The sequence below is a fragment of the Rattus norvegicus genome, chromosome 6, assembly GCF_021556685.1.
Source record: "Rattus norvegicus strain SHRSP/BbbUtx chromosome 6, alternate assembly SHRSP_T2T, whole genome shotgun sequence".
NCBI classification, from domain to species: domain Eukaryota; kingdom Metazoa; phylum Chordata; class Mammalia; order Rodentia; family Muridae; genus Rattus; species Rattus norvegicus.
In genome coordinates, this window is record NC_141539.1 from 122,821,154 (window position 1) to 122,965,332 (window position 144,179).

Consider the following 144,179-nt stretch of genomic DNA (forward strand, 5'->3'; position numbering starts at 1 on the left):
CTTTTCTTCTATTCTTTGAGTAATTCATCCATGTATACAATGTGCTTTGATTCCATGAGTTCTGATTTCATATTTTTTGCTTTATTTTTATTAAATATTTTTATTTACATTTCAAATGTTATTCCCTTTCCTGATTTCCCATCCATGACCCCCTATCCTATCCCCCCTCCCTCTACTTCTATGAGGGTATTCCCCCTCACCAACCATCCCCCCTTCTCACCTCCCTGCCCTGACATTCCCCTACACTTGAGGGTACAGCCTTATCAAGACCAAGGACTTCTCCTCCAATTGGAGCCCAACAAGGCCATCCAATGCTACATATGTAGCTGGAACCATGGGTCTGCCCATGTTTACTCTTTGGGTAGTGTTTTAGTCCCTGGGACCTCTGTTTGGTTGTTGTTGTTGTTTTTATAGGGTGGCAAGCCTCTTCAGCTCCTTCAATCCTTGCTCTAATTCCGCCAATGGGGACCCCATTCTCAATTCAATGGTTTGCTGCTAGAATTCGCCTCTATATTTGTCACGCTCTGGCTGAGCCTCTCAAGAGATAGTTATATCATATCAGGCTACTGTCAGCATCCACTTCTTGGCTTCATCAATATTGTCCAGGTTTGGTGGCTGTTTCCCCAGGTGGGGAAGGTTCTGAATGGTCATTCTTTCAGTCTCTGCTTTAAACTTTGTCTTCATATCTCCTCCTATTAATATTTTTGTTCCCCCTTTAAGAAGGACTGAAGCATTCACACTTGGTCATCCGTTTTCTTGAGCTTCATGTAGTCTGTGGATTTTATCTTGTGTAATTCGAGCTTTCAGGCTAACAATCACTTATCAGTGAGTACATACCATGTGTATTTTTTTGTGATTGGGTTACCTCACTCAGGATGATATTTTCTAGTTCAATCCATTTGCCTATGAATTTCATGAAGTCATTGTTTTTGATAGCTGAGTAATACTCCATTGTATAGATGTACCACATTTCCTGAATCCATTTTTCTGTTGAAGCATCTGGGTTCTTTTCGGCTTCTGGCTATTATAAGGCTGCTATGAACATAGTGAAGAATGAGTCCTTGTTATATGTTGGAGCATCATTTGGGTACATGCCTAGGAATGGTATCCTGGGTCCTCAGTTAATGGAATGTCCAGTTTTCTGAGGAACACCCAGACTGATTTCCAGAGTAGTTGTACCGGCTTGCAATTCCAACGCCAATGGAGGAGTGTTCCTTTTTCTCAAAATTCTTGCCAGCATCTGCTGTCACCAGAGTTTTCAATCTTAGCCATTCTGACTGGTGGGAGAATGAATCTCAGGGTTGTTTTTATTTGCATTTCCCTGATGACTAAAGATCCTAAACTTTTTTTTAGGTACTTCTCAGCTGCTCGATATTCCTCAGCAGAGAATTCTTTGTTTAGCTCTGTACTCCATTTTTAAATAAGATTATCTGTTTCTCTGGAGTCTAAATTCTTGAGTATAATCACCCTCTATCAGAGATAGGATTGGTAAAGGACTTTTGTCAATTTGTTGTTTGCTATTTTGTCCTAATGACAGTGTCCTTTGCCTTATAGAAGCTTTGCAATTTTTTTGAGGTCCCATTTGTCAATTATTGATCTTAGAGCATAAGCCATTGGTGTTCTGTTCAGGAAATATTCTCCAGTGCCCATGTGTTTGAGACTCTTCCTCACGTTTTCCTCTATTAGTTTGAATGTATCTGATTTTATGTGGAGGTCCTTGATCTGAGCTTTGTTCAAGGAGATAATAATTGATCGATTTGCGTTCTTCTACATGCTGACGTCCAATTGAACCAGCATCATTTGTTGAAAATGTTAACTTATTTCCACTAGGTGGTTTTAGCTCCTTTGTCAAAGATCAAGTGACCATAGATGTGTGGGTTCGTTTCTGGGTCTTCAATTCTGTTCCATTTACCTACCTTCCTGTCTCTGTACCAATATCATAAAGTTTTTATCACAATTGTTCTGTAATACATCTTGAGGTCAGGAATGGTGATTCCCTCAGAAGTTCTTTTATTGTTAAGGATAGTTTTTGCTATCCTGTTTTTTTTTTATTCCAAATGAATTTGCAAACTGCTCTTTCTAACTTGATAAAGAATTGAGTTGGAATTTTGATGGGAATTGCATTGAATCTGTAGATTGCTTTTGGCAAAATGACCATTTTTACTATATTAATCCTGCCAATCCATGAGCACGGGAGGTCTTTCAGTCTTCTCAGATCTTAAATTTCTTTCTTCAGAGACTTGAAGTTCTTGTCATACAGATCTTTCACTTGCTTGGTTAGAGTCACACTGAGGTATTTTATGTTATTTGTGACTATTGTGAAGGGAGTCATTTCCCTAATTTCTTTGTCAGCCTGTTTATCCTTTGAATGCAAAAAGGCTACTGATTTGTTTGAGCTAATTTTATACCCAGCCACTTTGCTGAAGGTGTTAGTAGTTCGCTGGTGGAACTTGTGATGTCACTTAAGTACACTATTATATCATCTGCAAATAGTGATATTTTGTCTTCTTCCTTTCCAAATTGTATCTATTTGACCTCCTATTGTTGTTGTCTGATTGCTCTGGCTAGGACTTTGAGTACTATATTGAATAAGTAGGGAGAGAGTGGGCAGCCTTGTCTAGTCCCTGATTTTAGTGGGATTGCTTCAAGATTCTCTCCATTTAGTTTGATGTTAGCTACTAGTTTGCTGTATATTGCTTTGACTATGTTTAGGTATGCGCCTTGAATTCCTGACTTTCCAAGAATTTTAACATGAAGGTGTGTTGAATTTTGTCAAATGCTTTCTCAGCATCTAATGAGATGATCATGTGGTTTTTTTTCTTTGAGTTTCTTTACATAAGTGGATTACATTGATGGATTTCTGTATTTTGAACCAGCCATATTTCACTGGGATGAAGTCTCTATGATCATGATGGGTGATTGTTTTGATGTGTTCTTGGATTTGGTTTGCAAGAATTTTATTGTGTATTTTGATGATCATATTCGTAAGGGAAGTTCTGTTTCCTTGTTGGGTCTCTGTGTGGTTTAAGTATAAATTTAATTGTGGCTTCATAGAAGGAATTTAGTAGTGTCCCTTCTGTTTCTATTTTGTGGAAAAATTTGGAGAGTATTGGTATTAAGGCTTCTATGAAAGTCTGATAGAAATCTGCACTAAACCCATCTGGTCCTGGGTTTTTTGGTTATTTTTTTTTTTGGTTCAGAGATTTTAATAACTGCTTCTTTAGTACTTATGGCACAGTTTAGATGCTTTATCTGATCTTGATTTAACTTTGGTACCTAGTATATGTCTAGAAAATTGTCCATTTCCTCCAGATTTTCCAGTTTTGTTGAATGTAGACTTTTTGTAGTACAATCTGATGATTTTTTTGAACTTCCTCAGATTCTGTTCTTATACCTCCCTTTTCATTTCTGATTTTGTTAATTTGGACACACTCTCTGTACCCTCTGGTTGGTCTGGCTAAGGGTATATCTATCCTGTTAATTTACTCAAAGAACCAGCTCCTGAATTTGTTGACTTTTTATATAGTTCTTTTGTTTCTACTTGGTTGATTTCAGGCCTGAGTTTGATTATTTCCTGCCATCTCGCCCTCTTGGGTGTATTCGCCTTTTTTGTTCTAGAGCTTTTAGATGTGCTGTCAAGTTGCTAATGTATGCTCTCTCAAGTTTCTTTTTGGAGGCACTCAGAGCTATGAGTTTTCCTATTAGCACCATTTTCATTGTGTCTCATAAGTTTGGATATGTTGTGCCTTCATTTTCATTAAATTCTAAAAAAGTTTTTAATTTCTTTCTTTATTTCTTCCTTGACCAAGTTATCATTGGGTAGAGCTTTGTTCAACTTCCATGTATATGTGGGCTTTCTGTCATTTCTGTTGTTACTGAAGTCCAGCCTTAATCTGCAGTGATCTGATAAGATGCATGGGATTATTTCAATCTTTATGTATCTGTCATATTATGTGACAGAAGGAATTTCTTTTCTAGTCCAATCTATCTGTAGGCTTCTTGTAGTCTTATGGACATCTCTTTCTTTAGGTTAGGGAAGTTTTCTTCTGCAATTTTCTTGAAGGTATTTACTGGCCCTTTACGCTGGGAATCTTTGCTTTCTTCTATATCTATTATCCTTACCTTTGTTTTTTCACGTTTTCTGGGATTTCCTGGATGTTTTGGCTTAGTATATTTTTGTATTTTACATTATCTTTGACAGTTGTATCAATGTTTTCTATGGTATCTTCTGCTCCTGAGATTCTTTCTTCTGTCTCTTGTATTCTGTTGGTGATGCTTGCATCTATGACTCCTGATCTCTTTCCTAGGTTTTCTATCTCCAGGGTTGTCCCCCTTTGTGATGTATTCATTTCTTCTATTTGCACTTTTAAATCCTGGTTGGATTTGTTGAATTCCTTCACCTGTTTATTTGTGTTTTCATGCAATTCTTTAAGAGATTTTAGTGTTTCCCCTTTAAGGGCTTCTACTTGTTTACCTGTGTTGTCTTGTATTTCTTTAAGGGAGTATTTATGTCCTTCCTAAAGTCCTCTATCATCATCATGAGATGTGATTTTAAATCCAAATCTTGCTTTTTTTGTGTGTTGGGATATCCAGTATTTGCTTTGGTGGGAGAACTGGGGTCTGATAATGCCAAGTAGTCTTGGTTTCTGTTGCTTAGTTTCCTGCACTTGCCTCTCCACATCAAGTTGACTCTGGTGTTATGTGTCTTGCTGTCTCTGACAGTGGCTTAATCCTCCTGTAAGCTTTTATGCCAGCATTCCTGTAGACCTATTTTCTTTCAGCCAGTTCTGGGTACAGAGTTGTGGGACCAGTTCAGCTTTGGGTGGAGGAAGAAACTGGAAGGCTCCTGTTCCAGAGTGCTCCTGAGTTTGTGTGTCCTGAGGGCACCAGACAGATCACTCGGAGCAGAAGAGTTGGTATTACCTTTGCTCTCAAGGGCATCAGTGCTCCTGGAGACTGGCTTTGGTCCCAGGCCCCCATTTCGGTAGTGAGCCTAACCTTTAATGGCTGAGCCATCTCTCCAGTCCACCAGGCCCCATTTCATTTTCAACTCTTCCCAGACTCATCCCTACAGTGCTCTCTTTCTAAAGCCCACTAAGTGGATGACCCTACACTCATTCAACAGCATCCAAATGGCCTTCTGTTAAAGGAGCAGAAAATGTAACCACATTGAAGGAGTGATCACATAGAAGGTAATACCTTATCTATTTGAATATATGCTTAAAATATAAAATATATTTTATGAATATATCCCCAAATATGGATTATATATTTCATATATATATGCAACATGTATTCATGTGTACGTACTAACTTTCTTTGATGAAAATAGTATCTTCTCTTGTAACAACCATCTCAGATATATTAGTCAGTAGAATTGTAGACTAAAATTTAATTCACAAAAATATAGAGATCTATATAGGAGCAATGATCACCAAGGTCTGAGAACAGTGAATATAGACTTCTAGAAATACTGTGTCCTAGATATTAGGTATTTTGGATTTGTCAAAGTACAATATTTAGATAGTCACAGAAAATTAGATATTAAACCATTTAAACAATTTTAAAAAAAAATAATTCCCTTAGCAATAAAACATCTTTAATCTCTTTTGTTATATAAGAAGCACTTCAAAGTTTCCCACTTTGTAGTAGGAGGAATGCATTATGGATATATTCTGAGAACAGAGACAGCACTATTAATACAAAGCTCAATGACACCTTGGTGAATCATTATAAAATACAACATTGTTATTATTCCCAGTAGGGGCTGGGTATAATTCGTGGTCTATCAGAATAGAGTTCCTTCAGAGGAGGTAGCATTTTGGATAGGCATCCAAATAACCAAACTGAGCCTGTGCAATATCTCCTATATGCTAAGGATTAGGTAGGAATTACAATTTCTATGGTTTGGTATTAATGGCATGAAATTCTAATATCAGGATACAAAGTTTCTGCATAAACGTAAGAAACCCAAAGGACAGAAGGAACAAGCACGGCCCCATGTGTGAGAGTTGTTCTATGTGGATGAGCGGGAACACATAGCATCATATAATGTATTATCTTTGATTTTGGTAACAATGAAGTCTTAAGAGGCCCAGAAGGCAAGACCTAACTACAAGAAATATGTGCATTCTTTCTTCTCTTATTGTCCCAGTAGTAAAGTCTCCTAGTGATGGGAGATTCCCCCAATAATTGAACACTTGAACTATTATTTTTAATGCTCTTAAAAGAGTTAATTAGGATATATATCTAAAGTAAACAGTTCAGTTAAGAACCATGATAAAGCCATAAATCAAGGCCACAAGAATGAAGAAAACTGTGCAAATTCAAGAAACATGTAAAAGCTTGTCTCAGCATATGGAGACGCAGGGCCAGAGGATGTTGAGTTTGAATCACAGCATTTCAATTTGGGCAGCAAGCAAAGAGTGATACACAGAAGATTTACACAGCAAGAAAATTCACTCAGAAGAAAAGGATTAGACTGGAAGGCTGTCTGCAATCCTGTTAAGTTTACTATATGTGAAGATGGTGGATCTCAGGCCTTTCACAACTATGTCCTTTTGTCTAGTTTGTTTTTTATTTAATCTCAGAGTGACTCTTGTATTAAGATGTTAATGTACACTCTGTTAAAACAAAAACAAAAACAAAAACTTATTCATTTCACTTAACCAGACCAATATGTAATCTGGCTTCTAAAATTCCTCCATAAATCTTGACTGTAGAAAACTATCGGTTGATATGACTCCTTCTTTCTGTGTATGCATTTATAAACCTTTCAGCCAACTCATTTCCAGTCACATAGCTCACATTTTTTTATACCTCCTAGAGAAGCCTTCTTTTTTTGCAATTTAAATGAGTTTTATTGGTCAGGAGACTTTTAATGACTTCTATTTATTTAGGGGATATGGGACTGTTTAGATAATTTATCTGACCCTGATTTAACTATGGTAACTGGTATATGTCTAGAAAATTGTGCTTTTCCTCCAGATTGTCCAGCTTTGTTGACTATAGACTTTTTTTATATATTTATTAACTTGAGTGTTTCTTTTTTTATCTTTATTAACTTGAGTATTTCTTATTTACATTTCAATTGTTACTCCCTTTCTCGGTTTCCGAGCCAACATTCCCCTAACCCCTCCCCATTCCCTTCTATATGGGCTTCCCCTCCCCATCCTCTCCCCATAACCACCCTCCCCCCAACAACCACATTCACTGGGGATTCAGTCTTGGCAGGACCAAGGGCTTCCCCTTCTTCTTAAATGACTACAGACAGTTTCTACTCCACAGCACCTGGAGAATCAACTGTAACACATACATCTCACCCCAGAGCCCCACCCAAATTTTTGGTAATTAAATGAATAAGAACTTGAAATTATGTAGAAAGTGTAAAATTAGGATGGTGCATCTTTTTCTTTGGAGTTATTTAGTTAGAGAATTATATCCATACATTTAATTTTGAAAGCATCAACCCCTGATTCTTTTTCTGAACTCAAAAACCCACAAAGGGTACACTGCATTCATTACAGATGAAGGACTCTTTTTTAGGGCTATATTTAGTCACCTCATTGGAATGTCACTGCCAGAATATGATGAAGCCAGAGGTAATCTATCAAGAATTATTGAGTTAAGTGTAGAGTGCATGCTTCTAATGCCAGTAGTTGGGAAGTAAGGCAGGGGGATAATGAGTTTGAGACAAACTCAGACTAAATTAGAAATTCCAGATTGATCAAGGTGGCATAACATTACCTTATTTTACTTTGAAACACTAAGAACTATTTTTCATGTTATTTGATTTAAATAGAGAGTTGCTATAATTGTAATTTTGGTCACTCATCTTAGGAAAAGCTTATATACAGATTCTGAGTGAAAATAAATACTTCAGATGTGTAGACTAGGTCATGAGATTTTTGGAATGAGAAAGTTTTAAAAAATCATAGAAAGTGGTGAGGGAAGCTGGACTTGTACTATGTTGAATAAGTAGGAAGAGAGTGGGCAGCCTTGTCTAGTCCCTGATTTTAGTGGGATTGCTTCAACTTTCTCTCCATTTAGTTTAATGTTAGTTACTGGTTTCCTGTATATGGCTTTTAGTATGTTTAGATATGGGCCTTGAATTCCTGACCTTTCCAGGACTTTTTTCATGAAGGGATGTTGAATTTTGTCAAATGCTTTCTCAGCATCTAATGAAATGGTCATGTGGTTCTTATCTTTGAGTTTGTTTATATAGCGGATTACATTGATGGATTTTCATATATTAAACCATCTCTGCATCCCGGGATGAAGCCTACTTGATCATGATGGATGATACTTTTGTTGTGTTCTTGGATTCGGTTTGCAAGAATTTTATTGTGTATTTTGCATGAACATTCATAAGGGAAATTGGTCTGAAGTTCTCTTTCTTTGTTGGATCTTTGTGTGGTTTCAGTATAAGAGCAATTGTGGGTTCATAGAAGGAATTTGGTAATGCTCCGTCTGTTTCTATTTTGTGGAATAGTTTGGACAGTATTGGTATGAGGTCTTCCATGAAGGTCTGATAGAATTCTGCACTGAACCCATCTGGACCTGGGCTCTTTTTGGTTGGGAGACTTTTTTTTTTTATGGCATACAGGGATATTACTCCACCTTTTTATTTTTTTTTATTTTTTTTTCCTTTAAGAACATTTATTTTATTTTTTTTATTAACTTGAGTATTTCTTATATACATTTCGAGTGTTATTCCCTTTCCCGGTTTCCGGGCAAACATCCCCCTCCCCCCTCCCCTTCCTTATGGGTGTTCCCCTCCCAACCCTGCCCCCATTGCTGCCCTCCCCCCCAGTCTAGTTCACTGGGGGTTGGGAGACTTTTAATAACTGCTTCTATTTCTTTTGGAGTTATGGGGTTGTTTAGATGGTTCATTTGTTCCTGATTTAACTTTGGTACCTGGTATCTGTCTAGAAAATTGTCCATTTACTCCAGATTTTCCAGTTTTGTTGAATATAAGCTTTTGTAGTAGGATCTGAGGATTTTTTAAATTTCTTCAGATTCTGTTGTTATGCCTCCCTTTTCATTTTGAATTTTGTTAATTTGGACACTCTTTGTGACCTCTGGTTAGTCTGGCTAAGGATTTATCTATCTTTTTGATTTTCTCAAAGAACCAGCTCCTGGTTTTGTTGATTCTTGTATAGTTTGACTTGTATGGTTGACTTCAGCCCTGAGTTTGATTATTTCCTGCTCTGTATTCCTCCTGGGTTTATTTATTTCTTTGTGTTCTAGAGCTTTTAGGTATGCTGTCAAGCTGATGACATATGCTCTCTCCTGTTTCTTTTTGCAGGCTCTCAGAGCTATGAGTTTTCCTCTTAGTACTGCTTTCATTGTGTCCCATCAGTTTGGGAATGTTGTATCTTCGTTTTCATTAAATTCTAAGAAGTCTTTAATTACTTTCTTTATTCCTTCCTAGTTCAAGTTGTCATTCAATAGAGCATTGTTCAACTTCCATGTATATGTGGGTTTTCTGTCATTTTTGTTGTTATTGAAGACCAGTATTAGTGCATGGCGATCTGATAGGATGCATGCGATTATTCCTAACTTCCTGTATCTGTTGAGACCTGTTTTGTGACTGATTATATGGTCAGTTTTGGAGAAGGTTCCATTAGGTGCTGAGAAGAAAGTATATCCTTTTGATTTAGGATGGAATGTTCTATAAATATCTGTTTAATCCATTTGGTTCAAAATTTCTGTTAGTTTCCCTATGTCTCAGTTTAATTTCTTTTTCCATGATCTGTCCATTGATGAGAGTGGGGTTTTGAAATCTCCTCCTATTATTGTGTGAGGTGCAATGTGTGCTTAGAGCTTTAGTAAGGTTTCTTTTACGTATGTAGGTGCCCTTGTATTTGGAGCATAGATATTTAGGATTGAGAGTTCATCTTAGTGGATTTTTCCTTTGATGAATATGAAGTGTCCTTCTTTATCTTTTTTAATGACTTTTAGTTGAAAGTCAATTTTATTTGATATTACAATGGTAACTCCAGCTTGTTTCTTCAGACCATTTTCTTGGAAAGTTGTTTTCCAGCCTTTCACTCTGAGGTAGTATCTGTCGCTGTATCCCAGGTGTGTTTCATGTATGCAGCAAAATGCTGGGTCCTCTTTATGTATCCATTCTGTTAGTCTATGTCTTTTTATTGGGGAATTGAGTCCATTGATGTTGAGAGATATTACGGAATAGTTGTTGTTGCTTCCTATTATTTTCGTTGTTAGAGGTGGAATTATGTTTGTTTGTCTCTCTTTAGGTTTTATTGCAAGGAAATTATATTCTTGCTTTCTGTAGGGTGTAATTTCTCTCCTTGTCTTGGAGTTTTCCATCCATTATCCTTTGTAGGGCTGGATTTGTAGAAAAATAATGTGCAAATTTGGTTTTGTCATGGAATATATTGGTTTCTCCATCTATGTTAATTGAGTTTTGCTGGATACAGTAACTTGGGCTGGCATTTGTGTCCTCTTAGGATCTGCATGACATCTCTCCAGGATCTTCTGGCTTTCATAGTCTCTGGTGAGAAGTCTGGTGTAATTCTGAAAGGTCTGCCTTTATATGTCACTTAACCTTTTTCCCTTACTGCTTTTAATATTTTTTCTTTGTTTTGTGCATTTGATGTTCTTACTACTATGTGACGGGAGGAGTTTCTCTTCTGGTCCAATCTATTTGGAGTTCTGTAGGCTTCTTGTACGTTTATGGGCATCTCTTTCTTTAGGTTAGGGAAGTTTTCTTCTATAATTTTGTTGAAGATATTTACTGGACCTTTAAGTTGGGAGTCTTCACTTTTTTCTATACCTATTATCCTTGGGTTTGAACTTCTCATTGTGTCCTGGATTTCCTGTATGCTTTGGGCTAGGAGCTTTTTCCATTTTCCATTATCTTTAACAGTTCTGTCGATGTTTTCTAAGTTATCTTCTGCCCCTGAGATTCTCTCTTCTATCTCTTGTATTCTGTTGGTGATGCTTGTATCTATGGCTCTTTGTCTCTTCCTTAGGTTTTCTATATCCAGGATTGTCTCCCTTTGTGCTTTCTTTATTGTTTCTATTTCCATTTTCAATTCATTCACCTGTTTGGTTGTGATTTCCTGTAATTCTTTCAGAGATTTTTTTTTGTTTCCTCTCTAAGGGCTTCTATTTGTTTAATTGTGTTTTCGTTCATTTCTTTAAGCGAGTTCTTTATGTCTTTCTTAAAGTCCTCCCTCATTACCAAAAAAAATGTGATTTTAAATCCCAATCTTGCCTTTCTGGCGTGTTTGGATATCCAGTATTTTCTTTGCTGCGAGAACTGGGCTCTGATGATGCCAAGTAGTCTTGGTTTCTGTTGCTTAGGTTTCTGCGCTTGCCTCTAGCCATTGGGTTGTCTCTGGTGTTTGCTTGTCTTACTGTTTCTGGGAGTGACTTGGCCCTGCTCTAGGCCTCTGTGTCAGCATTCCTGTAGAACTGTTTTCCTGTTTTCTTTCAGCCTTTCCTGAGAACAGGTGCTCTGATTTCAGGTGTGTTGGCGCTCGTGGAGACTGTCTTCCAGTTCTAGGCACGGGTAGGAATCAAAGGGTCCTGACCCTGATTGCTCCTAGGTCCTTGCACCTAGCAGGCACAGTTAGCACTATGTGATACCTTCTTGGGTCTGTACTGTGGGCAGAGGGTAGTCTCCTCTGACTTCTCAAGAATATCCACACTTCTGAGCATCCAGTTCTCTCTCCCACGGAATTTGGGTGCAGGGAGCTGTTTGGCTGGTTCACTTCTGTCCTGGACGCAGACAAGAACCGCAGGTACCAGTGGCTATCTGTTCCTGTATCCCTCTGTCCAGAAGCACTGTACAATTTCCCCTTGGACCAGGGATATGGGCAGAGGTGTGCAGAGGTGGCAGTCAGTCCTGCGGTCTCAGGATGTCTGCTCTCCTCAGTGGTCAGCTCTCTTCCCCACAGGATTTGTGTGTCTTTATTTTATTTTTTAATTTAATTATTTATTTACATACCAAACACTATCCCCCCTCCCAACCCTCCCTTTGCAGAGTCTCTCCCCCATCTCCTTTTTCTCTGAAAGTGTACCCGCCCCCCACACTGGGTATCACCTTACCCTGGTGCACCAAGTCTCTGAAGGGATAAGCTAATCTTCTCCAGCAGCAGCCAGACAAGCAGTCCTATGCGCCAGAGGGATGGTGAAGGGGGCCACGGTCCAGCCTGTATTTATTCTTCGGTTCAGTCTCTGAGAGCTCCCAAGGGTCCACTTTAGTTGACTCTGTTGGTCTTCTTATACCCTTCAGAGCCTTCAGTCCTTCCCTCGACTCTTCCATAAGAGTCTGGAACCTTCATTTTTAAGCAGAAAGCAATGATAAAATCAAGTACACAGGGTGAAGAAGTTAAATCAGTGGAGAGGGAAAGGGAAAAATAAAGTGTGAGAGTATGGCAGCTGATCATGTTAGTTTGCTGTTTGCCAAAGCAAAATACCAGAGAGTAGGTAGCTTACTTACAGGCTGTCCTTTGTTTGGTCATTTGCTTGTTAGGCTTACTTTTCTTACTTTTAGTTCTGAAGAATCAAGACTCGTGAATAAGGTCTCTGCAGCATTAGTTTCTCCCAAGGTTGCTTTGCCTTGCTTTGTGATTAACTAGTCTTTATCATTTCTTTCTGTATCTTAATTTCCTCTTTTTTGAAGTAGACTAGTCAAACTGAATTAAGGTAGGACCCATCTTTCTTGTTTGAATTTAATTTTTCATCTAAACACAATCTCCAAAAATTGAAACCTTGAAGCTCTGGGTGTTAATACTTAAGTATCTTATTTGGAGTGATATAACTGAGTCTATGATCACGGTAGAAGAGAAGGTTGCACTTGTGAAGAAAGAGGTGAACATTGCAAGGATCAGTTTACTTGAAATTGACCAATAAACATTGACTATAATTATAATAGTAGAAATAACTTCTTGGACATTCATTCATTTCCAGTAGAACAGACTGATATTACACTTAAATATCTGGAGTTTATTTCCATTGGTAACACCAAAACGTTTCCATCCTTATTATCTGAATCCATAAAGGGTATTTCTTTCTTTCATTTTTTTTTTACTTTATTAACTTGAGTATTTCTTATATACATTTCGACTGTTATTCCCTTTCCCGGTTTCCGGGCAAACATCCCCCTAATCCCTCCCCCTCTCCTTCGTTATGGGTGTTCCCCTCCAGACCCTCCCCCCATTGCCGCCCTCCCCCCAACAATCTAGTTCACTGGGGGTTCAGTCTTAGCAGGACCCAGGGCTTCCCCTTCCACTGGTGCTCTTACTAGGATATTCATTGCTACCTATGAGGTCAGAGTCCAGGGTCAGTCCATGTATAGTCTTTAGGTAGTGGCTTAGTCCCTGGAAGCTCTGGTTGCTTGGCATTGTTGTACATATGGGGTCTCGAGCCCCTTCAAGCTCTTCCAGTTCTTTCTCTGATTCCTTCAACGGGGGTCCTATTCTCAGTTCAGTGGTTTGCTGTTGGCATTCGCCTCTGTATTTGCTGTATTCTGGCTGTGTTTCTCAGGAGCGATCTACATCCGGCTCCTGTCGGCCTGCACTTCTTTGCTTCATCCATTTTGTCTAATTGGATGGCTGTATATGCATGGACCACATGTGGGGCAGGCTCTGAATGGGTGTTCCTTCTGTCTCTGTTTTAATCTTTGCCTCTCTAGTCCCTGCCAAGGGTATTCTTGTTCCCCTTTTAAAGAAGGAGTTGAGCAATCACATTTTGATCATCCGTCTTGAGTTTCCTTTGTTCTAGGCATCAAGAGTAATTCAAGCATTTGGGCTAATAGCCACTTATCAATGAGTGCATACCATGTGTGTTTTTCTGTGATTGGGTTACCTCACTCAGGATGATATTTTCCAGTTCCAAACATTTGCCTACGAATTTCATAAAGTCATTGTTTTTGATAGCTGAGTAATATTCCATTGTGTAGATGTACCACATTTTCTGTATCCATTCCTCTGTTGAAGGGCATCTGGGTTCTTTCCAGCTTCTGGCTATTATAAATAAGGCTGCGATGAACATAGTGGAGCACGTGTCTTTTTTATATGTTGGGGCATCTTTTGGGTATATGCCCAAGAGAGGTATAGCTGGATCCTCAGGCAGTTCAATGTCCAATTTTCTGAGGAACCTCCAGACTGATTTCCAGAATGGTTGTACCAGTCTCCAATCCCACCAACAATGGAGGAGTGTTCCTCTTTCTCCGCATCCTCGCCAGCATGTGCTGTCACCTGAGTTTTTGATCTTAGCCATTCTCACTGGTGTGAGGTGAAATCTCAGGGTTGTTTTGATTTGCATTTCCCTTATGACTAAAGATGTTGAACATTTCTTTAGGTGTTTCTCAGCCATTCGGCATTTCTCAGCTGTGAATTCTTTGTTTAGCTCTGAACCCCATTTTTTAATAGGGTTATTTGTCTCCCTGCGGTCTAACTTCTTGAGTTCTTTGTATATTTTGGATATAAGGCCTCTATCTGTTGTAGGATTGGTAAAGATTTTTTCCCAATCTGTTGGTTGCCGTTTTGTTCTAACCACCGTGTCCTTTGCCTTACAGAAGCTTTGCAGTTTTATGAGATCCCATTTGTCGATTCTTGATCTTAGAGCATAAGCCATTGGTGTTTTGTTCAGGAAATTTTTTCCAGTGCCCATGTGTTCCAGATGTTTCCCTAGTTTTTCTTCTATTAGTTTGAGTGTATCTGGTTTGATGTGGAGGTTCTTGATCCACTTGGACTTAAGCTTTGTACAGGGTGATAAGCATGGTTCGATCTGCATTCTTCTACATGTTGACCTCCAGTTGAACCAGCACCATTTGCTGAAAATGCTATCGTTTTTCCATTTGATGGTTTTGGCTCCATAAAGGGTATTTCTAATTTAGTCATCAGGTATGTGCCAAAAACCTATCATATGCTAGACACCAAAATATTTATGAAAACAGAATCTCAACTTATTTATAACATAAAAATATGTCATTAAGCTAAGCTCAACACTTTTAATTAATTCACCTTCTTGTGTTCTCTGTTGTTCTGTGCTAAGCATTTTAATGCTTATACGTACAGATTATGTCAAAATATTATGTCAATTAAAAGCAAAACATATGCTATGATTTCTTTTGGCAAACAGTAGACCATACTTGTTTTGATTCATGAATACTTGTTCATTGGTGGGTTCTGGCATTATTTGCATTACTTAACTAGATTAAAGCACTATCTTTAAAAAGTCTAAATATTTAATATTTTATGGCTACTCTCATGGTATTTAGGTGTAGGTTACAGAAAATATGTAATGCGAAAGAAAATGAAAATGTATGCATATATATGTGTATGTTGCAGTAACCTCTCCAACACAAATAAGCCCGTGAGAAGAAAACACAACTCGATTAATATGAATATAAGCTCGCACCTAGATTGTGCAGATCTATGACTGCACTACTCTATTTCTGTGGCTATGAGACCCCTTATAACTTGCGGTTTCTCCAGCCCATGTGCTTCAGCTCCATCTTCCTTCTACATCTTCCTCCCTATCAATCCCCCCCTACCCAACTCTTCTACTTCACCTTCCCTTCCCCTGCCCAATCACTGACTCTCATCTTTATTTTACAAGTTAAACTGGGAGAAGATTCTCATGATGTCACCTGAGTTCTGAGTACAGGACTAGGCAGCCCTTCTTGGGGCAGCGGAATTAGCATCAAAATACAAACAATGCCAGGGCAAACCACAACATGTGTATGTATATGTGAATATATATTTCTATATCTGAGTTGTCGATGATAGAGATACTAAAAGAAATTATTAATAGGATAGGTTCGGCTTCCTAAGCAGAGCATTACTAAGATATACTTGATAAACTTATAACTTGATATATTTATAATTAACAAGGATAAAATCTGTGATCATTAGCTTTATTCTCTGTCATGAATCTTACAGACATGAATTTAAAAGTAAAACAAACAGAAATGGGACCTCCATAACTAAGAGCCATTAATTCTTTGTTAATGCAACACACTTTGGCTCCTTGGGCATTATTACAATGAAGAATTGTGTTTTACAAAGCGAGTCAAGAAAATACATTAAATCATGACCCCTTTACTTTGCAGGACTTGAATCTAAGTGCCCCGAAATGAACTTTTTAGTTCATTAGTATTCCTCTGTTTGTCAGTTTAAGTAATTACTCTTCTCAATTTAATTGAAGTGTTAGACGTGAGGTGCTAAGAGCCTGGAAACAGAGCCACCTGATGAATTGAGTTCAGTAGAAACAAAGCAGAAAGCCGCCATCCAGAGTCAGTGGAGCAGTCTGTTGGGAGGTGAAGAGTAGGAGCCAAGTGATGGGAAGAATTAACATCTCCTGCTCCAGTAATTGAGTTGGAAGGATGGGTTTCAAATATCCATTAATTTAAGCGGTCTTTATTCCATCATTAAGCAGACTGCGTATTTGGCACCAGCTTTTTCATACATTTAGCACAAATAGACCATGGTGTGCATACATGCCCTGGGGAGTAATTCTTACAGGAAGCAGCTATGCCCCTTGTGCCCGATGCTGATGGAACCAAGGTTGGGTGATTACTAGGCAAGATCATAAGAGCACTGCTACTTCTCTGGAGGGTCAGAAATGAAGCTTTTCACCTCTCAGAGCTGAAACCTCGAGGCCTGTTTGGTCAAGGGTAACATGTCCCTGAGAAAACTGCTTGGTACCACTTAAGCTCTTATAATCCTGAAAGTTTTAACTTAATAATTCAAAAAATAAAAACATCACACTCTCCAGATTCTAAGCACCATCATTAGCCTTCTTGAATCTTCCCCCTCCAACAATATCTTTGTTTTTCTGAAATTAACACTCTTAACACTGCCCTGCTCTAACCCCTTGCAAAGACACTAATAAAATACCAAATGTGTTGATATTTAGTAAAATCTCAGACATTAAATTTATTATGCTTCAATATTCTTTGAACGCGCATATGTGCTTTTTTTCTTACGTGTACTCTATTAGATGACAAAAGAGGTGTCAGGTGATGTGTGTCTGATCTCCTTTAGTTTCCTCCACAAGGTGATGCTAATATGCCAGTATTCTCATGTGGATGAATATCATAGTTCTGAAAAATGACAAAGACTGGATTTTACTCATTCACTGAAGTAACTAATAAATGCCCATTTTGAGTAACTGTACTAGAAATGCACACACACACACACACACACACACACACCCAAGCAAATGCGTACATGCACACACACACACACACACACACACACACACACACACACACACACAGATACAGGTATTGAATACTCTAATAAAAGAGAATCCTAGGAGATAATGGCTCCGTCTTCAAACACAGATCTAAACTGACTCACAGCTCTGGCCCTGGGGTCACTGCTGCTTTGAACTGTCGAATTAAAATGAGGATATTTGACTCTACTGGCTAAGGCACACTCCCCTGGAACAATTAGCAACAGAAACTCTGCTGGTCTTTATACAAAAATCAGCCCCCCAAAAAGCATGAATAAAAATAATGGGTTACCAGACGCTAGCCTGTAGTACTTAGGAAGCAGTGGACTCCCTCGGTACCTCGTCGAGACCCTGCATCTCTAGCTAATACTTCCCATGGCAATGCATTCTGGCTCAGATGTCTCTTATTCAGAACCTGGCATAAGCCCTTTCGTTTGCGAATAAGCCATGGTGTCATAGAATGCCCATATTCCAGGATGTTGCATTGTTGATTTTGATTTCGTTAGAAAATAGAACTTAAATATTCCCAAATACTTAGGCTGTTACCCTCAAAAGTGAATTAACCAGGTCTGATATGGATATGAAGAATCTGAAATTAACAGTTTCAATCTTAAAACCATGGTAATTCAACCTCAAATAAATTAGACTTTAAAAATTACTTGAGTCAGGGCTGAAGAAATAGCTTAGACATTAGGCAGACTGACAGCTTTTCCAGAAGACCCAGGTTAAGTTCACAGCATCCACACAGTAGTTCACAACTATCTGTAACTCCACTATGAAGTAATCCTTCTTTTAGGATCAAAAGTGTATCAAAAATATCAGGTACTCACAGGGAGCATATACATACACATCCATACACTTAAAAATATGTAGTTACATTAATAGACATAATATAACTGTCATAATAATTATAATATCATATATTACTTAGCACACATGAAAGGATTAATGTAGATAGACCAATGATAGGTAGATAGATGATTGATATATAGATAAATATAGATAGATAGATAGATAGATAGATAGATAGATAGGTAGATAGATGTGCAAGAAGGTCCTAGAATGTTTAATGCCACATTAATTTTTCTTAGAAGACCAAAGTAAAAGTGTTAGGCAGGATTAAGCACTAAGACAAAATGTGACCAAAATTCATGGTTGAGCACAAAACACATAAGAAACAATTGAATTTTTATCCTTTGGTTCTAAAGAAGCCCAAAGTTGGATCATGCCTTATATTTTGAGTGGCAGGGTGTACAGTATGTCCTATAAATATTTCTGTAAACTGCCTTTATTTCTGCTTCCCCACCATTGTTTTCTCATCCCACCTACTTGCCTTGCCTGTTGTCCTTTTCACATTGCATACTATTTACAGAGGGGCACTTTAGTTTATTTTAGATATTAAGGAGGATATAAAGGTGTTCATTAAAAATTAATGACTGAAACTCTGCTGAGCTGAAGTACCCTGGTAAGGTGACCTCAGCCAGATGACTGAGGCAACATCATCAATGACAAATTATATGGACACCCTATTCCCTTGGCAGAATGTGATAAAATGGTACTTACCTCCTTGGTGTTCACAAAATCCATTACCCCATTGCAATCATGAGAGAAAACATCAGACAAATTCTAAAGAAAGAAAATTCGACAAAATAACTGACCAACAAGTATTCTTAAGAACCTAAAAGCAAAGGACATGTCGTAGAATCTCTCACAGTTAAAAAGACCCTAGAAAGAATATATAACTAAAGACAAAGGAATCCAGGATGGGTATGAATGGAATAAGACCATAGACAAAATCTAGAAGAATTTGCTCAAAATATAAATTTCAATTAATGATGGTCACCGCTACTTCCTTAATTATAACAAAATGTCATTTAAGGCAATAATAATGGGGAAACTGTGGAGTGTCTAGAAAGTCTCCCTGTGTTAGTGGTTATAAACCCATTTAAGATAGAGGCATCTATAAGAATAGGCAATAGAGTCTGATACTGTAGATGCAGGATGACTGACTGACATACTGCCTGTGGTGTGATTTTGGACCAGCAAAAAAGCCTATGTTCCCTGCATCACTATGGAGCTGGTATAAGTACATATTTTCTGACAGAAAAGCATGTCATGTGACTAAGTTAGCTAATTTAGAAGAGTGTTTTGGAGACTGCAATGAATAAAAGGCAAAGGTGGTATTCAGTTCAAGTGCTCATATGTGTGAAATTTCTTCCTTTTTATTCTTTTCTCTTTTTTTATTAGATTTTTTATGTATTTACATTTCAAATGGTCGCCCCTTTCCAGGTGGATTCCCCCTCTCTCATGCCCCTTCCCCCTTCTTCAATGAGGATGCTTCCCCTCCCAACCACCCACTCCCACATCACTACCCAGGCACTTCCCTATACTGGGGAATTGAACCTTCACAGGACCAAAGGCATCTCCTCTGATTGATGTCTGACAAGGCCATCATTTACTACATATGTGGTTGTTGCCATGGGTCCCTCCATGTGTATTCTTTGGTTAGTGGTTTAGTCCCTGGCAGCTCTGGGGCATCTGGTTGGTTGATACTGTTGCTCTTCCTATGGAGTTGTAAACCCCTTCAGCTCCTTCAGTCCTTTCTCTAATTCCTCCATTCAGGTCCCTGTGCTCAGTCCAGTGGTTAGCTTTAAGTACCCTTGTCTGCACCTGTAAGGCTTTGGCAGAGCCTCTCAAGAGACATCCATATCAGACTCCTGTCAGCAAGCACTTCCTGGCATCAGAAACACTGACTGGGTTGAAGGAAAGAGGAGCCAATTAACATTGTCAGGTCCACTTCCCCTGCATCGCATTTCCTAACAAAGCAGTGTGCAAACACCTTGTGAAGAAAGGGTGCTATGGCGCAACGGGATAAACTTCAATTATATCAGTACCCCTAAGCTCACTCTACTTGTTATTCATCCATAAATCCCTCCCTCAAGTTTGACAGCTCTCAGGCACCATGACCCAGGCCATGTAATCCACATGATTTTATGAAAGGCGATAGAGTTGACCTCCTGGTTTTTACTCAGTTTGTCTAACTTCTTTGGTCTTCAGATTTCTATACCATCTATAATGTCAAAAATAAAAGTTCTAGTGGGAGTCATATTAATAGAAAACTGACATACTGGTAGCATAAACAGGAGAGTTTAAGAAAGGAGTAGGTAGGTCTGGTATATTATTCCCTTCAAGAACTTGGAACACATCTAGCTTTTCCCATGCCCTTCCCCATATGTGAACTTCAAGAGCACAGACCAGTTGGATTGTCAGTCTTCACATTCTGCTTCAGGTGGAGGAATGGATGAACAAAAGATAAGGAGGCATCAGACACATGTTTCTGCTTAATATGGAAGGTTTTGAGGAGACAGTTAACATCAGCTGAAGAAAGACTATTTCTCTTCAGGAATGCTGTACCCTTTGGCAATAGAGATCTTTTCTCTAAAAGGAATGAAGAAAATCTACATTAGGACATCTCTTGGAGTCTCTCACATAATTGTAATCTTTTCTTAACACTTAGAACGTGATTTTGAAGTATTATATAAAGGTCCTGGCAAGATTTAAGCTCTGTTCACAGCTCCACTATATAGTAATTAAATGACCTTGGTTGAAATCACATAGCCACACTGAGATAGTGCTTTTAATCAATTGCAAAATGATACTGGTAACTTATTATCTTTCATCCTTAAATAGTTAAATTGTGTAAATGTATGAGAAAAGGGCCCTAGAACTGACAGTGGCAATGATTTTAGAAATACAGAATGATATTACCACAATAATCCATTTCATTCTTCTGATTTTATCTGTCTATGTCCAGAACCCACCTGCCTTCCTTAAAGAGGCACAGAATTATTTGGGAATTAAACAGTTTTATAAATGCATATTTCTTTGACTCTAAACTATCATCATATCAATAAAACCCTTAAAAGTGATTCAGAAATAAGTGAAAGTAGCATTTAATACTCATAATCTTCACTACATTTATTCTAACATCAGAAACCACAGCAGAATTAAATGAGTCAGCGTTTTAAAAGGTAAAATATTAAAGATTAAAGATAATTTTTTAAAAGCTTAAAATGAAAATATAAGTGAAAACTAGTAAAACACAATATCGACTACAAACCACCAAATCAGAGGAAATATTTAGTAGTCCCTTAAAGGTTCTAGAAACAGACAGTTGTTCAGATCTCAGATGTACGTGATGGATAATCGACCAAATGAATACTTTTGTTCATTTCTCAGATGAAATGTTCATGTGTGCATACATGTGAATGTGGGTAGGGTTTGGGGTGCTTATGTTGTGCATGTGTTTGCAGAAGCCAGAAGTCAATATTGCTTATCTTACTCTATCACTCTCTGTCTTATTTTCTGAGAAAGCCTCTTACTAAACCTGAAGTTCACTGTTTCGGCCAGTTTGGCTGGCGTGCAAGCGCCAATGGACTTCCTATCTTTCTGACTTCTCAATGCTGGTGTCACAACTGTATGTTACTGTGTATTGCTTTTTACATAAGTGCTAGGAATCTGGATCCCCTCGTTTGCCCAACAAATGCTTAATTAACCCTCTGAGTCATCTCCTCAGCAGTAATTTTTCACTGAGGAACCTTATAAAAGTAAAATTGGTGGGCGCCATATAGGAGGAGCTAGAGTGGGCAGGTAAGCTTTCCAGAGATGGCCAGCTGTTGATTACAGCTGTGATGGGTGTACCTTGGAGATGCACAGCCCCAGGAGCTTCATCTCAGGGTTGCTTCTGGCTGCTACTATGCCTTCTGATATTTGTCATTGTTATAATTTTCATATATTTGGCATGGTGTGATTGGACATGAAAGGACCCTTCCTGCCTATAACCTAGTATGATTACTTCCTAAGTGATAGCCTACTCTATTGAGCAAATTTCCTGCAGGTCAACATGAAGATGAACTTTTATGAAACAGTATTTTTTAGATGAATTAATGATTTGATTTAAATAGTTTAGGAAGTTAGAGTAATTGCTAGAAAGTTTAAGGAAATGGTTTAAGTTGTTTTGCTAGAAAAATATAATGAAGTTAGAATTAAGATCAGGATGTGTCCCCTCTGTTGTAGAATATAGTGAGGGATGTATCAGTTAGAAAAGGAGTATGGTGAGCTTTTATGCATGGCAAGCATGTAATAAATAAATAAAGAGTAAATAATTCCATTATGAGTATAAAAATAGAGAATAGATGATTAGCCAGTTTAGCTGAACAAGGATTAGAAAATAAGATATACAATAGATGATGATTTGTTTCTTGGTAAATACAGATTGTGATCAGCTAAGCATAGGAAAAGACTTGCTACTATAGGCTGGCTTGCTTAAATTTTGTTAATAAATGATAAAACATATTGTTGCTTTGGGGTTACATTGAACTTGAGGAGAGAAAGATGGGAAATGTTTAGTTAGGTATGAGTTTCAAAAGAAAAGTACATAATCAACAATCCTGTTGAAATTTCTTTTGTGTAATTTTTTTTTTTGGTTTTTGAAGAAATATGTTTTAGTAGGATTTTTAGAGAACATGAAACTTATGGCTGTGAGGTAATCATTTTCCTGTATAGAGAACTTTGTCTTAGATTGTATAAAAAGGCTAGAAGAGTAGGGTCCTCAATTAGAGAAAGGATTGAAGGAGCTGAAGGGGTTTGCAACTCCATAGGAAGAACAACAATATCAACCAACTAGATCCTCCAGAGTTCCTAGGGACTAAACCACCAACCACAGAGTGCACATGGAGGGACCCATGGCTCCAGCTGCATATGTAGCAGAGGATGGCCTTGTTGGGCATCAGTGGGAGGAAAGGCCCTTAGTCCTGTGAAGCCTCAACACCCAAGTATAGGGGAGTGCCAGGGCAGGGAGGTGGGAGGGATTAGGTGGGTAGGTGGGTGAGCACCCTAATAGAAGCAGGGGGAAGGGGCATGGGATATGGGGTTTCCAGAGGACAGACAGGGAATGGGGCCAACATTTGAAATGTACATTAAAAATATCCAATAAAAGAAAAGAAAAAAAATAGTTATTGGAGTTGTGCTTCATTCATCCAATCTGTCTATCTCTCCATCTGTATGGATGTATATGATGGCGTGAAGTTGTTGGGACTTGTCTTGCTTCACATACTCTGTGTGTGTGTGTGTGTGTGTGTGTGTTTGTGTGTGTGTGTGTGTGTGTGTGTGTGTGTGTGATTCCCCATCCCTAGTTTCTTTAGTCATTGACTGCCACTGTTGGCAGCAGCCTGTGTCACTGCAATCAGCACCAGCCCCTGTAAGCACTAACAGTGCTGGCCCTTGGTCAGCTGCAACCAATGCCAGCTTTCAGTCACTGACTCCACACTTGGCCCTCCTCAATTTACCTTGTGGTATCAAAGGTGGCCTTGGGCCTATGAGGTAACGTGGGTGTCAAAACTGGAGGACAGATCCCAGAAGTCAATGTCAAAGAGAAACACTTGAATCTCCACCAATTTATCAAACAATAACTCACTGGCAGCAATTTTAGAGATTATTTACATATGATCAGCTTGCCAAAAATTAAAGCCATAAAGGTAAATTCCAGCCAGTGGAGACTCAAAACCCAGGAAGAGCATAAATCTGTAAGAGACACATTTACCTGATAACCCAACTATTCCCAAGTAAAATAGTGAACATTGCTAAAGCTAACAATGCTGAGTTGATTAACGTTTGAAATCATGAAGACTCTAGTAAAATTAAAATTGGAGAATACCTATAATTTGGTTAGTTGTTTACTTCTTAAATTGATTGTTTTCTGAATTAAACTTTCTTGCCAATATATTAAGTCCCAACTTCCCTACTTCCACAATATATTGCCAGATCAGTTTCTTTTTATATGGTAGATGATAGTCCTGTTTTAGACCAGTGGAAATACTTATACATATGTCAGCAGTAATGTAAGCCTGTCATTAGTCCAGAAAAGTCATCAGGGCAACTAATCCATTAGTGATTAGTTGATAGTGGTGGCCACATGATAACATGCAAAATGAACACACACACACACAGACACACACACACACACACACACACACACACACAAACACACACAAAATATTGTATTTAAAAAGCTACTATGGCAAGACCATAGAAATGTCAGGGCAAAGAGTGACAATGGAAGACAAGGAACATTGGAAAGGAGGTCTCTATGAGTCAGGCTGGATTAAGTGACCAGAAACCAGAGGGACCAAGTAAAAAGAAAGTCATTCACATTCCCTGTCCTTGTTGTATATTAGCCAGGTCTCTTTGGTCATCAAGATAATATTCCAAGGGCAATTTGGTTCCCAGGTAGGAGTGTCCAAACTTTGACACTGTAACACAACATTGGTATCGACAAGTTCAAGTAGGAAAGTTAAATCAAATCTCATATTTAGATATACTTAGGATTTATGCTGGGACACGAATAGCTGCTATCTTTGGACACACACAGAGAAAGGCTGGATATGCCTGACTAAATTACTCAGGGTTGACTTTTCTTTTCCTCCCTTTCTTTTTCTAGTCTCAACCTTACTAAATGGGCACATTCAATTTATATAAATGTACAAGTCAGCCTTGAATATAATAAGGACATTAATAATCTTGTTTACAGTTGTCTGGTGTAAGGTAGGATTCAAGCCTAATTCACCCTGATTCATAACTTATGCTTATTTCTGATAAAAGGTAAGATAAAATACATTCTGTAGATGGACAGAGTTCATTTGCACTGGTAGTTTCTGGGGTTTGTTTGTTTGTTTTGTTTTTAATGAAAATAGTTTAAAAATTCGATACCATCATTTTTTCATCAACATAAGGACAAAGTAGTCAGATTCTTTTGATTTCTTTTATTTTTGATTTTTATTGGATATTTTATGTTTTACATTTCAATTGTTATCCCCTTTCCCGGTTCCCCCCTCTCACATACCCCCTGCCCCTGCTTCTGGGAGGATGCTCCCTTTCCTACCCACATACTCTCACTCCTGGCATTCCCCTATACTGGGAAAACAAACCTTTACAGGATTAGGGCTTCTCCTCCTATTGATGACAGACAATGCCATCCTCTGTTACATATATGGCTATGGCTCCCTCTATGGCATCCTCCAGGTGTACTCTTTGGTTGGTAGTTTAGTCCCTGGGAGCTGGCAGGGGTGGGGGTGGGGGAGTCTGGTTGGTTACTATTGTTCTTCCTATGGAATTGTAAACCCCTTCAGCTCCTTTAGCCCTTTCTCTTACTCCTCCATTGGGTTCCCTTTGCTCAGTCTGATGGTTAGCTGCAAGCATCCTCATCTGTACTAGTAAGGCTCTGGCAGAGCCTCTCAGGACACATCCATATCAGACTTACTTGTCATCAGCAATAGTGACTGGGTTTGGTGGCTGCATATGGTATGGATCCCCAGGTGGGACAGTCTCTGGATGACCTTTCCTTCAGTCTTTGCTCCATACTTTGTCCCTGTATTTCCTCGCATGAGTATTTTGTTCCCCCTTCTAAGAAGGACTGAAGCATCCACATTTTGGTCTTCCTTCTTGTTGAGCTTCATATGGTCTGTGAATTGTATCTTGTGCATTCTGAACCAGAATTTTTACTGGTCACAAAATAAAATAAGAGTAAAAAGTTAAATTAAATTAAAATTGCATTACCATATATTATTCATTGTGTTTTATCATGATCATAACCTTGAAAATCTTGATATGTAGGTTTGCTTTTCAAATTCTATATTCAGCTTATTTTTCAGATTGTCACCATTCCCCATCTCTTGAGCACAGAAATTGCCATTTTCTCCCTCAAAGCAGCATTCATTGTAATTCCCCCATCACTCAAAAACGCATCTTTATGAATGATCTCTTACAGAGTACACAGACATCTGTTCACAGAGTTCATGTTATTTTTCATTGATTGTTTTCTCACTTTGTTGAATTTTTTAATTCATTTATAAGTTTAAGGTCAGATTTGAGGGTCTGAAATGTAGGGAATAATAAAAGCAAATTAAATGTGTACATATGTGTGTCTGGGGTGGGAGGATCTGGTAATTATTTTTCTCTTAATAATCACTCTGGATGTAGCCTGTTTATTAAATAAAATTTTTAATGTTAAAAATTACAACCAAAGTCTATATTATATCCCCTTTTGAGTGCAATTCAAGCATCCTCCTGTAGGCATCCCGGTTACTTAGCTTCTTTATCTCTGTGGATTGTAGCATGGTTATCCTGAAATTTATGGCTAATATTCTCTTATAAGTGAATGCATACTTAGTATGTCTTTCTGGGTCTGGGTTGAGGAGTTAATTGGGGGAAAGGTATGTGAGGATGGGAAGAAAAGAAAGGTGGGGACTGTGGTTGGTATGTAAAGTGGAAAAAAATCTTGACGAAGGAAAAAATAATCGGCAATATTCCCTCTCTTTGCCAACAATCAAGTCAAATAATATGATAGGTTTTGCAGAGAAGTATATGCCCCATTAGATCTATCTATTTTGGGTTACCAGCGTGGCATTTGCCTACCATCCCCAAATCTTCCCCATCAAGACACCCAGGGAGGAAGAGTCCTAGATTCTAGCCTGAGCTTCACAGTGTGACTTCGTCAAATTAAAAAATACGACTACTGATAATAATTCTAAAATGCTGATTCTGCTCTTACATTCTTCGATCTAGCTCAACCTCAAAAGAGCAGCCCTCTTCATCAAGCCTAATGACCACATTAACAGGATCAGCCAGCTGTACTCCACAAGGTCATCACCAGCTCCAGTGGCTTCAACCAGATAAGGCTGGCATTAGAGAGTGGAATACAGATGGCTCCTCCATGGGAGTCTGTACTAGACCAGCTGCCACAGGAGGATGGCCTTTTTGCCATAGGTAGGCTGAATGCAAGTAGTTTTGTCTCTGGGCTCCCACTTACTAACTCCTGTGAGAGGATGTTGGACAGAAGTATAGACTCTGGAGAGAACAGTGGTCTAGTACAGACCTCCTGAGCGGCATTAGGTCATTTTCTTTCCCAAGTATTTTTCAGCAAATGTTCTTAGCTTGTTTGCACTTATTAAACTTCAGTGTGAACATAAAATTTAGGTCCACTCTTACCGACACCAATTTCCTCTGCGCTGAGTCCTTAACCCACCAGGTGCAAATATGTAAATATCATGCTTTGTTTTGATAATTAATTTCCTTTAGGTCAAGACTGAGAGATAAGAATGCTACCTACAAAGAATTCAAGAACTTAGACCGCAGGGAAACAAATAACCCTATTAAAAATGGGGTTCAGAGCTAAACAAAGAATTCACAGCTGAGGAATGCCAAATGGCTGAGAAACACCTAAAGAAATGTTCAACGTCTTTAGTCATAAGGGAAATGCAAATCAAAACAATCCTGAGATTTCACCTCACACCAGTGAGAATGGCTATGATCAAAAACTCAGGGGACAACAGATGCTGGCGAGGATGTGGAGAAAGAGGAACACTCCTCCATTGTTGGTGGGATAGCAAACTGGTACAACCATTCTGGAAATCAGTCTGGAGGATCCTCAGAAAATTGGACATTGAACTGCCTGAGGATCCAGCTATACCTCTCTTGGGCATATACCCAAAAGATGCCCCAACACATAAAAAAGACACGTGCTCCACTATGTTCATTGCAGCCTAATTTATAATAGCCAGAAGCTGGAAAGAACCCAGATGCCCTTCAACAGAGGAATGGATACAGAAAATGTGGTACATCTACACAATGGAATATTACTCAGCTATCAAAAACAACGAGTTTATGAAATTCGTAGGCAAATGGTTGGAACTGGAAAACATCATCCTGAGTGAGCTAACCCAATCACAGAAAGACATACATGGTATGCACTCATTGATAAGTGGCTATTAGCCCAAATGCTTGAATTACCTTAGATGCCTAGAACAAATGAAACTCAAGACGGATGATCAAAATGTGAATGCTTCACTCCTTCTTTAAAAGGGGAACAAGAATACCCTTGGCAGGGAAGGGAGAGGCAAAGATTAAAACAGAGACAGAAGGAACACCCATTCAGAGCCTGCCCCACATGTGGCCCATACATATACAGCCACCCAATTAGACAAGATGGATGAAGCAAAGAAGTGCAGACCAACAGGAGCCGGATGTAGATCGCTCCTGAGAGACACAGCCAGAATACAGCAAATACAGAGGCGAATGCCAGCAGCAAACCACTGAACTGAGAATAGGACCCCCGTTGAAGGAATCAGAGAAAGAACTGAAAGATCTTGAAGGGGCTCGAGACCCCATATGTACAACAATGCTAAGCAACCAGAGCTTCCAGGGACTAAGCCACTACCTAAAGACTATACACGGACTGACCCTGGACTCTGACCTCATAGGTAGCAATGAATATCCTAGTAAGAGCACCAGTGGAAGGAGAAGCCCTGGGTCCTGCTAAGACTGAACCCCCAGTGAACTAGACTGGTGGGGGGAGGGCGGCAATGGGGGGAGGGTCGGGAGGGGAACACCCATAAGGAAGGGGAGGGGGGAGGGGGATGTTTGCCCGGATACCGGGAAAGGGAATAACACTCGAAATGTATATAAGAAATACTCAAGTTAATAAAAAAAAAATTCAAAAAAAAGAATGCTACCTTCACTTTATGAATAATTCATCTGTGCAATTGATCCTTATTCACTCAGAACTCATAGAAAGTTATCAATTTTTAAATACACATATCTATGCCTGAATCTCAGTTTTGCGCTGTGAGCTCAGTGACTAGGCAAATTGTTTAATCTTTCAGAGACTCTCTGTCTCTAGTTAAAGATGAATTTAATAATGTTTGTCTTACATACTCATAGCCAAGAGTCTAGATAAATATACATATATATACATATATATACATATATATAAATCTATGAAGGCTAAATATTGGGTACATCATGGTTTACTCTTTTTTCAGACTTGAATAAAATAAAGAACTCAACTAAATCATAGTACTTTCATTTCTAGTAGTGTATTTTCCGAAAAATATGATGGCAAATACATAAATAACCCAGGAAACTAAATACATGCAAAATAAACAAGTAATAACTAACATTTTGATTTAAAATACGATTATGAAGATATAAATCAACTTGGTGATTAAATAAATGAATAAAACAGACAAATAAATATGTAAATATGCAGAGAAAGATTGGAGGACCATCTAAGAGTATTCCATAAATGTAAGTAGGCAGAAATGAACAAAAAGCATAAGCACTGTCTTTTTTAAATATTTATTTATTTTATGAATACAAGTGTCTATCTGCATGTATGCCCACATGCCAGAAATTTGCTGACATCAGAGTGCCACCATGTAGTTGCTGTAAATTTAACCCAAGATCTCTGGAAGAGCAGACAGAGCTCTTAACCACTGAGCCACCTCCCCAGACTCTATATGCATATCCTAAAGATGTTAGGAGTTCAGTGCATTTTATGTGCCCAATCCACTGACAAATGTGGTGATGTACAGCCCTTCCTTTGAACTTTCTACCTTTCCTTTCCCCATGGGTATACTACGACTTCATCAACTCCATTTCAAAGATGGGAAAACTTCTTTGAGGAGTGATATTACTTAATTAGTTCCACAGGTAGTGAACTTCAGATTAAAAAGCCCAGTTACAGTGAAGTTCATGATATTGAGCATTCCTAGTCTCATAAAAATAGAGAAGATGTACACACACACACACACACACACACACACACACACACACACACTGGTCACTATTAAATTCTTCATAAAAATACATGAATATTTTTTCCTCTGTCTGTTATACCCAAGATATTCATGAAAATATGCAGGATATTATAGCAGCTCAATAAAAAATTGTGGAGTGAATGGATAAATAAACTCACCTCAGAATTACAAGTCTAGCACTAGAGTCTCTGGTCTTTAACTCAGTCAGCCTGTCTCAGGGAAATGTGCCTCCTGCCATGGTAAACACCTTCTCTTCCAGGTGTACATGAACCAAAATCCAACTTGAAGAACTTAAAGTTGGCCTTAGATAATGGTGCACATTGGTTGCAGATCAGCAGTGTCCAAGAATTATGAGACGACCAGAGAGACCTGGCAGATACAAAGCAACAACATCCAATTCAAAGAGAAATACTGCTGAAGAAGAAGCTGACAGTGGGAGACTAAAACAGAGAAGAGTTCAGTCCCCTTGTTCGGGCATGGTTCCCAGGCCCAAGGAATTAAGAGTTTGCATGAGAGACTTGCTTAAAGACACTAACTCTGACCTATGTTTCACCTTAATTCTCCATGAGTAATGGATAATTTAATATAAAAGATTCTTCTCATTTCCTGTATGGCTTTAATTTATCAGGAACACCCATCTACCATCATCCAGGCATAAACAACCACACTGTCCAGATCAACACTTCATACTCTGACTCTCCTTCAGTGTGGACATGTTGGGAAACTCAAGTTCTCTGTTTCCATACCAAAGTTTGTGCAAGAAAGCATATGGTATCATAGGTCTCTATATTAATGGTGCGAATTAATTAACTATACTGTGAAATTCTGATGAGTTGAAAACCCCACTGAAGAATGGAACTTAACAAAAGGAACTATAAATCCACGCAATTAGCAGCAATTATTCCTAATGATTTAGTGAATTTTTTGCCACACTACATACATATTCGTGATATTTTCAAGACCCATTAATAATCTGCTGTGTGGAAAAAATGTCTACTCATGCAGAAATCTGAATACAAATTGCTCACAGATCCATCCTTGGGAGCTTTTCATGTTCATAATGTTTCGTCAGAAAATATTAGACCTTACAGCAGTGGATCTCAACCTGTGAGTCATGACCTCTACGGGAGCCACATATCAGATATCCTGCGTGTCAAACATTTACATTGCAATTCATGACAGTAAAACCTGCAGCTATAAAGTAGCAATGAAGCGATTTTAGGGTTCACTTTTTAACATTTCAAAATAACTCAGGCTTAGACAAGCCTTAAAGGTCCACTAGCCCAAGCTGAAAAATGATCTTTCTAAACCATTCCTACCTGCCACTGAGTGAGACTTCATAGACTTGCCCAAGGATAGCTGTTGCAATAGGAGTAGACAAAACTCATTCAATAAAAGTGAAATGTGTTGCTCAACTTATGTTACATGACTGAAGAATAAACACATTAAGATTCAACTACTCCCCATGCTACTTGGCCAGGAAAGGTAGATTGTCAGGCCTCGAATGGTATATAGATAGGGACTGTCTAAGGAGACATATACAGTATGAGACAATAATTCCAAATGGGTAAACCAATCCAGGGACAACAAAGGATGAGAAAGTCCTTAACAGAAACCTTCCATTCAGTTCTGTTTCTATTGGACTGTGTGGTTTGTATGTGTAGCCTGCCTGGAGGAGCCTGACAAGTAGATCTGCTCTCAAAGCTATTGTGTCCCCCTTTGGCTTGTCCTGACATGGTAGCACCCTGGTAACCATTAGGCATTAATTGTGTGATGGTTCATCCTGATTGTGACTTGCTGGGATTTAGAGTCACTATGGAAACAAATCTTTGGCCATGGCTGAAAGGAATGTCAGGTTCAGTAAAGTGGGAAGAACTATGGTAAATGTGAGCAGATCTATTCCATGGCCTGGGATCCACAACCAAATGAAAAGATGAGGAGATGAGCGCATGTCTTCATCAGTCTCTGCTTTCTGACTGGGGATATAGTGTGACCAGTCTCCTCCTGTCTTTGCCACCAAGATGTCCCTTAAACTATAGGCCAAAGGAAACCACCTCTTCCTTAAGTTACTTCTGTGGGATGTTTTTATCACAGCAACAAGAAGAGTAACCAATACAACAATGTGCCTCCTTTTCCCATCATTGTCTCAATCCTTAAGTCCCTGGATTTCCATTTCATCACAAATCGGTTACAATAAACTTGCCCCAGGCTCTACATGTAGTGAATTTAGTCAGTTTCAAGGAATATTAAAAATTGGTTATTTGGATCTTCTGAGAAATAGACCTTAAAATCTGAACCTCTAGGGTGATAGGATTGGGGTTTGGGGCATTTTGAAGTTAATGAGGTCTTAAGGACAGATATTGCATAAGTGCTATTTTTGTATTAAAAAGAAGTCTCAGGAAACTCTTTGACATGGTCATTATGTGAATCAACATCAAGAAGGTGTTCACAGAATCAGTAGGTACCTTCATTTTAAAGTTTTTAAACTTCATAATTACAATAAATAAATGTTTTATTGATAACAGATTTGATTTATGGTATTTTATTGCAAAAAAGGCAAATGAAGGCAAGGCATGTTTTAAACTTGGAGACATTTTCCAAAGAGAAATTTCCTTAAAGCATCTCAGGAAATATGCTATTAAGCTAGTTGGATAACTTAGATTCCCTCCATCTAGACCACAAGAAAAGATCACCAATAAAGACTATATAGAAAAAATGGCTACTGAGTCAACCAAAGTATAGGAAGAAGTCTTTCCTAATTTCCCTCTCCATGTGAAAGTCAGAGATATTAAAATCCATATAAAGACAAAGTATATTGTTAATAAATTATGTTGATTTTCCAAAATATAATTTGGGAAAGATTGGTCCTAGTAACTTGCCTGTTCACTTGTTCCTTGTTCAGAAGAGCCAAAACAGGGGCTCAAGCTTACAATGTTATTGAGATCATCAGAATAAAACCTCTATGTCCTAAGAAGATAAGGCTTCTAGATCCAGTCTCTAAAGATGAACTTTCCTACATGTTAGCTTTGCCCCACAATTACCTGGCAACAGCCAGGTATGCCTGACTCTCTATAAAATGAACTGTTTGTCCCCTCTTTATTCTCTTATCCTCCTATTCTCTTTCTCTCTGTCCCTTTTTTCCCTCTCTTCCCATCCCCTTTCCCTGTCTCTCTCCATATGTTCCTGGCTGATCTTTATCCCCCACTCTCTATCTCTGTCTCTCCCCATGTCTGCCTGTGTGTGTGTATGTTCCCTTGCCAACTATCCTTCACATGCCTTAAATAAACTCTATTCATGCTAAAAGCATCCTATGACTGGTACCTGAGGGGAAGGGATGACTCAGGATGGGCCCCCAGGGGCACTCCCTGTCACCTCACCATACTGTGCAATCATATCCAATCATATCCTGGCCTTTTTTCTTTTTCATAAAACACACCGCTAATTGACACAAATCTCAAGAAATTTCCTTAGCTACACATGGATCTGGATATCATGACTCTGTTAGTGACAAGTTATTTGAAATTAGGAAAGGCATTTAATTTCCTGGCTTCATTTATACCACAGAAAGCTGTTTTCTTCATTAGATCCCTTTGTGAATATACATTTTTAGAACTGCTAATACTTGCATAGGAATATGCATAAGAAATCTCATTCAAAATTATAACAAGTTAAAGAGAGGCTCGTTCTGGTTCCTTAGAACCCATCAATCATTGCGCACCTGAGTATTTGAGAATATTCAAATGGATAGAAAAGACCAGAAGGTTGAGGACATTACGTATCCAAAGTGATATAACATGCACCATCTTTAAACTAGCTTCAACCTCTTAGTGGGCAAGATTTTAGGGAGGAAGATGAGAGTTGTAGCACTGAATGCATACAATACAGACACTACACAAAAACATCCTTGTGGTGATGGACTTCTGGTGTCCAAGATCACATCCTCGGGGCTTTACATAGTGTTTCATTCAATTCTAACAGTTGATATTATTCTCTGTTCTCAATAGAGTCATACTTTGTTATCAAGAAAGCTACAAGTCAAATTAGATAAAGCCATGAAATAGTGCCATATGTTTAAATATCTGGTGAATATTTGTTTATTTGTTTTTATTTTTCCACCTTACGCCTATACCTATCATGATTTCTACGGTAACGAAATAAATTATTTTTTCTTCATTACACAGATGCGAGAAAGACAATTCCTAACCCAGGATGTCAGAAGTAAAGGTAGGGGATGGGAAGTTGATCAAACATAGCATCAGCAGTTTTCTGAAGTATTTGAGCCCCAACTGTCTGGTGCTAAAGTGAATGCAATGCAGGAAGACATTGGAGGCCATGTTTGAAAGAAAAGATGTGTTTTCTGACATCCATTTTCTTTCCTTTTTAGGGAAGCACTGAATGTTTTCCTTTGCTTGGTCTGATTTGACAGTTCTCTTAATTTTCAAGGACTATCATCAAATCACCTGATCTTTGAGCTAAAGTTAAGTTATTACTTATAACCAAGAACCTAATTAAAATGTCTTTCTGGGGGTTCCACAATTAATAACCATTGCTGCTCTCATTTTGTTTCCTAGTATCTAGGGTTCAGTTCCCTGGTACTCACATTAGGCAGCTTCCAACCACTTGTAACTCCAGTACTCCAGTTCCAGGTATCTACACACACACACACACACACACACACACACACACACACACACACACACCTCAAAAAAGCTAACATTTAAAAGTGATGCTTATTATAAAGCAAGTTAGACTAAGATTCTCAATAACACATCAATGAGCAAGCTATAGACTGCTAATTATACACACTTCATCTATGAAACAAAAATTGTTAATTTTTCTCTGTTACTGGGTAGATTGCTTCAAAAAGAGACCATAAGATTGCAGATGCATTCTTTACCATATGATCTCCTTAGAGAGCTAGGGCACAATGTGACAGCTGACTGTAGAGGAAATTTCAGAGAGTAATAGATTAGAGTTACCTTGTTTCTGATATTTCTGGATCTAGCAATTGTTCCAGCAAGAGCAGCAAATGCTGATATATATTTCAGAGTCAGCAGACAAAATATCCAATTACATTTGAATTTCAGATAAATAACCAAAATTTTACTCACAGTATGCCCCAGATTTTAGAGGGAGAACACTGATGTTAAAACATTCTTACTATTGATCTGAAATAAAATTGAAATGGGCATCCTGTACCCTTATTTTCTACATTTGCCTTTTTAATTTGAGATTATTAATTTGAGAGTTCAAAAGAACTAGAGCTAAATTAGTGAAAATTAACATGCATTATTGCTTAGGGTAGATAAAAAGACATGAAAGAATTATTATGTTTACAAGATCCCTGAGCAATCACAGAGTTCCTTCTTTGATTAAAATAGAAAAAGTTGTAGTACCATCAGCTGTGAATCTCAGTCCAGTCATTTGTGTGGATTACAGACAGACACAGGGGAGAACACCACGATCGAAGAGATAATGAAATGACATGGCTTAGAGATAAGAAACAACTGAGTCAAAAAACAAGTAAGTAAGTGAGTTTATATTCATAAATATTGTTAAAAATTGCTATTTTATGTTTATATTTCTATTTAAGAGGATAGGGCAAACTGGCCAGCGTTAAATAGCTATCAACAGGAATTGTTGGGAGTGTGCAAAACTCTATCTTAATGTCAACTGTACAGAGAACAATTAAGAAAACGTAATTATTCTTGACTTATTACCAGATTGATAAATACCAAACAAAATACTCTACTGATTGATAGATGAATACCCAGTTTTCATTGAAAATCATTACCATAAATAAGGGGTGATGGATTTTTACCCCCAAATTTAAAAAACTAATAATTAACATCATTCCCAAAAACACGTGCATCTCTTAAGGAAGGCCTAACATTAAAATACAGGAGTGCCCACTTTATTCCTATGTCTCCCTGTACCCCACAATACAGTCCCTTAAATGCTACCAGTTTTAAGTAAAAACCCAAGCCAAAAGTCTACCCAAAAAAACACCCTTTACATTAAGATAAAATAATAGGCTCAAACTGGTATTTTCACTCTTGATTCTAGAGAGGCAGTGCTTTGTTTTGTTTTATTATGTGGAAAGCATGTGATATTTGCAATGAAAAGTGAAAGAGAAGAGCCTTTGATCAATAAGTGAGGTTTGAGAAAGGGCCTGACATCTAAACCCAGCACTTCTGACAGTCAGGTTCAAAGGAGATTCTAACATTGGACTAAGCTCACAGGTGGGAGCAATGGCATTTGCTTGATCTGCATTGATCATTCGAGGGTTATTTTTTTTCTTCTGACTCTGATGCTTAGTGTGTGACCTCGGACTAGTCACTTAACCTGTGGGGCTATTGGTCCTTTCATCAAGTTAAAGGGAACTCCATACCTTTTCTCCTGGGCCCTTTTCCATGATGAAAAGAAATGCCCGGCTGCTGGGATTTTGGCAGAACCTAATTTGTTCCTCAGAAAAAACCTGTCTTTATTATGGAAAAATTATAAAATTCAAAGGAGAAAAGAATTTGGCTATAAGCCTACCCACATAGTAACTTTCCCAAAATGTTACTTGAAAGAGACAGCTTTCTGAGACATAAAGCAGGCAGGCACCGAAGAGCTGACCATGGGCACTGAAGCCAATACGGGAGTCCTTATCTTATCTTTAGCCCAGGCTTCTTTTAAAAGAGTGACATGCAAAGACTTATGAGTTCCATCAGGTTCCTTCCCTTCAAATGAAGAGATTATTATGGTGTCTTAAGCATCCAGGGTCTCAGCATGTGCTTTATTTGGAAAAAAACTGTCATGATAGAATGATGTGAGAGAAAATGGTGCCATTTTATGGATTCAATCTACATGCCTATTATGGTTACAAAAAGAGGGGAAATTTAAAAATTTAGATATAAGGATAGTTACACATGGGAGGCATAAAATGTAAAACACAGTGGGAGAAGGCAAACATCTTGATGGAGTGGTGAATGCACAAGCCAAGGAAAAGAAAAGAGTGCCAACAAACACCAGAAGCTGGAATCAGAGAATAGGCTTGAAAAATTGTCAGGAAAAGCATGGATCTCCTACTGCCTTGACTCCAGACTTCCAACTTTCATGAACGTCTGAAAATAAATTTCTCTCATTTTAACCCACATATTTGCTTTCCTTCGTGCTAGCAGTCCTCAGAAAAGATCACAGCAAGAGTGTCCTGGTTTTCTAAATATATCTAATCTTGCATGAACTTAAAGTGAGCCATTTCCACTGTCTCTTGTTCAGTGTGGACATGCATGCACGCAAGCACATGTGCTTATTCACATACATGTGCAGTCACAATGATTCTTTATTGCCTGCTGTCACACACACACACCCTCACATACACACCCTCTCATGCACATATGCTCATATACACTCAGCTCCTGATTTATTGTATTTCATGTTAAGGGACTTACTTCTTACAGGCTTTTTATATTACTTTTCTTGTTGTCGTTGTTGGTGGCGGTGCTGGTTGTGGTAGTGGTGGTGGTGGTGTTGCTACAAAATAAATGACAGCTGTAGGGTTCACTTAGGAGTCCTAGAATGGAGCCCATAAAAATTCAACTTAAGGAAATTGAACAACCACAATATATCATACTATGAAAATGAAAAGCACACTATTGGTCACAAGGTTGTCTATTTATGCAAATTTCAATGCAGAAATATATAGGTGGTATCAAAATCAAAGGGGAACAAATGCACCCATATCTGTGTGCTTCCTAATAGATACCGCTGGACCTACATAATATAGGAACTTTTGCCTAGGGAATGGTACTGCCCACAATGTGCTAGGTATTTCTACATTGATTAATAATGATGACTATTCCCCATAAACATGCCCCCAGACCAACTAGATCTAGACAATCCTTCAACTGAGGCTCCCTTCTCATGAATCTAGTCTGTGACAAATTGACTTTAAAATGTAACTAACAATAGGTACATTATATCTTAAATAATACTTCTCTAAATTTGCCCATTCTCCTTGGAATAGGGTGAAGAAGACTGAATGCCTCAACATTCTATGGGGTCTGCTTTGTATATGGTTTGTTCTTCAAGAACACCACACATATTGGAAGTTTAGTCCTCAGTATGAAACATTAAGATATGGTGAAATCTTTACAAGCTAAGGCCTAATGAAAGTAAGGTTGATCACTGGGGATTTGCCCTTGGAATGGAATGTTGATCTCCATGAATAAATTTGTTCTTGTGAGAAAAACTACTGTTAATGAACAAGCCTGGCCCCTGAAACTCTCTAGCTTCCTGGATTATTACATAATTTCTTCTGCAGTTCCTTCTGTAATTGTGATCTTGTCTACCATAAAACATCATTAGAGATTAACAAAAAAGCTATAAACAAGGGGTTGAGGGGAGGATAGTTCAGTCAGTAAAATGCTTACCTCACAAGCAGGGGATTGTGTTCAATTTTCAGTACCTCTGTAAAAAATAAATAAATAAATAAAAACCAGCACATTATTGCAATCTCATTGCTAAAGAGGCTGAGGCATAGATTGCTTGAGTTTACATTTACAAGCCATCTAGACTAGCCCAATCAGCGAAGTCTAGGCCAATATTTCTAGTTGAATGGCTCCTGAAGAATGTCATCTGGGGTTGCCTTCTGTACTTCATACATACCACACCATATACATGCACATGTATGTATAAACATATACCCACACGAATAAAAACATACACACACATCATCTTCTATAAAAGCTGTGACCGAAATAAGATCTCTATATAGTAATTATCATTGTATATTTTGTTATAGCATCAGAAAATGGACTAACTTCAGGCAAGGTCAAGTCGGATCAGAATTGTCACAGTCCTTTTAAGCAATCACCAACTCTTGGCATAGGTGTCTCATCCCCAGGAAAAGAGAAAAAAATGTTCTTTTTTTTTTTAAACCATGAATGGAATAGTATTGTCCCTTCCCAGGATCACGCAAAGATTCATGAAAAAGAATATTTGTTGCACAAGTATGAGAGCCCAAGTTTAATACCAAGAACTCCTGTGAAAAGTTGGGCAGGTTTGCATGAACCTGTAACAGTCAGGGATTTATGGAAAGGAGAAGATGGTGGAATCAATAGGACTAGATGGCCTTTAGTCTGACACCAGGGTCAGTAAAGGTCTCTCACTCAAATGAATGAGGCAGACAATGATAGAAGAAATGACCACATATCTTGTCTTTCTCTGGTTTCTGCATATGAGTGTGTGCTCTCACATACATGTACATAAACACACGTCTGTACCTATATATGCATATATATGCACAAAAGTAAAAGAAACATAGAGAGAAGTAAAGAATGAAAGAAAGGGTAAAAGAAAGAAACAGAAAGGAAGGAAAAAAGGAAAGGAAACGAAAAGGAGGAAGGAACGAAGGAAAGCAAGAAAGCAAGTAGGTTAGTTCCTTTTCCTTGGGAGTTGTATCTGGCTTTCATACTGTCAATCATATCTGATGTGATTCCTACTTAAACCAAATTCTGACTAAAATACGAACAATACTAGAATTGAGGACAGGGGAGTGGCTATTGACACTGTAATCTGTGCAGTTACACAGTCTGGCAAAGTATCTTCCTCTAAATGATGTCTTGGATGATGAACTACCCTGGTAATAACTCCCCAAAGCTTTCCCCTGTGCCAAATCTAGTACCCAAGGAGGCAATCATCTCAGCTCCCCCTCTGATAACATTTATTTTATTTCCTTTATTTGCATAGGCTTGGATTTGGCTCATTACGCACAGTCTTGGTTTGTATTTTCATTAATGTTTAAGCTCCCTCAAATCCGTTTTGGAAAGAGCTAAGAGCTGAAGCTTAAACAAACAATAGGAAATGCTCAGACTTCAAAGAAGCATTACCTTAAAGAAACTAGCTGGGTTTTGGAATGTTGAGCTTCTTTCTGCCTGGGCCTAATTAGCTTTATGATATGGCAAACCCATGAAACTCCAATGTGTTCAGGAAAGTCCTGTGGCTAGCATTTTGAAGGACTCTCATGTCAGCCTGGAACTTCATGTGCAGAGAACATTGCTTTCTCTTCCTGTTGAACTCTGCCTGAGGAATGATAGCCTTTTCCCTTTTCTTTGCCTTCCCTTGGAGTTTTGGCAAAAATCATGGGCCACGTCTTTCTCTTGCTCAACTGCAGGACTCCCAGGCTATTGACTCTAACCTGTAAATAAAGCAAAAGAAAAGCATTCAAAATATCAGAGAATGTGAGTTCTGACTGTGATTCTTTTCCCTGGGAGTTCCTCTGTAGACCCTGAACAGAAAAACACTTTCTAATTCACAAAACACGGGCAATAGGGTTCTCCATGTCCTCCCCTGGCCAGCAGTAGCCCAGCTTCACAGGAGCCTAACTTAGGATATCTGGAAGGAAATGGCTTGCAATGTAGAAAAGAGCCAGCCAGAGAAGACGGATAACTCTTCATATGCCCAATTACAACTCCATTTCCCCCACCCCTTGCTCATAGAGATTTCAAGCATTTCAAGGTTTACTGTTGTTGCTGACCCTGTGAGCCCGATAGTTCAGGTTGAACAGCAAGTTATAGCTCATGAGCCATGTCCAACTCAGCAAGTTTTGGTGATCATGGACTTGTATTTATTTGTTAAGTATTATCTATTCTGCTTTCTTATAATCCTGACAACACTGAGTAGTTGATATAGAGACTAATATGCAGCAAAGACCAAGTAAAATAGGTAATAGTTGACTTGTATAAAAAGTGTCCACATGCCCTTTTTCCCAAGGCTCAGAAACATTATAAAAGAAACAACATGCAGATTATAGGAGCCAGAAGTCAAAGAGGACTTGGGCAAAACTTTTGTCTTCCGGAGATAACAGGAAGCACTGATGATCTAACAGGATCTGTGGCTGTCTGCATAAGTTCTACACAAGACCAAGCCAATCACCATTGCAGAATGGAGTGTAGAGGGACTCATTAGCCCCCACTCCAAGTGGAGAGATTGTAAGAAGTTGATGGCTGCTAAGAAAGGGGCTGTTAGATTTCTTTAAGGTATGGCTTCTAATAGAGGGAGCCACGTCCCAGTAAATGGCCCCATGTAGATGTGGGCAGCACCAACTGGACTAGGAGAGGGAGAAAAATAAAAAAGAGGACATGAAGGATGGAGAAGAGGTGAAAATTAAGGTGGAGGGAGGTAGATCTAGGAGGACTTAGAGACACAGGAAGAATGAATATGATCATGATACACCGCCCGAAGGCATGAAATTTAAAAGACAAATTTCAGTGACCATATTGAAAAGGAAATGTGAGAAAAACAACTCATAGAGGGGTGGGGCACAACAGGGGTGAGAGCAAGATAAGAAAGGGGAAATCAAGAATGATCAGGTTGCATCATGTACATGTATGTAGCTGTTAAAGAACAAATGTAATCGGCGTTTACAAACCCCCAAACAAATTAGTTTGGAGAGATGCCACAGTCATTCAAAGCACTTGATGCTCTTGAAGAGGACCTACTTTCACTTCTCATCACGCACACCAGGAGACTCGCAACCACTGACATCCTCGTCTGGCCTCTGAGGGCACCAGCGCACAACATGAGTACACATACCCCTACAAATAAAATTAAAAGATTCTAAAAACATATCTTGAGAAATTGGAGTGCAAATGGTCAAATAAATCTATAAAAACATCAAACCCAAAAAGAATGGCCCAAAAAGAATGGATAAATTGAAACTAAAATTTCAAACCGCCTATCATTTTAGTTCCCTTTCCTCTGGCCTGGGCTACTTTTTTTTTTCTCCATCATTTCAGACGCAGAATAAAAGTTCTCTCAAGAAATATGCTAAGAAGTTGACAGAGCAGCTATTCTCAATACGACCTGCATTTTCTAAGACGAGCTCCCCATGGAAATTACATTGCAACAAATATAAAGAGAGCTAAGAGGTAGCATAATTTTCATTATGCTAAGACCATATTCATTTTTGCTTCTCTGCAGGTTCGCAGCTGGAAATGAAGTCCTCTGTTACTTACTGCAAGGAATCCCTAAAGCATCCTTTATGAGATCACACACTATGAAGCAGGCCCCCTTCTAAACTCACACAGAGAAAACACAGCTACAAAGGGGCCACGGGAAATAGATAAGAATAAAATCAATGCAGATCTCGATGGAGGTTGTATGTTCTGCAGAGAGAATTAGAAACCTGTTGGAATACTGGTTCACGCTGCCAGCCTGTGCAGCACATTTAATTATTCATTTTATTCACCTGACTGACCACTTAAAAACCATGTAGTCAGTGCTTCGGCAATCATTTCATTTCTAAGTGTTCTGCCTGGTTATTTTTCTGTGTGTGCACCCATTAATTAATGATGACGGAGAAGTCCATAAATTTTAGTGTTCGGTCTCAATGGAGCTTGAATCCATTACTCATGAAAGCTCGCATCTACGGTCACTAAGTAGGCACAAAGAGATAAGTATTGATTTTGGTTTTGAGTTTTAATTTTTCCTTATTGAATCTCAATGAGTAGCTTGCATTTGAACAACCTTCATGATGCCATGCAGTACAGAACGGCACGCCTGCGCAGTGGGCACAGCCTACCCACACACTTAAGAGGATCTGTATGTGCCACGGGTGGAGAGTGACGAACCATGTAAGGCCTTTAAAACATGGCCAAATCTTCCCTGAGTATTAGTGTCATACTTAATTGAGACAATGGAGTCATTGTCCTCCTGCCCTCTAACCCGAAGTTCCTAATAAAATGTCTGACATGATTGCATTCAGTTGATTCAACTTTCTAGAAGATGACAGAGATAGCATTGGTTACAGTAGAAGGAAAGTAGGGAAATCAGGTGCTAGCATAGGACTGTGCTTCCCTGAAGCAAACCACGATGCTATGTAATGAAGCTACAGGAAGGGGAGTATTTGATACGTCACAGTGTCTCATTCATTTATTAGAGAGGCTGAAATGCAGACCACCTATTCTGATAGTTTAGGTTTTCAACTTGTTGGGGCCCTTGGAGATTTGTAACCTAGGAGTCAAAATCTCTGGACTTGTATGCAATGGAAAATAAAAATTAGGTTAATGGACGTGTGAAGAGCTATCATAAACGTGTGTGCCATCCTTTCTTTGGGCTGGGGTCCTAGCCTGGAAACAAGGGAGAAAGCAAGCCGCATACCAGCATTCATTTCACTGTTTGCTGACTGTGGATACAATACGCAGGCTTGCTTCTCCTGCGTGCCTTCCTTGTTACAAGCTAAATATGTTTCCTCATTGTGTAAACCAGAATGAACCCTTTTTTCCTCAAATCACTTCATACCAGGTATTTTATCACAGTTACCAAGTAAAGCAGTGCATATACCGATCTGTCTGGATCAGCATTCATATAGTGGACCTGAAGAGAGAGTTTGAACAGTAAAGTCTTGTCATGCAGACCTAAGAACATAAATTCAATTCCCAGAACTATGTTTTTAAAACACCCAGTCAAGATAGTGACTATACATCATCAGGAAACAGAATTGGGGAGATCCCAGGTCTCACCACTCAGACAACCTAGCCCCATTTGATGAGTCCCAGGCTAATGAGTGATACTGCTTTAACAAAACTGGTGGGGGATAGCACTCAAAGTTTCTCTCTTGTCCACATACAAGTACACATGAACTTGCATCCACATACACATATGTGAACACAGACACATAGATACAAGAATCATAGAAATAAGTTACAAGAAAAGCATCCTAAAACTTTGGAGATATGATACAGATCTTACCAACAATGAATTATGGGTATGAGAAACAAATAATTATGTTTTAAAGGGAAATGGGCTTTAGAGATGTTTCTGCAGGTAAAATGCTTTCCATACAATTGTCACAACTGATGTTCTGCCCCTAGCAGCCATAGAAAAACCAAATAGGTGTGGTGCTCTATCTGTAATTCTAGCACTCAGAAGCTAAAATGAAGATAGGCGATCAGGAATTAAGCTGGTTAGCTTGACTGTCAGTATGAGCAAGGAGACCTTATTCAATGAGTCAGGTAGAGACTTACAGGGGAAGGCACCCAAGGTCAACTGTAGGGCTTTTACATGTACACATCATACGCATATACCTGTGCCCACATAATTCACTGTGAATACACATTCATGTACATACCTTATACACATAGGTAAAATAGTTATACAAAGAGGCCAATCTTATTGTAATGATAGGAAGTCAGTAGAAAATACTAGCATATATAGCTAATGCCTTTAAATTTCATAGGAGGAAGTACATCAGATGCTATGATTACTATCCCTCAATCATAGATGAAGACATTGGCTTGGAATTCTTTTAAGCTCACAGATAAAAGTCCCACTATCTCTAATGTCCCCTACCTTGGATATGGGCACCTAACATTAATCCTGAATATCTCCTGCCATTTAGACTGCCCCTTCTTAAAAGACTCCATCGCTTTTATATTCTCTACAAAGAGAACTGTAAGGCAGGAAAATATGGAAACTGAAGGCGATTGTGAAACTAATTAGCTATGTCACCTTGAATGAGTGCTTTACCACCCAGAACAAAATTAGAATCACCTGGAGTGTTGTTTTGGCTTTGTTTGCAGGTTTGTTTAATTCCAAAACAGTTTCTAAGACTCCACTTGAGACTCCCTGATGCAATCTCTCTGGGAGTTATTCCTGAGAAATCTGCATTTTTCAAAGCTTCCCAGGAGAGTGCAACCTGGGGAGTGGCTGAGAGCCACTGAAGGTTGACTCACACAGAGAGCTGCTACAGAGCTTGTAAACTACTTTCGAATGAATGTAGCTCCACTTCTTCTTGCCTACACATATTCTTAACTCTCCATCTGTAAAATGAATGTGTTCCAGCCATATGTGACCCTAATACAACGTCTATAAACTTACGGTTATTTCTTTCTGCTTAAATAAAATTTAAGAAGCTTAGACTTGAAACTTGCATCTATATTACGACTGTAACCCACAACTCCTTCCAGGTCTCCCTCCAAAATTCATGTACTGTATTAAAATTATTATTGTTGCATGTTTTTATATATGTAATACATATATTTATTTATACAAATACACACACACATATATATATGTATATTTTTTCTAGTATATATTCTACTGAATCTATTCACTTTTGCTTGTGTGAACATGTGTCCAAGACTGAATACTTAAGACTGGACAACCTATGTAAGAGCTCATCCCTGGAAGAAAATGATTCTCCCTCTCTCAGCAGCTATGGACCAGCTATAGATCTTCATCCAGGGAGACAATCATGTGCAATTTCTCCACTTCCCTGGCAAGTCAATGGATGCTGTCATTGTGCTACCTTGTTCAGTCAACTATACTGTTGCTCCTATCATGTCCAGGAGACACTAACAACAGCCACTCTGGACCTCTGGCTCTTACAATCTTTCTGCCCCTCTTCTGTAATTTCTCCTTTGCAAGGGAGCTGTATTGTGGAGGTTCCGGCTCGATTTAGGCACCCCATAATCTGTCCACTAATAATCAGTTCTCCATTTTGAGCAGTCGTGGATCTCTTTCAGAGTCTTCATCTGTAGGAAGCAGGTGCTACTTTGATGAGAAGTGAGAGGTACACTTATCTGTGGGTTAATAATATTTAGAATACAGTTACAAATTATTTTGGCTTCAGAAAATGGCAATATTAGGTCTGTGATATCTCTAGCCATGGAAAATGGACTAGGTTTACAGTTCTAGATATGAACTTCCTCCCGCTGAGTGCGCCTTAAGTCCAATTAGAGAGATGTTGGTTACCACCAAGACTTTTACCCTACCATTATACCACTGTAGATATCTTGTTTGCCATTGAGGTCCATACACTGTCCTGCTGGTTACAAATACACTTGTTCCTCTTCCTTGGCACCACTTTCCAATAATAAGAGAGCCAGTTTTCAGAGTGGACAGTTTTAGGTCAGATCTAGTTTTATTCCTTCAAATCGTATGTCCAAAGTGTATGGTGTCTTCAGCAGTAAGGAAATTACTTTAATATTCTTGGGGGCAACAAGGGAAATAGCAACAGCCTATGTTTTTGGATTCTCTTCTACTTCCCTGATCAATGATGTGAGTGGATATTTCTTCATGCTACTGCAATATCTGTTAGGCTATGGTTCTTGAGGGAGTTGATATCACTCCTAGTAGCTTACTTTGCATGCAATTTTAGGCAAACAAAATTATTCTCTATGGACTTTTCAAAGGTTCTTGGTGTTATTCATCCTTCTTTCCTACCTCCTCTTCAGTTAATGTTACCCTTTGTAGCTTCTGTGTCCTGCTAGTGCACTGCTTAGAGCTAACTCCTTCTCTTCTTACTTTCCTGATTTTTTGCAGTTACTCTAGGGCATCTACTCAAGTCTATAGATTCAGAAGTAGGAACCAGCAATAAGAAAAAAATGTAGTGTTTGTTTTATTTGATCTAAGTAACTTCACCTAGTATATTATTTTCAGTTCATATATTAATGAAAATCTCATGATTTCATTTTTCTTTACAAGTTAATATAATTCCATTGTGTATATCTATATTATCTGTTAGCAAAAGATTTCTTTTTTTGGGGGGGGGAGCTGAGGACCGAACCCAGGGCCTTGCACTTGCTAGGCAAGCGCTCTACCACTGAGCTAAATCCCCAACACCAGCAAAAGATTCCTTAAAAGAGCACAAAGACTAGAAATCTCCTGTCTGGGTTTTGAGGAATAAAACAGATACCATTAAAGAATAAATGCACTCCACCTAAATAGAGCTTTAAGAAAACAAAGAATGGATGTGTGTTTACTACTATGTTAGTTCCTTTTTAATGACTGTAACAAATATCAGTGGAAGGAATGGATAACAATAAAAAGAAAATATTGCTCACTTTGCTCACAATTTTTGAGAGTCATGGGTACCCATGACTGAAGCAGATGCAAAAGAAAAAATTCATTTGTCTGAGTGATAAGGGGTTAGACTGACTTCTGTAACAGTTTAATCTCAGAGCTAATTCAGTACCCAAAGATATTTTCCATTCTGGTTAAGTTGTACTAGAAACAAAACGTTTGTATTGTAGACCTAGTTTTTCCTCTAAAACCACTACGCTGTTTTTGATGTTTCTTATTAACTTTAATTCTTTATAGTAGACATTTTCAGTGTAAGTATAATAAGTGGCAATTGGTCACACTATTATGTATCTCTATTACAGTAAGAAGTAAATTTTAAACTTTTTTGAAAGTATCTCTGAAAATATCTTAAAATTATATTATGGGACCATAGACAATGTTTCCATTAAATTATTTCACTCCCCAATGTGGTACAAAATATGTATAGGTTTTTTTAAATCTATTATGTTAGTAAGACTTTCCTTGGTACATTGATAGCATACAGGATTCAAAACAAAAACATAAATAGGAACAAATAAGCAGAGTGAAAAATATGATTGACAAAATCAGACACATGGCTGAGCCAAGGGCACCATTAACAAGTATCTAGGGCAATATTGTAGATGCTTCTGTGATGGAGACTGACACTCCACTGACTGTAGAATGGGGCACGTGAATCCATTGTTTCAAGAAAAGCTCAAAATGTGAAAATCACCAAGTTGGTTTCAGGAACAAATATCACAGCACCCACAAGAATATTTTAAGCCCAGAGAGATGATTTGCAGTGACAAGGGAAACAGCCCTTCACCCCCAAAGACCGGATGACAGGAGCCAACTTTAGCATCATCTGAACTGTTCTTTGTACTGATACTAACTTTACCATGACCTGAAGATACAGAGAAATGAGAGGAACGTTCTAAAATATACAAAGGTTGTTCTACCTAGGGAAAGTGAGTTTGTTTTCCATCCATCTAACACATGTTGTCTGCTAAAAGGCTGGAAAGTTGAGAGAGTTCATCATCTCTACACCCCTGAGCTGCACAGTGATGATCTTGTAAAGTGGTCTGAGAATTGCCCCATATCCCTTTTCTAAGTGTATACCTCTCATCAGATCTGCAGCAAAAGCAAGAACCAGGAGAGGTAAGTAACTGGGGCTCAGAATGGGCACATTTTCATCCTCACATTTCCCCTAGGACCTGTGAGCATGAGTGCACTTTCATTTAAAATCCAGAGGAGGTATATGATTCCAGTTCAGTCTCCCCTGCCATTCTAAATGAGAAACTGAAGCGAACGAACGCCTATGTAATTTTTACCACTCTGGAAATCATAGCTTTCGGCAGCAAAATTTTTTTGTCATTTTCTTATTAATAACAATTTCTGAGGTAAACCATCCTATGATATTTTTAACAGGTCAATGGCCAGAGTAATAGAGAAATTTCAATATATCCATTTCATTGTGCATTTGGAGTGGAGGAGCTGAATGCCATTCTAGCAATTCTAAATTTTTTAACAGAGTCTACTGATATGCAAAGTTTTCATTTAAACGGTCTGGTTTCTCAGGCAAAAATATATTTTAATGATTTGATTCCACTTACTTGTAATTATAATTTTATGTCCTAGGGATTACGTCCAATAAGCTTTTAAACATTTTTTCTTATATCCAATATAGCAAAATTTCAGTTACAGATTACACAATATTATGAGTGCACAAATGTGCCCACTTGTAAAGTCTCACAGAATTGGAAGAGAAGACACACATGGGGGCTTCAATCTTCATATATTCTACTAAGAAAACTAGGTAAAATCTTGATGGGTGAAGTTAACTATGTCTGCTATAGACCTTTGGTTAACACAAATTAATAGTGGTCAATTAGATCTCTTTGCCTGGCGGTAAAATAAAAAAGTAATATAAAATTGGTTTCAATTGGAAATCAAATTGAAAACATCAAAGGAACTTCCTCTTACTAAAGGCAAAGTATGTTCTTGTCCAGTCTCTTCAAAGACTAATTTGGGAAGAGTGGGAAGGAACAAATATAAAGAAAAAAATTAAAGGCAGGGCAAGATAACTTGCATTGTAGAAGAAACTAAGAGAAAAAATAATTACACATACCCTAACTGAACTAGTAACAGGCTAGTAATTTTTAAGTAATTCTAATAAAGGTAGCAATATTCTCAGCCATGTGTAAAATAGTAGGCAGAAACTACCATTGCAAATCCTCACTGGGAAGCCTTTTGTTGGGTTCAGCCTCTTGCTTAAAGCAACTTATCCTGTAGATAAGCTATGAATTCACCCCCTATCTTTCAGGACTGGAAGTTTATAGTAAGTCTAGACAACCATCTTTTCTTTAGGTTCTGTTTAAACCATTGGCAAAGAGAATCTCTCTTACTAGAGTTCTGGGCACCAAAAGCTATGAAGTCTTAAGTTTCCAGAGGTTACTTGGGCAGATTATGGGGTCTTCAAATATACTTGTGTAGAACAAGGTGGGCAAAAAAAGGTTTCCAAGGATGTTGGTAAGGCAGTTTTACTGGAAACCAGCATTACTACACCTTGAACTTCTTGGGAACTCAAAACAAGGAGTTCACTATTGTTTTGTTAACTTTCATTGGGTATTTCACAGCAAAGTCTATCCTCAGTCTGAGCTGTTACCACCAGTTAATGCTTCGATCATGAGTTTCTTCGCCTTTAGAACAAGAAATAAGTTTCTGCTGTTTAGAAACTGCCCTATCATGGATTTTATAGTAACTCAAGTAGATTGAGATAGAAATTTGCAAACAGTAAGTTGAGGTGCTATCTTAATATATTTTAAGTGAGGATAAGCTTTAAAACTGGGTAATGGGGTAGAGGACAGATAGAACTGGGTAGTGGTAGGGTAATAAGAGGTGGGAAGACTTTTGGGGTTCATGCTGGGAAAAAAAACCTACCTCCTGGTAAACATGCTGTCTCTTTAAGAGAGCCTAAACAATATACAAATTCTCTCAAGCAGGATCTCAGCAATCCACCTTTCTGCTCTTTGTTTATAAGGCAGAGCTGCCAGCCTTAAACAGGAACTAACCAAGTTCCTAACTGAACTGACATTAAGGAAATGTTTGAGACCTGGGCTCTCCCCTAATCTTGGTTTAAATATGGCTTGACACAAAGAATGGGCCTGTAGCTTGCAAAAGGATGAAAGATGCAATTTCTAATTAGGGGCCCTAATCTTTTCATTAACAGATAAGCTCATTTTCATCAGCGGTAACAGTGAATGAACAGGCTCTGGAGGGAAATAGAGGAGATAAAGCTGGCCATTATTACTCCTTCATGATATGATCTTGAGCAGGGGGATGGGGTGGACATAAACCAAACCAAAGTGGAAAAATAACCCACACTGTCCTTTTCAATAATTATCAAATTATCTAAATCATAAAAGGTAATTATGAAAATATTAAGTAAATAAAGAACTAATATAAAATAAAAATAAAGCAAAACAAAAAACCAAAAAAAAATACCCATAATTTACATTGCCCTTCTTTTATGATACTCCCTAAAAGTGGTCCAGTGTCACTAAAATGCTTAAAGAATTATAGATGTATGCCTTCATATCTGTTTGTTCTAGTTATATCAGCAGATGTTTAATTTCTGTCACAAATATGAAAATAAACCACCTTTCTGAACTTCTGGTTTAAAAAAAATCTACTTTTCTATTGCTTTTATTCAGTTGGGGTAAAGTGGGAGGTTCAAAACTGCCTTTCTCAGTTCAACAGTGACAAAAACAATTGCAAAATTGCCTGCACCAAAAGGCTAAGTGAAACAGTGGGCCTTAAGAGAAACGCTTCTTTAGGCTGTTATTTCGTTTCAACAGATGATGATGTAATTTTAATGGTTTTATTACTTAATTTTACTAGTTTTTAGAGATGGAGCAACTATACTTGATTTTAGGCTAAAATAAGTCATTTCTTAGAAAATTCTGTCTCCCCTTCCATTAGCGAACAGAATCAGTAGGAATGGTAGGTATTGGCTCAAGATGATCCAGACAAAGTCTATCATCCACTCAGCAAATCTAGACTGGCTTTGTGAGCAAATAAATTGTGGAATAACCCTGATTAAGTAACTCCTTGAGACAGTTTAGGCTAGTGCAGAAGCAGTAGGTCAGGTATATTAAAGTCCAGCAAATACACTTAATCCTAATCTCAGCCAGTTAACCCTTGCTCTTTATCTCTCCTGTCTAACACCTGTGAGTCCGCGGTTGATGGGGACACAGTAGGCTCCACTTACACAATTATATTAAGCACAGTGCTTCCTTGCTCATCCGGGTGTCTACCCAGACTCTACCCACTGATGCTGTCTTCTAATTTTAAGCACAGAAGAAGGGCACATGAGTTTAGCTCCACATTGACTAAAAGAGCTTAGAAAACACAGCATCAATTTTGACAACAACTACATCCTAGAAAGCATCATACTTTGCTAAATAATTAGCTTTCTGCTAGTAATGATTCTTAAATGTATGAGAGAATGCAGTTGGATTAATCTTATTTACTTCCAGTATAAATTCACATCTATGTCTGTGTTCCAAGCCTTGTTTCTTTGGCCTCCTCAAGAACAATAGTTTGTCTGCTCCTTCCTCCTATCATTGGCTTTGCTGTCCCTGCCATTTAATGCTAATAAAAACTTGCTTTAAAAAAGTGTACTGGAGTCACATTGATGTCACAGCCTGTGCTGCCATCTGAGGCCATGCTGATGCCCCTCATCTGGCCAGCTGCTGGAAGCCCTGTGGCTATCTGTGGTCCAGTTAGGGGCAAGGAAGTTTCTTCTACAGACTCATAATTGAGAATGAGAGACATTAAAGGCTTCTGTGACAGCTTTTCTCCCTACTCCCAGAAAAAAAAGAAACAACTGGAAGCTATTGCAGAGAGTCCTTAACCTTGTGACAAAGATGCTGAAGTGTAGCTCATCACAGTTGATACCTTCTGGCTGCTGGGGTTGGGGAAAACTCAGTTATCATTGAAGGGGCTGGCCACAGGGAGCTTCATAATGTTCCAAATGAGTATATGGGCAACAGAAATTGGATTTGTTGGTTTGATTTGTATTTGTTTGTTTGTATTTTTATTTTGGTAGATGGTGCAAGATGGGCAGGTGAACCTGGCAGACATGGGAAGCAAGTGTGATTAAGATGCATTGTATGAAATTCCCAATTAATTAGTAGGGATGTTATGTTGGAGAATAAATAAGAAAAAATTAAAAGTTATCTGACATGGTCAGAATTTACAGGGGAAACTCAGAAAATGTGATAACCAAGATGAGTATTTCTATTTCTGTTAAATATAAATAGGGATTCTATCCTCCAGCTGAGGGTAGCAGAAAACTATATCACAGGTGGCTGCTTAGCTTCTAGGTTTATTCCAGAATACTGAGGCTTTCAGAAAATACACAATAATGACAAAGATACAAAACCAGACTAATACAAAGGGTATGAACAGAAACTCAAAGATTGCCACTGAAATTATCTCTTCTTGGATCTATAAAAGAAACTGTTGATATCTAATCATTTATAACCAACTCCCAATAGTATGAAACTGAACACAACTTTCCTTCAGTTGGTCCTTATAAAAAACACTAGAACTGATCATACAATCTCACTAAACAGTGTTCTTTACTTCCTAGAATATCTCATATCTGTTTTTTTCTTTTTCTTTTTCTTTTTTCTTTTTTTCAGAGCTGGGGACTGAACCCAGGGCCTTTCGCTTGCTAGGCAAGCGCTCTACTACTGAGTTAAATCCCCAACCCCCTCATATCTGTTTTTATATTTTAAATATTTTCTCCAATATCCCCACTGAGAACAAGCCTTAGTTCTGGGAAAAGAGTATCACGTAAGTCTATGAACTCATTCCTTCATTTATGTCACTGTGTTTATTGATCATCTATTATAGCCCTGTTAATGCATTGTTGTTAAAAAATTGAGATAATGCAGTAATAAATCAATATTAACAACATCACAGCCAATGCTTAAATGTAGCATATTTTGTGAAAGGCAGTTTGTTAAAAATATTGCATGATTAATACATTTGGTGCTTAAAATTATTACCATCCTTTTACAACACTTTTAATGAGGTAAAGGGAAAGATACAGTCAGAAAAAGATTAGAACTTCAAGTCACATTGGTTATAATCTGAATTTTGAAGGCTTTATCTAATAGTCTATCAATATCCATTAACCAGAGAAATTATTTATCCAACGTTAACTGACGGTTTACAATAAAAGAAGACAAAAAATAATTCAAATAAACATGAAAATAATTCAAGTCTTACTTCTTCGTGTTTATTCATAAAAGGTTCCATTGCTACTCAATCCAAAGTACAGAACTAATTGATTTGTATTTTCTATGCAAGTATTTATTTCACTGAATCCATTCACATTTGCTTAACAACATGCGTACTATGTTGGGTGCAGTAGATAGTCAGGAGATGATGAATAGTTGAATGAAATGACTGTGACTGGGGAAAACAAAGGAAATTAATCAGTTCCATGTGCATGAAGAAATCTTCACAGAGGTGAGATTTTTGACATAGTGTTTATGGATGAGTAATATATGAAACAAAGTACATTAGTGTTCTTGGGAATTGAGGAATAGATATTCTATAAAGAAAGACCAATATCACACAGAAAGCATAGTACTACACAGTGTGCTAATGTGACTGAAAGTGTCCCAAAGGACTAACTTTTAACACAGGAATCAGGGCACTGAAATTTTGATTTGCATTAAATGGCAGAGGTAGAGAAACCAATAATAGGGAAAGGGTCAAGCAAGCTGTTGTTCTTGATGAAGCCAAAGAAACAAGGCTAAATGTAGACAGGACTAAAACAAAGTACATGTTTTGTTCACTCTAAGGGCAATATAAGAGGGAAAAATCACATCCACTAAATAAGGCAGATCAATGTAGTAGATATTTGTGTTCCTTGTTTTACTGTTTTTTTTTTATTTAACTTCTAGTAAAGCCAAATGAGTGATAGTGTTCACAGGAGTTCAGCCACCATGCAAATGCTGAGCACAGTAATGCATACCTCTAACTTAACACCATAAGGACAGAGAGGGAGACCCAGAATCAGTGCTGTCAGTTGGCGAACTCTGCGTTCAGTGAGATGCTCTTTATCAATAAACAAGATGGGGAGCCATAAAGGCAGACACAAGATAGCAACCACTGGTCTCCACACACAGGCACCCATGCTCACAAAAAGACAGGTATAAAATAGAGAATAGATGCCCTTCAACAGAGGAATGGATACAGAAAATGTGGTACATCTACACAATGGAATATTACTCAGCTATCAAAAACAACTTTATGAAATTCATAGACAAATGGATGGAGCTGGAAAATATCATCCTGAGTGAGGTAACCCAATCACAGAAAAACATGTATAAAACATGGTATACACCCATTGATAAGTGGATATTAGCCCAAATGCTCAAATTACCCAAGATCCACAGAACACATGAAACTCAAGAAGGATGACTAAAATGTGAATGCCTCACTCCTTCTTTAAAAGGGGAACAAGAATACCCTTGGGAGGAAATAGGGAGGCAAAGTTTAGAACAGAGGCAGAAGGAACACCCATTCAGGGCCTGCCCCACGTGTGGCCCAAACATATACAGCCACCCAATTAGATAAGATGGATAAAGCAAAGAAGTGCAGGCCGACAGGAACCGGATGTAGATCTCTCCTGGAGACACAGCAGAATACAGCAAATACAGAGGCGAATGCCAGCAGCAAACCACTGAACTGAGAATGGGACCCCCGTTGAAGGAATCAGAGAAAGGACTGGAAGAGCTCGAAGGGGCTCGAGACCCCATATGAACAACAATGCCAACCAACTAGAGCTTCCAGGGACTAAGCCACTACCTAAAGACTATACATGGAGTGACCCTGGGCTCCAACCACATAGGTAGCAATGAATAGCCTAGTAAGAGCACCAGTGGAAAGGGAAGCCCTTGGTCCTAACAAGGCTGGACCCCCAGTGAACATGATTGTTGGGGGAGGGCAGTAATGGGGAGAGGATGGGGAGGGGAACACCCATACAGAAGGGGAGTGGGAGGGGCTAGGGGGGTATTGGCCAGGAAACCGGGAAAGGGAATAACAATCGAAATGTAAATAAGAAATACTCAAGTTAATAAAGATGGGAAAAAAGAAAAGAAAAGAAGGGCCAAGAGGTATATACTTTCCCCCTACAATATGACTAGCAAGTAGTCTGTTTCAACAACAGCAATTTTCAGACAAGGTCTTCAGCATAGTAGAAAGTTCATAAACTGTCAAAGAACTTACCCCATAAACTCTGGAAATTCCTATTCTTATCCACGAAATAAAAATTTTAATCTAAAACAAACTCTATGTCACAGCCTCTACAGGTAAAGTTAGCTCTATTTGTTAGGCCAGGATAACTTGGGGGCCATGAAATCTACCAAGGAGCTTCCCTGAAGGCATTTGTCCCTAGGTCCACCTGAATATTTAACCTTCATTTTCATGTAATGATAGTAAGACATACTAACTTTCATCCTGGTCAAATGCATGTATTTCATATAACTTAGTCTTTCCAATATGAATTTCTCATAACCGACTTAGCTATAAACAGGCCACCTCCGATAAAGTTAGGATGTATCATTTATGACTATCATAAGAATAAAGAGTATTGTTAAGGCTTGTCCAGTGCTGACGGTTTGTGAGGAATACAGTTAAGCTAACAGAAATATATCCTTCTGTATTTGACAATAGTGAAGTGCAAAGTACTTTGTGGAAAATATATCGTATCACACTAAAATATTTACATCTATTTGAGATAAAGTATTTTCTTATGAGGTTAAAATAACAATCTAATAGAAATATTTATTTACTGTAGTTCAACAGTCAATCCATATCTAATTTTGTTATGTCTTTTGTCTTTATTCTAAGCGTCCAGAAATCTATGTTGTTTCTTGTATTTCTCCCAAGGCTTGACAGTCCTTTGAGTTTGATCCTTTGCTTTGATGAAGAGTGCGAGGCAATTGCTCGGTAGGTAGAGATTTCCACTTTCTACACTTTCTTGCGGAGTTGCCTGTGGTATCTCTTGGCTTCAGTTAGCTGCTGCTGTGTAACAGGTCTTTCCCAGCATGCTCCGTCTTAAAACAACATTGGTTAACGCGGATTCCCTGCAACAGGAATCTGGACAAAAGGCTAGCTAAATGACGCTCTCTTCCAAATAAGTCCCAGGAGTGTTGGCAGGAGTCGGTTCGTCATGAAGTCTTCAGGTGAGGTTCTCAGTCTGTAGTAGATATTTACAGGAAAATTTGCTCCGACTATTGCTCGGTGGGATCCTTCACAGGTCAACTCACAACAGGGCAGGTGGCTTTCATTAATGGCGTGAAGTGACAGGGCAAACAAAAGAGGGCAGGAAAGACGGGAAGTAGTTTTTGTAATCAAGTCCAAAAGTTGAAGCCCGTCACCTTTATTGAATTTTACATCTATACGTTACCTCATCTAACCTGGACACATCGGGGTGGTGTGAAATGGGAGGATGAGCATCAAAAGCTAAAAACTCTGGAGCTGTGCGCTGGCCTTGTAGCTTGCTTGTGGCAGCTGAGCTCAAATACTCAGAACCCATAGGCCAGGCATGGCAACACGCATCCGTAATGGTAGTGATCTTATGGCAAAATGGTAGGATTGCTGAAAGTTCGTATTTCATCTAGCTTCCTCTACCCAGTGGAGAACAAAGAGGCCCTGGTTGTTAACAAGGAACAAACTTCCAAGCTTGTCCTCCAGCCTCCAAGTATACCCTAGTACATTTGCACCCTTACTCACTAAACCACACATACACACACATATACATGTCACACACACACACACACACACACACACACACACACACACTCACAGTAAGAACATTGGGAGATTTACTTCTGTATAACTTGTTTTCCTGTATGCTATTTTTTTTGCATCTAGTACAATTCTTATAAGAAGAATTTTAAAGACAGAAATGTAGTTTACATTAGTAACTATTTTTATTGAAACACATACAAGGTGATGCTTCGTACTTTATATTGAATGCCACCATGAGTAAATATGTAGCCATCGCACTATTGAAATCTAGTACTGATTATGAAATAAGGAGCTCTCTACAGTAAAAGTGTGCTTTTCTCTTTCAGTCAGAATTGATTGTTAGGTATTAATTTAGTATTAATTTTTATTGTCTCACAGTGATTTTACCATTATATGTCACTGGCTATACAAAGATATTTGTATCTTCTAATTTTGATATTCATGCATTCTGTACCATGATTTTAGCTCCTGCAAGGTTTTCTTTTTCTTTTTCTCTTGTGACAGGATTTTATACATCACACAGTACCCACAAATAGGATATACAACTAACGATTACTTGAATTTCTGATCCTCCTTTTTCCTAAGTCCCAGGCTTATAAGCAGGCATTTTTCACACCCTGTTTCTGGTCTCAGAGAAAGCCAATTTTTCTCCCTCCACAATTCCTCAACTGAAACACATCTACGGGAAACACAGGGCACCTGTCAAATCACTGTTTAATTATTCTCAAACTCCATTTTTCAGTACTCACTTTATTAAAGTCTAGTCAAACTTTATATCTCCAATCAACACTGTCCCATTTGAAAATCTCACTGGACCAGTTTTATGATTACGATCTAGGAAAACTCAATCATGTTTATCGTATCCCTTTTTATTTTGTAAATCATATCTCTCGTAATGTCTGAATGCTACATTCACTTGCCTTAGCAAGCACATACACTTTCAATGCAAGAAGGCACTGGGCACATTTCACTTCCGCCAGTGCATTCCCAAGATTGGTTTTAAATGTTTCAATTATATTTATTAGGACTGAATTGACTCACACAGGTTTATATCACTGGAATCCCAACACACAGTTTCAAGTTTCCCTAATATCCCTGTACATCTGGACTGAGTGTATGCATATACACTCTTTCCTATAGCCGCAAAAGTAATTTAAACAACCAATACTCATTAAAATATGCAACACGGACATATAAAATATCCTGGCCAAGAAACCACCACAATAAAACTTCAGGATAACCTGTTGTTAAACTGCCCTAAAGCTGTCTCTATCTAAGTTTGTTATCAAAAATACTAATCAGTTTGATATCTGGGGGTTGCTGAATTACTTAATAGGATGTACTCTCTCTAGGTGCATGTAATAATTGAAATGCATTATGTTATGACAGGCAGGATTAGGGTATAAGATAATTACTACAGATTCTCCTCATTTCCATGACTCTTTAAAGACTGGTGCTGTGGTCATCAAGGACAGAGCCTGACAGGTGGCTGAGACTTCTAGGGAATTAGAACACCTCATGGTCTCATTCTGTTGAGCCACATGTCTTGGGTACTATTAAATGTTACCTTCAAAATAGAGGCTTGACATCTGATAAGAAGTTTAATGTTAGGAGACTAGAAGACTTGTAAGTGAAATAAAAGGGCCTGTGTTTTGTATGTGCACTAAAGTTAGAGAGCTGAGTGAATCTTAGCTGAACAAGCCCCACCCATATAGGCATTTTAATGTAAAATGTGACCTTTAAGTCCAGTCAATTCTAAAGGTCACCTCGCCCTGAAATGCTACAAATAAGTTCTGTCAGATGCATTCATGACCATATCAACAGCTTAAGACTCTCACAATGGCTTCTTATTCATGCTAAATGCCACCAGAATGGTATTTTTATATGTTAAGCCTGGCTTTTATTTTCTCATCGTGAGTGGCATTATCAAAGCAGAAAGGATTATTTACTGTCTTTCAGTTTTCCTAGTCGCTAACTGCTAATTAGCCATACCGCCATCGCAGGCATCATATTTGACTTGAAAAGAAATCTATTTTATTTCCACACGTGTGTTCATATTAAACTCCCATGATGGAGTTACTGACAGGAGGATCTAGACGAAAGAATTAGAGTTTGATTCTGATGTTTAAGACTGAAAAATCAAGTCTTTCCCTTTTCAATATCTTTGATTGTTTATTTTCAAGAAGGCACTTAAAGACCAGTATATCTCAAATTTTTATCTATCAACTAGTAATGTAGTTAACATCAGTGGGTGGGCCTCATATTTCACATAACTGTGGGTCTATTGACTGTGTATCTCTCACTTACCAGAATAGAATGCCCATTACAATGGGAGCTTTTGTTTTCTACTGCTTCCTGTCTGTCCTCTTGTCCTAAATAGTCCTCACATGCAATTGAACATGATACAGTTCACCCCCAACCCCAGAGCTGAGGAAAGAACCCAGGGCCTTGCGCTTGTTAGTCAAGTGCTCTACCACTGAGCTAATCCCCAACCCTAGATATGGTAATTATTAAGCTGAGTGTTAAATGGTAACCCCTAACAATAGATAGATAAAGTAATACTACACACACAAGATATAACATTAGACATGTAACATTATATATGTATACATGCACATATGCATGTATGCATATAGCAACAATGAAAGGAAGTCATCAATCTGAAAGAGAACAATAATGGAGATATGGGAGTGTCTGGAACAAGGAAAGGGAGTGGAGAAATGATGTAATTATAGTATTCAAAAAATATTAAAAAGCAAAACCTTTTGAAAACCAAAACTCAGCAGAGATTGAGAACAAAAATAAGCATTTAACTTTGTTTTAATCAGCGAGGTAGAATGTTAATATAGAATCCTATGAAATCCCCAACAACCAACAGGGTAGTTCGCATTTTGCATTTTACTGTTCACCTGTGAAGTAAAAGGTCCTGGAGATGGCCAAGTTAGGAAAGATGTGTTGTCTAGCCTCCTTCCAAGACTGATCAATCTCTGATCCCACATTATAGGAGAGAACAGACTCCTGCAAGTACACGTACATTCATCATTATGCAAACACAGGGAAAATTTGGGAAATGTGATTTTCCTCTATATCTATTATCACTGAAAAGAATTTTTTCTAATTAAAATAAAGTTGAATTACTCATGATAATTAAATTTCCTAGAATTAAATAAACTAAGATGAATATTGAAAATATTAGTAAAACACATCTCAAAATACTGAAAGTTTCCTAGTGGATCCCAAAGTTGTTAGTAAGTATTTGAAATACTACAGGTATTTTTTTAATCCAATCAATATTGGTTATTTTATTTATTTACATTTCATATGTTATCCCCTTCCCAGTTTTCCCTCCACAAGCTCCCTATCCCATCCTCCTCCCACACTCCCTCTACGAGGGTGCTCCCCCACCCACCTACCCACTCCTGCCTCAGTGGCCTAGCATTCCCCTATCCTGAGTGTCAAGTCTCCACAAGACCAAGAGACTCCCCTCCCAGTGATGCCAGATAAGGCAAACTTCTGCTACATATCCAGCTGGAGCTATGAGTACAACTTGTGTACTCTTTGTTTGGTGACTTACTCTCTGAGAGCTTTGGGGGTCTGGTTGTTTGATATTGTTGTTCTTCCTATGAGGTTGCAAACCCTGTCAGCTCCTACAGTCCTTGCTCGAAGTTCCTCATTGGTGTCCCTGTGCTCAGTCCAATGTTTGGCTGTGTACATCTGCATCTGTATTGTTTCAGGTCTGGCAGAGCCTTTCAAGGAACAGCTATACAGGACTCCTGGCAGTAAGCACTTCTTGGCATCATAAATAGTGTCTGGGTTTGACATTAACAGATGGGATAGTTCCCTAGGTGGGGAAGTCTCTGGATGGCCTTTTCTTCAGTTTCTGCTTCACTCTTTGTCCCTGCATTTACTTTTGACAGGAGGAATTCTGGATTAATATTTTTGAGGTGGGTGAGTGGCCCTATCCCTCAACCAAGGGTCATACCTATCCACTGGATATGGTCTCTACAGGTTCTATCTCCCCTTTATTGGGTATTTTGGTTAATCCCTCCCTGTTGGATCCTGGGAACCTGTTGGGTCCATGGCACCTGGGACTTTTTTAGTGCTGACTCCCAGATCCCCCTCCCCAACTGCTACACACCTTCTTTCAAATTCTTGACCCTCTGTACTTTTCCCCCATCTCCTCCCTCCTCTGCTTAGTTCTGAACCCCATTTTTAATACACTTATTTGTTTCTCTGGAGACTAACTTCTTGAGTTCTTTGTAGCAAAACCTATTGAACACTCATTGCTGTGGCCGCCCATCCGATTACTGTTTCATAGATTTTAGACCAAAACTTCCATTGGTAAGTCAGTCAGTTCTTCCTTTGTTTCCTTCTTGAAAACTGTTTTTCTACTGATTATAAACTATTCTAAAATACATGACCATGTGAATAATTCATTAACCATCATCTAAAGTATAGAAAATATGAATTTGGAAGATATCTCATATGTCTGTATGATATTGCCATGGAGAATGCCTGGAATTCTGGATATTGATAGCTAATCAGGCTAGCTTTGTACACTGTTGGACCCCACACTTAAGTTTATTACTATTATAAATAGAAACATGGGCATGAGGTTATAGCTTTTCTGTTCATTCAAAAGGCTCATGACCATCACTCCTATAGAAAGGTTAACAATTTACTTGATCATGTCACGTCCCACAGGAGATTCCTGAAGAAAGCCAAAACCCAAGGCAAACTATAGATTATTAATTGTTGGTTCATAGAAGCATGGACATCTGTGTGGAATTATGATGACTTGCTCCCAAAGAGAAGTAGCTAATTTTAATTACAAACTAAGAAAAGAAATCTACTACGAAAGCTAGCATTATATTCTGAGGATGAAATACTTGAGATGACATATTGAGAGGACACATTAAGAAATATCTCATAGTTATAAAGATTTCAGTTCAATATTGGGAAAACCCATTGCTGTGGACCTTCTATTTAACTCTAGATTGAAGTGCTGATGATGGATGGAAAGTAGATAACCATACATACATTATACTTTAAAAGTAAAAGAAGTGAATAGCCAGGGTTCCATAAACCATTTCAAAGATACATCATCATTGACACAAGCACTTCTAATAGTATACCACCCTCCCGAGGTCTACAACACCTAACAAACCTTTAGAACGTGGACATTTTAGGCAATATTACTCATATTGTATGAGTCACACACACACACACACACACACACACACACACACACACACACACACACGTCTATGCAAATGTCAGTCTCTTTAGGGAACAGTCTTTCTTCCAGGATATGAAATGGCGACAGGGTGGTTTCTGGAATAAAGCTTTTATGATCTATTATCAATGTATAAAGTTTCTTTATGAGCAGCTCTAAGAAGAAAAGTGGTTAGACTCTTCTTGGATTTTATTACTGAAAAGTAAAAAGAATTCTCTTACACAGATGAAACATTGGTCTCATAAGCAAGATTTTGTGTGTCCTTTCTAAATTTAAGGGAAATTTTAATTAGAAGGAATACTTAATTATTATTTCTTTACTGATGTAGAGTATATACTGTTTGTTTAAAGAGTGGCCAGTGATTTACTGGTTTACTAACAGCACACATTTTCCTCATTTGACTGCTTTCTTAAGTATAAACTGTATTTCAATAATTGAGATATATCCACTTCAGAGAGTCTAGGAAGTGAACAACTCCATTGGATATTTGAAATTCTAGTCAGTTGGACACATATGCATGTGCTAGTAGTCTGTACTTTCAGGGATCTCTCATTATTTCGGATACTGTTATCTGAGAATGGATGTTATACTGGGTATTTCACATCAACTAAAGCCATTTGAGAGGAGGGAACCACAATTAAGATAATGTCTTAATAAGATGGGGTTGTTGGCAACCTTGAATTATCTTAATTAGTGATTAATAGGGGAGGGTCAAACCCTCTGTGAGTAGTGTCACACCTGAGCTGGTTGTCATGGACCCTGTGAGAAGCTGTTTGAACAAGTCGTGATGAACAAGAGAATAAGCAGTACTCCCTTATGGCCTCCATGAAACTCCTAGTTCCAGGTTTCTGTACTGTTTGAGTTCCTGTCCTGACTTCCTTAATACTGAACAACAATATGGAAAGGTAAACAAATTAAACCATTTCCTCCCCAAGTTGTTTTGCTCATGGCGTTTCATCACAGCAACAGGAACCCTAGATAAGACAAATATCTAACTGGCTTGTCTCAATGGCATCACACACACACACACACACCCCTCACTGGTGGGAATCAATTTTCTATCTGATTATGTAGTAATTACCTATGATTGCAAATGCAAAGTCCAAATGACTAGTCATTCTAAAGAAATTCTGTGTCTACTGAAACTGGTACTAAAGGTATATAATATGGTTTTGCTCTTTTTATTTTTTGAATATTTTCTGGTCCCTAAATTATTTTTGTCTGTCTGTCTCTCTGTCTGTCTGTCTGTCTGTCTCTTATGAGTCTATTTGTGTCTATTTCTTCATTTGTATGTCCTCTACTAAAATTGTACGAGTCACTATTTTACTGCAACCTTGGTATTTATTTAGTTTTCATCTTTTTCTCTTTTTCCTCCTACTTCTCAGTCTAAAACTTTTTCCTAAAAGTAATAACCATTTTTTATCTCTTCACTCTTAATATATCAGAAATTCAGACATATCTCATCTGGGCAATTCTGTCTCCCTTTCTCTCATAAGATTTCAATCAAATGTTGGTTGCACCCATTTGAACATTTGGCTAGAACTGGACATTGCTCACTTATGTGGGTAAAAAAAATGATAACACCAAATTAGTTCCACTCCTTGTGAATCTCTCCCCAGTGTTCTATTAGGTGTCCTCCTAGCATGGCAGCTGGTGTTCCTCAGAGTATTACCACATAAATTTATAATCAGTTAATTTCTACTAAAAGAAAAAGTCTATTAGAATTTTAATTAACATACGGATTATGTTTTTAACAAATGACCCTTAAGTATGTTTAGTCTTCCATTACATACTCATGACATAACATCCATTTCTTCAACCTTCAGCTTCTCACAACAAACTTTTCTAGATTTTATTGTATAAGATTTTCACATATTTTGTTAATTTTACCATTATATGTTGATTTCTTTTCAATTTCTGCATTGGAGGCTATAGGCCACAAACTTGAATAAAACTAGTTTGAGAGCTATCCTTGTTATGGTTTCTATTAGTGTGATAAAATACTACAGGCAATAGCAAAGTTAGGGAGGAGGGGGTTTACTTCATTTCCACATCATGGTTGATCATCTAAGGAAGTCAGGGCAGGACATCAAGGCATGAATGTAGAGGCAAGAACTGACACAGAAACCATAATGGCAGTTGTAGATTCTCCTTCAAGGTCCACAATGTTACTAGCCTTGAGTAGTTGCCTAGGCTGATGGCTCCAGTCATGATTTTCATCATGTTGAGAGGGTCTTAAGTTCAACTAGAGAGCTACTGGTTACCATGAAAGTATATGTGCCTACCGAATCCTTAGGGTTATCATGCCAGGCTGTCATTATTGTACCTTAACCCTGCACAAAGAACTATAGACAATTAAGGAACACTAAGAAAGAAATAGTCTTCCCAGGGGAAGAGCTCAGTTATTGGCTATCCAGTAACAAATGATCAACTCTGAAAATAAATATACACATGAATTACACATATCAAGTAGATTATGCATTTAGAAATTTATGTATGAACATGAAAATATTAATGATAAAAGATGCCATGAATTTTAAAGGAAGTATGGAGGAATATATGAGAGGCTACAGAGGGAGTATAGGAACAGTGTTATAATAATATTAAAATCTCAAATAATTAGTGTTTCATAAAAGCTTTTGCATAACAAAAGTCAAGTATACAGAAAGTTTACAGGATGAAGAAATCTTTTTACCTACACTTCAAAAGAAGACTAATAGATATCTAGCATATATTTAAAAAAACTGCAAAATTAAAACCTTAATCAACAAGACTGCCAATCAGTAACTAGGCTAATGAGGTGAGCAGGCAGAGATATTTGTATATCCACATTTATTCTTGCTCTATACATGATATCAAAGAAGAAACAAGCCTAAAGGTTCTTCAACAAATTAATGAACAATGAAAATGTGCCTTATATACTTAATGTAATTTTATTTTGGCATAAAGAAAAATGAAATTACAAAACTTTTAGGAAGGTGGATGGACTTGTCAATTATTTTATTAAATGAGGAAATGCAGAAAGAGTATCAGAGGTGGAAGGGTAGAACCTGGCGATGGTCAGATAAGGGCAATCAAGTAAAGCAACATATATTTTCCAATGCTAGAATGGCTCATTCCATTCTGTCATGATTGCTTAGAGGGTCCTGAAATGAGAAATTATTTATGAGAACATTGGACTCATACCATTGGTTACACCATTGAAGAAAGTGACTCTCCCTTCCCTGCAACCCTTAATTGCCTATTGATACTCAAAGAAGTATGGGACCTATTGAATCTCTCTACTCTAGCTACCATTATCTGCTTGTAAGTCTTAGCAAGGAGTGGAGCCTCAAGAGCCTTTCCTTCCACCCTGAACAGGGTGTTGATAACCCCAAACTTGAAAAAGTCTTGTTTTGGCAAATAAAACTGTCTGGAGATTAAGAATGTTACAGTAATGTCTTGCTTTGAAGACTGAATGAATTCCACCCCACCCTATTCTTGACTCCTGACTCCAGCTCTTAAATTCTTTCTAGCTCTCTACCCCCTTGTGCCCTGATGATCAGAGTGACATAGAAGTCTCATTAATAGCTCAGTATTTGGTGTTCTTTATTTTTATCCCCAGGAACAATCAAAAATGTTGTAGCTCTGGTTGACCACTGTAAAAGAGAGCTTCTCCTCAGTAGTGCTGATCGGAAGCAGTATTGAAAACAAACAACAAAACATTAACTACAAAATGAGGACTGTCCAACACTAGAAGGGGCATCAGTGTGAGAACAAGCTAGTCTAATCCATGGTGAATAAAATAGAAACCATAATAAAATATATGTATGCATGAAAATGTTATCATGGAATTATACAAGTGAAATGGGAATAGTTACAATGAAAACTACTATTTGTATGCTAATTTTAGCCAAAAATCTGGAAGCACAGATTTTTCTTCAAAATATTCCTTCACTAAGCACTCAAGTTCGTGGCAAACAACTTTGGATTAGCTTTGGTTACTTAGGTTTTTCTAATTTTACTTTATTTTATGTGTATTGTATCATTTTTATCAGTCAAAGTATCTAATTTCTATTTTGACTACCAAGTTTTGCAGCTTTGAAAGACTCTGCATTTCTCAGAAAAGCCAATGGATTTTTAAGATGTAAAGTAAGTTTTGAAAGTAGGCCATAATGAGAGCAGAGGGCTCCTATTTTCTCAATAAATCATCAGATCACAAGTAGCTAGAACTGGGACTCAGTATCTGATATACAATATTAGCTAGTTCCCATATTTGGTTAGAATGCTGAGACTTGATGAACTTATAGGACATCTAGTCTGTCTAAATATCTGGTCCCAGAATTTTCTCCCTGAACCTATAATTACCTTCAGCACTTTGTATTTTTTTTCAGGACCTGGTTTTCTACTAATGCTTTAGAATTTTTGAGCATTTGGTACATTATTCTCATTGATCATATGCCACCATACTCTCCTCATAAATTAGTTTTCTTCATTAGCTATTATTGTGATGTATACAAAATGAGACTGGCTACTTCATGTGGATATAGGACGGACAATCAGGCATCGGGAACCTATCAGGAATTGACCCCAGTAAAACTACCTAACGTTCCTTCCCTAAGCAGCTATTGCTTGTCCTGTTGCTCCTTTTCTATCGCTGGGGCCTTGTGGGTGTCCACTCATTTATAATATCATATGGACTGGTTTGAACTTGTTCAAGCTTTCTTCAGGAAAAAGTTCACGGGTATTATGGTCCTGTCATGTCCAGAAGACACTACCTTGCAGCAATGCTCCTGGTCTTTTGGCCTTGACACTCTTCTCCACACATATTCTTGAATATTTATTGAGTTTTATATTTACAGGTGTCTTATATACCATGTGATCTTGGCTCAGTGTACTACTCCATTACTGTAATTTAATATCTGAGGCTGAACTGATCTCAATAACTAACCTCATGAGTCCTATTATGATCTGTGTTTTATCACTCTCCCAAAAGTACATGGCTATCTCTGTATGAGATGTTTCCAGATGCTGTGGGATGTCAATGCCTTCCTCTAAAAATGCTTTTCTCAGAAATTGTCCAGCCATGCAAGTTTTTTTTTTTTGTTTCTCGACATATCTCTGTGTATTTTGAGACATGACCACTTTTTGTTTCCAATCTTACTTTTTTTTTTCCTGATTGTCTAGTCTGGTTTGGAAGTAATTTTCTTCCTTACCCTGCAGTTTGCCTTCTGTGACTGATTTCTGTATTCTCTCTCCATAGGATTCTTCTGGAAGTTTGGAATTGTTGCTGTCTCTGGGCAATGGATCAGCCCTTTGAGGAAAGAAAGGATATCATCCTTCTAACTGTGTATTGCCTAGCTTTTAAAGAGTGCTACTTTCTCCTCTTCTCTTTCCCCTTTCTATATTTGAGCATTTATTACTCTTCTTTTTCTATCCTCTGTCCTTACATTTTAAACAAAGAAATACCTTCAGCTGCCAACATGATCATTATTCTCTCAACATCAAATCAGTTCACGACTTCGCATACTCCTTTAAACATGTCTACCATGAAATACAGAACTAGTTTTAAACAATACATGTTTCCCTTTAATATACACAAACTTAAACAGAGACATGGTGACAAGTCCACAGGACAGTTATCTCAAGACCCAGTTCTTTATAAAGCCTAAGGATTTAACTGGTCCAGAGAATTTTTATTATAACTTGAATCAAGAATGCTCCCTCACTGGCTTATTCTTTGACCCTTTCTTCTCAGTTTGTGGTACTATTTTGAAGGTAAGAGAACCACTATTAGGTGGAGCATGAAAGTCAATAAGTAGGTCACTACGAGAAGGTCTTTGAAGATTATACCAGTCCCTGGTTCATACTTTACTTCTTTGGCTTCCTGGTACATCTTAATCTGAATAGATTCTGACATACACTCCTATAGCCAAAAGTTTCGCTGTCCCTCCACACTATGAGGAACTGATATCCTGCTGAAACTAGAAATGAAAAGAAACCTCCTCTCCCCTAGGTTGTTTCTGCCCTGTGACTGGGTCACAGCAATTCAAAAATAAGATGATTCCTAGTCCCAAACATAATTTTAGAGTTCCACTAATTGTTCTAAAACAGAAATCTGGGTGAAGAAACAGCAACAGTTCACCCAGTAGATAACACATTCCACTACAAGTGAGGCATAGTTTTGCCATGAGCACCCCAAAGTTTTTTTTAGCTCAATACCAACACAAACGTTGCCTACTTTTAACAACTACTATACATATGAGCAAACTCTGTTGTTATATAAGAGTATTTAATGATTTTGATCAAACTCTGTATTTTGAAATACTTTTGGGATTTTCCAAATATTAACAGCCTTGAAGCATACATCAAGGTGTGAATGCATGCACATCCACCACAATTATCTATCACCAAGTAAATATTTATTTATGCATGTAACAATTAATGAAAAAAGAGGCAGTGAGCATGGAGAGATAAGTCAAGGTCTTGGAAGGGGGAAATGGAAGGAATAAATGATGTAATTATAGTCTCAAAAATAACAGAAATAATTTTAAATACAGAGAGGGAGAGAGAGAGAGAGAGAGAGAGAGAACAAAGTTTGATGGGTGGAAAGAAAAGGTAGGTATGAGAGGTGGGGAGATGGTGTGGAATATGAAAAATACACTGTATGAAATTCTCAAAAATGAAGCATTGTCTTTTAAAGATGTTAAGAAAGACCACCACCTCTATGGTGGAAGAAAGCAGAGGGTGAAGACACTGCTCCCGCAGTTTATTCTGCATAGGTATTAACAAGTTTTAGTTAATATCTATCGCTTCGTAGAACTTTGATAAACTATAGAAATGCCAGTCAGTTGAACATAATTTCTGTCAAAGCTGTTAATTTTTTTTAAATTTTTTAAATCTCCACTTTCAGAGTGATGCGGTGTTTTAAAACACTGGTATTAGTGTAATTCTTTAAATGTTTCTGTAACTGAACCAAATACACATCAGAGATTTATAGTTTTCAAAAGTCTTTACTGAGAGGTCATTTCAGGTGATAAAAGTTCTAAGCAAAACCACAGGTATCAGAAATGATGTGTTGCTTTATATGGAATGTCATTTAGAATAATGGCCTCTGCCCTGTGTCTAAAGCAATGCCTTTTGAAGATAAGCTTCACCTTCTAAACTAAGTTTCCAAAATAGCTTAATATTTTCGGGATCCTGATCAAGACAAGTAAGAAGAATTAAGTTATATCTAATCACAGAAAACCAAAATGATTCTTTATAATTCTTTAAAAGAATGAACTGCTGCTCTGTTTGTGATAATTACACACAAACTACAAATTATTCTTGTTCTGACAGAGCTCAATGGTCCATGAAAATTATTGCTCAAGAGTTTTCACTGCTTCCGTGTTGTTTCAAGGAAATAGAAAACTGTGAGGAATTGAAAGCTTGGTATTTCATCTAGGGCAGATAAAAGTCACAATGTACCTACACTCGCCTACCAAAGACTGCTGTTGTCTTCTGTTACAGTTTCCTATTGCTGTTCTAAGTCACTATGAGGAAAAACAACTTGGGGAAGAAAAAGGATAGTTCAGCTTACAACTCTCAGGTCATATACTACATTGATCAACAACAGAAGATCCTGCCTCAAACAAAGGCCAAAGTTGAAAACTGACACCCAAGGTGTCATTTTTGCTGTAGCGTAGGTGTCTGTGTGTATTCAGACACACACACATATGAACACACAAGATAAAAAGGATAAGTGTAAAATCTGACTCTAAACATTTTTAAAGAGTTCCACATGAACAAATAAGGAGAAACATTTGCCCATCAGAAAGAAGCACCATCGACCAGCAGGACATGAATGAAAAAGAAGGGGATTCTAAATACAAGAGGTGTGTTATCTAAAAGATTTATTGCTAGTAGGAAAAGAAGTGGAGCAGAACTAAAAGCTGTCATGGGGAAGAAACAGTGGTTAAAACCGTTAGATGGAAGGGGGAACATATGTACTCTTTTGCTTTGCATAGCATTCACATTCTTCCTTTGCTCAGACATAACTAGTAACAGGTCTGCATCTTGTTTCACTCTAACTCGATGTCCAAATGACTTTGTGTGGTTATACTTTATTAAACACTTTATATTCAACAGTAGAAAAGCCAAGCCCTTGTGGCTTGTTCCAGCTGACAGCTGACAGCTGTCAAGACTGCTTTCCTTTCTCATTACTAATTTGATGAGCGATGCCGGTATTGCAGTCAGTCTATCAACCCTCTATTGACCACCGTTCACTTCTATCATCCCTTATTAAGGTTACAAAAAAGGAAGCAAATAAATATGTAACATTCCGATTGATAAGTGTTCCAGGAAACAATAAGTAGGATTATAATGAGGTGGGGCAAGAATATATTGGGTTGATGTTCAAAATAGGACTTTGAAAGGTCTCATTCTTAAGGGTGTGTTTGAGGAGGAATATCATGTAAGTGGAAGGGAAGAAAAATATTCCAAGCAGAGAAACAGCAACAGCAAAGCTCTCTTTCACCAAGAAGGCTGCTATAGTGAGTGAAAAGTTGAGGTCCTAGATATTGGTTTCTGCAGAAAGAATTTTTAGAGGCCAGTGATAGTATGAAAAGAAGGCATTGGTGGTAAGGGTTGAATAGAAGAAACATAATTTAACTCTCTTTTGCTCTAATGATAATTTTATAGAGAGATATGGTAAAGTAGCATGTCACAAGCTATGAAGTAGTCAATTCACAATTAATTCACTATTGAAAATGGCAGTATAACTTCCTATTCAAGGTAGAGCAGACATAACTTTACAATGGTTGTTCTGAGCAATGCCCTTATAACCAAAGGATCAAAATACCCCCCTACAATACCAGAAAGAACACTGATGGGACAATACATAATCTATATACAATAGCTTGCTAGGTGGATTGTTGTCTAAATGGTACAAACTGAACCAAAGCAGACACTAAAAATAGTGTTCAGTACTCAGAGAAATCATGGGAAAACTTTAAGTGACACTAAAGGGTAATGGTTAGATACATCTGAAGGGCGAGACACTTTATACAACCACCACTCTAGTGGTCATTTCAATAGGTCAGTAGCATCTGTACAAACACAGGGGCAACTCTAGGCTAAAAAAAATAATAAAAACAAAAACAAAAATGAAAACATGAGACATTAATGGTGCAGAGGGTTTTAAGCATATGGTCTACAGAATTTTCATTTCAATACACATAAGAAGCTCTAAGAGGATTTATTAAGAGTATGAAACATTGTGCCCTGATTCAGTCATCATCAAGTTGACTCTGTAGAAATGTTCTCAGATTCCCTTCTACAGGGAAAAGTCTACTTGCCCTTTTCCAAGCTTTACACTGCAATAATTTCTTAAATATTAGTTAAATCTTAATCATTTTAGGTTAGACAAAATTAACTCTTAAAGAAACACATGATCTGTCAAAAACAAAAGCAAATATACTATTGCTTACAGAAAACAGATATACCTCAAGGGTAAAATATACACTAGACAATTTAGTAAATGTGGCAATGCAAGCTGGCTGAGGTGTGAGCTTTGATCTGTGTAGAGCACTTTCTGTCCTGGAGTCCTTCCTCTGAGGCCATCTCCTCCATGACCTGTACTGTTAGATATCTTCAAGGCACACTCCTCGGGAGCCAGGTCCTCTTTGAACTTCAATAAGTAGGCCTCTTGATGTATGGTGCAAAGATGACCCATATTCTATTCAATTCAATTCAATAAGAAATAATAGGGTCATGGTAAGGGGCTTTGGGTATATTTAAACAGACTGATTGATTCAAAGCCCTGCTGTAGTATAGAAAGTAAGGTTATTATGGTTGGAAAGAATACAGGTATGGAATTAGAAAGTCGAAAACCATTTGGAAATGACTAAAGCTGATTAACAATATGCCTTGTATGAGCAGTTAATTCCGTGTTATCTCTGTCTCCCCTGCCAATAGAATATGCTACAGTTTAAATCATAGAGCATTTATGGTATAATTAGTAGTTCATAGATAAGTATGGTTAATTCCCACTGCTGTACTACAGATTTTACTACTGATCAATTCTACTGTTATATATCAACTTTCTCATTGTCTTGGAACCATTTTCATACCTGTCTAGGTAATGATGAAGTCACACCAAGCCACTGTCCGAGTTTAAAGTCACATAATTATTCATTCCCTGGGGTATTTGTCTGTTGAGTTTCAATCATGCAAGAATCTCAATTGTACTTCATTTTCCCTAATTTCGTTTCCTATCTCAAAGCTTGTCATTTAACTACTGGACTACTTTTAAGTTTTTATATTTGTTAAATTTCAATGGTCTTTACCATACTTCAGAACCTCTTTTGTTATTTACTGACTGATATCTTAACTCTGAATTGAATTCCGCAGAATTTTCAAAGTATGACAATTAAGAGCATACTCATTAAATTCCTGATATAGCTCTACGCTAACACTACCCTTGGTTTGTTGAAATTACTTGAGACTTTCATAAAAACTTAGATAAGTTTCAACTACTGCCCCTGGGTCTTGATTCCTTCTTTTGAAAATGTGGTACACACACACAAAATAAAATTGTTACAAATCATTATGCTTATAAAATAATAAAATGCAAGAGAGAAGGAATTACTGGATACTAGAACATTGATCCACAAGGAATATTTTGATCAACACGATGAAAATCCTAAACAGCCATTGTAAATATTGTGGGAAGTTATTAACAGTAACTTTGACCTACTTTCCGGTCTCAAACATTACAAGTGCAGATCCAGATTGGTTATCTTTTAGGATCTCATTATACTTGTTTCATTCAAAATATCATTTAGAGGTTGGAGAGTCAGCTCAGCATTTGAGAATACTCAGTGCTTTTACGGAAGAACCCTGGTTCCATTTCTAGCACCCACACCAAGTGGATCAGTGCCAGTTCATTCCTGGAACTCTGGAACCATTTTCTAGCCTCTGTGAGCACCTACGTGCATGTGATCCATATAAACTCTCTCCTCCTTCCCCAGCATCTCCCAGGAAACCTCTTGCTCTTTTAGTCTCTTTCTCTCCCTCTCTTCCTCCCTCTCTCCCTCTCTCCCTCCCTCTCTCCCTCTCTCCCTCTTTCTCTATCTTCCTCTCCCCCTCTCCCCCTCTCCCCCTCTCCCCCTCTCCCCCTCTCCCCCTCTCCCCCTCTCCCCCTCTCCCCCTCTCCCCCTCTCCCCCTCTCCCCCTCTCCCCCTCTCCCCCTCTCCCCCTCTCCCCCTCTCCTTCTCTGACACAGAAATCTTTTTAAAATGCATTTGAAAAGGAATTCAAACAAATAAAGAAGAATGAATGACTCACAAATATCATTTATCCCAAGCATCCACCGGCTACTGTAAACTCCAATGTCTTATAAGCTACGCTCTCAAACCTCCTTTCTTTTTTCTTTTCTAAGAAGAAAGATAGTTTGACAACCTGGATAGTCCTGGATCCTTCACTTTGGCAAATTTGTGGATCTTTGGGAAATTTTCAGCAACTCGGTCTCTTCCATTTCCCTCTCCGTGGTTCTGTGGGAGATACAGTAGTGACAGAAATCACACATTTCAGAGAGTACAGTGAGCTCTGGTGCTCACCATGCTCTGAAGAGCAAACAGCCTGATAATTCTCCCACTGTGCTTTTTGTTGCTCTTTGGCCACCATCCTAATGGAGGCAGGTATCCTAAGCATCCGACCTCCACCTTACTTACCCACAGATGCCTTTGCCCTCCACTCTGCCACCCTCCTCCCTGTTTCTAGGATGTACTTGAAAGTTCGTGAGACTTTGAAGCCTCCATTTTCTCAAGTGCCTCTTCGTAAAGTTTCTCTCTATTTCTGGAATCAAAAACTTTTTAAACTCTAAGGAATCCATCATTCCTTAGACCCAACTTTTTCTGGTAAAAATCATTCTGTCTTCCTTTCAAGGTTTTTGGTTAAAGTCTGTCTTACCATCATATTATCATTTCCAAACTCTAGGACCCATTGTTCTACAATGACTATAGTTGGATACGTTTTTCAGAAATTAAAGTAGGTGAATATTGAAGATTTCCTTCATCCAGGTTTGTGACCAGTGTCTCTAAGAATGAACTTCTTAAATTATAACATTACCAAATGATGGTGACAGTGTAAGTACTAATGAAAACATGCTACAGACATTGGTGATGGTGACAGTGATCCCTAAATTTTTTTGGGTCCCACCTCTATAGTCCTACTTCAGACATATCATTTTGGTCATCCTATCAAAATTCATTCACCTTATTCCCCTAACCCCAAGATAAATTTAATAGGTTAGTGAAACAATTACATACACACTACTTACCATGACTGTTCATCTACAGACTTCCAAATTACATGCAGGCATGAATGACAATTGATTTTTCTTATACCTTCCAAAAAAAGAACAGACTATCTAATTGGTGCCATGCTATCATTTACAGGCAAGCTGTACTTAAATAGCCAAGAATCATATGCCATTTTTTTTGAAGGGGAAAGAAGAAATATTTGCTCACAAAGGAAAGTACAGCAGGAAATGAAGCAAGTAATGCTTACATGTTAATTTTTTCCCCAAGGCTGGTACTGGCAGGCATGGACTCTGCATACCTCCAAGGATATAATAAAATATATAAATGATACACCAATGTTTCTCACTGTTGAAGAGGTTGCAACCTCTGAAATTTACCAAGCGTGAATAACCAGCCATCTTCCACCAGGCTTTGGGGACAGCTTGCTTGACTGCCGCCTGCCTGTGAATGATAGCCTAGGGGGATCTAGCTTTCTGAGAAGAGCTCCTTAGTTCCCTTCTTCATTGATTTAACATGCTTATTTATTTGTCTTTATCTTGCCAATCCTATGAAGGAAGATTCCCAGGCTCCCATCTCTCAGTAACTATAAGTGGTTCTGACTGTACTTTAGCAGTGGCCAGTGCTGGTACCAATTAATTTGTTCCCTTGAAGAAATGGAAACAGGTAGTTGGAGTCATGCTTGCAGAGAGGCATGGGAGTAAGTATAACTATTCTGAGATCCTCTACGTACTGCAGTTAAAGTTTTTTCCTCTCTATGGAACAGCATGCTGTGATAATAATATTTATTTATCTATTTAATGAAATGTTGAAAGGTTTATTTAGCTGTTTGCAAAGTGAAATGAAGTCTACCATCTAGTGTTAAATATGATCATCATCCATTCTAGCAGTTTTATGTGAACACTCTGTTCTGGTTTTGTTCTCTAAGAAGTCTGTTGTAGGGCAGCTAAGCAATTTTATCCAGAGCTCTCTGAAAGGTTTCCATGCTGTGAAGATGTGGAGAAGCCAAAACGTCCCTGATCACTATAAACAGCATAGAAATTAAGTCATTGCTGTGATACACAGACAAGAAAATATTCTCCAAAAACTTCATAGTACAGAACAGGACTTTCATTAATGAGAAAAAATATCAGAAGAAAATCAAAGACATAGTCAAACAGAGAAGTGACTAACATTGTGGGAGACAGGCACTTCAGGAGAGCCAGAGAATCCTGCTTTGACCGTGCCACCACGGTCTACTGTCTAGAAAAGGCCATAAAAAATTAGAGTAACTGGTGCTAGGAACTACCTACCCAGAAGACTCTAAACTTTAAGAGGTTCAGAGTGGCTCTGATTATCCTGTTTTATACTTATTATGAATTTGGGAGAGTTACAAATTCATCTCATAGGCTGGGTCACATTTTTCCACTGAGGCAAAGAATAACAGAAATCAAAATACCCATGTTTGTAAAAAAAAAAGTCCATCTTCCCGTGTCACTATAATTATGTTGAATGGAAAAATAATACAGCTTGAGCATCCTTTGTCTGAAATTATAAGGACCATAAATGTTAGGATTTCAGATTGTTCAAAATGTTAAAATATTTGCAGACATATAAGAAGGTATCCTTAGGATGAGGCATAGGTGGAAGCATTATGACGTTTATGTTTTCTATATACCTCTTACTCATAGCCTGGAGGTAATTTTATGCTATATTTTAAACCATTTTGTGAATGAAATGAATTTTCATGCTGTGGAATTTTCCATTTAAGCTATCTTGACAATTTGTAAAAAAGTATCAGATATTAAAGCATTTCACACTTTGGGTTTTTAGAATAAGGTTGCCTCTGCTCATGTTTACAAAGAGCAAAAGAACCTAGCATAACATTCAGAGTAGGAGAAATGCTTGATATCAGGAGAGATCTAAAGAGGAAAGATTGGGATAAATTTAGCAATGGAAAGGTTATGCTAATGAAAAGAGCACTCCCTACAGTTGCCTTTAAATACAAGAGAGGCTTCCACTTCAACTCCCTCTCCCCAGCCCTCCAAAGGCTGGAATTCCATCCTTTGAATACAACAACTTGTACATGCATTCAGAAACTATATGGCAAGAATGGATGTGACTCAACTGGTCTCCTTCAATTCTAATTTCTACCAGTTAGATAGTCTGAGGGAAGAGGAAAAAAAATAAAATAGCTAGCACTCCTTGTAATCAACACCAGCTGCCTGCAATCAAGCTCAGAACTTTTGCAGGTGTTTGTAGGACTTGGCTGAAGAATTTTTGACATTTCTATATAGAGGTCAAACAAAGGTCAGGAGTTGAAGGAGATAAGAATGAAACATGGCGCACGCTTTTTGCACTAGGCTGATACTGTATCCGATTAAACAAATAGCAGTTGTTCATCAGAAGCCCTAGCCTGGGGAGGGAATAACACAAGACAACACTGAAGTGAAGAAGCAGAAGTGTGTGAGATTTGGGGCTGTTTTGTCTGGGTGAATATGCTTCTGTACTGGAAGGCCTGTGACTGAGTGAGGATGGGCACTGCTCCATGTTTCTTGAGGATCTCTTGCAGTTGTCCTGAATCAAAGCCATTCCATTATGATCCATATTCAAAAGTATCTGCACTGATGGCAGTAACTTCATTTTTCCCCCTGCAACTAACTGTACTAAAAGCTGATTTATTGTACAGATTTCATAGCATTTTTAGTATGGAATTTAAGTTGGCAAAAAATTTCCAGAAGGGTTAATTCGAAACAGCTACGATGGCAAAAAGAAGATTAAAGGCAAGGCTATTTGCTCTGGATACTTTCCAGTCACTCTTGAAGATTTTTTTTTTGCTGTAAAAAGATATTTTGAAGATAAAACTATTCCCATTCCAGTGTCTTCAACCATTTTTAGTAGCATGTGCATAACTGTCTCCTCCTCGATGATACACATTGCCTAGAACTAGTAGATTGTTAAATTCTTAGTAGTTCCAAATTCATATTTTCAACAATCAACAAGCTATTGTTTTTCTTCAGGGAATTTTGGCTCCTCCTAAATTTTCTTCTACTTGTGGCAAACATAGAAATGTGTTTGGGATGGACATTACCAGTTCTGATTTCAGTTTTGTCAATATTTCTCATATGTGCTTCCTGGTGTGTTGTCTAAGCCCTGGATTGCCCACAGGTGTAGTAATCTGCTTTCTCAGTTCACCGTTTCTGTGAGCAAAGTTAACTTGCTGTTGGGACAATGTATTTAAAACTTAAGATTTAAACGTAGAAGATTAATATTTTTAAATTACAGTGTTTGAGTTTTAAGTTCCCTTACCATTATTCAAATAGATTTAGCTCCTATGGATGGTCTGTGTCTATGTGTGATGCTGGGAGTTAATCTGAAGTGACTTCATAACTACCTATCCGTTGATTGTATTTTTGTGCCTCCTCTTTTCCTTCTTTTGATATGTGTTCTGTGGTCAGGTTTATTAATATGATTGTATCTAAGTTGAATGTATTAGTTATTCTCATTGTAAATGAATATAATTAATGGAAATTTATAAAGTATTCCACAAGCCCCTGCATAGCTGGACTTGCTTTGGAGGCCTATACCTGAACCTGGGTTGTACCTGCACAATGGTACAGGGAGCTTTATCTTCCTCTGTCTGTAATGAAGAAAACTACTGATGTCTCTTGTGAAGAAGTGAAGTATTTTCTTAATTCTGAAACAAAGGAGGCCTGTTACGATTAAGTGTCTGCATACATGTAATACTCCCAGAGTCCCAGAAAAATAAGAAAACTAAACTTAAAAAGATTTTTTTTCTAAAAATAGAAGCTCACAAATATTTTTATAAGAACTTATGTCTACATAATCAAAATGAATCTTTGGGTTAGTTTTTAATATTACTTAAAAATAGTTATAAAATGGTATATGATACAAGTATACATTGCAAGTTTTATATGTTTATAAAGCTTTAGAACACTGTAAGATAAATTTTATTTTGTTATGAAGAGATTTCTAAACATGAAAGCTTTAAATTTCTTATATTTACTCAGTGATCAAACAACTTAATGGGATCGTCAAAAACTAGATTGGCTAATGAAATAGTGAATTACATGTTTAATTAAGATATGCTGCTGATAGACATTTTAAATTCATAGCATTTTTACTAAAAGCTGTATCATCACTTTAGATCTCTGAGACTTAGAGACTAAAACAGCAGGCACAGAGCCTTCATGGGGCTGATCTGAGTTCTCCTCATAAATACTATGGCTTCCAGGTGAGCGGTTTTATGGGATTCCTGAGTGAACGAATGAGTGGATCTCTGATTCCTGTGCCTTTTCTTAGGCTCTATTCCTTCTGTCGGTTTGTCTTGTCCAACTTCTATGTGATAAATTTTATTTTGTCTTATTATATTTTATTTTGTTATATTTTATTTGTGTTTCTTAGAAGCTGGTTCTTTTCTGATGAGAGACAGAAAGGGAGTTGATCCAGAGGGGAGGAAAAGTGGGGAGGAGTAGAGGGAAGGAAAGATAATCAGTATATAATATGTGAAGAAGAAATCTAGTTTCAATGAAAGGAGGGGAAGGAAAATAACATAGCAAGCCCATGGACCAAAATGACAACAACAACAACAACAACAACAACACAAAACAAAAACCAAAGAGACTGGGAGTTGAAGAGATAGCTTATTTGTTAGTATGTCTCCCATCCCAACACAGAACAAAAAGGCCCATGTTCAGAGCCCCCACACCTACATATTAGCCTTTAAGTGAATGATAAGCTATAGTCCACACACACATACACACACAGAGAGAGAGAGAGAGAGAGAGAGAGAGAGAGAGAGAGAGAGAGAGAGAGAGAGATTAGCTAAAGAGGAGGGCTGTAGGAGAAAAACATGAATCTCCCTGGGAAGAAAAATAGAATAGATTTTGTGGCGTAGCAGGGGCAGAGAGAGGATGGGAGCAGGGGGATAGTTTGGAGGTGATGGAGGGAGAGAGTATACAGAGAAACAGCTTGGTGATACACACACCTGTAGGCCCAGCTCTCAGGAACCTGAAGCAGGAAGATGACCAAGTTCAAAGATCAACCTGAGCTACAAAGAAAGTTCAAGAACTGTATCTCAAAGCAACTAACAATTGAAAAGATAATTTTGAACCAAAGTTTATTTCTAAGAAAGGGAGACCGAAAATTCGTCAAAATTCAGCCACTGAGAGTGGAAGAAGATCAAACATTTTTGTGGACAAACTCAATGTCAGAGGATCACCTTGAAGATCACCAAAAAAGTAAATAGCTGTGCATTTCATTTGTTTAGTTGACTATTTTTACAAAGTCACGGCATGGTGCGAGATAATACACAAAAGACCCACCTCCTGTTGTTAAATCAGGGCTGTACTTTGCAACTTTCTTCCAAATCTGAACCCTCTTGTAAGTTTTAGTTTTACATTGTTAAAACTTGAGGAATTAAAAAAAAAAAAGAAAAACAAGCCACAGCCTTCAATTCATTAATTCATTAAATTGTGCATATGTTTGCTCTCTGTAAAAATGGAATGGAAAGCTAAGAATAGGACAGATGAGTCAGTTACTACTCACGTGTTTCATCAATAAAGTTTTAAGGGAGGCTGCTATATGAGAAATCTGTGAGCTTGGGAATTTCTCAATAAAGCTGCTTACTCAGCTCAAGACTCTTCCAGACATGAACTCTCAAAGTCCCGCTAGCCTTAGAACAAACAGTGATAATTTAAATGTCCCAAATCTGTTCTTTAGCTTATCTTGTCACAACATCCTTAATACGAAGGCCATTCCCCCCTCACTATAATTCTACTTTTAGCTTAGAGTCGTGTGTTGAAATGTACCAGGAGGATTTGGTAGTCGTAGGGCCATAAAATAAGCATACTTTGGTCTTCCTTCTTCTTAAGCTACATATGGTTTGTGGGTTGTATTGTGGATATTCTGTGCTTTTGAGCTAAAATCCACTTATCGGTGAGTACATATCATGTGTGCTCTTTTGTGCCTGGGTTACCTCACTCAGGATGATATTTTTCTAGTTCCATCCATTTGCCTGAAATTTTCATGAAGTCATTTTTTAACAGCTAAGTAGTACTCCATTGTGTAAATGTACTACATTTTCTGTATCCATTGCTTCTTTGAGGGACATCCGGTTGGTTTCCAGCTTCTGGCTATTATAAATAAGGCTGGTATAAACATAGTGAGGCAGGTATCCTTGTTATGTGTTGGGGCATCTTTTGGGTATATGCCCAGTAGTGATATAGCTGGATCTTCAGGTAACACTATTGCCAATTTTCTGAGAAACAGAAGGAAAAGCCAAGAATGCCCACAATACAACTCAAACCATGTGCAGCTTAAGAAGAAGGAAGACCAAAGTGTAGATGCTTCGATCCTACAGAGAACGTGGAACAAAATAATCATAGAAACTGGAGGGAGGGAGGAACCTGGGACAGAGGGAAGAGGAGGAGGAACAAAGGGGGCAGGACCGATGTTGGAAGGGACAGAACAGAAATACAGATCAGGGAATTGAATAGAAACATGTAGCAGAGGGGGGTGGGAAACTGGGGGTAGCCACTAGAAAGTCCCAGACACCAGGGAAGTGAGAGGCTCCTAGGAGCCAATGTTGATGACTTTAGATGAAATACTCAACAAAGGGGAGATACAACTGGTAGAGACCACCTCCAGTAGATAGGCATGGCCTCCAGTAAAGGGCCACCCACACATCTCAAAAATTTTAACCCAGAAATGTTCCTGTCCAATGGAGAGACAGGGACAAAAATGGAACAGAGACTGAAGAAAAGAGCCATCCAGAGACCACCACACCTAAAGATCTACGCCATCTGCAGAAACACTATTGTTGATGCTAAGAAGCACTTGCTGACAGGAGTCTGATACGGCTGTTCCCTGAGAGGTTCTACCAGCACCTGACCAATACAGATGCAGAAACTCACAGCCAACTATTGGACTGAGACTGGGGACCCCAGGGGAAGATCTAGTGGAAGGACTGAAGAAGCTGAAGGGAATTTCGACCCCATAAGATGAACAATATCAATTAGCTGGACCACGCAGTGCTTCCAAGGACTAAACCACCAATCAAAGATTCTACATGGATGGAGCCAGGACTCCAGATGCGTATATAGCAGAAGATGGCCTTATCTGACATTAATGGGAGGGGAGGGAGGCTTGATGCCCCAGGGTAGGTAGATTTTAGAAGGGTAAGGCAGGAGTGGGTGAATGGGTGGAGGAGTACCCTCATAGAGGCAAAGAAGAGAGGGGGATAGAATAGGGGATTGGTGGAGAGTTAATTTGGAAAGGGTATATCATTTGAAATGTAAACAAATAAAATGATTTATAAAAAGTGAAAAGAAGCATAATCTCAGAACAAGCACATAAAAAAAAAAAAAAAAGAACCACATATTCACTCCATCCCAATACCACTCAGCAAAACTAGCAGGAGGCATCTACATGGTAAACTGGCCTGACTACAATATATTGTCTTTCTTGTATGCACATATAAATTTAATTAAAGGAAAAGTTTGATGTAGACAGGGTATTATGCTTCCTGTTGTTTCAGTGAGGAGTCAGTAATGCGTATAGATTCCTTCACCTTTCCAGCTCAATCAAATTCCCATAGGAACCCTTTAACCATACATTTGAGATGTACAAAAGCGACAGAATGTAGAGTGTTCTAGAGGAGTAGGGGTGGCCTGGTGGCAAGGAAACAACCCCTGCAGGCTAACCCCAACCTCTCCCAATTTAGCAAAGTGACCACAAGGTATCCATTATCTATCTATCTATCTATCTATCTATCTATCTATCTATCTATCTATCTATCTATCTAGCTACTGTACAATCTTGAATACAGAGATGCAATCATCCACCTCCAGAAAATGACTCTTGATTTAGAGGAATATAACTCACCACAACTCATTTGTACCACTCAGATTTTCCTACTGATCGCTTCATGGACCATGTGCCATCAGTGTGTGAGGTACATTACAGGACGCAGGAGGATGGCAGGAAAAGTGCCTGCAGAGCAAGGCTGCTAGTGGCAAATTTGCGTCATGAAACAATCATTATCTCTCTGTACTTACTAAGCAGGATCAATAAGACCACTTCCTTTCAACAATCCGTGACTGAACAGTTCTTATAAGGTGAAGACTGTACCAAAAGCAGAAAATAGTTACCATTGTCTAGACATAAACATATTACAGAACACCTTCTCCGTAATCACACTTAATATATAATAGGATTATTTCTCCTGCTGTTGTGTTGCTTTATAATACATCTAATAGTAGAAGTGCTAATATTGTTACTAATCTTATTAAAATGATTATGACTATGACTGCAGAAGTGCCTCTCTTTTTATCCTGCGTTAGAGTTCTAAGAGAGGTCAGAAAAATTAAATGGCATCTGTAAGACGGAAATGAGCTTACACAGAGCACAGAAGGAGCCTGCAATCCTGATCCACACTAAATTTATAACTGTCGATGCTATTTATCTATCCTTTATACTGTTAAAAGTTGCAATTTTTCCTCAGATCATTGTCACGTCTACATACTTTAAATCAAGTAAGTATTCAATTGAGGATAAAAAAAATTCATTTCAGCCCACTCAGTAGTTTTTCTCATTTCTTGATTGCTTTATATTTGAGAAGAGTTCTTATTCTTGTGTTGTCATGATCTTTGAAAACCCAAATATTGGTAGGTTTTTTTGTTTAGTTTTTAAAGACTGTGACATTGTTGCCTGGTTTACCTGGAACTCACTATGTAGCCTAGGATACCCTCAGAGTCATGGCAACAACCTACCATGACTGTTTTGTTTTTAAACTTTTTTTCTTTTTTTTATTAGATATTTTTTATTTACATTTCAAATATTATTTCCTTTCCCAGTTTCCTGTACAAAAACTCCCTATTTCATCTCCCCTCTCCCTTCTTCTATGAGGGTGTTCCCCATCCAACAACCCACCCCTTCCCGCCTCCCAACCCAGGCATTCCCCTACAATGGGGGTGGGGCATCCAGCCTTGACAGGACCAAGGACTTCTCCTCCCATTGCTGCCCAACAAGGCCATCCTCTGCTACATATGCAGCTGGAGCCATGGGTCTGTCCATGTATAGTCTTTGCGTAGTAGTTTAGTCCCTGGGAGCTCTGGTTGGATGGTATTGTTCTTATGGGGTTGCAAACCCTTTCAGCTCCTTCAATTCTTTCTCTAACTCCTCCAATGGGGACCCCATTCTCAGTTCAATGGTTTGCTGTTAGCTTTCGCCTATGTATTTGTCATGCTCTGGCTGTATTGTGGTGTTTGTATGTGAAAGAATAAGGTGATAGTGGGGGTGGGGGACAGAAGAGTCAAAGGAAATCTTTGATTTTGTACGTTATGGGGTTTTTGGGTTTGTTCACAGTTTATTTGTTTTTTTTTTTTCATATAGCACCTCAACTTATAACCCAAGCTGTCTTACAATCATTATGTAGTTGCCCTTTCACTTATGGTGATCCTCCTGCCTCTGTATCCCTAGTGCAGAAGTTACAGGCTTAAGCCACCTTCACAAGAGGCACGAATTCTATCACAAGGAATTTAAACTCATAACTATCTCCCCAAGGACTGACACCAAAGAACCATCAATTTTCTGATGGTTTCTTTTTAAAGTTTCAAAACAAAATTTGGGATTATAGGATACATTCAGTCCACAGCATTTACTAAAGATAATAGGGCAAGATGGTCCACTTACAAGCAGGTGTAGAAGACAGTTTAACTGTGGACTGACTCTGAATATTGAGCTTCCTATGAAATAAAGGGTAAGTTGAGCCTTAGTAGCTCCTGTGCATTATGTCCAAAAGTGGGAATGACTTGAATGTCAAATATATGTGCCAAAGGTGACATCATATAAAGTTGGATCTGTTCCCTAATCATTTCCAGGTTGAGATTTCTTAACACTTTTAAAAAATAATATGAGGGTCCTGACAGTTTTTGCTTAGTGGTTAAAAACACTTGTTACTCTGGCAGAGGACCAGCATTCCATTCCCTGTGCCCACACAGTATCCGATAGCCACCTGAAACTCCACTTCTGACCTCATGATACAAATATGTGTGTGGATATTTAAATGTGCACATAAAATAAAATAGTTAAAAGATAATGAGAACTAATATTGGATGGCCAACTTTTTCTTTCTTTCTCCAGAAAGTGGCTCATACTATGCTTAGACTGGAATGGTTCCAGGGTGACCTTGAACACATGGTAATCATTCTGTCAGTCTCCTGAGCAATATAACTGTATGATGAAGCTCCATCCATGTCTAGATTGTCACACTTTAAGGTTACTCCAAAAGTATAATGACTTTCTGTCAGCTCTCAATCACTGGCTACTCCTTGAGTGACAGCAGAAGACTCATTTCAACTCACAGTTTTGGAGACCTTGGTCCACATTTGGCTCATCTGGTGCTTTGAGGCCTGAGTACCATGATGATTGACCGTGTGTGGTAGACCAAAGCTGTACAGTTTATGGTATCTAGGTGGCATAGATAGAATGATAGTGACTCATAATATGCCCTTATAGAACACACCTCATAGCTTCCTGCCAAAAGATTCCACACTTTGAAGATTCTGACAGTTCTCCAGAGTGATGAACTTCAGAACAATCCTTTAGCTCATGAACTTTTACAGAGGATGCCAGATCCAAACTCTGCAGATACAAATAGAGCCCGTCCATGAATGCATGCTCATACAAACACATCTAACATCATTTCACTAAAGAAGAAACACTTTTAACTGTAACTGTAAGGAATGTTAGCACTTTAGGGGAATGTAACCAAGAAAAAAGAACATTTCAACCATGAATTCAATTGAGTCTCAAGAATATATGGTAAAAACCCAATTCCCAGAAGCTCAGAATGATACCACATTCTTAAGGGTATTATTAACAACGGTCTGTATGATGGTGACTTGGAATGTGATTACACTAGATTAATATGAGCTATGAATTCTTCAGTCATGTCTTTATAAAAATACATCGTGGAAGGGAATATAAAATAGAGACAAGTCAGGGATTGGAGTGCTTTAGTCACAAGCCAAGAATGCCTTGATGTAACCACCAGGAGCAGTAAGAGGGAGAAGGGATTCTTTCCTTTAATGGGGAATAGTGGGGTACTCATAACCCCATTATTTGTGACTTTCAGAAAACTCCTCATCTATAACTGGAGGAAAGAGTGGATGATTTTTTGAAGAGATGAACTTTCAATTAATAACTTTCAGTAGTCCAAGTCCAGAGAAACTATTTTTCCCATCTGTAAAACATTCAAATTCTCTCTCTCTCTCTCTCTCTCTCTCTCTCTCTCTCTCTCTCCCCCCCCATATACATATGTGGGTGTCTTTCTGTCCTCTTTGTCTCTTCTCTATGAATCTGTTTTTTTCTGCCTCTGTCTCTGTCTCTGTCTCTGTCTCTGTCTCTCTCTCTCTCACACACACAGACACACACACACACACACACCCACACACACACACACACTATTGTCTTCCTTTTCCTTTGTATAACTCTACCAAATTCAACCTCAGTATCTTGTTTTGAAGGTCTGCATTCAGATTAGTTAACACTTAACTCTGTCTCACATTTCAGTTCAGAAGAAAGGGAAGAGGATCAAGTCATAAAAATGTACATACCGATGTTTAAGTTAGCTTTCTCTTTTTCTGATAGTTGAGAACGATGATGACCAAAATCAACTGGAGAAGGAAAAGGTTTATTTCTGCTTATGGTTTATAGTACATCAAAGGAAACTTAGGTAAGGAACCTGAATGCAGTAACCCAAGCATAGGCCATGGAAGACTTCTTTTTACTAGTGTGCTCACCAAAGCTTGTGCAGCTAGATCTTTTAAACATGGCAGGACCCCCTGCTCTCTCATAGCACCATAAGCAATGGTCTAGGCCTTGCCTCAAAATTGTTAATTTAAAAAAGTGCTTCTCCCACACCTGCGGATCCCGGCCCGCAGAAGCTCTCTGCTCCCAGACCCCATGGGAAAGAGACCTTACCGCCTGGTCAGGTGGGCACTCCTGAGGCTGCAGAGCGGAACAGACCACCAACACTGCTCACCCCTGCCCACATCCCTGGCCCAAGAGGAAACTGTATAAGGCCTCTGGGCTCCCGTGGGGGAGGGCCCAGGAGCGTCAGGACCCCTGCCTGAGACACACCAGAACCTGAAGGAAACAGACCGGATAAACAGTTCTCTGCACCCAAATCCCGTGGGAGGGAGAGCTAAACCTTCAGAGAGGCAGACAAGCCTGGGAAACCAGAAGAGACTGCTCTCTGTACATACATCTCGGACGCCAGAGGAAAACACCAAAGGCCATCTGGAACCCTGGTGCACTGAAGCTCCCGGAAGGGGCGGCACAGGTCTTCCTGGTTGCTGCCCCTGCAGAAAGCCCGTGGGCAGCACCCCACGAGCAAACTTGAGCCTCGGGACCACAGGTAAGACCAACTTGTCTGTTGCAAGAAGGCTGCCTGGTGAAATCGGGACACACAGAGGCAGAATTCCTCTAGGACCAGGCACGTCCTGTGTTTACCGGAAGTCCCACACTCGCGGATCCCGGCCCGCAGCAGCTCTCTGCTCCCAGACCCCGTGGGAAAGAGACCTCTCCGCCTGGTCAGGTGGGCACTCCTGAGGCTGCATAAGCTCCCGGAAGGAGCAGCACAGGTCTTCCTGGTTGCTGCCGCCGCAAAGAGCCCGTGGGCAGCACCCCACGAGCGAACTTGAGCCTCGGGACCACAGGTAAGACCAACTTTTCTGCTGCAAGAAAGCTGCCTGGTGAACTCAAGACACAGGCCCACAGGAACAGCTGAAGACCTGTAGAGAGGAAAAACTACACGCCCGAAAGCAAAACACTCTGTCCCCATAACTGACTGAAAGAGAGGAAATCAGTTCTACAGCACTCCTGACACACAGGCTTATAGGAAAGTCTAGCCACTGTCAGAAATAGCAGAACAAAGTAACACTAGAGATAATCTGATGGTGAGAGGCAAGCGCAGGAACACAAGCAACAGAAACCAAGACTACATGGCATCATCGGACCCCAATTCTCCCACCAAAACAAACATGGAATATCCAAACACACCAGAAAAGCAAGATCTAGTTTCAAAATCATATTTGATCATGATGCTGGAGGACATCAAGAAAGATGTGAAGAACTCCCTTAGGGAAACACAGGAAAACATTAATAAACAAGTAGAAGCCTACAGAGAGGAATCGCAAAAATCCCTGAAAGAATAGCAAAAATCCCTGAAAGAATTCCAGGAAAACACAATCAAACAGTTGAAGGAATTAAAAATGGAAATAGAAGCAATCAAGAAAGAACACCTGGAAACAACCCTGGATATAGAAAACCAAAAGAAGAGACAAGGAGCTGTAGATACAAGCTTCACCAACAGAATACAAGAGATGGAAGAGAGAATCTCAGGAGCAGAAGATTCCATAGAAATCATTGACTCAACTGTCAAAGATAATGTAAAGCAGAAAAAGCTACTGGTCCAAAACATACAGGAAATCCAGGACTCAATGAGAAGATCAAACCTAAGGATAATAGGTATAGAAGAGAGTGAAGACTCCCAGCACAAAGGACCAGTAAATATCTTCAACAAAATCATAGAAGAAAACTTCCCTAACCTAAAAAAAGAGATACCCATAGGCATACAAGAGGCCTACAGAACTCCAAATAGATTGGACCAGAAAAGAAACACCTCCCGTCACATAATAGTCAAAACACCAAACGAACAAAATAAAGAAAGAATATTAAAAGCAGTAAGGGAAAAAGGTCAAGTAACATATAAAGGCAGACCTATCAGAATCACACCAAACTTTTCGCCAGAAACTATGAAGGCCAGAAGATCCTGGACTGATGTCATACAGACCCTAAGAGAACACAAATGCCAGCCCAGGTTACTGTATCCTGCAAAACTCTCAATTAACATAGATGGAGAAACCAAGATATTCCATGACAAAACCAAATTTACACAATATCTTTCTACAAATCCAGCACTACAAAGGATAATAAATGGTAAAGCCCAACATAAGGAGGCAAGCTATACCCTAGAAGAAGCAAGAAACTAATCGTCTTGGCAACAAAACAAAGAGAATGAAAGCACACAAACATAACCTCACATCCAAATATGAATATAACGGGAAGCAATAACCACTATTCCTTAATATCTCTCAATATCAATGGCCTCAACTCCCCAATAAAAAGACATAGATTAACAAACTGGATATGCAACGAGGACCCTGCATTCTGCTGCCTACAGGAAACACATCTCAGAGACAAAGACAGACACTACCTCAGATTGAAAGGCTGGAAAACAACTTTCCAAGCAAATGGTCAGAAGAAGCAAGCTGGAGTAGCCATTCTAATATCAAATAAAATCAATTTTCAACTAAAAGTCATCAAAAAAGATAAGGAAGGACACTTCATATTCATCAAAGGAAAAATCCACCAAGATGAACTCTCAATCCTAAATATCTATGCCCCAAATACAAGGGCACCTACATATGTAAAAGAAACCTTACTAAAGCTCAAAACACACATTGCACCTCACACAATAATAGTGGGAGATTTCAACACCCCACTCTCATCAATGGACTGATCATGGAAACAGAAATTAAAGAGTGATGTCGACAGACTAAGAGAAGTCATGAGCCAAATGGACTTAACGGATATTTATAGAACATTCTATCCTAAAGCAAAAGGATATACCTTCTTCTCAGCTCCTCATGGTACTTTCTCCAAAATTGACCATATAATTGGTCAAAAAACGGGCCTCAACAGGTACAGGAAGATAGAAATAATCCCATGCGTGCTATCGGACCACCACGGCCTAAAACTGGTCTTCAATAACAATAAGGGAAGAATGCCCACATATACGTGGAAATTGAACAATGCTCTACTCAATGATAACCTGGTCAAGGAAGAAATAAAGAAAGATATTAAAAACTTTTTAGAATTTAATGAAAATGAAGGTACAACATACCCAAACTTATGGGACACAATGAAAGCTGTGCTAAGAGGAAAACTCATAGCGCTGAGTGCCTGCAGAAAGAAACAGGAAAGAGCATATGTCAGCAGCTTGACAACACACCTAAAAGCTCTAGAACAAAAAGAAGCAAATACAGCCAGGAGGAATAGAAGGCAGGAAATAATCAAACTCAGGGCAGAAATCAACCAAGTAGAAACAAAAAGGACCATAGAAAGAATCAACAGAACCTAAGTTGGTTCTTTGAGAAAATCAACAAGATAGATAAACCCTTAGCCAGACTAACGAGAGGACACAGAGAGTGCGTCCAAATTAACAAAATCAGAAATGAAAAGGGAGACATAACTACAGATTCAGAGGAAATTCAAAAAAATCATCAGATCTTACTATAAAAACCTATATTCAACAAAACTTGAAAATCTTCAGGAAATGGACAATTTCCTAGACAGATACCAGGTATCGAAGTTAAATCAGGAACAGATAAACCAGTTAAACAACCCCATAACTCCTAAAGAAATAGAAGCAGTCATTAAAGGTCTCCCAACCAAAAAGAGCCCAGGTCCAGACGGGTTTAGTGCAGAATTCTATCAAACCTTCATAGAAGACCTCATACCAATATTATCCAAACTATTCCACAAAATTGAAACAGATGGATCACTACCGAATACCTTCTATGAAGCCACAATTACTCTTATACCTAAACCACGCAAAGACACAACAAAGAAAGAGAACTTCAGACCAATTTGCCTTATGAATATCGACCCAAAAATACTCAACAAAATTCTGGCAAACCGAATTCAAGAGCACATCAAAACAATCATCCACCATGATCAAGTAGGCTTCATCCCAGGCATGCAGGGATGGTTTAATATACGGAAAACCATCAACGTGATCCATTATATAAACAAACTGAAAGAACAGAACCACATGATCATTTCATTAGATGCTGAGAAAGCGTTTGACAAAATTCAATACCCCTTCATGATAAAATTCCTGGAAAGAATAGGAATTCAAGGCTCATAACTAAACATTGTAAAAGCCATATACAGCAAACCAGTTGCTAACATTAAACTAAATGGTGAGAAACTTGAAACAATCCCACTAAAATCAGGGACTAGACAGGGCTGCCCACTCTCTCCCTACTTATTCAATATAGTTCTTGAAGATCTAGCCAGAGCAATCAGACAACAAAAGGAGATCAAGGGGATACAGATCGGAAAAGAAGAGGTCAAAATATCACTATTTGCAGATGATATGATAGTATATTTAAGTGATCCCAAAAGTTCCACCAGAGAACTACTAAAGCTGATAAACAACTTCAGCAAAGTGGCTGGGTATAAAATTAACTCAAATAAATCAGTTGCCTTCCTCTATACAAAAGAGAAACAAGCCGAGAAAGAAATTAGGGAAACGACACCCTTCATAATAGACCCAAATAATATAAAGTACCTCGGTGTGACTTTAACCAAGCAAGTAAAAGATCTGTACAATAAGAACTTCAAGACACTGAGGAAAGAAATTGAAGAAGACCTCAAAAATGGAAAGATCTCCGATGCTCATGGATTGGCAGGTTTAATATAGTAAAAATGGCCATTTTTCCAAAAGCAATCTACAGATTCAATGCAATCCCCATCAAAATACCAATCCAATTCTTCAAAGAGTTAGACAGAACAATTTGCAAATTCATCTGGAATAACAAAAAACCCAGGATAGCTAAAGCTATCCTCAACAATAAAAGGACTTCAGGGGGAATCACTATCCCTGAACTCAAGCAGTATTACAGAGCAATAGTGATAAAAACTGCATGGTATTGGTACAGAGACAGACAGATAGACCAATGGAATAGAATTGAAGACCCAGAAATGAACCCACACACCTATGGTCACTTGATTTTTGACAAAGGAGTCAAAACCATCCAATGGAAAAAATATAGCATTTTCAGCAAATGGTGCTGGTTCAACTGGAGGTCAACATGTAGAAGAATGTAGATCAATCCATGCTTATCACCCTGTACAAAGCTTAAGTCCAAGTGGATCAAGGACCTCCACATCAAACCAGATACACTCAAACTAATAGAAGAAAATCTAGGGAAGCATCTGGAACACATGGGCACTGGAGAAAATTTCCCGAACAAAACACCAATGGCTTATGCTCTAAGATCAAGAATCGACAAATGGGATCTCATAAAACTGCAAAGCTTCTGTAAGGCAAAGGACACTGTGGTTAGGACAAAACGGCAACCAACAGATTAGGAAAAGATCTTTACCAATTCAACAACAGATAGAGGCCTTATATCCAAAATATACAAAGAACTCAAGAAGTTACACCGCAGGGAAACAAATAACCCTATTAAAAAATGGGGTTCAGAGCTAAACAAAGAATTCACAGCTGAGGAATGCCGAATGGCTGAGAAACACCTAAAGAAATGTTCAACATCTTTAGTCATAAGGGAAATGCAAATCAAAACAACCCTGAGATTTCACCTCACACCAGTGAGAATGGCTAAGATCAAAAACTCAGGTGACAGCAGATGCTGGCGAGGATGTGGAGAAAGAGGAACACTCCTCCATTGTTGGTGGGATTGCAGACTGGTAAAACCATTCTGGAAATCAGTCTGGAGGTTCCTCAGAAAATTGGACATTGAACTGCCTGAGGATCCAGCTATACCTCTCTTGGGCATATACCCAAAAGATGCCTCAACATATAAAAGAGACACGTGCTCCACTATGTACATCGCAGCCTTATTTATAATAGCCAGAAAATGGAAAGAACCCAGATGCCCTTCAACAGAGGAATGGATACAGAAAATGTGGTACATCTACACAATGGAATATTACTCAGCTATCAAAAACAACGAGTTTATGAAATTCGTAGGCAAATGGTTGGAACTGGAAAATATCATCCTGAGTGAGCTAACCCAATCACAGAAAGACATACATGGTATGCACTCATTGATAAGTGGCTATTAGCCCAAATGCTTGAATTACCCTAGATCCCTAGAACAAACGAAACTCAAAACGGATGATCAAAATGTGAATGCTTCACTCCTTCTTTAAATGAGGAAAAAGAATACCCTTGGCAGGGAAGGGAGAGGCAAAGATTAAAACAGAGACTGAAGGAACACCCATTCAGAGCCTGCCCCACATGTGGCCCATACATATACAGCCACCCAATTAGACAAGATGGATGAAGCAAAGAAGTGCAGACCGACAGGAGCCAGATGTAGATCTCTCCTGAGAGACACAGCCAGAATACAGCAAATACAGAGGTGAATGCCAGCAGCAAACCACTGAACTGAGAATAGGTCCCCTATTGAAGGAATCAGAGAAAGAACTGGAAGAGCTTGAAGGGGCTCGAGACCCCAAAAGTACAACAATACCAAGCAATCAGAGCTTCCAGGGACTAAGCCACTACCTAAAGACTATACATGGACTGACCCTGGACTCTGACCCCATAGGTAGCAATGAATATCCTAGTAAGAGCACCAGTGGAAGGGGAAGCCCTGGGTCCTGCTAAGACTGAACCCCCAGTGAACTAGTCTATGGGGGGAGGGCGGCAATGGGGGGGAGGGTTGGGAGGGGAACACCCATAAGGAAGGGGAGGGGGGAGGGGGATGTCTGCCCGGAAACCGGGAAAGGGAATAACACTCGAAATGTATATAAGAAATACTCAAGTTAATAAAAAAATAAAATAAAATAAAAAATAAAAAAATAAAAAAAAAGACAAAGAAAAAAAAAAAAAGAAAAGATCTTTACCAATTCTACAACAGATAGAGGCCTTATATCCAAAATATACAAAGAACTCAAGAAGTTAGACCGCAGGGAAACAAATAACCCTATTAAAAAATGGGGTTCAGAGCTAAACAAAGAATTCACAGCTGAGGAATGCTGAATGGCTGAGAAACACCTAAAGAAATGTTCAACATCTTTAGTCATAAGGGAAATGCAAATCAAAACAACCCTGAGATTTCACCTCACACAAGTGAGAATGGCTAAGATCAAAAACTCAGGTGACAGCAGATGCTGGGGAGGATGTGGAGAAAGAGGAACACTCCTCCATTGTTGGTGGGATTGCAGACTGGTACAACCATTCTGGAAATCAGTCTGGAGGTTCCTCAGAAAATTGGACATTGAACTGCCTGAGGATCCAGCTATACCTCTCTTGGGCATATACCCAAAAGATGCCTCAACATGTAAAAGAGACATGTGGTCCACTATGTTCATCGCAGCCTTATTTATAATAGCCAGATACTGGAAAGAACCCAGATGCCCTTCAACAGAGTAATGGATACAGAAAATGTGGTACATCTACACAATGGAATATTACTCAGCTATCAAAAACAACGAGTTTATGAAATTCGTAGGCAAATGGCTGGAACTGGAAAATATCATACTGAGTGAGCTAACCCAATCACAGAAAGACATACATGGTATGCACTCATTGATAAGTGGCTATTAGCCCAAATGCTTGAATTACCCTAGATCCCTAGAACAAACGAAACTCAAGACGGATGATCAAAATGTGAATTCTTCACTCCTTCTTTAAATAAGGAAAAAGAATACCCTTGGCAGGGAAGGGAGAGGCAAAGATTAAACCAGAGACTGAAGGAACACCCATTCAGAGCCTGCCCCACATGTGGCCCATACATATACAGCCACCCAATTAGACAAGATGGATGAAGCAAAGAAGTGCAGACCGACAGGAGCTGGATGTAGATCGCTCCTGAGAGACACAGCCAGAATACAGCAAATACAGAGACGAATGCCAGCAGCAAACCACTGAACTGAGAATAGGGCCCCCCTTGAAGGAATCAGAGAAAGAACTGGAAGAGCTTGAAGGGGCTCGAGACCCCTTATGTACAACAATGTCAAGCAACCAGAATTTCCAGGGACTAAGCCACTACCTAAAGACTATACATGGACTGACCCTGGACTCTGACCTCATAGGTAGCAGTGAATATCCTAGTAAGAGCACCAGTGGAAGGGGAAGCCCTGGGTCCTGCTAAGACTGAACCCCCAGTGAACTAGACTGGTGGGGGGAGGGCGGCAATGGGGGGAGGGTTGGGAGGGGAACACCCATAAGGAAGGGGAGGGGGGAGGGGGATGTTTGCCCGGATACCGGGAAAGGGAATAACACTCGAAATGTATATAAGAAATACTCAAGTTAATAAAAAAAAATAATAGAAGAAGTAGGAAAAAAAAGAAATACTCAAGTTAATAAAAAAAAACTAAAAATAAATAAATAAATAAATTAAAGGTATTAAAAAAATAAAAAAATAAAAAAGTGCTTCTATATACTAGCCTACAGCCCAGTATGTATGCTGGAGGCATTTTCTCGGTTTGGTTCCTTTTTCCCAGATGACTCTAGCTTGTGTCCAGATGACAAAAACCTAACCAGCATAGGTCATTTGAAAGCTCCTATTTGTGGATGAAAATTCAAAGTACAAAAGCCTTATCTTGTGAAACGCTGGAGAGGACAGTGGCTGCAGCAGGCCTCAAGCAGTTTATGTGCAGGCTGTGCATAAGGTTTTCCTTTCCCCTCCAGTGATGGGCTTTCTGAGTATCTGTTTTGATTACGTACATAACTCTGCTTCCCAACCTTGTCAAGTAAAGCACATTTGAAACACACAGTGGAAGCAAGTCATGTAATCTAATTCAAGCCTTTTAAGAGGAAGCAATTGTTTTAACAAGCAACCCTGATATTGGTCCTGAACTTGATGTAGCTAAATTTCCAGGATTTCAATCTTTGCTCTTCAGTATCCAGTTCTGTGAACACTGATGTAGGAGATTACATATTATATTGTATAACTCTCCTCTTTATCTTTAAAATGGTTATGGTAAAGTAGTCATGTAGAAAGATGATACAAGCGTTAAGACAGCTACCACTGTGCAGCTGGGTAAGCTGATGTCCTCTAAAGATCTTACGGTAAAGTATGCTTCACAGAGTTCTTGGGATTTAATGGAATTTATAGGGAGGTCTTTAGGTCAGTGGAGGCATGTCCTAGGTTGCACTGTGGAACACAGCCTAGTTTTAGCCTGTCCTTTGTTCTCTGGTTGGGCAGGCAGTTTTATGATGCTCCCTGCCTTTTCACAGACCCTAAAACAAAGGATTTACAGATTGCTCTAGTCTTCTATAACTGTGATAAATTAATGACCCAATGCAACTCGAGGGAAGAAAAGATTTGTTTGATCTCTAGCTCCAGGTCCCAATCCACCATTGAGGGAATTCAGGGCAGGAACTTGAAGCAGAAATCATGGAGTAAAGGCGCTGTGTGCGGGCTTGCTCTCTCATTGCTTACTGGCTCTTGCTTAGTTAGCTTTTTTTGCTGCCCAGGACAATGTTCCCTGAGAATAGCGCTGCCCACAGTAGGCTGGGTCCTCCTACTTCAATTCCTATTCCCTACCAGTATGACAACCTGATCTAGGCAATTGCATTGAGGTTTTTCCTCCCAGAGGAAATTAGGCTGTGTCAATTAAGACTAACCAGGCCACATACCATTATGTAAAATAAACTTTTTATCTTTACATGCTGATATTCGCCAATATTTGTTAGGAATGGAAAACTGACCTACAAAACTAATAACAGACATAGAACAATTGTTCAATACAGGTTAGTAACTTGCCACATCTATATGTAGCTTCCAGATTTAATTCTACAATGATTAATATTTTGGAATTGAAGAACATAGATTCTAACTGACTAAATGGATTCAGGTTTTTAATTGAGATATTATTTTTTATTTATGAATGTTTGCTAGCATTTATGCTTATAAACCACGTGCATGGAGTACCCATAGAGGCTAGAAAAAGGGTGCCAGAGCCCCAGAAACTGGAGCTATTGACCATTGTTATCGACTGTGTGGGTGCTAAGAATTGAACCCAGGTCCTCTTGAGAATTTGCTAATGTTCTGACCACTGAGCCATCTCACAAGCCCAAGATTCAGTTTCTAAAAATCGGGCATGGGGCTAGTGAGATGGTTCTGTGGTTAAAGTGTTTTCTACTGTAAATCTGAATGATGATCAAAGTATGGATTCACAGAAACTTACATAGCTACTAGGTGGGTGTGGTAGGTTGGTCGTGGTAGTTAACTTGGAAGACAAAGATGGGATCCTCAGAGCAGGTTGCTAACTAGACAAACCACATCAGTGAGCTTTGGGTTTGCTTGAGAGACCCTGCCTCAATGAACAAGTTAGAGTCCAATAAAACAATAGAGAATGATTCTTGATATCAATCTTGGTCTCTACATGTATATGCGCCATACTCCACAAATGTATACATACACACAAGCACACATATCCACGCACATGTGAAAAATATAATAAGAAATAGAACTTTAAAAAATAAAAATAAACAACAGGTGTATTTCTAAACATTTTTTGTAAGGATAATTTATTACTACTCATTTGATTTTTATGTATGGATTATATTTTATTTTGTGAAAATATTATTCATATTGTTTCATTTTTTCTTGTTAATCTAAACAATTGTGTATCTATTTTCAGATCACAAAACCTTACCAAAATACTCATGAGGGCAAGCATCTTGGGAAATTTAAGTCATTCTTTTTAATCCCAAAAGACCTCAAAAGAGGAAAGGAAGTGTTTTAATATGTAACTATGACTTCCTGGTCCACATTTGGGGCTAAGAAGACACTAATGCTTTATTGACATCTGTCCTGTGCCAAGGACATAGAGCACCTCTGGCCACCATCTCAAGGTCGTGAGGCTGCTTGCCCCTCATTCCTTGGTTTGAAGTTGGACTAAACTCTGATTTGAATAGGCTGCCAGCTGGCTCATTGGAATACAGATGGTTTTTTCCCAAGCCCAGTCATGCTGGGACATCTGGCACAATTTCAATCAGAGTTGAAAATCCTGCTGGATTACAGTTCCTTTCATCATGGTTCTGGTTAGTTACTTCTACCAGAATCTTCCCTCTCTTCTTTCAGCTATCCCATGTCAGCTTCCAACACACAGCAGGTTTTCTGATGGACTCATTATCCTATTCTGGTCAGTGTGGTTATTTTGTTAGGATAAACATAACTCCAGTTGGTGGATAAGGAATTCTCCAAGACTTCCTCACAAATGACCTATATCTGCGACTTGATATCAAGTCTGAGTCCTGGGAGGCAGGCAATATGAATCAAGCAAGAGCTGAAGCGCATTAACCACGTCCAAACCTGATTTCAACCCAGGTGCTGACTGAATGCTACTGACTTGTGATACATTCTGTCTGACATGAAACTCTATGCCACATCTACAAGCTTCGTCTTGTTCTGTTTAAACACATTCCACTTGTTCAACCTAGATTCTGGTCCAAAGCTTTTTTTGAAAGTGACCAAAGTACACAGTGATTTCCATCTAGTATGTTCTTCGGTTACTCTCCCAGAAGAATTCCAGAATGATGGTCTGTGACACCACTTGTCATTAACCTGTTAGAAATCTAAGCTGCCATCAGTCAGCAGCTAGTGTCAGGGAGGGGTCAAATCTAACTCCCTCTTAAATAGTATTTTATGACTCATGGCCACACCTATTCTCTTATTCATGTCTGTGATTACTGTTGGGGTTTAAATTTCCAGCCACATCCAGAGAGAACACACCAAGCCAACATGGTTCTATGTGGAGAGGTTTAATGAGAGAAGAGGAGTAGAAGAAGGGAGATGTAAAGGAGGCCGGCCATGAACTTGTTGGGGGAAGAGAGGGGTGGGGAGAAAAGGGACAGGGGAAAGAGGAGGAAAGAGAAGAGAGCAAAGAGCAAGAGAGAACAAGAAAGAAAGAGGAAGGAGCAAGCAGCCCCCTTTACAGTCAGGCACAGCTAGCTGTTGCCAGGCAACTGTGGGGCAGAACAAACCTGGCTGTTGCCAGGTAGCTGCAGGAATGGAGCTTAGACAGAATACCAACATTCCGCTCATAGAATTATCTGGTTAAATAGTTGCTTTGGATAACTGCAACAAACTTGAAAATACTTACTACACAATCTGTCACATAAGCAATGTATTTTTAGGATGTCTTAGACAGGATTTCTTTATTTCTATGACTGAATAGTTCTATATATTATGCCTATAATATTTTATGGGATTTTTGAGAATTTCTTATAAAATATTTTGTTTATATCATTTTTACTTCTTTCTCTCTAATTTGTCTAATGTTTCTCCCAACTCGTTCTCAAATTCATGACCACTTCTAGGGAGAAAAAAATTCAGAAAACTTTTTCCTAAAGAAAACTACTGCAATAGTCAATTTTTAATCTTTGTCTGTGATTCTCCTACCTCTATATATTCAAAGTTTTCTATTAGCTATCTTGAGAAGTACTTCATTAATACTGTCTCCAACAGGAAGATGAAGAGGAAAGACTGGAAGGGGGAAGTGAGCAAGGTTACAAGGTAAGTAGGCAAGGAAGCAAGGTAGGAAGGGAAGGAGAGGGAGGGAAGAAGGAGGGAGAGAGGGAGGGAGAAAAGAACATAGGGAGGAACAGAGGGAGAGAAAAGGGGGGAAGAGGGAGGGAGGGAAGGAGGGAGAGAGGAAAGGAGAGAGACTGTGAGGGAGGAAATAGAAAGGAAGGAAAGACAAAATTACCTGGCCAAATTTAGAGTAATGTTCTTCTACCTTCTTCTGGACCCATCTGCACACTTTTATGTGTGTCTGGTTTTCACTTAAAATTCAAGAATGCTGTCAGCATTTCTGGGATACCTACTCTCTCTGGGAGAGACTCGAAGGAACCCATGGCTCCAGCTGCATATGTAGCAGAGGATGACTTTATCTGACATCAATGGGAGGAGAGGACAGAGAAGGCTTAATGCCCCAGTATAGAGGAATGCTAGAATATTGAGGTGACAGTAGGTGGGTGGGAGGGATAGCAGCCTCATAGAAGCAGGAGGAGGGTCGATAGGAGAAGGCGAAATCTGGAAAGGGGATAACATTTAAAATGTAAATAAACAAAATAACCAATGAGATTTTCTTTTAAAATATCAAGAATGCTTCATTGGCATGGAATTCTCCCAAGCCATAGAAAGGATGCTAGCAACCTATTAACATAGTTGTGTGACTTTGTTGGTTATTGTTAGTTGTGGTTTACTAAGTAATCATGTACAAAGAAGAAAGAAGAAAAAGAAATTAGATACTGACAATGAATGCAAACTTGCCCCAAGGAATTTGACTTCCCTAATCAGCAAGAGGTAATTTAAGGATAATAGCACCCCTTTCCCCTTTATGCTCTTCTCTCTCTCTCTCTCTCTCTCTCTCTCTCTCTCTCTCTCTCTCTCTCTCTCTCTCTTATCTAATGTTGTTGGGTTGAAAGGGTAGGAAAAGTGTAGAGAAGAGTAAACAAAAAAACCACACAAAGCAGTAAAAGATGGCTAAGTGTTGTACTTCTTAATAAATTTGCTGGACACAGTCATCAATTTATTCTAGATCTCCTGGTCCCAGATATTGCTTTTGTCGTTTATTTATTATCGTCTTTACTCCTCATCTTCACTCCTTCTACTTGAGACTTCACCATTCTGGACCCTTATTCTTGTTGCTTTAGGTCACATGATCAAAAGCAACTCAGGGAAGGAAACAGTTCATTTAGCCCACATGTTACAGTCCATCATCCAAGCAGGCAAATACAGGAAAGAAATTAAAGCAGAAACCACAGAAGGGCCTGTGTATTGCCCTGTTCCCTCTGCTTGGTTCAGGCACACTTCTTTACAGTTCAATCCTACCGGTCTAGGTTTGAAAACTCCCACGGTGGGCTGGATTTTTCTCCAACAATTAGCAATTAATAAAATGCTTCACAGGCATGGCCATAGACAAGTGTGATCTGGGCAATTCTTCATCTGATGTTCCCATTTCCTAAGAGAATCTAGGTTTCTGACAAGGTAACAGTTATAGTTAATTATGACACATGTAGTATCAGAGTCGGCTTTACATGAGTCTTTGAGATCTGAAATCAGGTCCTTATACCTGCTTAGAAAACACTTTAGCCAGTGAACCATCTACCAAGACCAATTCTAGGTTTTGACAAAACTATGGAAGCGAGCTGCTTGAACACCACAATTTGTTAAAACTGCTAAGAAATGTGCTGCTTCTATATTTAAAAAAATACATTTCAACTTTTATTGTATAAAGAGGACACCTTTATAGGTATAGAGAATATAGAGGTATGGAATGCAGTCATTTAATTTAAAGGAACATCATGGCACATCACTAATTGTTTGTTTTTGGGCTTTTGTGAGCTGTTCAAAGTTTATAATTTGTTATGATTTTTTTTCTTTTTTCAAACACTCACACCCATTTTAAAAATAATTCTTATATTATTTCTCTTTGAAAAGCTAGGTGTCAAGGTTTGTAGAAACATCAGGACTCATAAAAACTACATCTATCCTAAACAAAGTGATTCTTTTCAACCCTCTAAATACTTACCTTAGGACTTGTATTAACTGAAAAGAAAAAAGTGTCTTCCAAAAGCCAGAGTAGTGGGTATTATTAAGGCTGAGTCTTTTCATTACAGCTAAGATATTTTATAAGACTGAAAAATATGTGAAAACATTCTATATCTTCTATATAGAGGTTCTAGATATATTCTATGTTGAACCAATATAGCATTACCATAATTTTAGTAATGTTTGCCACATATCACTTACATTTTAGGAAAAAAATCTATTTGATGAAAGTATATCACAACTTTTTATTCCAAATACAGTATTTTGTTTTCTCATATAAAATATTCAATATAAATATAAAATTTCAAATTAATAACAAAGAGAAAAATATATTCACTGACTTTGTAATCAAAGTTTTATTAATTGTGCTAAAATATTTTCATTTACAGTTTTATACCTCAATTATGTTTGTTCATTTCCAGAAGTCAATCTGCATCAAATAAATAAACATTCACATTACTGCAAATCACGGTGCTTTTCAAACTTGTCACTTCTAAAATAATTTTCTATCATATGTATGAAGCATTATTTAATTTTTAATAGGTAACATAGTTGGTTATCTTTTTTAATTTATAAATGCATACATTCTATTTACTTGGTATTTGTCTTAATTAAATTTAATGATCATGTTATTATATTTGTTTTAACATTAATCTTTTTCTTTTATAAAAGGACTTTAAACTATTATTTTAATTTTAATGTAAAATGGAAATGTCCTTAATTTATACAGAAACTAAATGAATTTTGAATGTTTTGTTTAATGAGTTTGGCTAAATGGTGGATAATTTCCATGAATAGAGATAGATTTGAAGCCCAAGGTTTCATATAGATGAAGTTATACTCAAAGCTGCCACAGCTTGGATCCTGAAATGTGATCTAGGTAAGGAGTTTTGGCCTCCGTGAAGGCAGGCACTGTCCAATCTGCAGCTCACCTAGACATAACAAGTGCAAAAGAAAGGCCAACTGCTCTTTTCTGAGTCAGGGACACATAGTTCCATTCCTGACCAGCGGAATTCCAGGCTGGCCTTTGCTGGCCTTTGTACTTCAGGAGTTAAACTAAGCTCTTAGATTTGGGCCCTCAGGTGAAGAATTCCACAGTTGACTTCCCTACTTTTGAGAGGTTTGGAGTCATATTTGCTACACTGGTTATATCAGCATTTCTACCGTGCAGAGAGTCTGTCATGGCATCTCTCATCTTTTATAATGAAGCAAGAAAAATGTGTTTTCATAATCTATGTATCTATAACTCTATCATTTACATCTATGTCTCGCACTCTATGAATTTAGACCCTCTAGTGCCCCAAAGAATACAATGACCCTCACCCATCTCTACAAGGGACCAGATCAACAATTAACCACTAATGATGAAAAATAAAGTTATTTTGTTTCATCATCTTAAGTTTGTTAATCAACAAGAGGTCTTTGCAGCAGCTACCCCCTCCTGTCTGCCCATTATGTCAAGTATTAGCAAGTGTACACTGTACAAACTAATTAGGGAAAATAATAGTTCTAGGAAATAACAATATTTCCTCCTGAGATTTAAAGTTCTAGGAAGCTTCTTCTGGCTAGACAATTAGAATCAGCTGTGTATTATCAGACTAATCTGCTGGAAGATATCTATCTACCAGCATGTGAACACTCATTGATATGAATAGCTACACACACACACACACACACACACACACACACACACACACACAGACAGACAGACAGACAGATAGACAGATAGATAGATAGATATAGATATTACATAAAGTGGATTACACTATAAACACACACACACACACACACACACACATACACACACACACAGTATATTCTATTCCTTAATCAGATTACAAAAGTGGACTTCAAACAAGAGTCTTCCAATCTCTTTTTAGATGACTTTTCAAATAAAGTCATCTTTTTATGCTTTAGCATCATACGTCTTTACTTAACTGACTTCTTCCATGAACAGCTGCTGGACTTAACTCTAGAAGTACTAACAACCCTTAGTGATCAGATGTGATGAGTGCACTAGGAAGGAGAAGTTATCAGCAAAGGCAGCTCTCTGTAGCTAAGTTATATCCCATCAAGGTTGCAGCCAGAGGTGGTATGATAATGGAATGTCCATCAGTCTCACACAACAGCACTCAATAAAAGGAGTTTATCAAAGAGGGAGTAATATGTTGGCAAAGATATTCTCAAAAATAAGTACAATAAAATCCTTTGTTTCTAATGTATAACATGCCTGCTTGGTTAAGCAAGGCCCTCTACTAAAAGATTCACAGGGTCTGTGCCTGGAGCTGACCCTGAGTCACAGCGCTCAGTGCCCAGATCCCACTGAGAAAAAGGTGGTCTCCTAGGAGTTCTGATACACCTGAGAGCATAGGTAGGACTATAACTTCTGCTCCAAGGGACCTGCCTGGAGCTCTCGAAACATAGGAGCAGTCTGGAAGTCTGGAACAGGATCCTTCCTGAATCCATCTATACCCAGAGCTGTCCCTGAGTCACAGCTCTCTTGCCCAGATCCCCCTGGGAGATAGCTGGTCTCTCAGGAGTGCTGACACAGACTTACAGGAGGGTCAAGCCACTGTCAATGATAGCAAGACCAGCTAACACTAGAGATAACCAAAGGGCAAAAGGCAAGTTCAAGAACATAAGCAACAGTAACCAAGGCAAATTCCCATCCAGAACCCAGTTCTCACACCACAGCAAGTCCAGGATACACCAACATAGCAGAAAAGCAAGAGTCTGATTTAAAATACATTTCATGATGATGTTAGATGACATTACAAAAGACATAAAAAGCTCCCTTAAAGAAATAAAGGACAACACAGGTAAACTGGTAGAAGACATTAAAGAGGAAAAACAAAATTCCAATAAAGAATTACAGGAAAACACAACAGAACAGGTAAAGAGAAAAAAAAAAGCACCCAGTATCTAAAAATGGAAATGGAAACAATAAAGAAAACACAAAGGGAGACAACACTGGAGATAGGAAACCTAGGAAAGAGATCAGGAGTCATAGATGCAAGCATCACCAACACAATAAAAGAGATAGAAGAGAATCTCAGGGGCAGAAGATACCATAGAAAACATTGACACAACTGTCAAAGATAATGTAAAATACAAAAAGATACTAACATAAAACATCCAGCAAATCCAGGAAAACATGAAAAAACAAAGCTAATGATAATAGATATAGAAGAGTGTAAAGATTCCCAAATAAAGGAGCCAGTAAATATCTTCAACAAAATTGTAGAAGAAAGCTTCCCTAACCTAAAAAAAGAAATGTCTATAAGAATACAAGAAACCTACAGAACCCCAAATAGATTGGACTAGAAAAGAAATTCCTCCCGTGAAATAATAGTCAAAATACCAAATACACTAAGCAAAGAAAGAATATAAAAAGCAGTAAAGAGGAAAAGTCAAGTGCACAGGGACCCAGGAGAAGGAGGAGCAGGCCCTTATGGCTGCTGCACTTACGGAGAGCTGAAACCCAGCTGCAAGGAGCGACATCAGGACCTAGACAAGAGGTAAGACCAACTTTTCTGCTCCAAGTGACCTGTCTGGTGGACTCAGAACACACAAAGGCAAAATTCCTCTGGGACTGGACATTTCCGGTTTTCTAGGTGGCTCTTGAACCTCGCTGATCCCGGCCCACAGCTCCCTACTCCAAAACTCCATGGGGGAGAGAGCTGATCTCCCAGACAGGCAAACAATTCTAAGACTGCAGGGCAGGAGAGACTGCCACTTCTGCCTACCTTTGCCCACATCCCTGGCCCAAAAGGAAACTGTATAGGGTCTCTGGGCACAGGAAGAGAGGGGCAATCAAGCTTCAGGAGCCCTGCAGGTTTGAACTGACCCAGTCAAACAGCTCCCTCCACCCAAATCCCCTGGCAGGGAGGGCTAGACCGTCAGAGGAGCAGACACAGAGGAGACTACTCTCTGCTCACATTTCTGACTCTAGAGGAAATTGCCTAGTGCCATCTGGGCCCCCTGTGCACAGGGACCCAGGAGAAGGAGGGGCAGGCCATTCTGGTTGCTGCCTCATGGAGAGCTAATAGCCAGTAGACAGGAATGACTACATGCCTAAAAGCAGAACACTCTGTTCCCATAACTGGCTGAAAGAAAACAGGAAAACAGGTCTAGAGCAGTCCTGACACAGAAGCCAATAGGACGATCAAGCCACTGTCAAAAATAGCAAAACAAGGTAACATCGGAGACAACCTGATGGCTAGAGGCAAGCACAGGAACATGAGCAACAGAAACCAAGACTACATGGCAATATCAGAGCCCAATTCTCCCAACAAAGCAAATAGTGAATATCCAAACACATCAAAAAAGCAAGATCTAGATTTAAAATCACATTTGATCATGATGATGAAGGACTTTTAGAAAGACATAAAGAACTCCCTTACAGAAATGCAGGAAAACACAAGTAAACAAGTAGAAGCTATTAGAGAGGAAACACAAAAATCCCTGAAAGAATTACAGGAAAACACAATCAAACAGGTAAAGGAATTGAAAATGGAAATAGAAGTAATAAAGAAATCACAAAGGGAGACAACCCTGGATATAGAAAATCAAAGGAAGAGAAAAAGGATCATAGATACAAGCATCACTAACAAAATACAAGAGCTAGAAGAGAGAATCTCAGGAGCAGAAGAATCCAGAGAAATCATCAACACAACTATCAAAGATAATGGAAAATGGAAAAAGCTACATGCCAAAAACATACAGGAAATCCAGGACAAAATGAGATCAAACCTAAGGATAATAGGTATAGAAGAGAGTGAAGACTTCCAACTCAAAGGATCAGTAATTATCTTCAAAAATCATAGAAGAAACCTTCCCTAACCTAAAGAAAGAGATGCCCATTATCATACAAAAAACCTAAAGAACTCTAAATAGATTCGACCAGAAAAGAAACTCCTGCTGTCACATAATAGTCAAAACACCAAATGCACAAAACAAAGAAAGAATATTAAAAGCAGTAAGGGAAAAAGGTCAAGTAACATATGAAGGCAGACCTATCAGAATCACACCAGACTTCTCACCACAGACTATGAAAGCCAGAAGATCCTGGACAGTTGTCATACAGACCCAAAGAGAACACAAATGCCAGCCCAGGTTACTGTATCCAACAAAACTCTCAATTAACATATGTGGAGAAACCAAGATATTCCATGACAAAACCAAATTTATACAGTATCTTTCTGGAAATCCAGCCCTACAAAGTATAATAAATGATAAAGCACAACACCAGGAGGCAAGCTACACCCTCGAAAAAAGCAAGAAACTAATCGTTTTGCAACAAAACAAAGAGAAGACAAGCACATGAACATAATCTCACCTCCAAATACAAAGGTAACAGGAAGCGACAATCACTATTCCCTAATATACCTCAATATCAATGGACTCAATTCCCCAATAAAAAGACACAGATTAACAAACTGGATATGTAATGAGGACCCAGCATTTTGCTGCCTACATGAGACACACCTCAGAGACAAAGACAGACACTACCTCAGAGTGAAAGGCTGAACTTTCCAAGTGAAAACAACTTTCCAAGAAAATGGTCTGAAGAAGCAAGCTGGAGTAGCCATTCTAATATTGAATAAAATCGATTTTCAACTAAAAGTCATCAAAAATGATAAGGAAGAACACTTCATATTCATCAAAGGAAAAATCCACCAAGATGAACTCTCAATCCTAAATATCTATGCTCCAAATACAAGGGCAACTACATACATAAAAGAAACCTTACTAAAGCTCAAAGAACCCATCGCACCTCACACAATAATAGTAGGAGATTTAAACACCCCACTCTTATCAGTTGAAAGATCATGGAAACAAAAATTAAACAAAGACATAGACAGGCTAACAGAAGTTATGAACCAAATGGACTTAACAGATATTTATAGAACATTCTATCCTAAAACAAAAGGATATACATTCTTTTCACCACCTCATGGTACTTTCTCCAAAATTGACCATATAATCGGGCAAAAAACAGGCTTCAACAGATACAGAAAGATAGAAATAATTCCATGCATCCTATCATACCACCCCGGGCTAAAGCTGGTCTTCAATAACAATAAGGGAAGAATGCCCACATATACATGGAAGTTGAACAATGCTCTACTCAATGATAACCTGGTCAAGGAAGAAATAAAGAAAGAAATTAAAGACTTCTTAGAATTTAATGAAAATGAAGGTACAACATACCCAAACTTATGGGACACAATGAAAGCTGTGTAAGAGGAAAATACATAGCTCTGAGTGTCTGCAGAAAGAAACAGGAGAGAGCATATGTCAGCAGCTTGACAGCACACCTAAAAGCTCTAGAACAAAAAGAAGCAAATACACCCAGGAGGAGTAGAAGTCAGGAAATCAAACTCAGAGCTGAAATCAACCAAGTAGAAACAAAAAGGACTATACAAAGAATCAACAGAACCAAAAGTTGGTTCTTTGAGAAAATCAACAAGATAGATAAACCTTTAGCTAGATTAAGTGGAGGACACAGAGAGTGTGTCCAAATTAACAAAATCTGAAATGAAAGGGAGACATAACAGAATCATAGGAAATTCAAAAAATCATCAGATCCTACTACAAAAGCCTATATTCAACAAAACTTGAAAATCTGGAGGAAATAGAAAATTTCATAGTCAGATACCAGGTACCAAAGTTAAGTCAGGAACAGATAAACCATTTAAACAACCCCATAACTCCTAAAGAAATAGAAGCAGTCATTAAAAGTCCCCCAAACAAAAAGACCCCAGGTCTAGATGAGTTCAGTGCAGAATTCATAGAAAACCTCAAACCAATACTATCCAAACTTTTCCATGAAATTGAAACAGACAGAGCGTTACTGAATTCCTTCTATGAAGTCACAATTACTCTTATACCTAAACCACACAAAGACTCAACAAAGAAAGAGAACTTCAGACCAATTTCCCTTACGAATATTGATTGAAAAATACTCAATTAAATTCTTGCAAACCGAATCCAAGAACACATCAAAACAATCACCCATCATGATCAAGTAGGCTTCATCCCAGGTATGCAGGGATGGTTTAATATAAGGAAAACCATCAACGTGATCCATTATATAAACAAACTGAAAGAACAAAACCACATGATCATTTCATTAGATGCTGAGAAAGCATTTGACAAAATTCAACACCCCTTCATGATAAAAGTCCTGGAAAGAATAGGAATTCAAGGCCCATACCTAAACATAGTAAAAGCCATATACAGCAAACCATTAGCTAACATCAAAATAAATGGAGAGAAACTTGAAGAAATCCCACTAAAATCAGGGACTAGACAAGGCTGCCCACTCTCTCCCTACTTAGTCAATATAGTTCTTGAAGTCCTAGCCAGAGCAATCAGACAACAAAAGGAGATCAAAGGGATACACATTGGAAAGGAAGAAGTCAAAACATCACTATTTGCAGATGATATGATAGTTTATTTAAGTGATCCCAAAAGTTCCACCAAAGAACTACTAAACCTGATAAACACATTCAGCAAAATGACTGGGTTTAAAATTAACTCAAATAAATCAGTTGACAAGAGCCTGATATAACTGTTTCCTGAGAGGCTCTGCTAGAACCTGACAAATACAGAGGCGAATGCTTACTGCCAACCTTTGGATGAAGCACTGGCTCCCCAATGAGGAGTTAGAGAAAGGACTGAAGGAGCTGAAGGGCCTTTCAACCCATAGGAAGAACAAGAATATGCACCATCCAGACTCCCCCAGAACTCCCAGAGACTAAACTGCTAACCAAAGAGTACACTGTAAGTACCCATGCCTCCAGCTGCATATGTAGCAGAGGATGGGCTTGTTGAACATCAATGGGAGAGAGTCCCTTGGTCCTGGGAAGGCTTGATGCCTCAGTGAAGGGGGATGCTATAGCTGGGAGGCTGGAATGTGTGGGTAGGTGGGACAGCACCCTAGTATAAACAGGGGTGGGATAGGTGGTTTCTACAAAGGAAAGTGGCAAAGGGGATTACATTTGAAATTTAAATAAATAAGATATTCATTAAAAAAAAGAGTTGCAATGGCACATATAAACACTCTTAGTTCATGACACTTCAGCTTTAGACAAAAACCCACTGGCAACTATATAAAGCTGAGAGAGAGGGAAATACTCTTTCCTGCTAAAATGTACATAATAGTCCTAGAAATATACATCATACAAAGCATGTGTGTGCGTGTGTGTGTGCGTGTGTGTGTGTGTGTGTGCACGCATATGTGTATATATGTATACAGCAACAGTTAAAAAGGGGTCATAAGTTTGAGAGAGAGCATAGAGGATTCATTTAATTATATGCAAAGAGGAAACTGATGAAAGAAATTATGTAATTAGACTATTATCACAAAAGCTTTAAAGTTTTAGAGCCTAATAATCACAGAATTTTCAAAGTACCTTAAATATTTTCATTTTACAAGTTTTTCAGAATAATAAAACTAATAATGAATAAAATAAGCAAAATTTTAATTTCACAAATTGGCAAAATATAAAGAAAACATGTTTTAAGAGAATTCATTTATTTGAAACAGATTATTTAAAGCACACAGTAATTTTGTTTGGTTCCATTGTACATATTTAAAGAAATAACAATTTTAATTTTAAAATGTTAGTACAAGGCTGTAGAGGTGGATCGGCCGTTCTCAGCATTATTTAATTTTTAGAGGACTCGAATCCAGTTTCCAGCAGCCATGTCAAACAGCTCACAACGTCCTATTCGTCCAGCACCAGGTTACCTAGTACCTTCTTTTGCTTCTGAAGACCCCCATGGAACACACGGAGGCACACAAAGCCAGAAAAACATCTAAAAATAACAAAACTTTACAGAAACCTAAACTCTCTTAATTTCAAACTATGTATATATTTATATATTTACAGTGCTAGGGACCCAATCTAGCAACCCACAAAAGGTAAGCAAATACACTTCTAGTGAGGCACAGTCCTGGACTTCCAGCATACAATGACAAATTGTGAAGGTCTACTTTTAAGGTATAAGAAGATGAACAAGGGGTTGGGGATTTAGCTCAGTGGTAGAGCGCTTGCCTAGGAAGCGCAAGGCCCTGGGTTCGGTCCCCAGCTCCAAAAAAAAAAAAAAAGAAGATGAACAAGAATTTTTAATGTTTTAAAGAGGTATGAGAATGCCAATAAATGTTAAGTTCATTATTATTTATTGTCAAGTCTCATAGAACCTTCTTTAGACAAGAGGACTCCATGACCTCTGACCCTGCCCATCACTCCGTACTCAGAAACAGTCCTCAATAGCTTTTAAAAAAAAATGGCATGACTAGCCAGTACCTTCTACTTCAATCTGCATTGTAGAATCATTTCTACCAGAGTTCCAGTATCATAGTTTTGAGCCTAGACAAATCATGCACCACATTAATTTAATCGACAGTAAAGGAGGAATGATCTCGTCCGTTTAGAGATGAATGAGATGGTGTCACCTCCCTTTTGAAGTGCTGATCTGTTTCACCTTGAATGAAGTTTGAGGTAAGCAAACTAATAGCTCTCCAGTGTGTCTGTAACCTAATCCGAGGGACCTGTGGTGGCATTACAAGGGATTTCACGGGTGAAATTAAAATTATAGATTTTAAAATAGAAAGATTATTCTGCATTATCTGCGTTGATCCCACCTAATCACAGGAGTCAAAAGCAGATACCTTTTCCCCATTGGAAGCAGGGAGAGGCAGGTGAAGAAATCGGAGAGATTACAAATAGTCTGACAAGGACTTGGTGAGTCATTTATGGTTCTGAGACAACATGACTAAACGCAAAGACTAGAGAGAGGCTTCTCCATACAAAGCGCGTCACCCAAGTCCTGCTCAACAGGAAACAGATAAGCTTTGCCCTACAAGTGATAGAAACAAAGTTCCACCGGCAACCTGGATGACTCTGATTTCGATCATTTTCAAGAGATTCCTCTGAAGACCAAGATGGTCAATCTTTGACTTTGGTGTTGCAAGACCGAGTGTTAAACCTGATAATCTTGAGGAGAAAGAGCAAATCAATTGATGGTTCAATCAAAGCAAGCTGTATTTTGGAGTGCATTGGAACTGTCCAGACAGCTGTCTCACCCTAAATCAGTATTTGAGAGAACAGCCCCTTCTGGCCTCCTGAAGTCCTTTTTATAGGAGAGATAAGGTGTTCACAGGGTCAAGAAAAATGGCTGTTCCACATTGATAGGAAGATACAATGAAAGGGACAAAAAGAGTTAGTATATATATATATATCCTGAAAATGAGGTTACAAGCAGTTTACATGCACTCTAATAAATGGAAAATAATAATAATTTCAAATAAAAACCTTAACTTGCCAGAACTCAACACAGGACAAGCAGGGACTTATTTTTAACTGTCTTAATAGCAAAATAGAACCCTTAATGTGTCTATTATTTTCTCCTGTGTGTTGATCTCCCATTAACTTGCTGGGTATATTGTTCCAGTTTTGGTCCCACATCAGAACAGAGGTTCAAAGTCATCCAGAATTTGCCTGGGGACTCCACAAATGTGGCTGATGTTCACATATGAATAACAATAACAACAACAACAATAATAATAATAAAACAACAACAATAACAACAACTTTTATAAACCCTGTGTAGTGCCTACTTGAAATGGAACCCATATGATAAACCAATGACTACACTGAAGTTCAATTTGTGAAGCAATGATTTTTTTTTTTTATTAACTTGAGTATTTCTTATATACATTTCGAGTGTTATTCCCTTTCCCGGTTTCCGGGCAAACATCCCCCTCCCCCCTCCCCTTCCTTATGGGTGTTCCCCTCCCAACCCTCCCCCCATTGCCGCCCTCCCCCCATAGACCAGTTCACTGGGGGTTCAGTCTTAGCAGGACCCAGGGCTTCCCCTTCCACTGGTGCTCTTACTAGGATATTCATTGCTACCTATGGGGTCAGAGTCCAGGGTCAGTCCATGTATAGTCTTTAGGTAGTGGCTTAGTCCCTGGAAGCTCTGGTTGCTTGGCATTGTTGTACTTTTGGGGTCTCGAGCCTTTTCAAGCTCTTCCAGTTCTTTCTCTGATTCCTTCAATAGGGGACCTATTCTCAGTTCAGTGGTTTGCTGCTGGCATTCGCCTCTGTATTTGCTGTATTCTGGCTGTGTCTCTCAGGAGCGATCTACATCCGGCTCCTGTCGGTCTGCACTTCTTTGCTTCATCCATCTTGTCTAATAGGGTGGCTGTATATGTATGGGCCAAATGTGGGGCAGGCTCTGAATGGGTGTTCCTTCAGTCTCTGTTTTAATCTTTGCCTCTCCCTTCCCTGCCAAGGGTATTCTTTTTCCTCATTTAAAGAAGGAGTGAAGCATTCACATTTTGATCATCTGTCTTGAGTTTCGTTTGTTCTAGGGATCTAGGGTAATTCAAGCATTTGGGCTAATAGCCACTTATCAATGAGTGCATACCATGTATGTCTTTCTGTGATTGGGTTAGCTCACTCAGGATGATATTTTCCAGTTCCAACCATTTGCCTACGAATTTCATAAACTCGTTGTTTTTGATAGCTGAGTAATATTCCATTGTGTAGATGTACCACATTTTCTGTATCCATTCCTCTGTTGAAGGGCATCTGGGTTCTTTCCATTTTCTGGCTATTATAAATAAGGCTGCGATGAACATAGTGGAGCACGTGTCTCTTTTATATGTTGAGGCATCTTTTGGGTATATGCCCAAGAGAGGTATAGCTGGATCCTCAGGCAGTTCAATGTCCAATTTTCTGAGGAACCTCCAAACTGATTTCCAGAATGGTTGTACCAGTCTGCAACCCCACCAACAATGGAGGAGTGTTCCTCTTTCTCCGCATCCTCGCCAGCATTTGCTGTCACCCGAGTTTTTGATCTTAGCTATTCTCACTGGCGTGAGATGAAATCTCAGGGTTGTTATGATTTGCATTTCCCTTATGACTAAAGATGTTGAACATTTCTTTAGGTGTTTCTCAGCCATTTGGCATTCCTCAGCTCTGAATTCTTTGTTTAGCTCTGAACCCCATTTTTTAATAGGGTTATTTGTTTCCCTGCGGTCTAACTTCTTGAGTTCTTTGTCTATTTTGGATATAAGGCCTCTATCTGTTGTAGGATTGGTAAAGATCTTTTCCCAATCTGTTGGTTGCCGTTTTGTCCTAACCACAGTGTCCTTTGCCTTACAGAAGCTTTGCAGTTTTATGAGATCCCATTTGTCGATTCTTGATCTTAGAGCATAAGCCATTGGTGTTTTGTTCAGGAAATTTTTTCCAGTGCCCATGTGTTCCAGATGCTTCCCTAGTTTTTCTTCTATTAGTTTGAGTGTGTCTGGTTTGATGTGGAGGTCCTTGATCCACTTGGACTTAAGCTTTGTACAGGGTGATAAGCATGGATCGATCTGCATTCTTCTACATGTTGCCCTCCAGTTGAACCAGCACCATTTGCTGAAAATGCTACCTTTTTTCCATTGGATGGTTTTGGCTCCTTTGTCAAAAATCAAGTGACCATAGGTGTGTGGGTTCATTTCTGGGTCTTCAATTCTATTCCATTGGTCTATCTGTCTGTCTCTGTACCAATACCAAAGCAATGATTTTTTTTGTTATGGTTACTAACAGAAGTATGGGTGGGAAACTACATATATGAGTGGGAAAGCCTCAAATCAAAGCTCCATCCCAACTCAGGTATGACTCATGAAAGCTGCAATACTAGAGCTCTCAGTGCAGCTTGAAGCAGCTCAATGATCCAAGAATGCAAACTTCTGCTTTCCAAGATATAAGATGTCTTGTTATGTCTCCCCACCTCTCCTAGAGTGAATATTTCCATTTGGAGTTGATTAGATCCAATAGTGACTCAGTGAAATGCTGAAACAGTGAATGGGTCTTTTGTTAACATCCTAAATTAAGGTAGCAATAGAAAACAGATTGGTAATGCACAATCTGCAGAGTTCTGCATGACTAAGCTCCCAACTACCTTTCCAACTTTATCTACTCCCACATTCCTTCATTATTCTGTAAATCTCGCCTTCATTCTAGGCATTGCATTATGCTGTTTCCTAGAATTCCCCAATCTGTTCCCCCAAGATTGTTCAAAGTTACTATTACCTCTGGCACACTGGGATATGCCACCCTTACAATTTCATATGGTTGGCACCTTCTCATATTAAACACCTCCTCACTGCTGAGAGGAACCATTTACTCTGTCTCTAAGGCATCTCTTCTCTGTTGAATTATAAACTTCACAGGTAAGTGTCAATGCCTGCTTTCTCATAAGTGATAAATGGAATGCTACTGTTATCATTTATTGTAAACATTTACTCAGCAAATTAATAACACTAAGTTACAGTTTGACCATCTTAGTCTCTGTGTAAATACACAATGGTAGGAGCTCATAAAGGAGATGGTACCATAAGAAAGATTATCTGTCTATTTGTCCATATTTTTACTTGGGAAAAAGAAAAATTAATTTTACTATAATTTCAACCCTCATGCATTTTGTGCTACTATATCAGAATATTTGGGACTTGATATCATAAAAAGCATAAATTTATTGCTTGCTTTACAGAGACTAAAATAAACAAGATGGAGGGGCTGGCATAGATCTTTCTGTATCAACCTTCTTGTTTTCCTCAGATGCTAGAAGGGGATATGGGTAAGGAAGAGAAAGACACTGGAATCATAAGCCTGACATTGTTATGGTTGACATTAATCCTAAGAGTGTGGAGGACTAACGACCTAAGATCTCTCACTAGGCACCATCTCTCGGCACTGTTTTATGAAGCATTAGGTGTCCATTACTGAATTTTAGAGAAAGACACCCCAACTATATCATCATTTGTATGATTTGTGGACTTATAGAGCATTACTTTGTAATAATCAATATTGGTTATCATGAATCTGAAAAATTATCTAATGAAAATAACTGTCATATTATTTTTCCCCTTTTCCCCTGTCCTTCCACCTCTCCTCTCCTACCCAGTTCCCTCCCTCTCTCTGCCCTCTGGTTTCTTCTTTTACCTTTCAATATTTGTTATATTTTGAGATTATAATATGATTAAATCATTTAACCTTTCCCCTTTCTTCCCCCAAACACTCTCATATACTCCTAATTGTTCTCTTTCAAGCTCACGGCCTACTTTTTTCATTAATTGTTGTTATGTGTATCTCAATACATCTACAAAACAATTCCTGTACCGGAGGCTCAGGGATTATAACAGAAGTAGTGGGAATATTTTAATAGCAGATGACCAGGGAGTTTGATATGAGATTAAGTTTACCAGGAATATCAGAATCTATGCCCATAAATTCTCACCAATAAAATTCCCTGAACAATAGGTAGGACAACAATAGGCCTGCTAAAGTGGATGGTGTAAGATCAGGAGATCTCAAAATCGGCAACTAAGGAATACTGAGCACAAGGAAACATAGTCCTCCCCAGAAAACAGTACATCAATTAGTTATCCAATACCGAATGGTCAGCCATGAAAATACACATATAAGGAGCATTATATAGACTGGGCAGAATATATTAATATATTTAAGAATAGAGGTGTATGAGCCCCACTTTATACATGAGGACATTTGTTAAGACTGAGTGCCATAGTGAACAGGCAATGAAGATGGGGGAAAGGTCCTTTGTGTTTTTTTCTCGTGAGCAGAAGAAACAAAAATAGTTCTTTAAAACTCAGTAAATACCCTGGGTGTTAAGTGATCATAATGACATGATTTGTGTTGTTATAGACTCTGAAGCAAATTTAAGTTCAGAGCTCTGCAGTATGGCATACCGTTTTACTTCACTGCTTTTTCATGGAAATTCCCCAGTTTTCTATTCAACCTTCAATCCTACTTTACACAGAACATCTTAAATTTCTCCAGAGATTAAAATCATGAAAGTAGAACCTAAATCACAAACGGCAGGCAGATTATAAGCACATAGACTGCTAAGAGAGCTCCCTTAATGCTTTGCTTTTAATGATAGTAATCAAAGAAACGTCAAGTGATAATACAAAAGAGTATGCATAAGGGTTGTTATGGCTAGCTACACCTCACCTCTACACAAGCTAATGGATGGAAGGAATCTCAATTAAGAAAATGCTCGGATAAGATCTAGCCACCGGTCAGCAAGTCATTAGGACACTTTCTAATTAGTGATAGATGCAGGTGAGCCTGGCACACTCTAGGTGACTCCATCCCTGACCTGGTGGTCCTGGGTTCTACAAGAAAGCAGGCTGAGTAAGGCACTGAAAGCAAGACATTAAGCAGCACCCCTCCATATCCTCTGCATCAGCTCCTGCTGATGAACTGAAGTACTGACTCAGTGTTCAAGAGTGCTTGCTCATCTTCCAGAGTACTAGGGTTCAGTACCTAGCACATATATGGTTGATTACAACCATACTCAATTGCAATTCCAGGAGATCCAATATTCTTCTGACTTCTGTTGGCACCGCACACAGATAGTACATGAACAGACATGTATGCTATGTATATCTGTACACAGACATGTGCCTAGACAAGCACACACACACATGTATGTAAAACAAAAGAAGATCAGAACTAAAGGAGAGCACACACCACTGCCTCACTCTCACCTATTTCTCAAAGTGCCTGAGAACCAGCTCTAGAAATATATCAGATATGCAATGTCATGTGTTTACTCTGAACAGTCTTGCTGCCTGTCATTTTCTTCTCTCCTGGATTTTTTCTCATGTTGTTTATTTATTTTGACATAAGCAGAAGCAATCTTGCAAGATAAATATTGTGCCATACAAACAGAAGGCTGTCAAATTTAAAGAAAAAGAAAGACAAGATAGCTCTGAGGAATCCAGAGGCCCCAAATCACAGCTTTGAGAAAGAAAGCAGCTTCTGGCACATTCCTCCAATCATTCTCTGTGTGTCCTTCCAAATTTGTCAAATTACTTGCCTCAGGGGAACTGAAAAGGCAAATCACATTCTGAATCAGGAGGAATGGTTGACATGTAGAGGCAATGCTGATAGGCATTTCTTCATTTGATGGCCACATTGCCTCCGCTGAGACATTGTTAAAACACTGGGCTAAAATATACACAGGTACAAATAATAGGACTTTTAATTTTTTGGCTTCAAAGACTAAAACTTTGGAAATCTTTCATTGAAAAAGTTGTAGGTACTTCTCATGTTAGATGAGAAACAAGAAAAAATTAGGAAGGAAAAGACTTTATGCCTAAATATGGAGCCACTGTTAAAGTGTTAAGGCTGTAAAAACACCACTGCATTGAAATGCTTGCTCAGCTCAGTGCATAGGTTATTTCTCCTCTTGTGAGGGCTACTTTTACGCATCAACTTGACTGAGCTAGAGGGTGCATGTATGTTTGGTTAAATATGATTTCCGTTGAGACATAAGGTACAGTTTAAACTGCAGTAAACTTTCTCTCCTTCTATGACCATGGGAAAGCCAGATTTCATGGCAGGAAATACAGTGTTAGAGTAAATATAGGATAGATGTCCTATGCAACAAAGAGAGAAACAGGAAGAAGGAAGGACTGCTAGGTTCAAAGTGGGCTTACGATCTAGCAAAGAGTTCCATGAGATCTCAACTCTTATAGACTAATCCTCTTTAATTTGATGTTGTACTTTCTAAATTTACTGGGTAAACAGTTGCATTCTCAGGACCCATTGAGATGGAGGTCCCACCTCATAAGCTTTTTTATGTGCGGGTTATAGCTTTAAACCTCAGCATAAGCCAAGAACATCTTCAAAATACCTTCAATATAATTTTCTCCCATCTCAAATAATAATGAGTGTATCTTCAGAACCAATTGGCTCTACAGATCCATGACAGTCGTATAGCATCTGAAACTCCAAAAGCCTTCCTTTGATTATCCTGTTTGCTGTGACCTTCAGTTTAAATGGGAACTTCTTCTGCTGGGATGATGGATTAGAGTAAAGATTCACACCTAATCTGACTTCCCTATAAAGTGATTACTTGTAGCTTTGTATTTTTGTAATTTTGCTATGACAAGACTCTTCAAAATCTATGAAGCTCTGATTCCTTTCTTTGTAATTCTTTTGGTTGTTATTTTAAATTTAAAAAGCTTTCAAATAAATATAAACATCACACACCAAAATTAACCTTATCAAAAGTTTCTGTAACTTAATGAATTCATGTACAATTAGAACTGGCATTGCAAATGGAACATGTGAGGTTTCACATCAAATGTTACAACCTCATTCTTTTCTTCAACTCATCTTTCTCTTTTCACATTCTGTTAACTGCAGACAGGAAGCAGAAGAGTTGTTCCTGCCACAGTTCCTTTGTAAATCTATGCAGTTAAATTTTTAGTTTCATTATCTATGTTCAACTTTCTACAAGTTACTAAGATACTAGAATGACTTAACCAAGTTATTTTGACTTTATAACAAGAATCATCCTTCCTATAGTATTCAATAGCCTCTTCTTATTTCTGTATGAAGCATTATGCTAATGGTTTTTGACATTCCTACCAAAGGTTTGCTAATAATTGGCTACACATTTGCTAATTATTTGTTTCTATTTAGCCTCCTGATTTTGGTTATTGCTGTTTGTTTTTTTTTCTGTGCTGGTAGTTCCCAGAACACCCTAACAGATTTCCAGCACAAACCTGAACTTAGGACTAAACCCTACATGTTGCCGCTTTCCAAAGCTGCATCCATATATTAGGTCTTTGTTGTATCATTATCCAATTTCTCTGTATTAAAGTAAAGCTTTGGGCCTATGAGGTGGCTCAGTACATATTGGGGGCTTACTGCCAGGTGTGAGGACCTGAGCTCAGTTTACATGGGGAGAGTAGAGAACTGATTCCAGCCAATTGTCCTTCCTTTTCTACACATTGCACGATATTCTCACAATTATAGGGAAATAAATTGTCCTTGTTAATTTACAAATGAAAATGACACAGAGTGAAGTGTAATAGAAATGGTCAGCTATTTTTCTCATATTCATGACATACCTTTGAAGATGGAAGAACCAGGAGGAGAAAGCAAGAACACCTTCCTAGTTATTTCTGACATACAACATTCAAAAGTTTACTTTCTATGTTAATATTAATTCTGCTCACTCTTCAGTGTTAGTACCCACAGGTAAAAAGATTTTTCCTAATGTGCTGGGAATGTAGTTTCAACTTAAACTGGAAGTTGCCCATCCTGCATGTCCCATGAGCTGCTAGAAAATGTTGAGTTAGAACTTCCCCATACACATTATCAAATAAACAGTAAGTTTTAAACTTTCAAGAGTATACTCAAACACCATCTGGATGAGGCAAAGTGACAGTGTATGGTAATTTAAATTATATGGAGATGTAGAAGTAAAACCTCAAGGAAAAATATGTATGTACAGTTTGATGGTTGAACTGAATATATTTTTATATTATTCTTACATTCACTTATTTATTTGTGTGTGTTTTTATATATGTATATGCAAACCTATCCATTCATGCACATGTAAATATATGCATATTTGGGTAGATGCATGTCATAATAGGTATATGTAGGCCAGAGCTGTTACTCTTTTTCTACCATATGGATCCTAAAGTTTTCAACTTGGTAGCAAGCACCTTTACCTGGAAACCCATCTTATAGGAACTGAGTTTTAGAGATTCAAAGCAAGTTCATTAATATAAACTTGGCAAAAATCATGTCCTGATAGTTTGGATTTGACAGAAACAATGAAGATTTTTGAGGCAACCTCATTCTTACCTTCATAGACTCGAGCTTCCCTAAAACTTAGGGTACTCTTGCCTAAACTTCTCAAGTGAGAAGACTCTTGAAAAGCTAACCATTGTCTAATAAAAATGGCTGTGAGATCACATGACTGAACTATTCATTTGATAACTTGATTTGCAAAACTTTCCAAAGGGAAAAATAATTAAGTAGTCCATTTCTTAGTACAATGCTTCTGTTTTATTAGAACTCCCTGTTAAACTTTACAATCACATGTATCTAAAACCATCAAAACCAAATCTAAGAAAAACTGAGTAATATGTGGTCAAGTGCACTAGTAATCTTAGCACTTGACATATTGAGACAGGAGGATAAGGAGTTCAAGACCCATCTCAGCTACATAAAAAAATGGAGGCATGCCTGAATTATATGAGGCCCTGTCTTAAAAACAAATAAGTAAGCAAATAGATATACATACATACATGCATACATATGCACATACATTAAAAAGAAAAGAAATGAAATGAAAAACTGTTGCAGCAAAATGGCTGAAGTGAGAGATCTTGGATTGTGAACTAAATTATGCATATCTCTCTCATATGTTAAAGCCTGGCCCTTCAGTGTGATATATCTTTAGGTATGAGGCATTTAGACATACAATAAAAATTACTTGAGGTTCTTAATGAAACCTTTAAAAGAAAGCAACAGAATTATATAAAAGTATCTTCCCTTCTGAAGGCATGTAGAAGAAAAGAGAAGAACATAAGAAGGGTCTCTACAAGCAAGGGAGAGAAAACTCGCCAGAAACGACACCATGAAGAAACATAGTTCCTGGACTCATAGTTTCCCAAACATAAATATCTGTTGCTTAAGCTACTCATTCTGTTACATATTTTGTCTGGCAAGCTGAGCAGATTAATGCAGATAGCATTACCACTGTGACATAAAAAGAGGCAACAGTGAAAATGGAACCCAGGGAGAACTGAGGTGTAAAGAGTACTTAAAGGGTGATGAAAAATGCTATTCATAAACACTAAAAAGGGAACCCAGAGCTTTATTACTATGACTCTCAACCAGCCCCATTGTCCATCACAAAAAAGGAAAAAAATAATAATAAATGATAAAGGACACCATAATCAGCAGCAAGAATAAGGGGCAGTGCCTGTATTCTAGTAGGAGTAGATCTAGTAAGCTTGTGTGTGTGTGTGTGTGTGTGTGTGTGTGTGTGTGTGTGTGTGTGTGTGTGTTTATTTTAAACTCACCATATCTCAGTGTTTCTTATTGGCTAACATTTTTAAAGTCCCAATTCGACTTCCAGTGTCTTGGGAGCCGAGACATTTGTCATAACAACTTGTGTATGGCTCAGGAGGCTTTTGATGAGTGAAAACTTTATGTATAGACATTCAAACTCTTCTGAAGAGTCCTTTGGGTATTTCTGGAATGTTGGGATGTCTTGTTTTGAAAGTGTTGTGAATTCTTGAATCCCACCTTGTAAGAATCTGCCCCAAATGACTAGAGACAACAAATGGTTTTCTCTCACTGAATTCTGACAATTTCACCCAGAATAGTCAACTCATAACCAGAGCAATAAAAGTAAATTGACTACCCCCCAGGACACGTGTCTGTAGCAGATTCCAGTAATACACTGACACGAGAATTCTTTAAACGCTGATGTCTTGCCTTTTCATGCTTTTATAGGTTCTGTTATTGATTTGTTTATATCCCATTTGCTTGTTAATGGTTTAGAAATATATTGTACAGTGTCTAACTCACCATTATCTTACTTAACTCATTGCGTATTCTGCCTTTTATTTGTGGCAATATTTGGGATTGCTTATGAAGAATAAGATGAGAATACAAATAGTTTATCTTCCACAGAGATGAAGAAGGATATTTACTACAGTATATAAATGGAAAGACGGAGCAGCTTAAATGTTGAGATAAACTAGAATTTAAGCCATTGCTTTAGACAGGCTATAAAAATGTTATTAGGAAATTTGCTACAGAAACAAAAGAAAACTGCTGCTTCTTATTCTTTCTTGGCTTAATCATCCAAAAGCTTAATAGGCTGTGTGCCTAAATGGGAGACAGGATTTTACAACCTTGGAATAATGATATGTTTATATATTCCCTTTATACTTCCTTTGCAACTGAAAGTATAGACCTGTCACTTTAATTGGGATGGAGAAGGACACAAATTCTCTCTTTACCAATATTTTTTTCTCTTTCTGCTAAACCAGGTAAAAGAGTCACCCTATTTGCATGGATGCTTCTCATTTACTCTGGCATTCATAATATGACGGATCTGAAGCATCACTTATTTTTTTGATAGCCATCACTCATCTGATTATGACACCCTAACCAAAGCTTTGGATATGTAATTGAATTCTTAGAAGTGATATCTAGGCTTAGTTCAATTTTAAGAAAAATATATTCTTTTAAAGCTTTAAAAAATGAATGATTTATACTTAATTAGTATCTTTACTTCCCAGATTCATTAAGTAGTCATTAGTTTCTTTGATTGAGGGTAAGTTAAAGTTTAGAAAGCAAATAACCTGGAAGGTATACAAGGTCCTCTGGTTATCACTGTACAATCTCAAGGACAAGCTGAAACAATACTTGCATCTTTCTCTGCATTCCTGTGTAAGTAACATTTACCAAGTCCTTTTTACCTACTGGATACTGTGCCAAATTCATTCTTGAATGGGTGTCTTAACAGTTTAGTTGCCAATTGGCTGACACTGACAATGTCAGCAATCCTTAGTCTCTCAGGTAGTCTTCAATGAGGTTCTTCTTCAGGTGATGTCTTTTTGGCTGTGAAGTCCCCAGTGTTCATATAGAAGTGGCCACTGTTGTTTCTCCTACATGGCTCCATATACCAGCATATGTATGTATGCATCAATATCCACGTATTGCATATACACATTTCTCCTACAAACACATAAAACAGAAAAGTTCAAATTCAACCTTAGCTATACATCAAATTCAAGGCCATCCTTGACTACGTGAGACCATGCTATAAAAAGCAAAGCACACAAAAGTTCAATTTGTTCACTTCTGTCAGGATTTAGAAGTCAAAATGACACATTCAATACAAGTGGCAATAGACCCACTTTGTATTGTCAGACACAAGAGGTTATTGAAGAAGACTGTCGTTTGACTTGATGACAGCATATCAAAAGCAATTTTAAATCATATTAACACAACTATATCTCTTGCATGTAATTGTTTTCAGGGTTCTTGTGTATGAGCTTTATGTACATGTGAATGTTCATGAGTATGTGCAGGCACACATGGAACTCAAAAGTCAACAATGTTGTATGTCTTTCTCTCTTGCCTTCCACCTTACTTTTTGAGACAGAGTTTCTGGACTTAGAACTCTTTCTTGTAGATAGACTGACTGTCCCTGTGACCCAAAGAACTTCTTGTATATGGCCACTACCTCTAGTAGTATAGGTCTGTGCTTCTAGGTCCAACTGGGAATCTAACAAAAAGTGTTGCTTGTGTGGCAGCCACACCCAGACTGAGTTGTTTCTTAGCTTCCAATTGTTATTTAAACAAAATTTTGTATGCATCTGAGAAATAAATAGTAACCACCACGGGGAAAAAAAGGTTAGTTATAATGCTTAAGGTTCAGTTGCTATTCATTAGCTTTGGGTTTAAGTAAAATGAAAATCATTTCTTATGGGATCTTTGATTTCATTTATTTTCTCCAAAAAGAGCATTGCATAGAATTAGCAGCTACCAAACCACTCAATGCTAAGATGCTTCGAGTATTGACCTATGCTCCAATTACTCAGTTTTGAAGGATTATGAAAATTTGCATAAATACATAACAGAAAGCCTTTACTGAATCTGCAATTACCTGAGCAGGACCCAAGACAGACCACAAGGTCTTACTCTCTAAGGGCTCTTGAAAAGAATAGAGTAGCTGAAGGTGCTATAATTGGAGCTGGATCTAGGACACCAAACAAGGTCAATGCCTTCCAACATGGACAAGAGCAGGGGAAGAGCTGGACAAGAGCTGCCTTGTGGGGCATCAGGATTGTTCATTCATATGGGTACAGGCTTATGTGTTTGAGTCATAAAACAGTAAATTGATGACACTTACATTGATCCCTATGAAATACCTATGCTAGCTACATAAAGATGGGAGACCTTACCTCCATTCACTTTTAGTTGTCTATATTGTCTTTGAATTATTAAACCCGTATTCAAATGTCAGAAGGAAATGACAGCCAGATATACCCAAAAGAATTAACCTGATTACTAAATTTGTAAATCTATTAAAACATTCCTATCTCACTTGCTACTCCAGAAGTAGGATACTGTGGATGGGTTCATAGAAATACAACCTGAGAGCCATCAATCCTTTGTATCTTTGTTCTAATAGTAACGTATTACTCAATCAGACGGAATATCACATATTTCCTTTGGATGAGTATAAAGATTAAGTTGTCACACACACACACACACACACACACACACACACAAAATGGCTAAATAGATGGATAGGTAGAAGGAACTAAGCAAACAAACAAAACAACAATTTAAAATTTGAAGTTGTAACAATACAATTCAGCAAACTTATAGTAAAGGGTTGGAAACATAACTAAGTTGATGAAGTGTTTTCAATCAAGCATTAAATCCTGAGTTCAGATATGCAGCAACTGTGTACAATGCTGGAACGTTGATATCTGTCCTTGTAATCTAAGTCTTGGGGAAACAGAGAGAAGAGGATCTCTGTGAGACAATCAGCCTATCCAAATCAGCAGCCCCCAGGTACAAGGAGAGACTCCTCAAAAACGATGGTAGAGAGTAATTGAGGAAGACACTCAGCATTGACACCTGCCCACCACATGCTCCCCAACCACACATATGCATACACACATCCACACAAATGCGTAGACACAAATATGGCACACAAACATACAAAATCACAATAAAAGTATTGGTTTATAAAGTTATTATTTAAAAATCAATACTGGATTAAAATAATGAATGGAGAGATGCAGAAGCTAGTGAATTCCAGGAAAGGGCAAAAAGTCTAAATGTTAATAACTACATAAGAGGCACACAAAAGATGCTTCTGAAGAGTTCTAGACACCAATGAACTACAATATTAGGGAGTCCCATTCAGATATAGATGGCTTCTATTTTGATTTATAATATGATTTCTGAGAGTATTACACAAACAAGTTAAAAGGTAATATATTTTAGTGCACTATTGGAGAAAATGACATAAAATACTGATTGTACTAGGATGGATTTTCTAAAGGTGATAAATTCCATCCTGTTGAATAGATTTTCTAGAACCTGGAATATTATCAGGAGTACTAAGAATGCTTACATGTTACCTAAGGTGCCTTCATAATCAACTAATTTGGTTATTCCTCACATATGTTATAGGAAGGCCACACATAAGAGCTAAATATGTTCTTAGACAGAATGTTTTGGTAGGGAGGAGAAGAAAATACCTTAGGCAGGATTCAAAGTGATTGACATTTTTTATTGTTTGAGCAGTGATGAAAGTTACAGATGTGGTAGGGGAAACTCCAGGGCGCAGTCAGAAGGTCTTCTGATGTAGAGATAGTACACTCATTCTATTGTACCTGCATAGCAGAAAGGAACCAGAAGGCAGACCCAGCTGACTAGATTGCAGAGAGCTTTGTTCAGGCATGTCTCTTCCCTGAAGCACAAGGAAGGGGTGAAATAAAAGGAGTGAAACATTTGGGTGTGAAAAGAATAGACATTTCTTTTTAAAGGAGAATTATTGTGCTTCTCTTCACATGCACTCAACAATCAGGTTCATTATTTTCTATCCGAAGAAAACGCAGGTTGATTTGTCTTGTACCCTATCATCACCTTTTCCAGTAAATCTGGGCATTCATTCATTTTGTAACACTCATTGATCCTAAACAATGTGCCAACCACATTTCTAGATTCCAGGGATAAAAAGTGAATTAGATATGATCTCTGATTCCTGGAACCAACCTCTCAGATTTGTAAAAGAATCGTGTAGAAAGCCAAAGTCGAATAGCAATACAGAATGGTAAGTGTGTGGGTGAATGAACTATACCAAAAAAATAAAAATGGAATGCATAATGAATCAATCCTCCAACGAGCTACTTCCCAGTGAAAAATGTTACTCTACACAGATACTTAATTCCCTGACTTGGCAAGGAAGCACTAGGGTCAGAAAATACAAATTATCCTACCTTAACTGATGTAAGAAACACAGTCTGTTTACCGTGAAGACAGATATATAGTTATATACTATTATTAGGCTAATTACTTTATTAAAATAAAATGCATATTTACTTAATTGAGGTTAAATCGAGGTTATTTTCTGTCTTAATTCATAATTACTTATTATTTTTCTAGCTCTAATAAATGAAAGAATCTTTCAGTTTACCTGGATCCAATCGCCAGTCTCCTCTCCAGCTCTGAAGCAGAGCACCATTGGAAGCCATTCCCCGCCCCTTGATTTCTTGCCCTGTGGTTTCCACAGATCGTCCCCTTCTAACTTCCCTCCCTGGTATGTTACTTTTCCTGCTGACTCCAATTGCAGCACACACCCCTGATCACCCATGCCAAAAAATTCAAGCAGGCTGTCTGCAGTCCTTCTCTCTTTGTTCCCTAGATCCAATCCCATAATCATCACATCCCCAGGTCTGTAGCGGTCCCCGGATAGGCTGTGGCCCCGGGCGGTATTGCCCATCTTCATGGTTCCAGCAGCTAGTCAGCTGCCAGGCTGACCCCATGTTCCCAGGCCAACTGCCCCCTGTGGCTAGATGTCACAAATCCCCATAACTCAGTAAATGAAAACTCTAGAGGCTTGTAATTTATCAGCCAGATTTATAGTAGTAAATCTTCAACCCAAAATACCCACACAAAAAATTCAAAGCTCAGTTGATAATTAATACAAGCTGCATATTTAGGTTGGACAGATGTGCCCCATATGATTTGTCTACCTAAAGAAATTTCCAATTACTCAAGGTCCTAGGACCACGTGATTCTGGCTCATCATCCTCTCCTATGAGTTTCATCTTGTCTCCCTGTCTTCGTCTCTGTCTCTCTCTGTCCCCTCTCTCAAACTCTGCCTTCCCTTCCACTACTCAATCACAGGCTCTAGCCTTGTCTGACTAACTAAGGTTTCACCTGACTGCACCTGCATACAGAGGCGCTCTTGAGGGAGCAGAACATAGAAACATCAATCTACAACACCTGTGTATCATGCAGACTTTTCCTTTCTAACCTAATTCCTCCTCCTACTTGTTGCTTAGTCCCAGACCTCAAGCCCAGCAGGCACCCCTGTTAACCTCTATACGCTGGCCCCCACCACAAGGCAACAAGTAGAATAAAGGCATACCCACATCCCTCCTACTGCTCCTGAAAGCCCTTCTTGGGTATATACCAAACAAAAAGACATCCCCGCATACTACAAGCACACTTAGTCAATCGTGGTCATTATTGCTATATTCATAATAGTCAGAAACTACAAACAACCTACATGGTTCTTAACAGAAGAACGATGAAAGAAATTTGGTACATTTACACAATGGAGTGTTAGTGAACTCTTTAAAAATGGCATCATGAAACTTTCAGGAAAATGGATGGAAATAGGTAAAAAAAAATCATCCTGAGTGAGGTAACCCAAACTCAGAAACATAAACATAACATATATTCAGTTATAAGTGGATATTCGTCAGGAAGTAATGATAAACAAACTACAATCCTTATATCCAGAAAGGTTAGAAAAAGAGCAGGGCTCTAAAGGGGGTTGTATGGATTCCCCTTGGAGAAGGAAGTAGAGTAAATATAATGAGGAGACTGGAGGTGCTTGGTAATGGGATTGGGGGACCCGGTAAGGGGAGATGGGATAGAGGGAGAAAGTATAGGGAGAGATGCCTAGGATTGGGGGAGGTGCAGTGGAAACCTCCTGAGATGTATGATGGCGACCCTACTGGGAATCCCTATAATGGGGGCTGTGAGGCCATCTCTTGTCTCTAGGATGAGGCATCCAGTAGCAGGATTGGGTTACATTCAATTGAGTTCTTGTCCAAGTGAGTCCCGTGGAAATCTCTAAACAACCCAGTCTTTTATGAAGGCAAAAGCTTGATCTCCATAAACTGACAGCTGGGTCCTATTGCTAAGGACAACATCCACGCCATTTATTGAAAGTGGAACTGTCGAGCTGGGGCTTATGTAGTGCCTTCAGCCTTGCCTTCCAATCTGTTTGGTGAGGAAAGGTACTCTGCAGGTTAACAAAAGGGAAATGTGGAAACCAACAGAGCCATAAAACCTTTGGCCTATAATCTGTTCTGCTTGAAAATTATGCAGGACAATGCTGGCACAGAAAGTGACCTAATAATGTCTCCTTTGACTTAGGGCCCATGAATGAATTCATACCCAATAAACAGTATCAGTAAAATGGCTCCTAGTAATAGTCTGCTATACTCACAGATGTGCCTTATCCAGTCATTATCAGAAAGAAAGGCTTCCTCCAGCAACAGATGGCAACAGGTGCAGAGACCCACAGGCAGATGTTACACAAAAGGAGGTCTCCATCAAATCCCTCTCCTCAGATATCAAAGAATCCCAAGGAAGAGGAGTTAGAAAGACTTTAAGAGCCATAGGAGATGGAGGTAACTAGGATAACGCAGCCTCTGCATCAACTAGCAAGGAGCGTAAGAGCTCACAGAATCTGAGTGCCTCCATGGTTCTACACCAGGTCCCCAGCATGTACATTATAGCTACCAGCTTAGTGTTTTTTATGGAACTCTTAAAACTTTTGTGAGAACAAGTGGGTCTCTGATTCGTGTGCTTGCTCTTTTTCCTCCTGTTGAATTGTCAGGTTGAACATTAGTTTGCTTCATCTTGTATTTCATTTGGTCACTTTGGTTATTATCTCTTAGAAACCTTTTCTTTTCCAATGAGAAACAGAAAGGGACTGGATCCAGAGAGCAGAGGAGGTGGGGAGGAACTGGGAGGAGTGAAGGGAGGGGAAACTATAATCAGGATATATTGTATGAGAAAAGGACTTATTTAAATAAAAGGAGAAATATTTTTAAAAGATAAAAGAAACAAAAAAGAGAGAAAATGAAAGTAACCCTCCTGCAATTAATAGCCAGAGTATCTTAAATATATTTCTTCCAATGACTTGATGAAAATACTGTAAAACCAATTTCAACTGGAAATTACAACCTCTATAATTTTTAAACTTCTCTAGACAATTATAAGAGGAAACCAGAGAAAAGGTTACTGAATTGTATTATCAATCAATACCAGAAAAAAATGTAATGTCAAAAATTAGTTGCAGATATTTTTGAAAGGCACAGATTAAATAATATTAAAGAGGAAATTTAATATTTATTAATATTAACAAGGAAAATTTTATATTTCATGTTTCACAATCCTGGACATATAATCTTAGGCATATCTACAGAATTGTTATTATTATTATTATTATTATTATTATTTATTATTATTTCAAATAAAGCATAGAAAGGTCTGTAGTGACTGCACATCTGTTGAGAAAATGTGTTGCTCTTTTACAAGAGCAGTTTGGTTCCTAGTGTCCCTGTCAGGTGGCTTGTAACCTCCTGTAAAGCCAACTCCTAGGGATCTGACTTCCTGTTCTGGCCTGTGTAAGCATCTTCATACACATGATATCCACAGAGACATATATAAAACAAAATGAAATATTCATGCACACACAGGGATACAAACATGTACACACACACACACACAGAGAGAATATAAACTTTATTATGCTCATGTGACACATCAACTTAAAAACCTTTCAGATAGTCCATGTCACTTGTCCCTGGATTAGAGTTCTGACATTAACTGTGGGAGAACCTGTTTACTATGTGGTTACAGAAGGAAACTTCATGGCTGGAATGGATGCTTCTGCAACTATTTAAGTACTCACAACTCAAGGAAAGCATCAGGCTGCATTAAGCAAATGAAAACAAAGGAAAATAACTTTATAATGACACCCAAAAACTTTAGCGGGTTGAAGTTTTGATTAAGATTAAATAATGGGCGCTGTATTTAGATTAATTAGGAAGAAGATCACAGTAGGCAATAGGTAACTGCAGGAAGCCATCTGTTCCCTTTTGCAGTCGTATCTAAGAGCTAGGCACTAGCATATCAGGGAACATGGAGAATTAATTAGGCAGCAAATGAAATCTCCTCCCAGATGGCACCCATTTCCTTCTTGCAGAGGCAAACCAGCACATCCGTGTGACTTTGGATTCATTCCGTCTGCCCCCTTGAAGTTTTGAAGGACCATTTTAGTCTGACCATTTTAGCTGCCTATTTTTAAAAGCACAGAGGACGTGGAGAGATGGTTTAGCATCTGTAATTTCAGATCCAGAGGATCCAACACCATCTTCTGCCTCCAATGTGTACCTACACATGTGATATACACTCACAGGCACATATACACAGAAACATATATATATATATATATATGGATAAAATAAGTAAATCATTTCGAGGTATAGAAACAGGAAAATTATGTGAAGCTGAGCTTCAAAAGAAAATTTTTGCTTTCAAATAACACTATGAGAGTTAAAGATCAACTCACTCTTCCACATTCTTGGGCATTTTTTTTGTTTATTGGGGTTTTGTTTGTTTGTTTGTTTGTTTGTTTGTTTGTTTCTTGGACGTCTTTATGTCCGGGCTGTTACTGGATCATACTGGTCACTCTGAAAAATGGACTTATTTCCTTTAGCTAATTCTTCACAGAAATACCCTTCAAGACCCACCTAGAAATTTGTCTGTTAGTTGATTCCAGTACTGTTAAAATTAACAATAGTTTTAACCATCACAGCAAATACACTTTGATATACCCAGGCAAGGTCTCCCATGTCTGGACGAGGTGACGAGCCATTTGAGATGTGACCATACTTCATACTGCAGAGGAAATAGTGTTTCCGAAAACTAAATGATAAATTATAAATAATTTAGCCTAAACCAAATACTGTAAAGAAACATGACACTATTAGGAGCAAGGTATAGACACGGGAGGAACAGCTGTCCTTCTAATAGGTAAGGACCAGTGTACCTCAATAACTCCCCAACTCAGCATCTGTAGATGCTATCTACTAAGCTTTCCAGATCTGACTCCTAATCAGAAACTGTACCTTTCCACTCATCCCTTTTCATCTCCTGCCTGGCTACTACTGAGGTTGCAGGCATGCTTACCTTGTTCCCTCTGACTCCAATATACTGTTCTGGAGTTGAATCCCCTTCTGTGTGCAGGTCCAAATGCCATTAGTATGAATGCAGGAATCTGGAGTGAGGACTCTGCCCTAGAAATAAATTGTAAATATTTTTGTTCTTTTTATGAACAAAACTGGATTTATAATTTCTCTAAGTTATGGGCACCACAGTCTTCTAGTGTTCTTCTTAACAACTCAAGGGATATTCTTTATTTCTATTGATCTTGCTTTTTCAACAGTACCTTTAACACATGTATATATTAGGAGATTTATCACACTCCTAGATTTCTAAAGACAAAAATTTAAGGATGTCCCCCAAAGACTCTTATTTCCCAGTTATTCAGCCAAACATTGTTCTAAGTACTAGAGTAAAAGGACTTTGTGGATATAATGAAGGTCATTAATCACAAACTTTAAAAATAGAAAGATTGTCTTCTGTTATCTAGTGAATCTGCCATCAGAAGTGGGAGTCTTGGAAAGACTTAGTCTGTTGAGGATGGAATTCAAAAGTGGACAACAAAGAATCAGATTTATTGCAATAAGAGATAGGAAAATCACAGTCCAGAGAAGATTTATTGCAGTGACAGAAACCAAGCTTTTTCTTCAAAGACACAGGATCAAGTTAAGTAGAGATGTCGGTAAGGAGTTGAAGATCTGGGTTTGTTATTTCTGTAGTAGCTTAATGGGTATTTCTGAGTTGGGTTGTACATTTGTTGTGTTAAAGTGACTGTTTCTATCTCTCATAGCATGGTGGATCAGATCATTTGTATACAGTATTCTTTTCTGCGATTCTCTTGAAAAGTCCACAAGAAGGGTCAAAAGAGCAATGTAAATGACACTATATTGAAGTGGATATCTTCTGAGAATGCAAATGATTGATACGCATCATGGATAAGGAGATCCCCACCCAATACCCACTGTTTCATCAGGAAGAACCTATCAGAATCTTGAAAGATGTTTAACTGCAAAGGGAGCAATTATAACTGACATAAGAGTCAAATGCTGTTTCCTTGGTTATCCCACTGCTAACTCCTTGCCCAACCAACCTTGGGTTCAATATGTTCTCACCAGTTCTGAAAAGCAGAGGATAAAGTATTAATACTTGACTAGAAGAAATGGTTGAAGAGAAAGCAAGGGTCATGCCACAGCAGAAAAAACATTAGTGTGATGAGGAAGACTCAGTGTCCCATTGCTTGGCTTAGGGAGTCTATGTGCTCAGAATTCAGAGAGACCCCAAGAATTGTCCCTCCACAGACAAAGAGCAAAGAAAAGAAGACCCACATCCTATTCTCAAAGAATTATGTTCTGCTGTTAGCTTGAGTCTACTGAGTAGATTCTCCCCCCAAAATACCCTTCCTCAGTTAGAACTAGCAGCAAACAACTTGGTTTTACTCTCCTGCAACTCAGAACTAAAGGAAAGCCTCCACATCTGACACTCAGTTCTTGTTCTGAGCTACTAAATTTATGATACTATGTCATAGTGATAGGCCTTTGCCTTTGACCACAAGAATGTCATGTCCTGATAGATAATTTTCAATCTGAATCTCAGAATGAACAGGACATATAGAAGGAGAGAATACTTAACTCACAGACCCTCAATGTGCATGTAAGAATGAAATATTTATCATGGGATGATAGTAGGCATTCGACAGTGTTTATTATTATAGAAGAATCCAAGAAAGCTTCATTTTTCTGTGCCCATTGCAATTATTAACACACACACATATACATGCATTCACACTTATGCACATACACACACACACACACATATCGCACTGAACCAAGCACTCAAAAACATGTTTAAAATGTTTTTATCAAACCTCCTCATTTCTTCATACACCAAGTATGGAAATCATCCTTTCATTTAATAAGATTCCCAACCTTTCTGTGATAGAATCTAACGATGGTTTTGTTGGTAGAAGCTCAGGCATGAAGCACTGTGTGGCTGCATGTACATGACCTGTCCATCACCCCCTGTCCCATTTGTCCTGGGTTCTCCTCAGTAGTTCACTTCAATTCTAATCAATGCTGGGTTTCTAAGGTAAAACTGTACCATGTCTCAAAACTTTGGCTTTCTTGGGTCAGGTTCTCCACTATTGCTTTCAAGAAGTATGGCTTGTCTTCCTCTAACAGAGTTGGGTAACATGGTCTTAATGTGCTGGTTTGACACATTTTGCCTAAGTTTGTAGCTAAAGACATGGATGACGGGGGCACATTAGAAGAGTTATAGCACTCATCACCCTTTTAAAATATTGTAAAAGTTTCCAGTCAGCTCATCAACACGAGTCATATATTTCCTCCTTCTCCTCCACCCCTTCCACTTCCTCTTATGAGGTTATAATTATTATGGATGGGATATAATGGTTTATAAACAATGCTCAAATTCCTTGAACCCAGAAACTAATTTTTCTAAGATAAGCATCGAAAGCAAAATGATCTTTAATGACTCCATTAAGGAAGGAAATCTATCTTTTATAATTTCTTAACACTACTTACTTCCCAACATCATTAACTCTCCCACAAATGAAACATAAACTAAATTATGTTACAAATATTATTCTGCAGTACCATTGCTAAAATGTAATACATTAGAAACAACAAAATGAAAATTCAAGGGAAATGCTTTGCAGTGTTTCAGATATTTATATGAATAATTTCATTAATGCCACCAACCAGTTGATTATCAGAGGTATACTCCTCCTTTGATTTAATAATTGCCCAGATTTTTCTGGCTTCATTTCTAACATCAATTAATCCATGTAACTTGAACAGAAAGAATAAATCTATTAATTCTAATTAATTTCTACAAATGGAAACATATGTAAATCTACTTAATTTCTGCAACAACTTCACAAAATGTTGGCACACCACCTAAGGAGTATATATGGTATAAAGAATTTTTAGTTAATTAAAATTTAATAAGATGAAAAGAAGGATTTTAGGCAATATGAAGATTTCCTCATTATTATATAATTTTTAATTGCTTTATGTAGGAGAACATCATGAAACTGATGTTTATAACATCAGAAATCAAGTAATTGAGTTCTACTAAAAGTATGGTGCTGAGAGGAACAGGGTCTTCAGTCCATCTGGTCACCAGTTCCTGGGTCTAGTCAGCAACCCGCTATTCCTTCCCTGTTGCACTGCAGACCCCGGCTAGGTATAAAGGAACATCCAAACATCTGGAGCCAGAGCCAGAGGAGGAGATTATCGCTGAAGACAACGATGATGATGCTGTTGACTATGAGACCACTCAGACAGCGGGCCTGCCACCGAGCTGTTACAAAGTGTTTGACCTTTCTTGTGGACTCCCTTGCTACCGGAATGTGGAGAAAGATCTCTTCTTGTCCTGGCTTTCTTCACATGATCATACCTTTGTTGTTACCAAATCTGCCAAGAAATTCAGGAACAATAATGCAGATGCTAAGGACAAGTTGGACCGGAATCATGAGACGCTGAACAGAAATCAAGAGAAATCAGATCTTCTGTCACGAGAAGCCAGACAGGAGCCAAGACAAGGCAGATCAAAACCAGGATAAGTTTGACCCAAAAAAGAGAGCATAACGTTGAGAAAGTGGAGAGGGAGGGAGGGACACAAGGACAGAGGGAGGGACAGGATGGGGGGGGGAGAGAGAGAGAGAGAGAGAGAGAGAGAGAGAGAGAGAGAGAAGAAGGGAAGGAGGGAAGGAGGGAAGGAGGGAAGGAGGGAAGGAGGGAGGGAGGGAGGCAGACAGAGAGGAGATCGGGACCCAGTTTCAACAAGGCAGGCTGAGAAGAGGACAAAGACCAGCACTATCATTGCAGAGAGGAACTGGCGCCTTACCCCAAAAGCAAGAAAGTAGAGAGCAAGAAAGATGAAGAATTAGACCCCATGGGCCCCAGCTCATATTCAGATGTACCCCAGGGAACACAGGGTCACCAGGACTTCACAAGAGGAATTAGGCCAAGACAGGGGCTGACAAGGCAGCAGCTGGGCCCCTCTTCCAGCAACATCCATACCCTTCCCCAGGGGCTATGCTCCCAGCCAGTACAAAAGCCCCAAGAACCAAAGAACTGGACTGAACCTTTGTTCCCTGTAACTTTTGCAGTTTGTGTTTCTTTGTTTCTTCCTTGTGGCTCTGAGGATTGGACCCATGGCTTCACACACGCCAATGAACTATTCCACCAGTGAGCTATACGTTCAGCCCCTTGTTGTTCTTAAGAAAAGCCTTTGTTTTGGATTATAGGAATATATATAATGCTGGAGTTACTAGCAACTCACAGAGTCCTCTTTGTCCTGTGAGGGTGAGCATCCATATGACATGTTTACACCACAGACATCTTTAAACACGTGATAAACAACAGCAGCTACTGTTGGAAATAATTTAAACTTAGGTGGTTTTAAAGCATAATCCTTTACAATTTGTCTGAGCTGGAAACCTAACATTCCAAGATTTCCAAAACATGAACCAGTGAAATAATCCAGTTGTGCCAGTCAATCAACTGACCAAGGGACCACTGCTCAGTAAGATATCACCACTCCTAGAAAGGCATGCTCATTTTAATATACGTTAAAGAGATGTGGAATAATTACCTCTTAAATGATATAATGTTACATTCTTATGAGATCTCTCTCTCTCTCTCTCTCTCTCCCTCTCCCTCTCCCTCTCCCTCTCCCTCTCTCTGTCTCCCTCACTCCCTCCCACCCTCTCATCTGTCTACCTGTCTGTTTGTTTTGTAACTAGGATATGACTTTTTCCCACAATACTCATAGTGGAAACTTGGTAGCCATTGTGAGGAAATAAGGCAGCCTCCTAGAACTTAAAAGGTGTGCCTAGAAGGAGGTCATTAGGTCATTTGGAACTTGGTTTTTTAAGGGAATTGTGGCTGTTCTGGGACCCTGAGTTCTTATGGGAGTGAGCAATTATAAAAACAATCCCAAACTCTGCATTGCTTTTTGGCTTTGTGCCTTGCCCTAGGTTCTTCCTACACAGATCGCACCATGAGGCTAGTACTATGAACCCTACTGTATGTACTATGAACCCCCACTGTAGTATCAGAACCAATACAACATACAGCTGCTGCTGTGACCTTTTCAGCCTCTAACATTATGGACTGAACAAGTCTTTCCCTTAAAATGTTGCCAGGCATCCGATATTTCCAATAATGACAAGAGCCTCAAATGTGTGCAATCAAGAAATAAAATAGCTAAATTATGTCCTGCGTTTTTAAGAATACACACACAGGAGTCTGAGGAGAGGCTCAGGAATTAGAAGCCCTAAGTGTTCTTTCAGAGAACCTAGAACCCAATGGCAGCTCACAACTCTCTGTGACCCATCCCAGTTTCTGAGGCTCTAACCTCCCCTTCTGACCTGCATGGGCACTCCATGCACATGGTACACAAAAAAGTACATGCAGGAAATCATCCTTACGCCAAAAAAGCAAAAGAAAACACAGACACTACTCATGTGGTTTAAGACATTAGGTTTCCTTCACAGTGTCACACCTGAAGAAAAACCAAAAACAAACAAACAAACAAAAAGACCAAAACCTTGAAGATGTATTTTATATCACCAGACTAAGCAATGATAAAATTACTCTGCTTCTCTATTTCTGCCATTCTGCTTAAGACACTATTTACAGATCCATTTGTTAAGGGGTGTTTTTCATAATGCTATTTGAAATGGCCACTCAGCAAAGCAGACATCAAGTGTCCATATTTAGAAACAGGCACATATATTAAGACCCCCGTTGAAGGAATCAGAGAAAGAACTGGAAGAGCTTGAAGGGGCTCGAGACCCCATACGTACAACAATGCCAAGCAACCAGAGCTTCCAGGGACTAAGCCACTACCTAAAGACTATACATGGACTGACCCTGGACTCTGACCCCATAGGTAGCAATGAATATCCTAGTAAGAGCACCAGTGGAAGGGGAAGCCCTGGGTCCTGCTAAGACTGAACCTCCAGTGAATGTGATTGTTGGGGGGAGGGCAGCAATGGGGGGAGGATGGGGAGGGGAACACCCATAAAGAAGGGGAGGGGGAGGGGGATGTTTGCCCGGAGACCGAGAAAGGGAATAACACTCGAAATGTATTTAAGAAATACTCAAGCTAATAAAAAAAAAGATTTATTCTCAGAGTTTACAAGAATACTTCCAAAATGGTTTTATTAAAAATAAGTAATGAAGTTAAGTTATTACTATCTTTACTTTCTCCATGATAATAGGGCCTATGGATATTTTTTTATTCAGCATTACATTAAGCATTGATCTCAGTACCTATCAAGAACTCAATAAATATATGTTGCATGGATAATGACTAAATCAATAAAAGGTACATTAGCAGGTGTTGATTGGTTTCTATATCACAGTATTAACTATATCGAGACCATGTGAGTTTTCTCCCTTCACCTCTTTCACTGGGCCGTAAGGTGATTCTGGTGGGCCAAAACCTCATCCCATTTATCTCTGTAAACTCAATTCTTTGTCAGTGGGAACTATACAATAACTGCTTGTCAAATCCAAAATAATTTTCAAGACAGTGGCCTACAAATAATGCAAGCACGCTGAGTGTGGTGGTCCATGCCTGGAACCCAGACTCCAAATACTTTTGTTGTTTGTTTTGTTTATTTTGCACCTCTTGTTAGCATAGAACGCTCCAGGTTGACTAGGTTGGCTGAACCAGAAATTTTCTTCTCTGGCCTTCTCCAGTGCTGAGATGATAAATAACTCCACCGTGCCCAGCTTTATTTATTTTTGTTCTGGTAATTAAACTCGGGTTATCATGCATGCAGGGCGAGCATTTTACCTACTGAGTCATCTTTCCAGTCTCTGTCTTATTTTTATGAGACTCACATTGCATAAGCATGTATTTTAGTGCATTACTATACTAATATTTCAATGTGTGGAATATCGGTCAATGTATCTGTTGGTATAGTCTATGGTTCTTTTGCCGAACAAGAGGTTGAGATGAAAATTTTACTTGCCATGCAGTGATCATTCAGATTCTAAAGGGATGAAAAACTTTATTATATCATGTCATTGTCATTGTAAAGCATTAAAAGGGGGTGTTTTGATTATCCACATCGACAGAAATTTATAGTCTTTTTGAGAAGAGGGGTTGCTATTGAATTCATTTGTGAAAATCCATACACCACATGTATCTTGAATACAAGAATTAATGAAATAGCTAGCATTAAATAGATGAAAAATTCTCTTGGAGGGTTGAATTGATCTCTAGTTAAGCACTGAGAAAACCCAGTGCTTCTTTTTTTTTTAATTACTTTTTTTTATTAACTTGAGTATTTCTTATTTACATTTCGATTGTTATTCCCTTTCCCGGTTTCTGGGCCAACAATTCCCTAACCCTCCCTCCCTCCCCTTCTCTATGGGTGTTCCCCTCCCCATCCTCCACCCATTGCCGCCCTCCCCACAACAATCGCGTTCACTGGGGGTTCAGTCTTAGCAGGACCCAGGGCTTACCCTTCCACTGGTGCTCTTACTAGGATATTCATTGCTACCTATGAGGTCAGAGTCCAGGGTCAGTCCATGTATAGTCTTTAGGGAGTGGCTTAGTCCCAGGAAGCTCTGGTTGCTTGGCATTGTTGTACATATGGGGTCTCGAGCCCCTTCAAGCTCTTCCAGTTCTTTCTCTGATTCCTTCAACGGGGGTCCCGTTCTCAGTTCAGTGATTTGCTACTGGCATTCGCCTCTGTATTTGTTGTATTCTGGCTGTGTCTCTCAGGAGAGATCTACATCTGGCTCCTGTGGGCCTGCACTTCTTTGCTTCATCGATCTTGTCTAATTGGGTGGCTATATATGTATGGGCCACATGTGGGGCAGGCTCTGAATGGGTGTTCCTTCTATCTCTGTTTTAATCTTTGCCTCTCTATTCCCTGCCAAGGGTATTCTTGTTCCCCTTTTAGAGAAGGAGTGAAGCATTCACATTTTGATCATCCGTCTTGAGTTTCATTTGTTCTAGGCATCTAGGGTAATTCAAGCATTTGGGCTAATAGCCACTTATCAGTGAGTGCATACCATGTGTGTTTTTCTGCGATTGGGTTACCTCACTCAGGATGATATTTTCCAGTTCCAACCATTTGCCTATGAATTTCATAAAGGCATTATTTTTGATAGCTGAGTAATATTCCATTGTATACATGTAACACATTTTCTGTATCCATTCCTCTGTTGAAGGGCATCTGGGTTCTTTCCAGCTTCTGGCTATTATAAATAAGGCTGCTATGAACATAGTGAAGCACATGTCTTTTTTTATATGTTGGGGCATCTTTTGAGTATATGCCCAAGAGAGGTATAGCTGGATCCTCAGGCAGTTCAATGTCCAATTTTCTGAGGAACCTCCAGACTGATTTCCAGAATGGTTGTACCAGTCTGCAATCCCACCAACAATGGAGGAGTGTTCCTCTTTCTCCGCATCCCCGCCAGCATTTGTTGTCCCCTGAGTTTTTGATCTTAGCCATTCTCACTGGTGTGAGGTGAAATCTCAGGGTTGTTTTGATTTGCATTTCCCTTATGACTAAAGATGTTGAACATTTCTTTAGGTGTTTCTCAGCCATTCGGCATTCCTCAGCTGTGAATTCTTTGTTTAGTTCTGAACCCAATTTTTTAATAGGGTTATTTGTCTCCCTGCGGTCTAACTTCTTGAGTTCTTTGTATATTTTGGATATAAGGCCTCTATCTGTTGTAGGATTGGTAAAGATCTTTTCCCAATCTGTTGGTTGCCGTTTTGTCCTAACCACAGTGTCCTTTGCCTTACAGAAGCTTTGCAGTTTTATGAGATCCCATTTGTCGATTCTTGATCTTAGAGCATAAGCCATTGGTGTTTTGTTCAGGTAATTTTTTCCAGTGCCCATGTGTTGGAGATGCTGCCCTAGATTTTCTTCTATTAGTTTGAGTGTATCTGGTTTGATGTGGAGGTCCTTGATCCACTTGGCCTTAGGCTTTGTACAGGGTGATAAGCATGGATCGATCTGCATTCTTCTACATGTTGCCCTCCAGTTGAACCAGCACCATTTGCTGAAAATGCTATCTTTTTTCCATTGGATGGTTTGGCTCCTTTGTCAAAAATCAAGTGCCCATAGGTGTGTGGGTTCATTTCTGGGTCTTCAATTCTGTTCCATTGGTCTATCTCTCTGTCTCTGTACCAATACCATGCAGTTTTTATCACTACTGCTCTGTAATACTGCTTGAGTTCAGGGATAGTGATTCCCCCTGAAGTCCCTTTATTGTTGAGAATAGTTTTAGCTATCCTGGGTTTTTGTTATTCCAGATGAATTTGCAAATTGTTCTGTCTAACTCTTTGAAGAATTGGATTGGTATTTTGATGGGGATTGCATTGAATCTGTAGATCGCTTTTGGTAAAATGATCTTTCCATCTTCCGAGGTCTTCTTCAATTTCTTTCTTCAGAGTCTTGAAGTTCTTATTGTACAGATCTTTTACTTGCTTGGTTAAAGTCACACCGAGGTACGTTATATTGCTTGGGTCTATTATGAAGGGTGTCATTTCCCTAATTTCGTTCTCACCTTGTTTCCCTTTTGTGTAGAGGAAGGCTACTGATTTATTTGAGTTAATTTTATACCCAGCCAATTTGCTGAAGTTGTTTAGCAGCTTTAGTAGTTCTCTGGTGGAACTTTTGGGATCACTTATATATACTATCATATCATCTGCAAATAGTGATATTTTGACTTCTTCTTTTCTGATCTGTATCCCCTTGACCTCCTTTTGTTGTCTGATTGCTCTGGCTAGAACTTCAAGAACTATATTGAATAAGTAGGGAGAGAGTGGGCAGCCTTGTCTAGTCCCTGATTTTAGTGGGATTGCTTCAAGTTTCTGTCCATTTAGTTTAATGTTAGCAACTGGTTTGCTGTATATAGCTTTTACTATGTTTAGGTATGTGCCTTGAATTCCTATTCTTCCTAGGACTTTTATCATGAAGGGGTGTTGAATTTTGTCAAATGCTTTCTCAGCATCTAATGAAATGATCATGTGGTTTTGTTCTTTCAGTTTGTTTATATAATGGATCATGTTGATGGTATTCCATATATTAAACCATCCCTGCATGCCTGGGATGAAGCCTACTTGATCATGGTGGATGATTGTTTTGATGTGCTCTTGGATTTGGTTTGCCAGAATTTTATTGAGAATTTTTGCTTCGATATTCTTAAGGGAAATTGGTCTGAAGTTCTCTTTCTTTGTTGGGTCCTTGTGTGGTTTAGGTATAAGAGTAATTGTGGCTTCATAGAAGGAATTCGGTAGTGCTGCATCTGTTTCAATTTTGTGGAATAGTTTGGAGAGTATTGGTATGAGGTCTTCTATGAAGTTCTGATAGAATTCTGCACTAAACCCGTCTGGACCTGGGCTCTTTTTGGTTGGGAGACCTTTAATGACTGCTTCTATTTCCTTAGGAGTTATGGGGTTGTTTAACTGGTTTATCTGTTCCTGATTTAACCTCGGTACCTGGTATCTGTCTAGGAAATTGTCCATTTCCTGAAGATTTTCAAGTTTTGTTGAATATAGGCTTTTATAGTAAGATCTGATGATTTCTATCTTTCTGTACCTGTTGATGCCCGTTTTTTGACCAATTATATGGTCAATTTTGGAGAAAGTACCATGAGGAGCTGAGAAGAAGGTATATCCTTTTGCTTTAGGATAGAATGTTCTATAAATATCCGTTAAGTCCATTTGGCTCATTACTTCTCTTAGTCTGTCTACATCTCTGTTTAATTTCTGTTTCCATGATCTGTCCATTGATGAGAGTGGGGTGTTGAAATCTCCCACTATTATTGTGTGAGGTGCAATGTGTGTTTTGAGCTTTAGTAAGGTTTCTTTTACAGATGTAGGTGCCCTTGTATTTGGGGCATAGATATTTAGGATTGAAAGTTCATCTTGGTGGATTTTTCCTTTGATGAATATGAAGTGTCCTTCCTTATCTTTTTTGATGACTTTTAGTTTAAAATTGATTTTATTTGATATTAGAATGGCTATTCCAGCTTGCTTCTTCTGACCATTTGCTTGGAAAATTGTTTTCCAGCCTTTCATTCTGAGGTAATGTCTGTCTTTGTCTCTGAGGTGTGTTTCCTGTAGGCAGCAGAATGCAGGGTCCTCGTTGTGCATCCAGTTTGTTAATCTATGTCTTTTTATTGGGGAGTTGAGGCCATTGATATTGAGAGATATTAAGGAATAGTGATTATTGCTTCCCGTTATATTCATATTTGGATGTGAGGTTATGTTTGTGTGCTTTCATTCTCTTTGTTTTGTTGCCAAGACGATTAGTTTCTTGCTTCTTCTACGGTATAGCTTGCCTCCTTATGTTGGGCTTTACCATTTATTATCCTTTGTAGTGCTGGATTTGTAGAAAGATATTGTGTAAATTTGTTTTTGTCATGGAATATCTTGGTTTCTCCATCTATGTTAATTGAGAGTTTTGCAGGATACAGTAACCTGGGCTGGCATTTGTGTTCTCTTAGGGTCTGTATGACATCTGTCCAGGATCTTCTGGCATTCATAGTTTCTGGCGAAAGGTCTGGTGTAATTCTGATAGGTCTGCCTCTATATGTTACTTGACCTTTTTCCCTTACTGCTTTTAATATTCTTTCTTTATTTTGTGCATTTGGTGTTTTGACTATTATGTGTTGGGAGGTGTTTCTTTTCTGGTCCAATCTATTTGGAGTTCTTTAGGTTTCTTGTATGCTTATGGGTATCTCTTTTTTTAGGTTAGAGAAGTTTTCTTCTATGATTTTGTTGAAGATATTTACTGGTCCTTTGAGCTGGGAATCTTTCTCTCTTCCATACCTATTATCCTTAGTCCTGAATTTCCTGTATGTTTTGGACCAGTAGCTTTTTCTGCTTTACCTTATCTTTGACAGTTGAGTCGATGATTTTTATGGAATCTTCTGCTCCTGAGATTCTCTCTTCTATCTCTTGTATTCTGTTGGTGATGCTTGTATCTACGGCTCCTTGTCTCTTCTTTTGGTTTTCTATATCCAGGGTTGTTTCCATGTGTTCTTTCTTGATTGCTTCTATTTCCATTTTTAATTCCTTCAACTGTTTGATTGTGTTTTCCTGGAATTCTTTCAGGGATTTTTTTTTTTTTATAAAATAATTGTTGATCTTCACTGAGAACTTGACAAGCATTCTTTTTTATTTATTTATTTTTTTTATTAACTTGAGTATTTCTTATATACATTTCAAGTGTTATTCCCTTTCCCGGTTTCCGGGCAAAATCCCCCTCCCCCCTCCCCTTCCTTATGGGTGTTCCCCTCCCAACCCTCCCCCCATTGCCGCCCTCCCCCCATAGTCTAGTTCACTGGGGGTTCAGTCTTAGCAGGACCCAGGGCTTCCCCTTCCACTGGTGCTCTTACTAGGATATTCATTGCTACCTATGGGGTCAGAGTCCAGGGTCAGTCCATATATAGTCTTTAGGTAGTGGCTTAGTCCCTGGAAGCTCTGGTTGCTTGACATTGTTGTACTTTTGGGGTCTCGAGCCCCTTCAAGCTCTTCCAGTTCTTTCTCTGATTCCTTCAACGGGGGACCTATTCTCAGCTCAGTGGTTTGCTGCTGGCATTCGCCTCTGTATTTGCTGTATTCTGGCTGTGTCTCTCAGGAGTTTTTTGTGATTCCTCTCTGTAGGTTTTACTTGTCTATTTATGTTTTCCTGAATTTCTCTAAGGGAGTTCTTCATGTCTTTCTTGAAGTCCTCCAGCATCATGATCAAATATTATTTTGAAACTAGATCTTGCTTTTCTTGTGTATTTGGATATTCTGTGTTTGCTTTGGTGGGAGAATTGGGCTCCAATGATGCCATGTACTCTTTGTTCCTATTGCTTTGGTTCCTGCGCTTGCCTCTCACCATCAGATTATCTCTAGTGTTACTTTGTTCTGCTATTTCTGACAGTCACTTGACTGTCCTATAAGCCTGTGTGTCAGGAGTGCTGTAAACCTGTTTTCCTGTTTTCTTTCAGCCAGTTATGGGAACAGAGTGTTCTGCTTTCGGGCGTGTAGTTTTTCCTATCTATAGGTCTTCAGCTGTTCCGGTGGGCCTGTGCCCTGAATTCACCATGCAGGTCACTTGGAGCAGAAAAGTTGGTCTAACCTGTGGTCCCGAGGCTCAAGTTTGCTCGTGGGGTGTTGCTTATGAGCTCTCTGCGGGGGCAGCAATCAGGAGGATCGGCGCCGCCCTCTCCGGGAGCCCCCGTGCACCAGAGTCCCAGATGGCGTTTGGTGTTTTCCTCTGGAGTCAGAGATGTGTGTAGAGTGTAATCTCTTCTCTCAGTGCTTCTTTTTCTGTATTGCAAATAACATCTTGTGTAAAGACCAAAACCAATGGTGTGCATTTGTAAATTTTTATAAACTTTTAGATTCCTTATGTTAGTATCAAATAAAAGTATTTTTCCACACATTTTTTGAAATATCAACCCTACTTAGGGAATTTTCAATTTATAATAATAAAGTTTTAGACTCAACTATAGATATTTTGGGGTAGTGACATCATAATTCTTAGTACCTAAAAGTCCCTGAATTCACTCCGATTACAACATGACTAGAGATAAGCTAAGGTGACCACATAATGTAATATAGTCTTATTGTGTATTATAAATGAAAATATTTTAGCATAATGTGTTGGGTTTTTTTTGTTGTTTTTTTTTTGTTTTTTCTTTTTTTTTTTATTAACTTGAGTATTTCTTATATACACTTCAAGTGTTATTCCCTTTCCCGGTTTCCGGACAGACATCACCCTCCCCCCTCCCCTTCCTTATGGGTGTTCCCCTCCCAAACCTCCCCCCATTGCCACCCTCCCCGCATAGTCTAGTTCACTGGGGGTTCAGTCTTAGCAGGACCCAGGGCTTCCC

At 38.6% G+C, this 144,179-nt stretch overlaps 2 long non-coding RNA genes and 1 pseudogene across 3 annotated transcripts; 1 reads left to right on the plus strand and 2 right to left on the minus strand.

Moving 5' to 3' along the window:
- Window positions 1–16,890: 16,890 nt before the first annotated feature.
- On the minus strand, window positions 16,891–84,518 carry LOC102550062 (uncharacterized). 2 transcript variants are annotated; one of them, XR_015623501.1, is made up of 10 exons: window positions 84,404–84,518; window positions 73,066–73,271; window positions 39,749–40,056; window positions 38,291–38,327; window positions 37,310–37,431; window positions 30,032–30,242; window positions 25,538–25,778; window positions 20,476–20,658; window positions 18,784–18,846; window positions 16,891–17,086 (listed from the first exon to the last, which is right to left on the minus strand). It is a non-coding gene; the product is annotated as an uncharacterized LOC102550062 (long non-coding RNA). The 2 variants fall into 2 exon arrangements; XR_015623500.1 differs by having other exon boundaries at window positions 73,180–73,271; window positions 84,404–84,512.
- Window positions 84,519–120,133: 35,615 nt separating this feature from the next.
- On the minus strand, window positions 120,134–135,038 carry LOC148005416 (uncharacterized). Its single transcript, XR_015623502.1, has 4 exons — window positions 134,905–135,038; window positions 130,315–130,421; window positions 124,575–124,786; window positions 120,134–122,028 (listed from the first exon to the last, which is right to left on the minus strand). It is a non-coding gene; the product is annotated as an uncharacterized LOC148005416 (long non-coding RNA).
- Pqbp1-ps2 (polyglutamine binding protein 1, pseudogene 2) lies at window positions 130,964–134,393 on the plus strand (annotated as a pseudogene).
- Window positions 135,039–144,179: the final 9,141 nt, after the last annotated feature.